This window comes from Coloeus monedula, assembly GCF_965178545.1.
Source record: "Coloeus monedula genome assembly, chromosome: Z".
NCBI classification, from domain to species: Eukaryota; Metazoa; Chordata; class Aves; order Passeriformes; family Corvidae; genus Coloeus; species Coloeus monedula.
Genome location: NC_138822.1, coordinates 40,549,601 through 40,671,496, shown reverse-complemented (window position 1 = coordinate 40,671,496; position 121,896 = coordinate 40,549,601). Strand labels below are relative to the sequence as shown.

The 121,896-nt window shown below is 39.0% G+C and overlaps 1 protein-coding gene across 1 annotated transcript; it reads right to left on the bottom strand.

Moving 5' to 3' along the window:
- Positions 1–5,463: 5,463 nt before the first annotated feature.
- LOC309584971 (ADAMTS-like protein 1) lies at positions 5,464–102,408 on the bottom strand (the record flags this gene model as incomplete). Its single annotated transcript, XM_082301363.1, has 13 exons — positions 5,464–5,552; positions 9,466–9,613; positions 10,872–11,076; positions 15,266–15,316; positions 24,460–24,598; positions 25,172–25,283; positions 38,493–38,650; positions 41,555–41,629; positions 47,826–47,952; positions 63,074–63,310; positions 75,155–75,200; positions 87,057–87,184; positions 102,352–102,408. 13 exons carry the CDS (start codon positions 102,406–102,408, stop codon positions 5,464–5,466), a joined length of 1,572 nt encoding a protein of 523 aa, XP_082157489.1.
- Between the last annotated feature and the right edge of the window lie 19,488 nt (positions 102,409–121,896).

Genomic DNA, 121,896 nt, shown 5'->3' with positions numbered 1-121,896 from the left:
CAGAGACACCCACCTAATAAGGTATCTAAACTGAGATACTACTGGTGAAACGAAATGTTCAGTGGCTTGTTTGAAGGCTTGGGAATTTTCTGTGATAGATCCAGAACTGAGCAGAGACTCCTTGTCTTGAGCTGAAATGCAAACCTATCATTTTCCTCCAGGAAAGGCCACCTTTCCACAGGTTTTAAGGTATGAGTAACACCCCAGGATGCTCACATACAGCACTGGATAGCTGCTGGTGTCATTGTTCAGAGAAGTGAAACAGTGGTCATGACCACTTACCAATAAAATATTAGGGCTGTAAGAGTATTAATACTGGAGGCAGCTGCATAGATCCAATTCCAATCAGAATGTTTACATTCTGTGCCTCTAAGTTTAGTTTGAATATGATTTTTCCTCCAGGTTTGTATCTTCATTTGATGTTGTTGGTGCTCTTCATTCACTGCTGCCTTTCTCCACTGGGAAAGAAAACTGCTTCTGTCCTGTATTGTTATTACACATAAATCCTAAGTGGTTGTGACTATATTTAGTGGGTCCTTGAATGAGTAGATAGAAATCAATACCTAATGTGAGCCTGCTGCATTGCTGACATTCCCTTTGACCAACCACATATATAGTTTAATTTTTTCCCATTAGATCTTAATATGAAGAAGTTTCCCTACACCTTCTTCTTCCTCTTCACTACTTGAATCTAAAAGTGAACAAGCAATGGCCCAGCAGATAAAGCTATATATGTCCTTAATATCTTTTTTTTGGCAATCCACAATCATGCTTTATTTTTAAAGTAAAGCTGTAATAGGAAGTTTTAAACTTACTTATTAACCTGTGAATCAGGTACAAAGAACATGATGGAAACTGTTCAGCAAGGAAAATTAAATTAAAATAGCTTATGTGTCTTCAGAAGCATAAAAACCTACTGAAGGGTAAGAAAGAGATATTGGGTGCCTCTGCCACACTGGCCTCTCTGTCCATTTCCAATTCCCTGAGGGTTTCGTAACCCCTGCTAATGCATGTCAGGAATTTCCTTTTGTTTTTTACTGAACTGGCCCCATCACTGTGATGGTGCCATCTGGCATCCAGATATTGTTTTCCCTCTCGCCCATCACTCTGCCACTCACCCCAGCACCACCCTCTCCCCCCCTCCCGCCTTTTTTTTTATGGCTAGCACCAGGGTTATTTATGGAAGTATGTTAAAAGCTGGATATAGTGTTAACATATAAAAGCATTTTTCAAGAGTTAAGAGACAGAAATCTCTTAAACCCTCCACCACTCATAAACCCAATCTCATTATACATAGAAAACCCCATGCTTTTTAAATCATGACTGCTATTCTTTCTGGCTCTGGCTGTCACACTGTGCTGGTGTAATGAATTCTAGCAGAAGAGGTCAGACAGAAAGATACTGTGGCTCCTTCCTCAGATAACATTTCTAATGCCGGGTGAATGGTCACTTCAGGGAGGGACAGCAATAGGAGAACAACATGTACCTCAACACAGGACAGCAAGGCCTTCTCACCTTACGCATTTGTCCTGACAAAGATTACAAGACTTTGTTACCTACATGGAATATTTCATAGTAGTTCTGTCAGCAGTTAATGTTTAACTGATCCCATTTAGGGGTGCAATAGGTCAGTGAACACAAACATAACTATTCCCTCTAGACTTGAAGTGGCTGAATTGGTTGTGATTAATTCTTTGAGCAGCAGAACCAATGAAGAAGTATTTAACATGGATTTACATTTGAAGGCTGAGTGCCCAAGTGGATTCTCTGCTCTCTTTTAAGGTCTGAACTCCCTTAAAAACCTTTCCTTCAACTGGGGAATTCTAGGGCGTCAGTTTTCTACTCAGTTGTTTAGTTCAGTGACACATGTGGAAAACACTTCCACTGAATTTCCTGAAGAATATCAACCAAGTTTGACAGAGAAGTAAAATGCTCTGTGATAATTTCATACCTCTGTCAGAATCAGTTAATAGTAATAAATTCAGACATTACTGAGGGGAGAGGAAGGCAACTGACAGATAGACATATACAGACAAAATTCAACTGTAAGGCTTGCTTGCATTAGAAATTCCTGAAGATATAAATAATGGAAGGCACTATACACAGATGGAATAAAATTGCAGAATCTGGTGCTCTGGCAGCACATAACTGAATGATCACAAATTACAGGTGGAAGGATAGTATATGAGAAATACTTTATGAAGCTTTATGAATCATAGTGTGCAGTTTCATAACAAAAATCCTATCAATAGAAATTTATAAAAATCAGAAGACAGCAATACAGAGATTCACAAATGTGAGAACTCAATTCATAGAAGAAATATGCTGAAAATTTTCAGTTTTGGCTTTTAAACTTCTAATCAAACATAAACTTTGAGAAGGACAATAGAATTGCTTATAGATGATTGTTTTCTCTGCCCAAAGAGTGTAAGGGAGAAAGGGTCACAGTAGCTGGGGGAGGAATGGTCTATTGGCTACAAAGAACAGTCTGTTTGTAGAGGAGAATAGGGGCAGTCAGGGACTTGGTGGCATAAGGAAGCTTGGCAAGAGCCTCAGATGAAGTGGGGAAAAGAATGAATCCTTGCTGATGTTTGCCCAAGTGGAGTACTGAAATTGGTAATTACTGCACCAACACAGAGTGAATGGGAAAATCGTATAAGCATAGCTTGTCTGAAGAAACTTCCATTGGTGCAACTTAAACACACTTATGAACACAATGCTGTCTCTTCAGCACCTGGCTTACAATGCCACTGGAGGTCTGCTTTTCCTCCTGCCCCACAGCTGCTCACATTTTAGTCCACAGTCAGCAAAATAGCTGACCACATCACACACAGTTTTACACCAGCTCTATCCAACATTAAGAAACTCTCAACTGCTCCAAGCCTCAAATTACCATGTTATCTACACTCCTGACTGATCATCCATCAGCCAAAATACGTGGGTGGTAGCCTGACATCTGTCAGGGTGGTGGGCCATGGAGTATTACACTGTGTCTCTGCACAGCTGCAGAACCACAGGCCAAAAGATGCGTTATCAGGGAATACACCTTGGTCTTGGTGTGTTTGAAATCCCTACAGAGCTGAATGAAATGATGCTATAAAACTGGCCCCAAAATTGATTGTTCCTTGTATCTTGGTGAGTTCTGAATGTTTTGTCTCTTTTTTTGTATTGTTACATACAGTTTTTCAATCTAATAACCAGGACCTAAACTGAATAACTGTGTAAAGCCTGACACTAATGAAAAACAATATTAATAGTGAGGCACTTACACCAATTTTAGGTGGAAGTTCACTGCTCAAGATTCCTGAAACAGATTAGCTACTCTGGAATGACATACAGATGGATGTTACAGTTTACAAATGGGTATTGCATGGATGTTTCTTCCAGCACAAATTTTCTAAGTTTTTATTTGGTTTTCCTGTCTCATGTCTTATCACCAAAAATCATTCCAAACTAAACACAAGGCATCTCCAAGCTTTGGGAAAGTTTGTGTGAAGACCCTGACTTCATGCCCTTTATTCTTCCTGTTAGTCAAAACTAATAAAAATCTGTACTTGAACTTATCTTAAGTAGATTTCTCATCAGACTAAAACAAAGATTAGAAATGCTCCTAGAGGTGTGCCCTGCAGAGACAAAACAAGTGTACAAAATGTCACGCCATGGCAGACTGAACCTAGTCTGGACTGTGCCACACTGTATGGGAATGACAGCATCCCCCTGGCATCACTGAAGCCTTGCAGTAGATGCAGTAGTCTTTTCAGAAAAGGGCCTTTGATGCAGCAGAGCAATGACATGAAGTATGGATGTGTCGTAACTGCACTTGAAAAAAATTTGAAGTTCTTAAACCCCTTTCCCTTTAGATCTCTCAAGGACTGTTTTAGTATCACGAATAATATACCCATAAGGTTTTCCAAAATATTTTATTAAAATACACATCATGATAAACAACAGGTTATGCCTATTCTCTGCAAATCCCTTCTTCTTAATGTTTAAAGCTACATATACCCATATATGTATACATACACACACACACATATATATAACTATACTCCTTTTCTACAGTGCAAACAACCTTGTTCACAAAACTGATCAAAAAATTTCTTAGTGTAACAAATCATTCTGAATAACAGCATATCAGTATTGTTCCTATTTTATGTGTATTCCCAAGATTTATTTGATAAATGAACACTTAGCTAACTAATTTAGTATAGGCATGAGAAAAATCACAAGAAAATGAACTGTACTTTGCAAATGAAAAATCAGTACACTTACAAATATCAAATTTTCTAGGCTTTGACTCTGAATTAATCAACCTATAACGTCTATGGAACTCTGGAAGCAGTTAAGGATCTCATTATGCTATATGTGATAGCTGCTACTAATACATATAAGCACATATGAATGTGTACATCTGTCTGTGTACATGTGTGTATAAATGCTTCTGTATACATATATTTGCCTATATGTTTATATGTATACATATGGCAGATGGATAATTTTTTTTTTATTTTGAAGGACTTAATACATATGTCTCCAGCTCTCTTGCAATGCTCCAGTTTCAAATGACTTCAATTCAGATTAATCATACCAAAACTGCAATTATATTGCATAACAATGGTTTTTAGTCTAATACATAATTGCAGTTGCAATAAAAAATGCCACGTGTTTAGACACAAGGAACTGGATATTGATGGAAGCTATGTACAGAGGTTGCAATTATAGCATGCATTTACCACAGTTTCAGACAAAAACATCTAAAACATAATCATAAGAGTATTTTTAATTTCTCAGCCTCATTGCTCCATGCTTATGTGGTATGTATCACAGGATTCTATTTTATTTTCTGCTAAAATTAATTCTTTTATTTTTGCTGTTACTATGCTTTTCCTTGGGGAAAAAGGCAAGAGGGAATCATCACTAGCTGCCTTGTTTTACCTCTTACTTCGCAGGGGTATTGAGAAAATAAATAAAGCTGCTCAGCTGTGAAGATATAGTGGTAATAGAGAATATATAAATGCATAGCTACATGGACTTTCATTATACTACTCTTGCAATGACCTTATATAGTGTGTATATTCACTTAAATTAAACCTCCATTTACCCTTTGGAAATGTCTCTTCACACCCAAGTATGACACAGCCTTTAAGTCCATTGATTTCCACAAGGTCGAGTACATCTTTTACACTCTTACAGAAGCCAAATACATTCAAGAGACTGTGCTAGTTCTGCGCAAGTCCCAGGTTACCGTAAGGAAACACCACAGAATCACAGAGGGCTTTGGATTGGAAAGGACCTTAGAGATCCTCCAGTTCCCACTCCCTGTGCCGTGGGCATGGACGCCTTCCACTAGACCAAATTTCTCAGAGTCCCATCCAACCTTGCCTTGAACACCTCCAGGGAGGGAGTAACCACAGCTTCTCAGAATCACATAATGAGAACCTTTTGTAAGCAAATTTTTGAGACTTACGATGGTTCTTCAGATACGGCTGTTCCTTCCTCCAGCTCTTGAGCCTGCTTGTACCATGGCAACTTTGCTTCCACTGGAAGTTTCTCTATGGAGCAAGCACAAGCACATGAAAACAGGAAGCATGTGATAACGCTACTATGTGTGCCACCCTCCCTGTGCTCACCAAGCATGCATGTGCCTTCACACACATGGAGGCTGAGCACCAAGAAGAAAAAGAGAAATGAGAACAGAGGGGAGAGAAACAAACTGTTTTGTCACCTGGACTGCAGCGCTTACAAGGTTGTATGGCCAGATATTTCACTGTTGCAGGTAGAAGGGCTATAGTGTCCTAAAGCCAGACAGGCAAACTAAAATCATCACCTTTCAGACTATACAACGGGACTGTAAAAGTAGGCACTTTGGAAGGTATTTTTTTGGAAGGAAACTTGCAAGTGTAACAGCCCTCCATTACACTGTAAAGGCAAAATGTGTAACACACCCGTATTTACTTTTAAATCTTAGAATTTCAGAAGGCATGCTGAGCTTGGTTTTGGTAGATTACAAAAATAAAGAAAATCCTGCTTTGATGAGTGATACAACAGGAAAACTATAATTCAACGGCCCAGCTATGCTTTTCAACTCTGTTTATCAGTTCATCAGCTATGTGGATTTAAAAAAATGAGCTTGATACTTTTTCTGTCATTTCTGATGGAAAACAGTGGAGCTGCTTTTCTTCCCCTCCAGGATGTGCACACAGTGTAATGAGCTACTCTGCTCTGGGGAGTGCAGGGCTTTGCAAGCCAAACCCCACTTTCAAAGCAGAGTAGTTGAGCTGAAGGTAGCAGAGCTGTTTTAGCTTTACAGGGATATAAAGCAAGAGCAAATTTGGCACTAAAATTTGAGAAGGAGCTCTGCATTTCAACAGAACGTTCTGGGCTAAGATCAGGGGAAAAAGCCACAAAGGGCAGGGAGACTCAGACCACTGAGGAGAACCAGGGTCAAACCTATTTGCCACTCACAAATCACCTAAGCCTTTTGGGTTTATGGATGGATGGACTTGTCCTCGCCAACAGGAGCAGGTTAATGCCATTCAGAATAGTCAGGAACTTTCTGTGACTCTGTTGTGAAAGTGACTCTGTTGTGCAGAACAATGCACAATGCATTTCACATATGCACATGAAATTTGCCATCTCTTAGTTGTATCACAGAGGAATGATGACTTACAATTTGACTGCACAGCTACTGGAACTTTAGTCATGCAAATTTGCTTGGAGCAAGGAGCTGAGGAAAAGAGGGACAGTAATAGAATTACTATGCCTCTATCTTAGAAACAGCTTGCCAAGCTGTTAATCTGACATATTAGTGCCATTTAAGGATGAATGTTTGCCATCACAGCTCTTAGTTTAGTCTATATTTTACTAATAATCCAAAATATGTAGGAAATATTTCTATTTATATGTTCTACAGTTTGTTTTATGGGTTTTGGAAAGTCACATCTTACTTCTGTGCTTTTTTTGGTTAGGTGCAAGTGCTTATAAAAAAGCAAAGTTCTTGTGTAACATAGCCTGTTTTGTGGCTTTTTAAATAACTTTCCTTTTTTTACAGGTGGAGTTAATTATCATCTACACTGTAAAATTTTTAGAGGATTAGAAATGCTGATGTTGTAACGTATGCTTTGACAGAAAAATGAACAAAAAGCGCTTCTAAGCTAAGGAGAAACTTTTACCTTTGGAGATTAAAGTAGCATCTTTTTTTTCATAAAACACTTCCAGTAAAAACAGTTATATCTTATATTATACAGAAAGTTGTATTAGATGAATATACCTTCTCTATTAAAACTGAAAATCATTACTTAATCTAGTGATATCCTATTTTTTTCCCACTATTGGTGCAACATAAAGTGACTTAGGGCTTGAATAAACTAAAATAAAATAAATTACATGAGCAATTTGCCTTCTATTTTTTGCAGAGTGTGTTAAGAGAAGAGAGACTTCCACATTTTTTGCCTTGCTGCTTCTGTCAGCTAGGAAGACTGTTTTCTGATTTGTGCTAATCCAGCTGCAGAAAAAAAACCAGCCTGGGAATAAAACATTCAATAGATGAGCAGTACTTCATTACCCCTACTGCTCTAAATTTCTAACTCTAATTCTGTGAAATAAAACGGACAAGTTTCTAATCTATAAATAGAATAATTTCGTTTGGATGACACTTCTGGATACCACCTAGTTCAACACTCTTCTGAAAGCACTGTTCAGCCTTCAGTTACATGGATATTCAGGTATTACCTCTTGTGTTATGAAGGAAGAACTGTGAGAGTGTTGCAAAACAAAGTTGAAGAGGAAAACTAAACCCAAGCAGGCCACACTTTGCATACCACTTTTCATTCCATGTGAAAAAATGGAAGAAGGAAGTTAAATCCCTACAATCAGAAATTAATCATGTATGTGCTGCAAAAGGCAGCATAAGATTTTATCCAGGGTAAAGATTCCTTGTTCTTGCAAGGGTGGGCTTCCAGCAAAGAGTAATTTACTTTGTTCCCTGACAAGTCCCATTGGAAGGCACTTCATGACAGATAGAGGTAAGCAAAGCTTTCCTAGCTGGTCTTGCATCCTTCTAAGCAGAAGTCAGTTGTGGGTGGTTTGCAACACAAGATTTGTGTCTTGCTGCATTCTGCTTACACCATATGATGCAGGCAGACTGGATCTTTCATTACCTGTACTCTGGACACCATAAACCTACAGTGCCCCATAAAAACAGCTGACTGAATGAGCACAAACCCACTGAATAGCTGTATGAGGCTCAGAGTCATGCTAACACGGTCATAGGACATTTTTTTGCCTTTTTTTTTTACATCTTGGAAGGTGGACAGAGTAAGCTGATAGTGGCCAGGAAAATACAGTGCAAACATGCTCATTACTTCCGAGAGACCCTGAGCTTCACCCCTCTGGTGCCTGGCAGATACAGTGAATTCTCATGGTCATGATAAACTGGAATCTTGAAACTTGGCAAGTGTGCCTATCTTCAGCCTCTAAGTACAGAAATTAAAGTTAATATTTCACTGTTTCATCTTGGAACAGCACAAGATCCTGGGTCAGTCTTATTTCACAGGGCTTCATAAAAAGTGCTCTTAATAAGTCTCAAGATAAAAATTCTTTTTTTTTAAAGGAATTGTTTTCTGCTAATGGTAGAGTGCAAGTCTACAGTTTAGAGAAGTCAAGTCCACCTGAACTGCAGTAGCCCAGAGCTTCCCAAAAGTTAGTCAGCATATGGGCACAGAGGTGGTAACAGTAGAGCTGTACACATGCATGGTCCCCTGCATGCCCATATACCTGTGCCAATGGCCAAATACATGTGTCTGCTGCATCTGCTCACTGCCTGTTAATCCAACCCAGTCTCCAGGTCTCTTTCTAACCCTCCCATCCCATAAGAACTTCCAAACAAATGCAGAAATATGTTCTCCTTCTTTCAACAAACCATGGTGGCTTTACCCCAGCACTACTCTCTGTTTGAGGCTCAAGCAAGAAAAATATTACTATACAAATTGTGAATACTCCTTGCTATAAGATGTTTTTGTCCGACAAATTTTGCAGCTTAGATAGTAAGAAGAAGCTCATGATGAGATATGCTCTCTTCTGACCTATTTCATGCCTGAAGTTATGAACAGGCACTTTTGTGATTACATTTATTTACCAAAGGCATTGTTTAGATATTTAATTTTAATTTATTTTAAAACACAGGGCAAATTTAGCTCGGATGCAAACAGTGAAACTACAGTCAAATTTCTGTTTATACTGCTTAGTCTGTTGGACCACAAACTAACTATGAAAAGCCCAAAGCTTGTAAGAAAAAAGAGGTCAGCACTCACTCCAAGCTGATAGCAGGCAGACAGGAAGAGACAGGAACAGATGCAAAATCGTAACTCGATGCAGCTGGAAACAGTGATGCCAGCAACAAAACAAAATGGTTGAATATGGAAGAGCTCTGAAAAATAATTTATGAGAACCATTCTGCCTCATTACCTTTGGGTTTGTAGCAAGGAGTGGGTACAACACATTCTTCTTTTATGTGTGGCTTTGTTTTAGGACTACAGCCTCCTGTATGCATGCCCCTGTGGTCAATGCAAAGGACCACACGGTATCTGAGTCCTTGTCCACAGGTCACAGTGCACTGGATTAAAAAAAAAAAGAGAAGAAAAAGAAAATGAAAAGGAGAAAAAAAAATTCACACATAGGAATGATAACTATAAGGGGAACATGCAACAGAAGTATGTGTACATCAGAGAGCCAAACATGATGCAGAAACGCCCAACCTTGAACATAAAGTATTCATAATAATGGGTTATTATGGATAAGGTATAAAACTGACAGAAATTTTTGCCTTTCTGCTCTGAACATTTACTTGATTTGGACATTTGGCCACTGGACTTCCCTTGCAGTGTCACCCTTGCAATGTTGCCTTCTTGGGTGGTAGCCATCTGTCCCATATTGAATATTCTCAGTAACACCCTGTCAGTTTCATTTGGAGCCACTCTGCTTTGCTTGGACAAAGTACTGGGGTTACACTCAGCTATTTTGGAAAAAAGCACCAAACAGAATGGGAAACTATTGGGCTTTCTTCCCTCAGACACTTTTGTAACTAGGTTTTTTTTTAATTTTTAAAATTTATTTTTGCTATAGTTCATCAACTTTTCCCCCCTGTACAGAATGTTTCAAAATTGGTTGCACAGGAGAGGATCAAAACTACCAATCAGCTGGAAGCACTATGAATATTACCAATATTACTTTGCTCTTGGATTGCAGCTTTCATCTGGAAATCGGCCGTGAGTCAACATCTCATCTATAGGTAAGCTAGCCTAGCTTCTAAAGCACAATTGTTGAGAAGCTGGGGTGGTGAGAAACTATATTCAAGATAAGTCTTTATGTACAAAGTCAAAATACTTTACTACTTTTGTGGAAGGACATTTCCAGGACATTGACTTTCATACAGAAGGAAAGGCAAGTCAGGAACAGACAACTACAAGTATCAGAGAGCACAGTCATATACAGATTTATGTGCTTCTTGAAATTTCTCAGCAGTTTTGCATTATGGCTGAAATATTGTAATACAGAAATACCATTACATGCTCACTGGTTTTGTTTTGAGCATTTCATTTATATTCCCAGTCTATTATTAGTAGAAGGTCACCAATTAATGTTACAGAGCCGATTTATTTTTTCATCATTCTCCTTGCTCATGTTCATCTTATTAATATATTTTTCCTGAGTGTTTACTTTGCAGTTAGACTAATAGCATAAATTTAAAACAGAGGTGTTGGCAATAAGGAGAGAAAGCAGTAAACATTCCTACTTCCATAAACTCACTACACTATAATTTAAGATATTTTCCCTGTGTGGTAAATGCAAACCAACAAAACTAAGCTGATTACCGGAGACCATTCTTGAGCAAGCCACTTTGGACAGTCAAATATATTGCAGGGCTGGACAACAGGCATCTTTGGCGTATACATGCATTTCCACTCTTCCACAGGGCTGATGTGCCCCTGAATGTCTTCTTCCACACAGGAGACGCTGCGGCTTTGAATGCCCCCTCCACAGGATGAAGAACACGCAGTCCAGGGTGTACTTTCCCATCTGGGAAACAGAGGCATCAGGAAACATTACCCTTGCTGTTCCCACCCCCACCTATACCCCCATAATGCTTAAACTGCTATCAGCAAGATTGGTTGATTGGTTGGGTGTTTGTTTTTTTTTTTTTTTCCCCCCCCTACCTGACTAACATCAGTAAAAATTAATCATGTATCTATTTTCATAAGTATCCATAGCAGCAAACCATGCTCATGGCTGGTGTCTTTTACATCACAGTTAATAATATGAAATCTCTCTCCCACTAATCCAACTACTACTACCACAGAAAATCTAAATACTTTTAACTTAATTGTTTTTCTTTCTTTTTTAATTGATGGGATTAACATATTTTCATAATTTTGTAATATTCTGAAGAATCTTTGTCACAAATCACAGGAAACTCAAAGTGCTCTGGGAAGCAAGCAAGTCAGCAGAGGAAAAAGAAAGAAAGATGAGAAGAGATTACCAAAAAGAAAATGTGACTATACTAGTAAGATACATGTCCTCTGATGGGTAAGCCAGATGGACCTTGTTTCCTTACAATTAAGGCAGTGAAAGAAGATGAGAAACCATCTTGTCTCTGCAAGCGCCATTTGAGAATGTAATGAAAAATGCATGTTCTGAAAAGCTATGCATACTTATGAGAATAATCAATTCTTTTTAGTGATGCATATGCTATAAGATATGTATTCCTTTATATGTATACATGTCTGTCCATACAAAATAGCCTGGTATTGCCTCTCTTATATTCAAGCCCTTGTCACAGACTGGATGTGGGACCATTCTCATGATCCAGTGTGGCTATTCCTGTATATTCCAGTGCATGACTGAGGTACAGAAGTATGTTTTCTGCCTACCTGGAAACATTTCATGAAATAACTTTTTACCCCACAAGGCAAATGTCCTTTTCATAAGGACTTTACAAATACTGTTTGAAGGAACGATTTTGGTCAGAAGATAACATTTTTTTATTTTAAAAAATAGTTTTTGTGGAAAACACCCCACCTGCTTCCTCCTTAAGACAAGAAGTAAAAAAAGTGAAGGGTGAGAACTTTCATTCTCTTGCTTAAAACAAAGGAAATATTTTTGTTAAGTAACAATAACAGGATCCCCAGGATTGTTGACCAGTATGAAAAATGCTTATCTTTCTCTCTAATTTTCCATCATATCGACCCAAATTCTTCTCATCTGCTCCAGGACACCTAGCAATACCCTCCTCTGGCTACTGTCTGATAAAAATAATAAAAACCATAAGTACCATAAAAATAAATGTGAAATGGCTTAAATTAATAGTTCTTTATGAGCAGTAAAGCCACTGATTAATTCTCTGACTTACTACTAGGAGTGGTGAAACCATTTTTACACCATGCACAGCCATCATCGTGTGCTGATCATAAACCACATATTTCACAAAGATGTAATTTTAGGAATACTTCTACTTAAATATGTTCCCTGTGGCTCTGCTGAACAAGTTTCCCAACATACAGCTAAGGTTTCTCACTGCCACAAACAAGAGGCCCCAAACTGAAAGTCATGAACTGCAAAATTTGCTGAAGCCTGCCTGAGCCATCTTTTCGGAGCCATAAAAACTGATGGCACCAGGGAGTTTCCTGGAGTCTTTGTGACAAGTTTCTAGGTGCCTTAGGCAACCATAACAATTTCAAACAGCTTAAATCTAGCAGATAGTTTGGTTCTCATGTTTTGTAAGAATGTAAGAGAGGAAAATTAAGTTTCCCTATTGCACAGCTCTTAAAGCATGTGTCACATCTCCTTTCAAGGTACGAAGGCTGCAACATTAGTTGAGGATTTGTGAAAAGAACTGATGGTGCATTAAAAGTTAAACGATACGTTTCCATCTTGGTGATAAAATACAAGGCTGCAGAGTTGCAGTTGGGAAGTCTTGCAAAGATGCCTTCACAGACTTGCACTGTACTTCTGGAATGTTTATCACTCTCCTCTGTCCCTGTTATTAGGTGCCAGACTCAGGCAGCTAATGCAACCCAACCAGGCCCTCTTTGGTTTGGCTGTTCTTTTTTATTTTGGGGCAGAGGTGGTGTTTTTTGTTTGGCTTGGGTTTTTTTTTTTGTTTTCTAATCCTATTAAAAAAAAAAATAGTTTTTTAATATTATTTTGTTGTTGCTTTTGGGTTTTTTTGTTTGTTTGCCTTTCCTGAACTACACAAGCTCAGAGAAAAGGCATTTTTATCCCTCTGACTTGGCCCTGTCTCATGCCAGCCTCATGGTCTGTTCAGTTTCAGCTGCCTCAGGGGTTTGGAGAAGGCACATGTAGCTGTGTCTTCCCTGTCAGGGTGATGGAGAAAGGGTTGAGCCCTGTTCGTGGTTCACAGGAGCACGTGTGGGAGTGGGGCAGAGAGAGAAGAGGGGGAGTAGCAGCAAAACAGGAAAGACCTCCCCGCCCCGCCCCTCCCCTCCCCTCCCCTCCCCTCCCCTCCCCTCCCCTCCCCTCCCCTCCCCTCCCCTCCCTTTCTCCCTTTCTCCCTTTCTCCCTTTCTCCCTTTCTCCCTTTCTCCCTTTCTCCCTTTCTCCCTTTCTCCCTTTCTCCCTTTCTCCCTTTCTCCCTTTCTCCCTTTCTCCCTTTCTCCCTTCTCCCTTCTCCCTTCCTCCCTTCCTCCCTTCTCCCTTCTCCCTTTCCTTTTTTCCTTCCCCTTCCCCTTCCCCTTTCCTTTCCTTTGCTCCCTCTCCCTCTACCTCTCCCTTCTCCCTCTCCCATGCTTTCTGACAACCAGATACCTCAGGGTGTTTTGATTCTCTGCTTTGGGTTTTCCTCAGGAGTAAAAAAACCTCTGTCTAGCTGATGACTCAAAATGCTTTTCGCTTAAATACAGTCCCTCCACTATTAAGTACTGCTGAATCATCTTCTGATATAAAATTTCCTCTGTCCTTTCAATGTTAGTACCCTTTGTAGACAATTGAAATAAAATCTGTTTTTTTTTAAAAGCTAGAGTGTTAAACCCTGTATTTGTATTTTAGCTTCTATATTCCTCACTAACAGGTTTAACTTTTGAGGCTAGGAGGTACGCATGTGGAGTTTTTTCTAAATAAAGAACAGAGAAAAGTGTTTTCCAGAAAAAAAGGAATTGGATGCAGAGGCATATGACAAATATTTGGTGATAATGACTATGTGCACATGAACATAAGCATTTATCTAGGAAGAGAAAAGCCTAGTCCTAAAGGCACAAATGTTAAAGGTTTTTGAACATGAATGGCAGCCATAATCCTTGGCTGTTAAGTTGTTCTTCTCCTTGTCTTACTTGGAGGTCAGTCCATGACTTGTGGAGTGTGAACATACTGCATTTGCACATTGATGCTGAAAGCTCTCTGCATCAGGCCTCAATATAGTTGGAGGGAGGTTGTTTGCTCACCTGGATGAGACTATCAAGTTGTATAGAGGGTTCTTTCTGTGATTTCATAGTCCATGACACAATAAATTAATGAAGAAGGAAACACAGCACAATACTTTTGCATGTCCAGGCATATTTCAAGACCGAGAGGTTATTATCCTTCACCTATCAAACATTTTTATCACCAACAGTCTTATTCACTGCTTTAAGAATAATTACTCATCTTATTATTTCCATGAGACTCTTGGGTCTTACATTAAAGACATTTTAATTGCAAGATAATTAATAATAAGGATCAGGTCTTGATCCTATTCCTGACCCAATCTCCTATTTCTTAGAAAAGCCAATGAATTAATGCCCCCAAGGAAGGCATTAGCATGGGTTTGTAGGATCAGAATGTAACACTAATGTTGTCAAAATCCAAAATCTAACAAATTATAGGCATGCAAGCAGCAGCATGATGGGAATGAGGGAGAGAAAGTCTTGTGGTTCATAACAAAGCCACCGATTATAGTTCTGCTCAGAGAGGAGTAAAGGGCAATAAAAGGAAAGTTGTGAGAGAAAAGGGAAAGTGGCATTGAGGAATGGGAGAAAGAAATGGACTCCACACTTAATAAATCTGCATTTCTCCTTCAGACAGATTATAATTTCAGTTCTGCATTGACATAATTTATAACAGGTAAGCACTTGGACATCTCTACATTAATCTGAAAGAGTCCAGAGCAAGAGAAAATCAGCATCTGTTAAATTAGCTTGAGAGCAAAGCAGAAGTATCGAGAATAAAAGAATGAGAAAATGTATCAAGCCTAGCATCTGGTTGACTGTTTTACATACCGAGGAAGGGGATGGTAGAGGTCATAGGGCATGATCTGCTTGTATCCATCACTGTTAGGAACAATAATGCCAACCCTCTGAGTAGAAGGTACACATAATAAAATAAACACTAAATGATTACATTATACAACTTTTGTATTACAATATTGTATTATATTACACAACTTTTTGTATTACAGCATTATAAACCAGCAAAACAAGATATTTTACCTACGTAGTCATCCCATTTTAAAAATAATATGCTCCCATCCTACTGTTTCTGAGTAACTTAAAGAATAAATCACTGGTTGCTACTTTTTTCTTATCAACATATTATTGTTTGACAAATAACCAATCTATTGCTTCAAGTGACCCAAATATTATTTTAACTTATGGTGTTATTATCTAGCATCAAAAAGAATGTTTCTATATGTAATACTTTCTTGGGAGCTTGGAACAAAAGTTAATGAGGACAATAGGGAAGCTTCTATCTGCTTCAGAGAACTCTAAATAAAATCCTTTTATAACTATTATATGGTTGTTTCTGCCCATCGGATAAAACCTCTGCTTTTACAGGGGCCAGGATTAGAAATTTGAGTAATCACAGTGCAAGAATTTATATCTGCAATTCTTGTCTCTTCACCTTAAGTGAGTCCAGACCTGCCTCTTTATTATGTTTTTTTTTTTTTTTTTCTGGAAGAAAGGAGGAGTTTGAGAGAAGATTAACATGTCAGGTTGGGTTTTTTTTGTTTGTCATAACTGGTTGGCTTGTTTTGCTGTACTGTTATTGGTATGGTGTTGCAACGTGACATCTAAAAGTTACAGAAGGCAATAGCATAGATCAAAATTAGGAATTATCTGAAACATTATCATGCCAGTTATATGTGAGATGGATGTCACTTGTCTTGTTGGCAACTACAGGGTCTCACTGAATTCCTAGTCTGAAATTTCATATTTTGTCTGCACTTTTTATAATTCTGACTCAGAGTAAATTTAACTATGTTGTCTCTCAGTTATCAGGCATATCTAATACCATCAAACAGATGATGTCAGAACACATCATTTATCACTTTCATCAAAGCCACTTGGGTATTTGGAGGGCCACTTGGGTATTTGGAGGGTATTTGGACAGAAAATTTGAAGAGTGAATACCAATTGCATTAAAATAAAAAGTGTGTCTTCATCCAATTATGGAGAGTTGAAACTGAATGTCAAGAATAAAGGTGGTTTTTGGGAACCTTTTACAGATGAGAGGCGCTACGTATGCTGCTATGGATTTCTGCAAGGGGGAAGGAGTGAAGGAGGGGGAAAGGAGAAAGTATTCTCCATCCCCAACACAGTTCCCTGAAAAATGCTGTAAGCATTCAAAGGACTCTTGTCAGGCCAGGCCTAAAGGGGTCTATTCTCCTTTCAGTCAACAGGGATTTTATGTGCATAACTTGTCCAAGATAGAAGAATGGATCCCATTGTGTTTCCACAGCAAGGAGTCAGTGCCAGGTCAGCGTGCTGGAATATTCCAGCTAAAGCGCGGGAAGCAGCTGGAGCCCTGGAAGTATGTGAGAAGGACTAGACAGCTCCCTCTAAGATCAGGAGCCACTGCAGTCATAGGAACTCTCTCCGTGAGTGCCCATATTTGCATCTTTGAAGAGCTGCCTGTCCCTAAAAAAATCTAAAAACCTAGGAGAGGTAGTTCTGGCACTGGGACACTTTGGAAAATACAAATGGGTTGGTTAGGGTATGGTCAATGAACAAGTCCTTTTGGACTTAGCTTGATGGGTTGACATCTGGAGAATCTGGAAGAATTGTCTACTAGTATTTTAAGAAGATGGAAGGAAATTTTTGTGAGGGTTTTTTTGCTCATGCTTTTGGGAATTTGCTGTTTGCCTGACTCTTCTACCACTGCTGCTGAAGTTCCAGTCTGAAGCTGTTTGCACTTTCCAGCACATCAGCTTGCTGAGAAGTAGTTGGAAAAAAAGGTTAACATAGTGAGTTAAAAAATGAAATAATTACACTATAAAACCATCTACTGCCTAAGAAAGAAGCAGATTTCAAAACATTTCTCATTCATTGCAGTGAAAAATATTTTCTTTCTAATAAACCTGATCTCTATGTATAATCCAGATCTACATGCTTTAGAATGCATTATTCCCAAGACTGTTCAGATAGAAATAACTGTACTACATCTAAACACTCCTAGGAATATTAAGTAACATTTACAAAGCACTGGATTAATATTGTAATTGGAAAGGTTCGACCCTCAAAAAATTTTGCATACAAAAATTGCATTTCTGTAAACAGTATTGAGCTCCACAGAATTGCTGACAATGTCTTTGTGCATACATGAGGGGCTGCCAAAGGTTCTCATTCTGTAACTGCAAGATAATGAATCACAGCCATAAAATCATAGTAAGGAAAAAGACCCCCACAATAATACACAATGGCTTAATTTATGACTTTAAAAAAATTGTCTTAAAGATAAAACAGAAGAGCGGATGGTCATCGTATCATTAATGATATCTGCTCCTTTCCAGCTAGTCTTGTGCATGTTTTTTTGTACGTGTTCCATAAAAAAACCCCCCTAAGACTAAGTTAACACTTAAAAAAAATCTTAGCAATTACTTTGGGGTATTCTTACTTTTTGATGGGACAAAGTGGTTTAAATTCCATGAATCTATCAGTCCACCATACTCCTATAAATATGATGGAGAGATCTACTTTATGGGCTTTATTTACTGTACATTACCCAGACAATGCAAAGGAGATGGTGTGCTAAAGGAGCAGAGGAAATCCTTCACTGAAATATGTGTGAGTAGCTAACACGACTCATTCACAAAGCATCAAGAGATTTGGCAGGAGAAGGAGCACAAAGCAAATTATTTTGCAGAGCTGTTCTGTCTCATATGTCTGCAATCTTCCATGCCTTTCAGACCAACAAGTCCTGTCATATATTCTGCACATTGGTTTTTTTAACTCCCAAGGGCTGGCAGTCTCAATCCAGTTGCTCTTCCAAGGCACATGTATGGCTGGAATGGGAGCTGCACATGTCAGAGGTGAGAGTGCTGCAACCAGACCTGCCATCTCTGCAAACATTCAGCCTTCCCCTAGGACAACTGTCTGCAGCTGCATTCCTTGGAAGACATGTTTGGTGAACTCCTCCCCAGCTCCTCCTTTTCCCCCTTAAGCACAGATTTAGCACAGATGACAAGCTCAAATGCCTTTCTCCTCTACCTCCCTTGATGACTCCCTCTTCCTGACAAGGCCAGCCCTACCCAGCTCTCTCTCCTGCACGCTGACAAGTCTCAGGTTGGAGCCTGCTGAGCCAAGCAGGGGCATGGGTGCTAGAACTGGGAGAGGAGCCAGCAGAGAGAAAAGACATCTGCCTCCAAGGTGCCTCAGGGTGGTGTGATGCTGCATGGGGACAACCTGCAGCTCCTGCGCTGGTGTCCTGCACCCTGCTGTGCTGCTGCCCAGCCTCTGCAGGATGCTCAAAAGCTGCTGGCTCACAGCCTTCACTTTTGCTGAAGGCTCTGTTTTGCCGAGGGTATCCTACTCACAACTGCAGGGCTGCCCACGCTCCTGGGTGGCCGCACCCATTACACCTCTGTCCTCACGAGGACTCACATCAAATATAAGAGAAAAGGAAGATTTAAGCCTTCACTGAAACCTGTCAGACCTGTGAATAAACGACCTGCATGGCAGGGACTGGGCCATCTAAGCAATGGAATATGTTTAAGATATTATTAGCAATGAAAAAATAATAATGAAATGTTAAAGTAGCTTGGGTTGGCTGCGCTGGATGACACAAAAGTGCTCACCATAAAAGAGAATACTTTAGCATCCAAGCCAGCATCTCTGTGAAAGCCACGATTATCACTAGACAGAAAACAATCTTGTGCAAAAGACTAGCACTTTAACACTTTGAATCCTGACACTAAGGCAGTGTATGTTACTGCACTTCAGTGCTCTCTGAAGATGCCACACTGTGACATTATCTCCTTGTGCTACAGGAACATTTTCTGTGTTGAGAAACAGCTACTGGAGCCCTCAAAGAGATGGTATCTGTTCCTGCCTCCCATGTGTTATTCTGTGAATCTATTACTGTTTCCCTTTAGAGCTGGGGTAGATGACATCCACAGTAACACCACAGGTACAGACAACGTTGGTTTCAAAGCCTACTTTTACAGGCAGTGAAACAGTAATTCTCAGGTATTCTACCAGTATGAGTTACCTTTCTGGTTTCTGGATGCTATCAATGTGAATCTTGAAGAACTACTATGTACTTTGTATTTATATATCCTTCTATATGGTCTTAGTACTGCACAGATTTGCAAAATCCAATGTCTTCTGATTAAACATTTTAAAATGGAATGTCAGTGGATACTTAAAAAACCAACTTATATATGAAAAAGCTGCTGAGAAAGCCACCCTTTTGAGCCAGATTCTGAAAAACCTCTTGCTTTAAACAGAATGTCTGTTTGGCACAACAATACTTACCTTTATAAAAAATGTCTTGCTCATGGTGCAGAGATTTCAAATTATAAGCAACATATGGTTTAATTAGCTTTGTCATAGACTGCTAAAAACTAATCTGTTCACAGTGCTTGAAATAGGTGTTGCCAGTTGAAAGCAGAAAAAGTAATTCCTTCCAGCAGCATGACTGTAATGCTTCTAAATATCTCCCATTTTTATTCAGTTCAATATTTTATGGTGGTTTGGATGAGCAGAGATTGATACAAAGAAGGAATGAGCTGCTATTTTCCACTACTAGTGTTAATTCCTGAATATCCAGTGAAAATCTCTGTAAATGACCATTTACTTGCTGCAGTTTTGGTCTCTTCTAGGACTTAAATAGACTAATTTTCCTGTAACTTCACATTGGGCAGACATATACCTGTATTTGATGCTCACAGCAGTACATGATATACTTTCCCACCTTATAGCTTGTTATCTGATGCCTCCTGGCAGCTCCTTTATGACTTTCTTTCTATGTTTCATTAATACTTATTGTCCCCTTACAGCTGAATTTGCTTTGCTATTTACTTCTTTTCAGTGCTTGACAAGTGCTTCCTGGCCCATCCTCCCTGCCTGTTCTGACAAAGTTATTTTCTATATTAATTTAAATTACTTTTATCCTGTCCAAAAATTCAAGGTTTCAACTACTTGTCTTGAGAAGAAATGTACCTCTTTAGGCATTAGAATTGTCTGCTGCTCATCTTTATCCTGCTCTTGAATTCAGATGACCTTGCTTATGACTACCAGAACACTGCCATTGCTATCAGCTTCTTTTCCATCTACAACTCCACTTTCACATCACCAAGTATATTATAGACTTGTCACTAAGGATCACTCGGAATGGTCATAACATCCTGGTGTCTTTTGTATGCTTTCACTTGTACTTCAGTGCTCTTGTTAGATTAGCTGAAAATTTTAACAACTAAAAAGTACAACTTCATTAAAACTTAAATTTAATTTTATACTTCTTTTTGGTGATGCCTACTTCTGCCACCACCCATTATAGATATTTAAATGAGAATGATAAAGAAAAACTTGGACAGAAAGAGGAGTTTGCAATTTTGTTGGAGAACTCCATAAATAGTGGATATCCAAGAGTTTTCAGGTCTCCGGGTGCTGAAAATCTTGCTTGAATGAGAGATTTTCCCCCAAACTTTCCACAGGTATCAACATTATTTCTAGTGGCAGGCTTACAGATAAAACTCTATCTGAACTCCAGGAATTAAAGTGTTAAAAAGAACACTTTACGCTAGAGGCTTGCTAATATGAAAGTTTTCAGACAAGTGCTTCATGAATTTAGAATCTTTGCTTAGGTTGCCTTTAGAAATCTTTATACACCATTGAAATCTCCCAGTAAAAGCATGAATAGAGCTTTTGTGACTCAGAAACTCCCACATTAACATGTAGGAGCAATAGGCAAAAAATATGGGAGATTGGGAAAAATTCAGAATGACACAGCCGGGAATGCCACCTAAAAGCTGAAGATGAAATCTAGAAATAATACTGAGAGTATCCTGGTGAGTAAATGAATGATGAGTGGGGAAATAGCACTTTTCGTATTTGTAAAAATTGCTTTTTGAAGGGAAGCCTTTGAATTATGGAGGAGATGTATTTTCTGCTTACAGCACCTTAGAATTGTCCTAAATTAGCACACCCAGTTAAGTCAAATCTGAGCAAACCTTTTCTCTAAGCTGGCAAAAATTCCATTCTTTTTTCACTAAAAGATACAAGAAAGGAGGATATAGATGAAAGCTGAAAATCCCTTCCAGTCTGTGAAGTTTTGGGTAGTTAAAAGATTTTCTCTTAATTAAATAGGTGAAATACTAATGTTGGGTTTTGCTACATAGAAGGTAAGTGGACTAGACTGAACTGGCCGCTGCTTACATCAGTAGATATTACACATACAGACTTATTTGTGCCAGTCAAAGGCAGACTGCGGTAAAATCATAATGGACTGTAAATAAACAGATCCTTCCTTTTTTCTTTGTAAGGCATGAGCTGGATCTGAAACAGGGTTGATGAGAGAGGCTGGATAGAGCATTGGTAAGTAGGGATGAAAAGACACTCAGTGTCATGGTGTATCATGCATTCTGTGAGACTGAATTAGTGGTCTGACTTGGATGAACAGTACAGGCGGCCACCTCTACTTAACCTGGAAAATGGGTATGTATACATTATATATGTTTGATAAATAACCATCCACAGACTTTTCCATCTTCGTGAGGCAAAGCTTTTTTGCTATTCAAGATGCCAGCAACACTGCTAATTATTGCCATAGTAAGCACAGTAAAGTAAAACATTTCTATGCACTAAAACTAAAGAGGCAACTTATTGCAGGCCCACACAATACTTGTGGTATTCATTAAAACTTTTCTTTCAGCCTGTCCTTTGCTGAAAATTTTAGTGTAAGCTCTCCTACAGCAACCCATTTCAGTTGCTTTATTCAGTGCAACTGTGGTCTTCAACAATTATTTTCTGCGGCATTCATTGACACACCATAGGAACAGTCAGCAACCACTAATCAGCTGTGCCTCACTGGGACTGGGTTTGCCAGGAAAAATTAACTTCTTTTATCCTGGTGGAGCAGAGCAACTCCCACACAGAAAAGACACTGCAGAGCCAAGACACCCTCCTTGTCCGTGCTTCTGACCCCGTGTTTCTGCTTCACCTACCCTCTTCCTGACTGTAAGAAATCATCAGGAATCCAGAAGTTACCACAGATTTCCTCTGTTTTTTTCCTCTGGGTTGTTGATTCTTGACTTCTTTACAAAGGCACTTTTGAAAATAGTAATTTGAAATATGGCATACTTTAAAGATGTTTCCAAAAAGCCAGTTCCTCTGGGATGGCATTGCTGTATTTCTAAATGACTCTCCCTCCCCTCAGGCTCTTTATATCGACAACTTTGCCTTGTTATGTCTTATATAAAACAAAAATTGCTTCCTGACATCTGCCCAGCTGTTATTTTTTTTTCTCTTTCCTCCCATGTACCATGCAGTCATCTGTCTCACCATTTGAGAACATATAATTTAAAATCATTGGGAAAAGTATGGAAAATATCCACAGCATAAATTCCAGAGGCAAATTACATACTTGACCCAGAACTGTATGTTTAAAAAATAGCATCTTGGAATTAAAAAAAAAAAAAATACAGCAACTACATAGAATTACTTTCTCATTGATCCTGTGATAGGTGACTCTAAAAGATAGTTTCTATACTGATGCATACCTTTCAAGAATCCCTTTCCTGAGACATTCATGTTTCAAACTTCTACCTGATTATACCTGGCCTCTACTGACTTCAGTCTCAAACAAAATGGTCTTATAGGAACAAAGGAATATAAACTGCCCTACACTCTGAGTAAATGTGTCTTCAATGACAAAGCAATCTGAGTGTTAACTCCAGAAAAAGTCAGTGAACTTCAGCGAAAACTTTCTATAAGATGTAAAAACTGTCTTTGCCTTGGAGTGATTTGTTCTGCTCTGATAATGCCTAACTACTCTAAAGCTGGTATACCTGGTTTGGGCAGCAACCATCCTCAGACAGGTGGATACATAGGCCCATAGGTTTCTTAAGCATCCTTTTTCTCATCAGGACATCTTTTTTCTGTGACAATCTCCAGCAATCTGAAGTGACACAGCAACTTTTTATGTGACGCTTGCTCGAACTCACTTTATCAAATTTGGCACAAAACTAGTCTAGAAGGAAAGGAGCTGGTGATAAAATGGCTTTAGGACATCCTTGTCATGCCTGCTGGGCTATGCTTAACCATCTTTTAGCAAAGCCACATAAGACAACCAAAAGGTTTAGACTGCATAAATAAATGCTTGCTGTTATTGAGTGGCTGCAGATGGATTCCCACTGAAGTTCAGGGCAATCAGTGCAACAAAGGATTGGTCTTTTTTGTGGTTTTCTTTCTTTTCTTATACATGAAAAACCTGACTATCTGATCCTACTATTTTTTCTATTAATCTTCTGAGGAAGAATGCACAGGAAGTTCCACCTTAACACGAGGAAGAATTTTTTACTGTGCAGTGGCAGTGCACTGGCACAGATTGCCCAGAGAGGTTGTGGAGACTCTCTCATTGGGGATATTCAAGAATCATCTGGACACGATCCTGTACCATGTACTCTTGGATGACCCGGCTTGAGCATGGAGGTTGGACCAGATGACCCACTGTGGTCCCTTCCAGCCTGACCCATTCTGTGATTCTGTGGGGCAGCAAGCATGAGATTTTCATGCAGGGCCAAAGGACATTGCTAACTAGAACAAAATCACTCATTACATTTTACAAGTTGCCATAAATGCAAGCATGACTTTTATTAAGGAGAAAATTTTTAAAAAACCCCATAAAAATAATTGTGATGACAATAATTTTCAAGCAAAAGAATTTTTTCAATCTCACTAACACTTAAGAGGCAGGTACTGAATGTGGGCATGGTATCATGGACAATTTGTTTTCTCATACTTTGTAACAATTAATGAGGCAAAATACATTCTGAGGGGAAGAAACAACCATTTCAAATCAGTCTTTGCTATGTGAAGGTGCTAAATAAAGGTGTTCTACACAGTGCTTTCTCAGGATGAGAAAGAGGTTGAATCATGTGGGATAAATGACACTGTGAGAAATATCAACAGAATATTTTCCTATTTTATTTTACTCCTTTAGATCTCAGCCTCCTCTAAAATTAAAGCTGACTGACCTTGCAGGACAAGGATCCAGATTACACTCTTGAAGTTTTGGTTTTGGCTTGATATTTTCAGGATAATAGTGACAGTACTGATCTGCTACTACCCGATTGCTTCTCAGATCAAAGCACTCAGCAGATGTCAGCTGATAACCTGCAATACACAGAGGAATAAATAATATGAAACATGGTATTCTTCCTGTCTGGTTCTGGAATGTATCTAAGTTCTGATTTGGTAAAAAAAAAAACTAATTTCAGCTTGCTTGGACATAGCAGCTGTTGTTTTACAGGCCAGATTGAAAACAGCAGTAGGTAGTAGGAAATAAAGATAACCAGTACAGTCAAACAAAAATTCAGAAGCCTAGAAAAAACAAAGGAAAAAAACAAAGGCAGAGGTTTCATAGTCACCAAGAATTGTGCCCTCTGTTTCAGTATAGCAAATAAACCTGCTGGTAGGAACAGGGACAAATGGAGACATCTTGTTTTTCCAAAAGAGGCCCAAATCCCATCAGCCCTTATGTTTGACTGCTGTAGCATTAAACGCATACATGTAGGCATGAAGATGTACTTTATCTACACAGTTGGGCACGATGCTAAAAACTTACTGGCTACTGCCACGTTGCTAAATCCCTCTCTTCATTTAGTTGAAACTATTTAAACAGGGCAGAAGTTGGGACAGGTCAGGTACGCAGGTGACAGTTTCTGAAATACAGTGGTAATGCATTACCTCCACCACAGGATGCTGAACAAGGGAAAAAATCAGTTTCCCTCCATCGGTGAATGATAGGCTGGTAGAAGATGAACTGGACTGAACTGTCAGCAGCACCAGCATAATGGATCTGAAAAAGAGGTTATATCAAAGAGTGAACCTATTATAAATGCTGGGAAGAATTATTCAGCTACATTCATCTTGCAGCTTCATGAAATACCAGATACACATTGAAATAGAAAAATTAAATAGAAAAACAAAGCATAGATCAGTGGCAAAATCTTGGGTTCAAAACACAGTCAAATAAATTTCTGGGCATAGTCAGTGACCATTTTGAGACCATATTCTGAAATAAAGAGTGCATGCCAAACGCATGGTTAGTGCTACTGAATAATCTTACAGGGACAGAAGACAGGGACTAATGTTTAACGAATCAGAAAATCACCTACTACTATTTACTGTCCCTGATACCTGGACACAGATTTTAAATGTTTAATGTTTCCCAAAAAACATTCTATGAGGAGTTATAATACACTTGATAGTACAGTGTAAAACATGGGAGGCTGAGATGTGAAAAATAATAAATAGTTTAAAAATTTTAATTCACCTTTTTTTTTTTTCCCTGAGGTGAGGTCTTTATTTCATTCTCCTTTGTGGCACTGTCTTTATTATAAGTTTGTTCTCCTGCTTACTTTATTTTGCTTGTAAAAATGCTTTTTTCAGACTTAGGCATGGAATCCTGGCTGGGGCTAAGAGCATATCTAGAATACTGTCTTTAGAGCGTACAAGCCATCTGAGCTTAAAAGCTAGCATGCTTTCAGTACTATGTGTGAATGGATTTCCCACATAAACAAGAGTCTGTAGTGCAAGGACTGCAATATGAGAGACCTACAACCTGGTAAAGCAGCACCACTTGCACCTGGCCCAGTAAAAAACCCTTCCCACTTGACACCTGTTCTGATTAATCCAGTTATGAGGGCTTCAAAATCTCAGCAGGTTACCCCTTGTCCTTACCTCTATGCCTCTGCATGAACAGCTGGCAAGGGAAGAAAAAAGTCTGCTGCTAAAATCCTCTCCTATTTGATTATTTGTCCTAGGACACTGTGTTTCAGTGCTGCCTGAGCATCTCTGCATCAGTGGCATAATGCTATCACAACAGAGAATACTGCTAAATCACAACTACGAAAGATGGATCCTTGTCCAAGACAGTACTGCTGCTCTCAGGAGCAATCCTCTCCCTTTTTTCCAGACAGCTTAAACTGTTTAACCACTGCCTTTTTTTTTGTTCTTTTCTCTCATGTTTCAAATGAGTCTCCTCATTTTGGAAACACTGTTTTTAAATCTGCCTTTCCCTTTCTCTTCTCTCTTTCCAAACACCAAGAGACACTGTTGAAGAATGGTTTGTGAAATAGAAACAAAAATATGACAAATCTAGATGAACTTTGTAACTTGGGTTGTTTGTTTTGTTTTCCCCTGTAGATGGACAGCAACGTGATTACAAATCAAGATACATCTTGAAGAGCAGAAGGAGGGCAAGAATACTGATGTGTGTATGAGATCTGGTCCACTACGACTAAGGCTGCCCTCTTCTAATTAAGCAGTGATGTCAATTCCCAAAAGGAAAAAAACCCAAACCAGCTGTAGCAATAATACAACTGCTTCAGCAAAGGGGAGGCCTTTTGCACAGATCAATATTCTTTGAATCTGTGTGTCAGAAACAGGATACCTAATTCCTTCTGTGGGGATGATGCATTAATTGCACACTGCAGAAGGGTCTTTCCAGGCTCATGAAAGCCTCAGGCACTCCTGGGAAAAATGTTCAGTTGTGCTGGAAGCCATCTGGGGAGGTCTCTGATCTCAATGTACAGGAAAGGCATTCTCTGGGGAGAATTCTGTTCTTACTCTTTGTTTTTTAAGGATCATCAGTGATTCGCATACTCAGATCTCCTCAGCAGTACGGTCTGCAGTGAGTCATAAAGAACAGACCAAGAACTCACACAGAGGCTACTATAAAAGGAACGGGAGGAAAAAAGAGTTTACATTTTAAAAAATAAAAAAAAATCAGGAAGAAAGAAGAGTTCCTCTCTCTCTGGTGATTATTCCCGCATGTCTGCAGTTATCTGTCTGTTGTGACGTAGAGAAAAGACAGATGTACATCTTTTCCAGCCTAATGTGGAAGTCACTCATACAGCCATGAAAACAGCATAGGTGGGAAAGAATTACAATGAGCCACAGTCATAAGCTCAAATTATACAAAACAAGCAAATAAAAGAAGCATACATGTATTTTTTTAAGGAGTATTGTAAGCAGAAGAGGAACAATATACAATATAATATATACATGTGATTCCACATAGCAAAAACTTCTTTTGTATTTTGTTTGACTGTTTGTTAAAGCTAAGTTCTTTGTCCAGGAAAAAACATCACTGGCTGCTTGAGCCCTGAAAAACTCAGAGTGAGACTTGATAGCTAAATGCTGTGAAAAATATCCTGGTTTGACTGTACAGGGCCAACTCCCACACATTGAAATCTCTGTAGTAATCTCTCCCACACTCAGCTCTGTAGTATGATGAAATTTTTTACTTTTGCAGTATTTGCAACACCCTCGTAGCTATGAGAAGTGACAAAGATTCAAATAGAGATGGTCGTCACCTGAGAATCTTAAGCTAGTCCTCCAACTAACAATGAGTTTTCCATACTTAGGTAACTGAACTAGAAAAAATGGCAATTGATCAATGTATTTGCAAATAAAATCCTATCTGAATTTTTCAGGCTAAACAACCCCATTTCCCTAAGCCGTTCTTCACAGGGCTTGTGTTATAGACCCCTCATCAGCCTTGCTGTCCTTCTCTGGAAGTGTTTGAGCATCTCGACATCCTTCCTAAATTGAGGGGCCCAGAACTGGACACAGCACTCAAAGTGCGGCCTCACCAGGGCCGAGTACAGGGGAAGAATGACTTCCCTTGTCCTGCTGGCCACACAATTCCTGATCCAGGCAAGGATGCCATGATTGGCCTTCTTGGTCACCTGGGCACAGTTGGCTCCTGTTCAGTCAGCTGTTGACTCAAAAGAATAACACCAGTCATATAAGGAACTGGTTAAAACTAGAGTCCTCAGAATATCCACTGTCTAGCCTAGAGCCACTATCAACAGAGATATCTTTTTTCCCTGTTGAAAGACCCTGGAAAAAAAAAATCTCTTTTAATCACTGTTTTTTACACTGATTTTATTAATACCTGCCTGGGATGATGCAAGAGAAGCACAAAGTGTTGCTCAGGTGAAGTTTGGAGTTGATAAAATGTAGATTTGGTTTGGGAGATGTCACAAAAAGTTGAATGAAAACAATAAAATAAAAACTTGAACACAAAAGGTGTGTAAGCTTTTTGAGATATTCTGATCTGTCCTATGAACAAGAGACTGCAACATCTGACTTCACCTTTGCACATTGTTGGTTTTTCCTGTTACTCCAAAATTTGATTAGTTCACATAAAACCTAACAAGTCAAGTTCCTGAAAGCCCAACCCTTTTTCGCTTGATTTTGGCAGTGTGTGCCTGAACCATTTGCTTCTGTTCACTGAAGAACACATGGCCTGACCTACAAAACTACTGTAGTTTACTTGGACAGTTTTGAAATTTAATCAGCAGTTTATAACCAGCAGTCATAACCAAGTAATTATTAATGCTACTTGTAGAGCTAAGCCATGAGAAGTATATTCAACAAAATGTTCTCATTTTATGCAGTCGGGGGAAGGTGAGGAGGAAAGACACCATTTCTTTCTTGTGTGTGTGTGTGTTCCAAAATGGAGACAGAGAAAGGAAATTATTATTTCATACCTCAGAATCATAGAATCATTCAGGCTGGAAAGACATTCCCAGATGGAATCCAACCTTTGACCAAACACCACCATGTCAACTAAACCATAGCACTAAGTGCCATGTCCAATTGTTTCTGGAATATTTCCAGGGATGGTGAGTCCACCAACTCCCTGGGCAGCCCATTGCAACCCTTGCAGTGAAGTTCTTCCTGATGTGCAGCCTGGACCTCCCCTAGTGCAGCTTAAGCCTGTGTCCTCTTGTCCTGTCACTGGTTGCCTGTGAGAAGAGATTGACCCCCACCTGGCTACAGTCTCCTTTCAGGCAGTCGTGGAGAGTGATGAGGTCTCCCCTGAGCGTCCTCCTCTCCAGGCTAAACAACTTCAGCCTCCTCAGCCACTCCTCATAGGACTTACTCTCTAGGCCCTTCACCAGCTCTGTTGTCCTTCTCTGGAAGTGCTTCAGCAAATTCTGTCTTACACAATTTGATCTGCTCTACTATGATCTAGCTCAATGCCACCATGCTTATTAGAAAAGTTCTGACGGATTCTCCCATATTCTGATTCTGAATTCTTTCTGCAAGTTCCAAATGCCAAATCATCAGATTGATACTAATGAAAGTAATTAATGAGAAATCTGACATATGTAATTTTGTGCTTCTCAAGTCAGTAGAAAAAATATTCTACCTAGAGTGCTTCAGTATTGCTGGTTGTATGTGGTGATATCTTGCACTGAAAAAAAGAAGGATGTACAAGAGATTTGTTGCTGTTAATAATTTGTTCATGAAGGAAATAGAAGCCAGACGTTGTCATGGGAAAATAACTTTTACAAGCTTGTTTAAAATAACATAAAAAGAAAATAAAATGTAAATAATGAGAAATGCTGAAGGCTTTCAAGCATATGTTTTAAGACAAGACTACAACATAACTCCTCTGAGTTTGCCTTGTCATTCCCTTGAATGCTGAAAGGCGCTCTGTCCTCAAGGTCCAGGGAATATGCCTACTGTCCACTTCTGCATTCACATCCCCTGGTTTTGATTGTCCTGTATTGGATCAGCTTGGTTTTAGGGTTGTCTCTCTAATGAAAGTCAGCTCCACCTGTTGCTTCTCAATTTAAGCCTCTAAATCAGCCAGAGACATCACTCTGGAATTATATTATCACTGATTTACATACTTTGCAAGGTATCTCTGAATTGAACTTGCTTACCCTGTCCCAATCTTGGTTTAATCAGTATTCTTTAGGTGATGAGAGTGTTAAAAAGCCTTTAGATTAATTCTCTCACAAAGCCACAATAGAAAGCTAGAAGGTCCAAATCTTTTACCAGTTCCATTAATCTGCCCATAAAAAGAAAAAAAGAGAAAATCACTACAGTGGATTGGCTAGGATAGCTGGCAGTAATGGAACCTGTGGTACCAGATATAACAATTACTCATCTGTACATAATCTACTACTAATGTGGCAATGTGGAAATTTCTCAAATGAGAAGACCAAAATCATTCCATAGAACCAAAGGCAACCCCAAACACCGAAACCAGATGTGCTGCATCTCTGCTGTGATACTACCCATAACATCCCAGTCATCTGTGGAAAGACCATTTTACCACCATCATCATGATCCCAGGGTAAGAGAATTCACCTTTGAACAAACCACCTTAATTGTAACTGCAGATAATTTATTAATCTTAAGTTATTAAGGGCAATATCTAGGAAATCAACGTAAAAAGAGGATCCTATTGTGATAGATACTGTATAAAAATAAAATTAACAAACTGAAAGGGCATTTTTTGCCACACACATGCAAATTGTTAAAATAATGAAAAATGAACATGGTTGGCTCCAAGCCTTAATTGCACTTAAAAGTGACTGATTTTTGGGAGATATACATAAACAAAAGATACAGAGCAAGAAAAGGAAAAATTACAAATAACAATTTGTCAGAGGAATAGAAAATTACATGTCTAAGAAACTTTTTCTATTGCCTTAATCATGTCATGAAGATTTTTTGCCTTTTCTTTTATACCCCTGTTATACCTTTCTACAACTTCTGTATTCCCAGTGCTTTTTCCCTACATTCTTGGACTTGTTTGTCAAGCTAAGAGACTAAACATTTTAGAAGCTTCGTAGCTAGGGATCAGTGTGCCCCAGACCCCAAGGTCCTCTCCAGAACACATTCTGTAAATTAAGATAGAACCATCCAGGGGAAGGTTCCTCAGGGAGGGGGGCTCACTTGAGCCTCTCATTTGGGAATCTTTGATAGATATGATAATTAGTAAGACCTACAATGTTATACCAGATCTTCTGGGGGTGTGCATTGCGCTGTGCATTTCGGTGCAGTTGACCTGGATGTGGTGCACCTAAAGATCCTTAAAATAAATACCAAGGTAAAATCCCTTTTCCCCTTCTAACCGTGTTTTACTCTTGATTTTAAGACCAGGAAAAGGCATCATTAAAACCTGCCAGTACATTTCAGATCAGCAGTACTTTAAAGTATGTAAAATTAATGGTAACACATCTTCAGATCCAAACAGCATCCACCCAGTAGCTTCAAAGGACGTACTGGTTGAGCACAGGAATCGCAAATCCAAATCACATATGGTATTCAGTCTACTTACATGCATAAACCATGGTTTAAACCACATAAATATAGATAGAAGTTTGTAACAGTTTTCAGAAGGCATCTCATGAGTAATGAACAAAACTTTGGTCCAGCAATTTCTACGTCAGTTACAGGGTGAGTAGATAGAATGTAAAAAGACAACAGAACTTAAAGAGTACCCTGAGAAAGGTAATTTTTTCTGAGCATTGTGGTTTTCTTTGTCAAGAAAATAAAGGTAGTTTTATTAGTCTAGGTTTTTTTCTAGGTCTCTCACCAAAGACTCCTAGATGGATACTCCCAGAAGATTCTCCCATGAACTGATGACTGGGTAAAGAATGGTCTAATAAGCTGCTCTTGCAATGGATGAAGGACTGTGGAATCCCTCAGGGATATGTGCTATGGCATGAGTTGTTAGCCAGATGCCCAGATGAGCAGCATAAAGGGTCAACCATGAACTTACCAAGTTTGCTAATGAAAAAACTTATGAATGGTGCGTAAAATTGAAACCATCTGTGAAAGCCCTCAAAGTTTTGACAGACTAAATTCAAGTTCAGTTAAAAAAAAAGAAACAATGCCTATGGGAAACCCTAATTAATTATATATGCTAATTATACACAGAACTGTTGTCCACATTAGCTATTACCATTCAGAACAGTAGTAGGTATTGTTTTAGGTATTCCTCTGAAAATATCAGCTCAGTTAAAAACATCCATAGAATTTTGCAGAAAGGATGAAAGAAGAAGAGAAAAGTACATAGCCAGGTAGAATCCATTTGTGTCCTGATTGTTGTGTGTATAGAATCATAAAACCATTAAGGTTGGAAAAGACCTCTAAGATCCAAAGCTAGTCCAACAACTATCTTGACAGTGCCAAGTCCACTACTACACCATGTCTTTAAGCACCACATCTCATTTTCTGAACACTCCAGTGATTCCGCCACTTCTCTGGGCAGCTTGTTGCAATGCTTAATCAGCCTTTCAGTGATGAAATTTTTTTGAGTATTCAATCTAAAGCTCCCCTGGCACAACTTTAGGCCATTTCCTTTTGTCCTATTACTTGCTACCTCAGAGAAGAGACTGACCCCCAAGTCATTACAATTTCCTTTCAAGTGATATTACAGTGTAAGTTCACTCTTTTTCAACATATATATGTATAATTACCTCTTTATATAAAATAGATATTAAATAATTTTATAACATTTTATTAAACTACATGTCTACTTATAAGAAATAGATTCTTTCAAAATATACATTTATGTATTTAAATACAAGTCACAAATTACATGTTTATGTGTATTTTAAAAAATTGTGACTGTACTGTCACAGTGAAACCAGGAAAAGGACAGAGAATGGAAAAAAGGATAAACTTCTTGTGGATCATCTTTGATAAAAAAGTAAATATTAAATAGAGTAAGACGTAAGAAGGACACTGGCCTGTTGGAGTCCAAAGGAGGTACATGAAGATGACCAGAGGGCTGGAGCATCTCTCCTATGAGGAAAGGCTGAGACAGTTGGGATAGTTCAGCCTGGAGAACTTGCTCTGAGAACACCTTACAGCAGCCATCCAGTACCTAAAGAGGGCTACAAGAGAGCTGAAGAGGGGCTTTTGACAAGGGCATGTAGAGACAGGATGAAGGATAATGGCTTTAAACTTGAAGAGGGTAGATTTAGCTTAGATCTTAGGAAGAAATTCTTTTGTGTGAGCATGGTTAGACACTGTAAAATGTTGCCCAGAGAAACTGTGGATGCTCTATCCTTGGAAATGTTCAAGACCAGGCTAGATGTAGCTCTGAGCAAGCTGATCTAGTAGCTGTCCCTGCCCATGGGAGTGGAGTTGGAAATAGAGAATCCTTGAGGTTTCTTACAACCCAAACCATCCTATGATTCTATGAAGACACTAGGAAAGAGGAAAATGATGATGACAGAGATATCAAACACAGAAGTAAAGGAGAAAGGAGGTAAACAGTAGTAATAATTTCCTGTCTCTCAGAATGGGAAAACCAGAAGGAATCAGTGAAAATATTGCACTAAGGTTTGAAAAATGAGATGTATTCCTTATTTTACACAGTGTATTGTTCACTATGGAAATCATTGCATGACCTAAAGGTCAAATATATTGATTAGGAGAATGATCATGTTCTACGTGCTATTAATTGAAATACTTTATATTGAACAGAAAAGAAAAAAGGTTGATATAAAATAAAAACTGTGCACTGTTTTTGAAAGGTTTATTTCATGGTTTTCCATACATTTCACCTCATTTGCCAAAATAGGAGAAAAAAGAATTTTCCTGAACTTGTCACAAGACCTAGTCAAGATAAATAATGATTAGTGCTGGTCACTACTTGTGACTTTGACCTAGAAATTATTAAAAGAATGTACATTTTTTGGGTATCAGGAAATCAGACTGGGTGATTTTTATGACTAATACTGGGAAAAGAAGTATTGAATGCAAACATAGGTTGATAAAAGCCATTGGTACAGACATGCTTCCAGCTAAATCCAATCTGCAGTGCGCCACAATGACCTCAGGAAGACACATCTCAAGAGGTACTTTTGCTTTACAATGAATTGACAATATTCTGTTGATCTCTTCTAGATGAAGCAAAGTGTTTCAGTGGGTTGACCTTGCTAACACAAAAGCTGCGAACCAGTCACACTAAACCTTAACTAATACTATTTCTGTGCACTCAGCCTTAATTCTATCTCTACCTACTTCCAGGAGCTCCATCCTAACCCCAAGCTGTCAGTACTACCCAGATTCTTCATCACTTCCCACCTGATCTGAAGCCTTCTCCCAAATATGAGGTATAATCTCTTCTGGAAACCTTTGCTAGCATCAGAACTAAATTGTACAGAAGACTCTTACTGTCTTCACTTCCAATTCTCATATGATAATACCTCAAATATCCAACAATATGTGAACCATAAATAGTAGCTCTTTGCTGCTAGAGCAAATTTGCATCATTTGGCCTCTGCCTTAAAGAGAGTATTGAAATAATTTAGTTTATGCCACAAAGTAAATCACTATGTGCTCCTTGTTCAAAGTAACATTTAATCCAATCCTGGCTCTAGCCTGACAAGGCCCATCAACCTCTCTGCCAGCTGGCTGCCTGTACATGCATTATCCCTTGCATGCCCTTGCAAGTCCCAGGAAGTCTAGACTAAGTCCCAGCCTTATTTTCTATCTCTAATCTGGACTGTTATCAAACGCATTTATCTCACCAGCACTTTCTGCCACTCCTAGACTGCAGCTGAGCCAACAGTTGTCTGGCTAGCTCTAGAGTTCTGTGTAATTCAGCATCCACTTTTGAGATGTGTTTTATGACTTTTTGGACAATTGGTGGCCAAAACTCTAATTTCAGCAGTAACTCTGCCCAAGTGAACCCAGTCCACATAATTTCTAAATCAGCCAGCAGAACACCCCAGCCACTAGCACAAAAAGAAGCGCCAGACAGTCTCTTCTGGCAGCAGCCCCTAGCCAAGGCTTGTCAGCCCCAGCACTACAAAAAGACATCATCAATACAATGCAATCCCAATTCAAATACCTCTAGAAGCCTCCAGACAAACATTTGTGCAATCCAGTTTTAGGCATCTCTATGCAAAGGACTTGGTCTGGGCAGGCACTATGAATGATACGAGGGATTTAAAACCAACATAAACATAGTCTAGCCTAGATCTAGGCCTACAATGGTTTCTCCTCCAAACCAAACCCAAGCCTAGATAATACCCTTTACTAGATCTTTTAAAGGTTTTAAACCCACTGGTCTTTGCTGGCTCACACCTCAGCCACAGGGTTAGGGCCCTAGCAACGCAACAATCAACCTGTGAAGGAGACCCTAACAGACTGCGCTTTGCCAGCTTCACTCTTCACTGGCAGTCCCTAATGGTGTTTCCATAAGTCTGTAACTATGGATTTCATATTTACAGTCATCTGGTGATGACTGTTCTCATTATATGGTCATCTGTGGACCTCATCTGACAGTACTGCTTCATCCTGCTCAAAGGAGAGCAGATGCATGACATGAACTCAGTACTCCAAGATTCTCTGTTCAGGGTGAAACGCACACTATCAACAGAGGAGATATTTCAGCACAGACCAGTGAACGAACACAACACCGGCAACAGTGCAGATCTGGGACAGCTCAGCCATAAAGGGCACGTCCCCCTGTGTGATATTACTACTCTGATCTCTAGAACACAGAAACACACAAATTTCCACATGAAAATGGACCTTCGTTTCTTCAGGATTATATCTAGCATGACACATTTTTCTTATAGAAAAGAGGCATTTCTAGTCATGCAAACCAGGATTTTGTACTGAAAATGCCAAAACAGAGAAATCCTCAGAATTTAGGAAAAGTAGTTCTACTAGGATTTACGTTTACTGGCACGTTTTCCTCGTCTTTTGCCTTTCAAAAATTAAAGTTTGCAATGGAGACTTACAATTTTCAAATGATCAATATAAAAAAAAAGATAATGAAAAACTTTGTTTCTTCTCCAGTTTTGTGATAACACCTTTATTTTTTTTTAATACAGCTGTTTTACTGAATTATTTTTCCTATTTACACATCTTGTGAAAAGATTGCCAAGAGTTTAGCATGTGAGGTATGTACCACTGACTATTACAAAGCAAAGAAATCCAGTAATTATGCAACTCAGCTCCTCCAGGAACAGCATGAGGTTTCTTGCAATTTTAAAGCACTCTGTGTTACCAATAAAGAAACTTAAATATCAACTCTCACACTGAGTTACTACTTTTGAATTATATCCAGGTGTCTAACTTGACCTGTCGAATAAGAGCATTCAGGGTCAAGTGAAAAGGATTACAGGAATAATTCTGGAGACAACAATTCTAAAACTAGAGCTCTGCTACATCTACAGATTCATTTAGATCTGTTTGCATAAAAATCTGCCTTGGTCCAGGAGGCAAGACACCCAAAGAGATCCCACTTTGTAAGGAAAGCTTAGCAACACCACAAAGAAATATTTAATCTGATTTTTTTTTAAAGAAAGGTACTTTAACTTCAAAATCTGAAGGCAAAAGAATCATGTATAAAGTAAGTATGAAGAGCAGTTTCCAAATCTGACATAACTGAGGGGCAGCATCTTGGATTGCATGCATCTGTACATGCATCTGTACATGCTCATATCTGGCAAAATCTAACAAAATAAATATCCAGAAGAAAAAAAAACTTGTTAGAAAAATAATTTAATAGTACAGAATAATATCTGTGTCTCATTAAGTAATAGCTGAAGTATCTTCTATAGCTGTTGATTAAAAAATTAACTGTGATTCAAGAGCAGAGAATTTTTTAGTGTATAATCCAATGCAAAATTTAATGCTAACCTTAGAAAAGATCCTACAACCATGAACAGTTGGTTGGGGTTTTTTGGTGCATTTTTATATGTTCACAGAAGACAACAGATTTAACACCTGAATCATGTTACTCTGATTTTCAAAGGTGCAAACACACAGCAGAACTCAAAATAGTTCCACCTCAAATCAGCAGTGTCTGTTCTGCCCATGCCTAGCCAACTTGTAGGTTGGTCAGACTGTCAACATTTAAACAGGGTGCTCCTTTGATTTAACCAGCACTTCTTACCTTGCTTTGATAGAGGTAGATGGAATGCAAGGGATAAAAGTATTTTCCCTGTCATAAAAGACAACACTGGAAATATAAGGAAGAAAGTACAACCCTCCTGTTGGGCAACTGGTCTACATGACCAGCTGTTTCCCACAAATATACTGTAACTAGGCTGCCAGAAATTCACAGAGAGCAGAAATAAAACAAAGTGAAAAATATTGTTTACATTGCAGTGATGTTCACCATCTCTGTATCATCTACAGAAGAGGTAAATGTGTTTCAGATATTTTGAATTGAACAGCATCTATTTCAGCAAGGATTTTTTGTTCTGACATTCAAAGAGGAAGGAACATATTCCTTAGTTCAGGCTTCTCCTTGTGAACCAGTTCTGAAATTTCAGTTTGCTTTTTCATCTGCTAACATACCACGATGGATAGGGGACAGTCTACAAGACTGTGCTACTTCCCAAGCTAACCCATTCCAGCTCAGCTCAGTTTAACCCAGGACAATCACTTAGGACATTTTCCAGTTCACTGTTCAAACCTCTAGCTGCCATCAGCTCAAGGTTAAAGCAAATTTCATCTACCTCTGGGGCCCATAGTGAAAAATTTACGTAGTCCTGGACATGATACAGGTTTTGCAGTTTTACAGCTGAAATCCTTCAGGTTCCTTGGACCTACTGGAAAGGGATTTATTTTATTGCAACTCCCAAATGTTCATTTTCATATGTTTGTTTCCCCACAGAATGTGTGCATTGCTTCCAGCAATGTGTTTTATATTACCTGGAAGAATGGAAACACTCTAATGGGAGGAAACAATTTTACTCTTATTGCCAGTGCAACAAAGAACAGAACTTCAAAATGACGCCATGACTTCTCAAGCAAAGTTATCAAATTTATTTTAGAGCTTGAGGACTTCACTCTTCACTCTCTTACAGTCTTCTGTGCAACTACACTAATATACACCCAACAAACTATGGGCCAAAGACACAGACTTTTTGCTTATCACAAAGAAAACTGCAAGTCATTGATTTATATGTACCTCAATAGTGCACACAGAAAGTAATCTGTCCTTTCTTGAAACGAAAAGTTCATAGTTTCTTTTTAGGGCACATATTGGCTATGCCTTTCCTGACATAAATGCAGTCTCTCTCTCCTGAGGAGTTTCCAGTGAGGTTTTCATCAAATATATAACCATAAAGAATTACATGTAGAGTTCAAGAGATAGCCTGGATTAGGCTTTGTGATAAACACCTACTGGAAAATTAAGATCTAGAAAAATCTCTTTCGCCCTCCTAGTAGATCTTTATGTTGCTCTAAGATGTCAATGACCAATGACCCTCACCTTGATAGTAAAGTCTGCAGTGAGAGGCCCAGACATTCTTAAGATCTCCTTGTCAGGAAACTTCTGGAAGTCAATGCTAGAATTTTCTACGATGAAGGAGCCAGTGGTGCTTAGGCTGTTTTCACTCTTCACACCTTGGAGAGTCTTGGTTTCCAAATCTGACAAATAGAAAAAAAAAATTCAGGAAACTAAAGCACTGCAATTTGAAGTGAGAGCAGAAAAAACCCCCAACATGAATTAGTAATACTGCAACTTTTTTTCCCATAGTTACGCACATTTGCACACTTGTCTTTTTTCTCTTCCATCTGCTTTTTGTCTTTGTTCAACCTTTAGATTTAGCTCACATTCCCCTCCTCACCCATAGGTCATGTTTTTACTCTCTTCCAGACATACTAATCCATTCCTGGTTAGGCATACTTGCTGTTGTTTAACTCACTGTCAGTAAGTCACGCTCCTATGTGGAGCGTGACTCAGACCTTGGCCCATGAGCACTGTTAAGTTGCCATACCCTCTTTCAGTTCAAAGGTGGGTCACCAACCACATGTTGTTGTGGTAGACAATTAACTGAAAGCAGGATATCCAGGAAAGAAAGATGAGTATGACAGCAATCCCATTTCCTCTCCAGAAGCAGTCTGACCCATCCCAGTGGAGTAGAAGGGGAAGGTGGGTGCTGAACCATCCTGAGCTCTCCATCTGGCTCTCTCTGTATTCACAGTTCCCCAAAAGTGGGCATTAATTCAGATACTGTTTTGTAGTAGCTACTTCTGATTATCATATTAAAAATAACAGTAATTTCTTAAATAGAAACCAACAGTCAGAAAGTAGGTCTGTTTCATCATCCAGCAAGCCTCCCTACCAACTCCAGATTATGCTTTACAGCACATTCACCAGTTATTCTGGTAGTTATTTAAAAGTGACAGGGAATTTCATCATGAAAGATTGCAAAGCTGCAAACCTTTCACATTTATTTATGAATATATGCACAAAACCTCCAATACAGCAAGGCAGCTAAGGCATCCTATTCATCTATGATGGAGATATGTTTTCAAAGACAACAAAAAGAAAACATGTTTTTATTTGCATATATTAAGTTGCTAATTAGGGAACAAAGAAGATAATTGCAGTAATTAGACTGATTTTCATGATGGATTAAGGGAATTAATTAACGAAGGAAGCTGTGGAGGCAGTACACTAAGAATTTGCACTGTATTAATGAATTCCTTAGTTTTCAGTGAGACCAGTCTCTTCCTTTGTGATGCACTTGGCCATCTATTTGTTTTTGGACAAGGCTGCATGCATCAGGAATAAAGATGGTTTTAAGACTTGTGTATATATAATCAGCCTCCTGTTGACTTCTCCCACAACCAAAGTTCACAGGGCAAAATACTCCCTCCCCCTGAAACTGACTGTAGCTCATACATATATAAAATCCTTTGATGGGTGAACAGAAAGATTCATGGAGACATCTGAAACAAGAAAGAGATATATTTGGACTTATTCATGTTTACACAGTGCAGTTAATCTAAATCTCAACCAGTGACTCTGGCAGACCTTGCTGATTCAAATCTTTTTGTCATGAAATATGATACAGCCTGAGTGAAGGCAGCTTTAGATCCATCTCTCCAGCTAAAATCTCATTTCTCTTTGAGCTTTCTTATAGCTCAATTTCACTGAAACAATAACAAAAGTACAAAATTTTTCTACCTTGGAAGAGAACATCTATATTGGAAAAAAAGACAGGAGAGAAAGAGTGCATGTCACGCACCGGGAAAGTAGTATCAGCCATACTGGAGCAGTTCAGGAATACCCAAAGGGCATTCCTTAAAACTGAGGTACAGGCAGTATTTGAACTTTTAATGAAAACATAATATATTTTTTTTGGTTTATAACCTATATTTTTGCTGGTCTTTATCCACGGTTTTAAATTTGAAGAACCCACTGCTTTCTCAACACAACCAGGGAGCTACAGTACAGGACTGGTAAGCCACCCCTTATTTTGATACCCTGTATAAAATCTTTGGGTGAAAGAAAATATGAGGACAGTGAAATGATTTGGTGTTTCACATCTTTGCTGACACACGTTTGTACCTACACTGACAAACAGAAGACATAACTTGTCTGTGCTGCAGAAAAATTCCTAAAGACTTCCTTTGGAAAAGGAGAAGAGTAGCCTGACTTACCTTACAATAATTTGTGCTACTGAGAGGTCCTGCAGTGCAGCTTGGGGTTTTTTTCTGACCATAAATTGTATTTACTAACCCTCTAATATTCATTTGCTGCTGATGAGAAAGGAAGCAGCTTGTGAGCAGCTACTGCACTGGAAGATGAGAGTGAGGGATGCCAGGAGCTTCTGTTCATGAAATAAATGGATTTGCCTTCAGCTGTAGCAGAGTATTCTCAAATCCTGAGATTCCTCCCAGACAAGAGGGATATACAGCTGCTGGGATACACCAGTGAAGCAGGAAAGTGTTATAGCAACCAAGTGATGGGCGAGCAGAACTCAGTGGTCCTAACAGTAAGAACTGGAGCAATATCCCTTCTAAGGAACATGGTTTCACTTGTGTATACAGTTTCAGATCTTTAGAGTGTGATTTTGTGTGTGTGCATGCACAAACATACGGTGCGAGTGCATTTGTGTATCTAAGGGAGAGAGAAAGATTATCGTAACAGAAATGTGTTAAAGTCATGAGCAGCTTGAGCTGAGCTGAGCTGTAGGGAAGCTTATACTTTACTGTCCTCAATATTGATTCACTCAGTGGTATATATTTTATTAATTTTAAACAAAAGCACTTGACACCAAGTGAGCCAGCCAAAGGATAAGCAAACAGAAATGACTGAAAAATTATGGAGGGGCAAAGAATTCTGCACTGTTGGCCAAGGTCTGCTTTGAAAAGAGTGTGTGCCACTGAAGTAACTGGCTCTGAGGAAAACTTCTGAGAGTAGGACTCATCTGTGTGTTGATATCAGTGATCTGACAGAGAGAAACCAGACACCACAGTATAAACAGAGCACTGCAGGTTACCAAGGCTCTCTTAAACAAGTGTGCAACAACTTCTACTTACATAAATGATCAGGTCCTTTCAGCACGAGGCGAACTTGTCTGCTTCCATAGGGAATAGCAACCACTGTATCATCCACTGTGGGAAGGCAAAAATGCATGGAGTAAATAGGCAAAGGAACTACCACCTGTTTTCTAATAAGCAGTCAAATGCATGTTCACAAGGCAGTCGAAAAAACCCCTTAGGACCAATTAAAAAAACTCTAAGAATTATGATTAAAAATCTGAAAAAATAACTTGTTAAATGGGGTAAAAACCTTCTGCTTAGAAGAATCCAAACCTGTTGATTTTATTTATCCCCAACTCCTTCACAACTATTTATGGTTTTCTTGAATAACTAATAACTTTCTATTTCATCACAATTCCACTTAAAACTCTCAAGTATTTTGAATTGGTGTTTGTGGCAAAGTAGAGAAGCATAATCCTCTTCTGCTGTTTAACCAGAATAGCTTTCTCATTTTTCACTTGACTTTTTCCCACTTAAACCCCATAGCTTCTCCATGATCCTGCCCATGCTATGTGACGGTCTTCTGCTGCCCTCAGGTATGTCACCCCTTTCACACCTTTTATTTTAATGACCACAAGTGCTATAATTCTGCTTCCCTTTCTACACTGCTACCAGAAAGCCTCTGGAAAAACAGAAGCCCGTTAGATTTTCATGTAAACAGGTATCAAAACAGGATCTTGCACCTATGAAGCCCTTGGGAGCTCTGCCAACTGGATCTAAACTGAGGTGTGAACTAACATGTAGGTAACATGCAGCTGTGAAAGTTAGTTAGGTCAGCATTTCTAAAGAGGCAGCAACCTCAGTAATTTTCTGAAGGGAGCTGGAAAGGCATGGAAAGATGCTATAAAATGCTACACCTGGGTCATGAAGTGGCATGCCCAGAGAATGCTGACCTGGACTAACCAGCACATTTCATTCACCTTTCCCTTTCTGCCTCCTTCCCATATAACTGGAAGGTGGGAAAGAAAAAGTTTGCATGCCTAACAGGATTTTTTGGGGGAGTGAAAAGGTGGTAGATGTGAGAGGAACAAAGTCTCTTTCACTAATTCATCAGAACTGCTCACATATATGTCATGAAATGCCTTCTAGCAGGAGCTACAGCTCTGCTCTCAAAGCACTGTTTTGCTTTGTCAGGTAAGGCTAACCCAGACAATGAAAGCATTTTATCTTTCATTCAAATATGAGTTGGGGCCTTATGTTTCTGACCAGACCAAACTGGGAACACTGTTGGAACTCAGCTAAATCAGGATTCTCACTTACTAGCAGAATAGTTATTAATGTTGTCATTTTATATCAAAAGGTGAAGAGTTGACAGAGAGAGGAAACACTTCCAGAAACAGGAATTTTAAGCAGTACATTCATTCATCCAAACCTATAACATCTCAAAACTGGGAACTAGAACCCCCTTAAATTTTAAATTCTGTAATGCGTCATAAAAATTATTGACACTCTTATATTTCAGAGCTTTATGGGATGAAATACTCATACTTTTGTGGCCTCTAAATATCCCAGAAGTGAGGCAGAAATGTAAGCAGTCTCTCTGAGTGCCAAAAAAGTTGTGTGGACATAAAGACTGCTCAGATTTGCAGGTGCTTCTGAACCGTGTCCCATTTTCAAGTTCTGATTTGGTATATTTTGTCAAATTATCCAGAAATTTCCTAAGTCTTTTGTAACCCTGGGGTTAAACTCAATACACGTTTTGCTCATACACATCTCTGATATCACAGTGATTAGGAAAGCTAGGAATCTTTCATATCTATACAAAATTCAAATTTTCTATTTGGAAAGACAAATATGCAATTTCTAAAAAATTCATTAAATACTGATATTCTAATACTGCTTTATTGGCACCATTCTGGCATCCAGATTCAAGATACCCAGTAGGATAAACACATTTTATCCATTTTGGGGAACAAAATACGTGAGTATGACATATCATTTTGCTGTATATATATAACATTTTTTGGAATGAGTTTGGAAAAGCAGTAACTTCAATTTTCAAAAAACAATATTAGTGACCTTTTTACAAGTCTTACTTAAAGACAGACCCATGCCATTATTATATCTGTCTCTCAGTTACAAGCTCTGTGCCGCAGAGTTAACAACTCACTGACACGTCACAGAAAAACTGGACAGTTTAAAGACCATGTGAGCTTTTATTCTCAACATGCATCTTCTGCCCCAGGGTATTGCTAGGACTATATTTCACCTGATCTTGCAGTTGCTTTCCATTTGAAATCCTAGCACGCTTTATGAGAAATGCAAAGCTCAGTGGGATTTTTGCTTATCACAGTGCTTCCTGCTTTCACAAAGCAGAAGCAGTGGGGACTGAAGGATAATTTCCTGAGGTTAACAGTGGTAAGGAGGAGACACTTCCTGCGAAGAAATGTAAAAGTAAGCAGGCTAACATTTAGTCACAGCTCTCTCCAACAGTAAGCAGAGAGACAGATTGTTGAGCAGCTGTGTGAAACTCTCTGAGGAAAAGATACAAAACGCTTTAACAGGTGGTTGGTTTTCTCCAGAGACCATGCACAGGGAAGCAAGGGACAGTCGCAGATAACTGAGAGGACAGTGGCTCAGGGCTGTTAAGAAAGTGCAAGGATTTAGGCAAAAGTTAAATGTCATGTACATCCATCAGATTCACATGAGATACTATTTTCTTCTAGTTCTGGATTTTTAACTTGGATTTTTTCCAAACGGTCTGTCAGTTCTCATGATGAAAAATGGAGTTCTTTCTGTCTCCCAGTTACTAGTGATATTCCATGGAAATCTGGAACCATATCTATTTTTCACAGCCATGGCAAGAGTAATTAGGTGAATATCTAGACAGCATTATAATTTCTACAAATCTCTTAAAACGAATCTACTTCACTAGTAGATGTCAGTCCTTCTTTAGAGAAATACCATCTTTGCACTAGGTGATCAGCAAAATGCACTCGCAACTTATGGGACCAACTCTAGCTTCTTGGTGAACCCAAAGAAGCCTGCTTAAATGCAGCTTATCTTCATAGGAAGGACATACACTCTTCCCTAAAGAAGATACTAAATAAAAAGAAAAGGACGGATTTTCTGCAGACTTCAAAAGAACCACCCAAGCCACCTAAGAAAAAAGAATATTTCAGGAACGAATGAAGGTTTTTGTAGCTTTTTTACTATTAGTCTTACAAAACCATAGACACAGGTGTTTTCTTTTTCATAAAAATGTAGGTGAGAATTCAATATCACACTACCTCCTGCCCTACTATGTTTCTGTTTCTGAGGCCACTGGGACATGTATATTACCCCTATAAATAGTGAAGAAGCTATTTCTGTAGAAAATGCTGAGTGTTTAAAAGCTCTATTAATTTCTTTCTCTTGTGCCTTTGCATTATATAAACAGCATGGAGAAGGGAACTAGATGTGAGCACCAAGAGAAAATTAATTTAGTATGATGAGCTCAAGACTGTGTTTTGAATGGTTTTGAGATATAAGCACCTTCAGAAACTATTGGGACAGCGCTGGATTAAAGGCCAACTGTCGAATTCCCCTAGAACAGTCCTCAAGATTGAATAGAGTTCCTTGTTAGAGAAATAAAAATCCCAAGCGAGGCCAAAGAACATATCTGCTGATATCTAGTCACTGATACACATTTCCCCTCTGATTTTTCTAATGTTGCATGGCAGACTGGCTCACATTGGCTTTTCATCTCTTATTCAGACCACATATAAAGTAGACATAATTCTGGAAAACCAGGATTATTTTATAAAGATGACTTGAAATTTAGCTATCAACCAGTGAACCCAGACATTTAAATGACTGGATAAACAAAAGGAATCAGGCCCTGATCCCAGATATGCTTGTGTATTTATGTTTATAGTGACAAATAAGCAAGATGCTGACAAAGTGCCAACAGTGTTGGGGAAGATAAATGCAGAAAATGAACACAATAGATTTTTAAAAGCTTTTCAACATTTAGAATGTCAAATTTTCACAACATTTACATAAATCATTTGGAAGCAAACCTCAAAAAGAATTCATACTAATTCACATATGTGAAGGGGATCCATAACTGTCTCTTTACAATTTTAAAAAACCACAATTTAAAAAAAGACTTATTTTTCACAGATTCAAAATTCATAGTGTTGCATAAAAACATTTTTAATAAAAAATGCCACATGGTTTATACAGAGTGCACACAAAATCCACTATTTTCTCAGCTCTGCATACAAATTATATACAGGGAAATGTGTCTGAAAAATCCATTCTCTAACATTTTTTTCACATTTTTCTCAGTCTAAGATTGTGCTCCGTGCTATCTGCTCTCTTACCTATATAACGTTCTTTGCATTTAATAGGAAACCATTGGGAGTACGTACTGTATTTTACTAATATTTTAGCACTGTGCACAATACATTAGTGCCTCTATCCTCAGTAGAGAAGAGATGAGCACCTTTTTACCACAAAGCAACACAAAAACAATTAATTGCTTCTACAGGAAAAGACACTTGCCAAAAAAGTTCACAAACACTATTATGTCTCAAGTAGCCTGAAAATTTCCAAATCTCTTCCTGCATGTTGCAGAAAACTTAACAATGAAGTGAAATTCTATTAAAAAAAAAAAAAAAAAAAGAAAGTATGCCCTAGGGTGTATCACCGCGTCCTGCAGCCGCAGGGAGGAAGAGGGAAGATCCAGCAAGCAGGAATTGTGCAGCAAGGTTGATCTACTTAAATATTTTACAACCTCTTTTGTAGACTTTTTTCTTCATAGGCTAATTGAACAAAGGATCAGCCACCCCTTGGGGTGATTGGCTAAAATCCTGAAACATCCATTGTCAAAATACTTTTCTACTGTACTATAAGCAAGACTTTTCAAGGCTGCAGGTGTTTGGTTGTTTACATACCCTGCTACCTCTTCTGTGAGAGAGAAAAGTCTCTCACGGGCTTAGAAAATAGCAAGAAAATCCTTGGTAGCAGCATTTCTGTATCCACAAAATTCCATTCCTAAATCTTTGTGAATTATTTCCTTTGTCCTCTAACGTACAATTCTGCATCAGCAATGGAACTCTTATGAGGATTATTCTTTTCTTTCCTTCATACGAAATAGTTGCCCTTCTTCCCTTCCCTTCCCTTCCCTTCCCTTCCCCTTCCCCTTCCCCTTCCCCTTCCCCTTCCCCTTCCCCTTCCCCTTCCCCTTCCCTTTTTCTTTCTCCTATTCTCCCTCTCAGTCAGAAAACATGGAGCCACAGCTGCACTGTGCTATCAGCTGCTCTCTGTGCTGTGCTCCATACCAACACAATTACTCTTTGGCAGAGAGAAGCTTTTGTAAAAAGCAGCTCTCCCTGTTATAGAATCCGCACATATACACACACTGTCTTCAGGAGGTATTACACTGCTATTTGAATCTTTAAAGTCGTGTGCAATTCAGCACAGGGAACGTTGCTGCAGAATGGTAGAGCTGGTCTGATTAAACTCTAAGGCTGGGGGCAGGTATGCAAGCTGGCTCATGTGATTCCTCAGGTGTGTCTACATAGGCATGAAAATACACCTATCTTTTAATCCTTCCTTCAAACTGACGAGATACACCCTATCTCTCATCCCAAAAGTTTTATAGCTCCATCTGTGGTGCTGTAAACAGGTTGAAAAACCTGTCTGGGGTACAGGATAAACTAACCCTCTCACTGGGGCACACTAATGCTACTTTACCACTCTGGGTTGAAGCTGGCTCAGCATGCAGGAAAGGCTGTGCTTTTTTGTAGACATCTCTCATGGCAGTGTAGGCACTTCCTGACAACTTGGGTTCCTCAGTCTGCTGCAGAATTGAGTGACCATACTGAGCATGCAGGCACACATGATGCTAACACAGGCCTTGGAGAGAGCACTCTGCCAGGCTGGCACCATCAGCCCCTCAGGGTTCCCCTCTGCTGTAGAGCAGCATAAACCATTCTGTTCAGAGCAGTGTGGACTAAGTCCTATGCCTAGCCAGCTAATACAGCCAGAGAGGTGTTGGAAGCGCCACCTCTACTTACTCTCCTCCTCTTTACAAGCAACTAGTTAGCTGAGATGGGGAATATGCTGATGACACCTTTCCACAAGCCTCTGTCCACCCCCACAACCTGACCAACAGTCTGAGCAAGGCTGCTTTAACCCAAGAGGCTTTAACCTGTGGGGACAACTAGATGGACCATGATTATTGAGGTACCTGAGAAAGAGTGGGGTGAAATCTACCTTGCAAGAAATGAGTACTTCACTTAAAGGGAAAGGTGGCACTTTACCAGAAGGAACAGCTTACATTTACTTGCTGAGAGCTGGGACTTATACTGGCCTCGAACCAGCCGGCAGGTGGACCCATCTCCATTGCAGACTCCACAGTTGTCTTCCTTGACAGCACTTCCCAGCTGGTGGTCACAGCCAACAATCTGGCAAGAAAGAAAGATGTGCAGTTCAACGTGAGCACTTACCAACTGACTGCTCAATCCATCTCTGCAACTAATTACTCTAGATTTCTCTCTTAGCATCTCTAGAGGGCCATAAAGTACCTTAGCAATGAAAGAGGCTGAGCAAATCTGGCTGGGAGTGTGCACTGAAGCCAGGCGAGAGACAGTGAACAAGTTAGTACTCAATGGCTTTTGCAGTCCAGAGGAAGAAAAGAAGAGGTTGTTATTTTAGCGGACTGTGAACATTTCTTGGTCAGAGTCCTATCAGAAATTTCACCTCTTAGAGTTTCACAAAGAAAAATGCCTGAAACAGATAAGAAGACAGATACGAAGCAGACAGATAGATAAAAGTAAAGAGCAGCATGGATCAATAGTAACATGGCTCAGTGAAATTTTACCTGCTACGCAGCTGGGGAAGCCATGGGGTTTTAATTATGTTTGATAATAATCCCATTCCACACTGTCAATGCCTGTGTTCAGACATTGTAAAATTTCTGATAAAGAAGGATGGAATGATTGCAACAGAAGAATTGAGAGTCATTGCATGAATGCAATTACCTGCTCTGAAACTGGCTTTATTCCTATATGCAAATTGTTTGGTTCAAAATTTTAAGAGTTGAATACATAAACTAGGTCTCTCAGTTTGCAAAACCCCTATAATTCCCCGGAGAATCAAATAGAAATTTATAGTTAAGTACATTTAAAGTTAATTAATGGACTATAAATTTGTTCATCACAGTGTCAATGTCAGCCTTTTGTTTGAACTTTAAGTTCTGCATCCAAGTTACGAATTTTGCATATAAATATTGAAATCGAAGAAACTAAGGAACTCCTTACAGTGTTATAATTACCTTTGTAAGTAGTAGAAAATAAAAGGCCTTCTACCATTCTGGCATGCAGAGTAAGCGACGAACAAATATTTGTCTATAACTTCTAATGAGTTTGTGCTAAGGCTCTTAGCCAAACAGAGAGGATATATATAAACACAGGGAATTTTAAATAAAGTATTTGTTTTAGCTTTAAATTTCCCTGCATTTCTGAGTTTCACTTAAATCAGAGAACTAGGTCCTAGAAAATGATGAGAGCAAGTAGGGCACTTATCATCAAGACTCATAAAAGCAGTATGTGTAACTTGCCCACTTAAATATTCAGACTAGTATTTCTCATTCATGCAAATCTCAGTGTGCAGAATTACACATCTCTGCTAGGATGAGATATAGTCCTGGATTTGACACTTTCTCTTCATTTGCCTATGAAAATGCAGGCTTCAATAACCAGTAGTTACTTTTAGCAATTCGATTCCCATTTTTAACACCATTGTTTTACTAGCTGCACAATATCTGTTTCTTTGATTATTTGTCATATTGACAGTATAATTTATTTAATTTAAATCTTTATAGAGTCAGGCTTGAAGAAAGCTATCATCAAATGTCTTTGATTTTACCTTCTGCTTCCAGGTCACATTATATTATGATGCCTCCAAGAGAATTAATGAGGCCTAAAAAAAGTAACAGTTGTACAGAAATGATACATTTTCTTGAAAACCTAGTCATAGCAAGACTGCAAGAGACATTTTAACACATTAGAAACACCACAACAAATAATAGTTAGAAAGCTGAAGCAAAGATAAAAGTATCTTGATTGTGACTACTCCATACAAAACTTCCAAGTACAGATACACAAATTGTATCCACGGTACTATGTAAGATTTACATCTTTTTTTTCTGAATAAGAATATCCCTACAGGAGATGAACCACCTTCAACATATGCAGACTCGTATGCTTTAACTTCCATGAATGTCACTGTGTAGACAAGATGGTAAAAAGAACCACTTGAATGATCTGAAAACTGTATGACAATGGCTACAAATCAGATTTTCCTTCTAGTGCATTAGAGACCATTAGCACCCACAGTGAGAAGCATCCTGCTGGGGAACCCAGATAACAAAAGAAAGATTAGAATTCCCTTTCATATCTGCTCATATTTTATAATCAATAATTCAGGTTAGAGTGGTACACAAATCTTTATGCCTTTGCCTATTTTGAAGCAAATATGTGAACTGCTTGGATATGAAATAGGCTTGATCTTAAATCCAGGTATGAGGTAACCAATTTCAAAAACCAGCATTTACTACTTTAAAGCATTTTTAACTTTATGAATCATCAGCTCACATATTGCCATGGGCTATAGCCTGGTTAAAATTAATTTATAAACTGAGCAATTTGGAGCTAGGTCACAACTTGTGGAGGAAACCACCAGGAAAATCTCAGGTGTGAAAGGAAGTTATCTTATTATATGTGGCTTGTTTATTTTTCTGAGTTGTACGGCCATTACCAGTGTACATCATAAAAATATTTCTTCTGCTGAAATGCTGTGTATCAAATGGAAGTATGAGCAAAGTGGAAGTATGGAGACCTTTGTGAATACTAAGACTTCTGTGGTATGTACAAAATGTATATTAACCTTACTGTATTTGGCAGTGTCTCAGATAATTTTATGCAATTAAAAGTTTTGATGAAATTAAATGAATTTCCTATTTCTCCCCAAGGTCTCTGAAAAGATTTTTTCTCTACTCTGTTAGATTATCTGTTTTAATAGATACGCAGAGCTCTGGGAATATGTATGAAATTTTCATTAAAAAAACCTATGAGTGACTAATGCCTGAAATAAAAAACATTCCCAAGCTCACTTTTTTTTTTTTTTTCTTTTCTTTTTTCAATACATAGGGAAATTCTTCCATCTTTTGAAGGCAATTACATGCACTAGAAAGGTTGCTAGTGTTTGCAATGGAGTCACTGGTGCTTTAAAATGAAAAGCACTACTCCAGATCTTTTATATTAGTTTTTAGTAGCTCTGACATGAAAACATTTTACAGGCTGGACTGTTATGAAAGCAAAAGATCAGACAAGGAAATATTAAAGTGCTCCTGAAAAAAGACACAGTTCATGAGAACAATATCTTTTGTCTCTGAGCAGAAGAAACAGGAGTTCGGCTGGGTTGAGAACATGTAGTTTCCATAACATTATCTTCACTGTCCATCAAGGCCGCAGAGAACTCATTGAGAAAGATTATGGAATGGGTGGAAAATATGTCACCACTACCCTAGAAATCTGCACAGGGTTAACAAGGAACAGGAAGACAGAATTGTTTCTTTCAGCATTCACACATAGCATGATCAAAACACAGAGGGAAGGTTTTAAAATGGCTGTTATCAGAGATGTTGAAGATCCAAGACACTAGGAGAGGCCAGCTATCAAGAAAAGTAGACTCACTTGGTCTGCAGAACTAGAAAAGTCTGCCAATTCCCTGACCTATGGGCATACTCATCTGATGAGAGGTGGCTGAGGACCTCGTCATGAAAATAGGCACCACGGAAGGCACTACTTCATCAGCATGGTAAGCAAAGGAAACAATAAGGATATTCTATCTCCAATATACAGCTCACAGTAATGGTTTGTGGGACACAGCCTGAAACAAAACATTGACATTTTTAATTCAGAGGCCTAGGGAATATTTCACTCTCTGAAAAGCTTTGAAATGTCAACTCCTTGTCTTGGTTTGAAGCTGGATCCAATGTTGAAATTCTGAAGTTTCTGTGGGATAGAAACTTCCCTTTCCAATGCATTCTAGTTCTGATCTTAATATATCCTGGGGGGCTTAGGGAGATGAAGTCTTTTTCAATCCATAAAGGTCTGGGAAGGAAGTCCCCACTATGAATGAAAATGGATTACTACAACAAATTGTGCCTGGAAATGTTCTGAAGTAAGCAGTTTTCATACTCATTTCTATTACATGTTAAGTTTCCTCCCCTTAAAGCAGGGTAATGAAGCACAGACTTTCCACACTGGAATCTTTTGAGTTTCAAGTTGCTGAAGTGTGGTCAGAGGCTTGAACTGCAGATTGTTACCACACAAAATGTCAGAAGCAGCTCCATTAAGTTCCCTGACAATCTAATCCAAACTCCATTAAAATCAAGAACATGTACTTATAAGTTTGATAAGTTTTGGATGAAACTCTTGTGCGTTTCTAAACGTGCCTCTATGAAGCTCATTACTATTGTGGTTAAATGCCCCTAAAGCAGTAAAGGCAGATTTTGCAGAGCTCTGGAGGTCTCTCAGTATATGAAGATGTCAGCCATGTAGTACCAGAGTGAGGAAATCACAAGTGACTACCAACTGCCTGCCCAGACCTTCTTCACCACCTCTAAAATGAGCAGAATTTTTATTCTCCTTATGGTTTTAGCATAGAAAAGTCTAGCAACAAAAAGCCAGAATAATAACAGCTAATCCCTAATTGGCCAAGCCTGTATTGTTTTCTGGCATAAGGTACCACATTTCTACTCAGAGGTAAAGATTCCTTATTACATTTAGGCTGAAGTCCCAGACTTCATGCTGAGTTTGACTTTCCCTCCCTTCCCCCCACCCATGCTCCCCTCCCTGCCCTACTCCACAGCCCATAGGTTGACAAAACAGAAGAATAGGGATATTCCTGACTCTGAGACACATTGCAAAATAATTTTTACAGGACACTGCAAGAAAAAAGATGGTTATCAAGTTAGCAGATCAACTGCTTTGTGTAGTTTAAAGGCGTCAGGCTGAAAGTCCCACAACAGGAGTTGGAACTAACTCACTGAGTGCGTGTATGAGTGCTATAAGTGCACGTGTTGCCCTTGTGGACTTGAACTCTGGCTCAGTTTAGCAGATTTTTCCAGAAATAAAACTGGACCAGCAATGACAGGTTCTGCTCCAGCCCTGCTAGTCTAGAAATGCCCTGAAGTAAAAAGTTTTCATAATAATTTCTATTCAATATTAAGAAATCCTGGGCAGGAAATAATGTAATAAAGCAAGCTTTCAAATCTAGCCAATTATAAAGAAATCTCTCTGTTTTTCAAAGGGCATGTCTGCAGTTCAAATGCAAAAAGTTCTGAGAATCAGAAAAACAAAGTTGCCCTTCACATAGATAATGTGGGGCTCAATGTGGGACTTGTGTGGATTGTCACTGCTCAGTTGAAGAAAGATATGGAACTGAGCTATCATTTCAGCTGGGTTCAAAATCTTACAGAATCATCACAAAGAGCTGCCCTACTCTTCAAATTATTGGGGCGAGTACAGGCTTGAGCCTGTACAGCAAACTGGATCTGGGCTGGTGTCTGTGACATGGGGACTTGCAGCCCCTGCTGAAGAAGTATCTGCCATTCAGAGCACTGACTGAGACGACATTTTGCAGCCCCAGCATTTTTCTGGCACAGCCTCATGTCATTATCCCATGACAGGCAATCTTGACCAGCACCAGGCACTAGGCAGGACTCCCCCAAGTCCCCAGGAATTCAGGTGGAGCTACACCACAATCCAATTATAATTGAAGACCATAAGATGATTTTCATAATGGCAAAGCAATTTGTAACTATGCTGGTAAGAGCAGGCTCAGTGCCATGTGCAATCAGCGTACTCGCTTGGCATTCGAGTCAAATATATCTTGCAACAGTTCAGACATCGTGAAACAAAATTCAGTTACTAATGAGTACCCAAATTGTTAAATACAGCCACTGAAGTGGCTAAGGTACACCTTCCAACATATGAAACATGGCCGGCCAGCTTGTTGATTTGTTATTGCTGGTTGCCTTATCTACCACTAATCCACTGCAACCAATCACAGGTCCTGCTTGGTATCTGTCCCATCATTCTCAGCCAGCCAGAGCTCTCTGCTATTAATATATTTAAACAAAGACCCTTGTGTAGCCTCACTCAGCCAGCACAGCAGACACAATACATTGAGAAGCAATGGTTCAGCCAAAGCTCTAGAAGCAAACAGCAAACACCCAGAAGCAGAAGGAACTAAAGAGAAATTTCTATTTTTTAATTTTCTCTCAGGGAACTACCCTTGATTTAAAAAGCAGCAATTAACCAAATTTTAAAGCTGCCACTTCTAAATGAGGATTATAGATGCACTAAAATCTGGGATGTGGAGAAAAGAAAACTCCTTACATTCAAATTTAATTAGGAGAAATCTTCCAACATAAAAAAAAGTGAATTTTTCAGGTTCAGTGATTTATAACCAACCAGTTTGTTGTGCGGACCGCCATAAGAGAGTCCACAAATGTGGACATGTGTGAACAAAACTCTCTCTAGTTCATTCTCTGGTGATAGAGAAATCCAGAGGCTGCAGCTATGTAAGAGGCAACATTTAAACAGAATTAACTTCCAACAGTTTATAAACAGATAACAATAGGAAGAAAAGAAGCTTTTGTGTTTATTCATATTCACTTACACATTTCATTCACACTTTTCTTTGGTTTTGGCTGCATTTAGGCTCACATATCCATACTGAGCTAGAGTAAAAACTAGTTTCTCCTTTATCCTTGCATGCCTGTGTATTTACTGATGGAGGAGAAAAAAACCCTAACTTTTTTTTTAGCAAGTGCTCTTTAGCAGGTCATTGCTGAAATGCTTGCTTTTCTTCAGAAGAATCACATCTATTATCTGGATATCTTAGCAGTTCCAGGGGAAAGATCTGTCAGTTTTTGAAGAATATTAAAATACTACACCAGAAAGTGATTGCAAAGGTCATTCTAAGACTTCATCTAAAATTCATCAAGGCAGCTCTCCCTCAGCTTCCCTGTAGTAACGTGCTTGAGAAATCAAGAGTAAATTCTGCCTGCTGGACCTATTCTTTTCTCCTAGACCATGAAACACTAATTGTAAATGCATTTAACTGGCACTTGTGATATGTTACATTTGACTGCGATTCTTTGTAAGCTCTTGTGACTTCGTGACATGCTTGAAACTGCTACTCAGAGCTCTCTTCTGTTGGGTGTACAGGCTTCTTTTGCTGGTAGGAGTCGGTTCTCTGTCGGCTAGATCAATGGCGATCCAGCTGCGGAGCTTTGTTATAACAGTGACAGCAAAGATTTTCTGGTGCTTCGGGCGGTCACATAATCAAGGAACAGACATCTCTCACAGTTCAAATACCTGAGAGAGGCTACATGTCCCCAGGCTGCTGCTGAAACAGCTTAGTTATACTGTGTGGTATTCCAGCCTGCTGCTCAGTGTGTGAGAGAAGTGCATGTAGGCCCTAGGAGAAGACATTTAGGAAGACAAAGGAAATTATCTAAAACACCTGCAAAACACCTGTCCTGGGTCTTCACAGTAACTGGACCACTTGCCAAGGTCAGCACACGATCCTCATTGTTACCGGTGCTACAGGAGGGTGAGGACAGTCTCTAATATTAGACCAATTAATGCTGAAGGATGGAAAATGGAGGTCGTTTTCTTCCAGGGGTTCACATTGGGCAGGATGAACTCCTGGTGTTCTCATTCCTCAGAACCTGAGTTGACTTGAAAGGAAAGCATGCAAAGAAGTCAGATCCCAAGCTAAGGAATGACTAGGAGCAGCCACAGGCCCAGCTGCAAATTCCTACAGCTATGCCCCAAGTGTATCCCACATGGACAGTCAGGGCCCAAGGCAGGTTCATAAGCCTTCAGGAGCCTGCTGAGGTGACCACTTAATCTTATTTTTACCTGTCTCATGCAGGTTTACTATGCCAATGAGTACAATATCCATGCACCAACTCCAAACACGTGACACTGTTATCCCGATTAGCTCTGTATTTTGGGCTGAGCTGGAAACAGGAGAGGATGTGTGCAGCAACACTTGGTACATGGAAGGAAGAAGGAGAAACTCTCCATCCTGAAGTCGTGATACACAGGAAATACAGCACAGTCATCTACTTAAAGTAGAGCAGGTTTTCCCATTCTTCTGGAATTATGCACCAATCTGCATAGCCTCTGTCTCTGATGAAAAAAATTAGAAGCATACGTACGGACACACACACACAGAGCCATTTAAGTACTGGCATATATAGAACCAGAAAATAGAACCATGGACTCGTTTGGGTTGTAAGGGACCTCTAATGGTCATCTAGGTCAACCCCCCTGCCATGGGCAGGACACATAATCAAAAAAAGGCCTCTAAGATCACCAAGTCTGACTTCTGACCAACCAGAGGTAACTAGAGGGAGCTAAATGCAACTAAGTTTGTTAGCTGACTTGAATTCACTGTGCAGCTCAGCAAAAAAAAATTCTTAGGAATCAATAAACGAGAAATTTTTTAAACTACCTCTAGTAGTATTTGGAAGTAGATCTGTAAAGGAAAATTTAATAATCTGTAAATAGTAGACATTAATATAAGCATTTCTGGGATGCAGCTCTCTTTAACAAATAACCTGTAAAATTAAGTGAATGTAATGGAGAGAGTTGGAGTGAGAAGAAACAAAAGGACATTTATGGTTCTAAACAACTTTTTTGTAGTAACAAATTTAGTTAACAGCCTTCTTAAAAATTCCCAGCTTTATAATCATTGGATCTAATCCTGCAATTAGAGCTATAATATGATTCATTGTGTTATTCCATCATATATATGAAGTAATTTTATGGTCTTTAATAAAAGCAACACCAATAATAGTAATAGTAATAGTAATAATAATGACAACATTCTTACTATTAGGATTAGATTTGGTTTACCAACAGAAGAATAGCTTTTCAAGTTGTATGTAGAAAGCAGAAGGCAAAAGCAGAACTCTTTTATCTTGCTTCTTGAGAGAAATTTAAGGAATCAACAGGTATTACACTTCTACATGTACAAGAAGCCGGTTTGTATATAACTCTTCCCAAACACATTTCTCATAAATTTCTTGGACCAGTAAGACTCTTATTGACTTTTCAGCCAAATGGCGCTGTTCATTTTTTAGCATAATTTGGCACAATTTTTTTTCAGAATTTTCTGCTAGAGTTGACTCTGTCTTTCACAGATCATGCCTACTCTTTTTGCCTTTGATGGGAAGTCTAGCACTGTTGCATCCTTCCAGCAGATAGCTAAAAGGGCGTGTTTAGTTATTTTCAGTGTCTAGCCTTTCAACATGAAAACCATGCAGCTGTCATGATTTTTCACTCCTGTTCTCCTGAGCTATGGCTGAATGTTTAAAGCAAACCCACAAATCACACACTTCATAGCAACTTGTATGGCATGTGGTCCCCTGGGATCCCTGGGCTGGAGAGACAGAAAGGATAGCAGAAGACAAGGGTCATTCCAGCTGTGTAAGTAAAAGATACTGCCCAGACTGAAAGCATCTTGTCCATGATTGTGACTTCAGGGAAGCAATACTCATTTACATCAGGTGAGGATTTGGCTATGATATTGATGGGACCCACTTTTGGGAAAGTGCACAACAATTTACTATTTGGCCACATATTTAATGAAAACCACAACAATTATTTTCAAAACCACCCAGATCTGGTGTTATACAGCAACACACAGACTCTGACATCCATACTGGGTGTAGAAGAAGCCTTGAATAATCCTTGATCACCCATCTGAGGCAGCAAAGACTGACTTTCTTTTTCTTCCTTGCCAGAATTAAAATAAAGAACATTTGCAGAATTCACACACGCAGAAGACAAAAAATATGTTGAGAGAGAACTAAGTATGAAGACTATGATAAGAGGAAGAAGTGAAAGAGATGAGGAAAACAGAAAAAAACCCAAAAATTAAAATGGAATATTCCCCCTGAAGCAGAAACAGAAATTATATTTTTTGATTGCGACAGGGAAGCTGGATAACACAAAGGAGATTTTGTTTACATTAGTAAAAGAAAGAAAGGAAGGAAGGAAGGAAGGAAGGAAGGAAGGAAGGAAGGAAGGAAGGAAGGAAGAAAGGAAGGAAGGAAGGAAGGAAGGAAGGAAGGACAGAAAATACCCATGTTGTATCCTTTTCAGAGAAATTAAACACTAGGTGTGAGCTGCATGAAACAGAACAGACAAATCAGTATTCTAGTACACATGCTCAGTACAGCCAATTTCCTGGTTTTGTTGCTGTGATAATGCTAAGTGTGATGATAAAGAATAACCCTGATTTCAAATAAAAGCAGGAGCAGGATGATCCTGAAAGACTGCACCCTGTAGCAAGGGACCCACATTGGAGCAGTTCATGAAGAGCTGTAGCTCATGAGATGGACTCACGTAGAAGAAGTTCATTGAAAACTGCCTCCCCTGTGAGGGATCCTGCACTGGAGCAGGGGAATGACTCCTCTCTCTGAGCAGTGGCAGGAACGTGTGTGATGAACTGACTGCAACCTCTACTCCCCATCTCCCTTTGCGGCTCACAGGGAGGAGGTAGAGGAGAGGAGGGAGGGGTAGGGGGCAAGATGCTTTTGAGATTTGTTTTACTTCTCTTTCTCTTCCTCTGATTTTTATTGGCAATAAATTCAACTGATTTCCCCAAGTCTCTTTTGCCCATGATGGTAATCAGTGAGTGATCTCTCCCATTCCTTATCTCAACCCAGGAGCCTTCAGTTATAACTTCTCTCCTCTGTCTGACTGCAGAGAGCATCCAGCCAGGATCAACCCACCACACTCCAACTCTGCAGTTTCAACTGTTGTATGCAGAAATTGCTTATATTCTCAAAACCCCCAAAAAGGATTTGAAGCACAGGAATTTTTTTTGCAAGCAGGGAAAATTAAACTAGAAATTGGAAGTTTTAAATGTGTTTTCCTCAGCATACCCATTAATTCTACCTATAAAGAGATTTCATAATGTTGAACTTCAAATCACTATTTCCTAAAAGGGCATTCTATTGACTTCAGCATTGTGGTTCAAGCAGCTGTAAAATATACCAATGGGTCATGATATAACCTGAGGTAAGCTCAAAATGAGACCCAAAAATCTAAGTAATCTGTATTTCTTTAAAAAGAGGAGACAAAAAAGGAGACCCAAATTACACAGATATCCACACAGAAAGGAATTTAAAATGTTCAGAAGGAACAAGATGATTAGGAAGAAATAAAATGCATCACATACTGAAATTTTTTTGTTTGAAAAATGCTGTTGTTAGATAGTCTGTCTCACTATGCATTCAAGAGTAAAACTACAGATAAAAAAAAGAGTGTTCAGAAATTAATTCCTATTAATTTCTATTAATTTCTTAGGAGTTTCACACAAAGAACAAAGGCAAGTTATACATCTTTTCATGGGAAAATACATTTATGTTTATATAATACAGAGAGAGGCAAGATGTCTGCAGCTTGCATGATTTCTGGACTACCACTCATGGGTACTGCCCTATGCCATGAAGTATATCTGAATCAGCTACTGAATAACTTCTCGAAAACCCTATCTCCTTAAATAAAAATTAAAAATATTTTTAAGAATCTCTAACCATACTCCTTCGTGAATCAAAGATTCAGTGATACAGCTTGTTGTACACACAAAATTGGCTTAGCTTGCCCTGAATAGAATCAGACGTCTCTTCTGGCTTTAACTACTAAGTGGCCTTAGTAGTTGCAAAACAAAGGCTTCAGCTCAAAATCTCGTAATTAAACACAGACTTGTAAATATGCCACTGAGGTACTGATAGTATTAAACTTCCAAAGAATATGAAAAATAAAGGATAAATATGAGAGAGGGATCTTATAACTTCCAAATATTGCATATTTTTAACAAATACATTCTTGTCAATGAGAGTGAAAAGTATCACCTTTAAATCAGGAGCGAGTACTGAGACACACAGAGGGCAGTACGACTAACCTTTAATTTCTGCCACTAGTGATCTGAAGAAGAGCTTGTGAGCACACAATAGGCTATGGGTTGACCCAAGCCTTGCATACAAGGAAATACATTGCTGTGGTCAGTTAAGAAAATTGACACTTTTGTTCTATCTACTGGAAAAAATGCCCTACATCTATGCAAGCATACACCAATATTAACATCACTTTTACTATTTCAAGTTTCTTGCACAGACTATAATGAAATAGACATACGTTTTATGTATAATGTTGTACCTCGAGAACATTCAATTCCTTCTTGGTTGCTGTAACACTTGGATCAATGCAAGCCGATAGGAGGGTAAACTTAGTTGCTTTCAGTAGTTTTGCTCTGAGCAATCCAGAAAATATATTTCTTCGTCTTCAACATAGCCCAATTGTTGCAAAGGACCTTTTGTCATAGAATCATAGAATATGCTGAGCTGGAAAGGACCCATCAGGATCATCTAGTCCAACACCTGGTTCTGTGCAGGACACCCCAAGAATCACACTATGTGCCTGAGAGCATTGTACAAATGCCTCTTAAAGTCAAACAGGTTGGTGCTGTGACCACTTTCCTGGGAGCCTGTTCCAGTGCCCAACCAGCCTCTGGGTGAAAAACCTCTTTCCTGATATCCAAGCTAAACCTCCTCCTACTCAGCTTCATGCCATTTCCTAAAGTCCTGTGACTGGTCATGAGAGTGAAGAGATGGGTACCTGCCCCTCCTCTTCCCCTCATGAGGATGTAGAAGGCTACAGAGAAGTCTCCCCTCAGTCTCCTCTTCTCCAGGCTGAACAGAAAAAGTGACCTCAGCTGCTCCTCATACACCTTCCCCTAAAGGCCCTTCACCATCCTCATGGCCCTCCTTTGGATGTGCTCTCATAGCTTAATATCTTTCTTAAATTGTGGCACCAAAACTGCCCCCAGCACTTGAGGTGAGGCTGCCCCAGTGCAGAGCAGAGTGGGACAATCCCCTCCCTTGCCAGGCTGGCAATGCTGTGCCTGATGCCCTCTAGGACAGGGCTGGCCCTCCTGGCTGCCAGGGCACTGCTGATTCATGTTCAACTTGCCACTGACCAGGACCTCCACATACCTTTCTGCAGGGCTGCTCTAAAGGATCTCATTCTCCAACCTGCATACAAAACCAGGGTTGCCCTCTACCAGGTGAAATGGCTCTTGCCCTTACTAAACTACATGAGAAACATACTTCACTTTTTAATCTTCAGGACCTTATATGGAATATATATCTTAGGAGACTTCATTTTTTGCAGTTGTGACAAACCATATCTGTATCACTACAGTTGTCTGCTACACTGCTCCAAATTCTGCAGTTCCAGAGACATGTCATGAAAATGTTGCTTTTCTGCCAGGATCATTATGAACTCTCACAAACTACTGAGACCCATGATTACTATGTTTACAGTATGTCAACCATTTTAGGTAAGTGGTAGCCTGTAGCTCCTACTGCAAGTGAATAATTTCTAAAATCGTATTTTGTCTTCTCTGAAGTTTACATGAATTCCCTATACTAACAGAAATAAGTTTATTCACACAAATTTTACAGAGAAAGAATGCTCCATTTGTTCTTCTATAACTCTATGGTTTCCCAATCTTTTAAAATAACCTTTATAGAAGCAATGGAAGATCATGGCTTTTAAAGAAAGTTCACCACTTATTATGGCAAATTCCATACTCTTTACCATTCTGGACTACTTATGTAGTACTAGCTATTGCTGTGATAGATAGTAAAGAAATTGCTGTCCTATAAGTAGGGCAAAATCAATTACAAATTTTTTAATGCAGTACCTCTATTGTCACAAAGATATGACTGGATAACTGAGACAATAACACTTTGAGTTGCTTTAAATTTAACACACACATTTTTCACTGTGAGGAATACAGCATGAGCATTTATATTTTAATTTTTTTTGGTCATCCTCAAAAATGCAGTAATTGTAAATATATGGCAAAACTGCTGAAGAAACTGAATGCTGAAGAACATGGAAAATATAAAGTCATTTATGCATTAAAAATTATTCTAACATTTTAGGGTATATAAGAAAAGGGTTAGTTTAACTGAAATTACTCAGGCACACTAGTGCTAGTATATTTGTCTATTCTTAAGCCACAGAGAAATAACATCAGTCTTCATAGTTTTAACAGTGCAGCTACCTTCAGCTTTCCAAGTAAGAGTTGTCACGAGAATGCAAATGAGTTTGTTTTAGTATTAGATGCTTAGGAACTCTGTTTCCAAGGGAAAGTTTTCCTGAGAAAAAGTATGCTTCATATTTGGACTAAGCCAGAAATCAGCCTGCTCCTAAATTCTGGGCCACTATATGCAAAAAACTTTGAATCTTTTTCCCATCCAGATTTTTGTGCTTTCAGTCAAGTTTTTAAAAGATTTAAAAACAGAAAACAAGACTAAAAATAGTCTGTCTCATTAGGCAATCTAGAATTTTGAGAAGCATGCCCTGTGTTGAGGTGAAGAGGTCTAGATGATTGCCTTCTTCAGATCACAAACGAGATTAGCCCTATTATCTCTACTATCTACTCTATTTCATTTACTTCATTGCTTCTGGCTCAGGAGAGAAAATCAAAGAGAAAAGAAACAGGAGGAAAGCTTCCAAAGAAAAATAGCTTTCCAAAGAAAAATAAAGTGGTTGAAAATACACTAGAAAGCAAACAACACATCAAGCCTACGTGGATTTTAAGATGACCGTGCAATGAAACATGCCCTCAACCGTTTTTGAGACTTAGATGTGCTCAGAACTTAACAGAGATGGTGCAGAAGTCCTTCCCTTTGTCAACCAGCAATCTATATGTAGTTCAGAAATAAAATTTAATGTAGATAGAGTAAGTTATTTAACAGGAGCAATGATAAGGCACCAATGTATACATTAAAGCACAAAGGTAATACAAAAACAAATTAGGAGAGAATAAATTGGTTGAATGACCAAGAGGTCTCCATGCACTGTGAAGTGAAGGGTCAAAAAGCCTCCATTTCTTACTGGTAACAAATAAGGATGCTGAGGTCCAAGCAGATGTAGCAGCTTGCCTAGTCCTACAGGAGGAACAGCAGTTTTTTCACTTTAGTACCTCATCTACTGCCATGTCGGTTTCTGATTTACAGGGAGCAATAATCCTCAAAGATAATGTAATTTGATAGACCTGGAAAACTTTGGTGTATCCAAATTAAAAGCTACAACATTATTTTCTTCTGTTGCTTCAAATCAGATCTGCTACTGCAGCTAACTATACAGAACAGCTCAAAACCAGATAATGAAATACTTCAAAAGAACCCCAAGGAAGCAGCATAAAGTGAGAAAGTAATCTTTGAAATTATACACGTCCCTCCCCTTGCCCTCTGCCCCCCCCCCCCCAACCCCCCAAGAAATTAATTTAAGTGAATGGAAACAGATGATTAAAACAAAGACCCTAAAATGACACAAGTATGGAGGAGGAGAGGGAGTGAGCCTGTGAGGAGAGGAGTCATGAGGAAAGGGGTTAAGGCAGGGCTTCTCTCCTTACTTGGCACAAGCCGCTGATGCACATGTCCAGGGATTCAGTGTAGCACCGTGTCCCATCCAGAACTTTTGGAGCCAGCTCTACAACCAGAGCCGTTCCTCTGGCCTGGCACTTCAGTGAGCATGGGTTGTCAGGGTCATTAGAGACAGGAAGCCACTCATACAACTGCCCCTGGTACTTGACGTCATTGTGAGCAGAGCACTGCTGGGCACGAAAATCACCTGCTTCTGGTGGGCAGTCCTGCAGAAAAAGAAAAGAGGACAAGATCAGCAGGTCTATTCAGGACAGCCAGTTGCAGTATCATGCAGCTGGCTGGGTTCCACAGCTGCCAGATGTAGAGAGTTTCTGTTTAGACAAAAAAGAGTGATTGAAATAGCTACAGCTACACATAATTTAACAGATAATTATACCTTTCTTTCTTCTTTCCATGAAAGTATTAAAAGAACACCCAGACCATATGTAAATGGGAAATAAGAAACGCACTGTACAAGTCTTAACCACAGCCTTGTGGTTAAGCAAAAGGGGATCACAGTGCTCTTTCTGGATCTCATTCTACTTGTGCTCATATGTGGAGAAGTGTGTGTGCACAGCCATGCTTTTCCAGACAGATTTTTCCCTTTGTTTGAGAAAGAGAAAAGAACTATGTGGTTCAACTGTTGCTTTACTTAAGCTCTTGCCACTAGCTTTTTTTTTTTGCCTTAGTGACCTAAATCAGTTGGTATGGCAACAAGAATCAGAAGCATGTGATACATATTTGCATTTCTTTAATTTAAGATTTCATATCTCACATAATTAGGGACTTTTTAAAGTCTCAGTTTTCTGAGGAGACCTTAAAAAAGCCCGTTTTTTAATTCTTCAGGAGATTAATGAGATGTATAAATCTAACTCTGAACTCAGTCCACCTGATACAAAAACCAAAGACCACTCATACTGCATATAGTACCTTATTGATAAGAATGTTAGGCTTTTCTTACCCATATATACTTTCTTGCTACCACTTAGCACTGAAAAACATTAGAAAGGTTCTCAAGAGAGGAAGAAGAGCTTTAAAATCATGAGTCTTCAGGCAAAATAAACATGAGTTCTTTTTATTTCCTTTCCAATTTTTGATCCTTGAAGAATGATATTCCAAGTCTTCTTCAGCAAGCAACCACAAAGGCTAGGGATTCACTAGAGTTTTTTTAGAAGTAACTTGAATTCCTTGCATAATTACAGGAATATAGGAGCTAGGCTTTACGGAAAACATTAAACATCATGAGAACTGAGACAAAAAAAACCAAATGTTGGCAATATGACTGCCTCAGATTATTAAGATCCCAGAGTCCTCCACCTTACTGCTCTAAGGGAATCTGCTCCTTGATGATATCTGATAAAATACCAGATGAAACGAACAGTTGTTACGTCCTCTGCTTGGGGACTATAACACTTTTTTTAACAGAGAATCCTAAATGTTGATTATAGACTTGGTAGAAAAAGATTTTGATGTACACACAACCACATAACTAAACAATATCCTTATAAGATACTTGTATTCTCTGTTGCCTTCAAACTACTTCATCCTATTAGAGAGTCACTAATGACAACCTTATTCATGGACTTCTTATGCTCCCAGCCAGAAAGTCTTATTGCTGTTGACAGAAAATATGTCTTCTTAGTTTAAATAATCACCTATGTTTCTCAGATCTTTTTTACCACTTCATTCACTAACAGTTTTCTCCATATTTTTAAAAGGGCAGACTCTTACAGCTTTGGGTATGAAAGACATGGAGGCTGCATGTCACTTTGTGACATTAATCAATCATTTTTTATTATTAAAATCTAAAATAAAATCTCTCTTAGACACTAAACTTTCAAATCTCCTCTCAAAGGAACACGGCACAGTCTTGGCTATGAATAAGCTCTTGGCTTAAACCCAGGTTAGCCACTCTGGCCTCTCATTCACTGTTGGAATGGTTATGGCCATTTTGTTTGCCATGTTGAATAATCTTGGATTGCAACACTCCAAACATTTCTCGTTGTGAACTATACACACATACAAGCTGTGGCCTTAGCCACAGATTGTCATCTAATTTTCTTTGTACCATGTGTGCAAATATTCAATTAATTTCCTTTGTATTTGAGCCTGATGCACCCCAAAAATAAAGGGTCAAACTCCAGTCAAAAGTTCTGTGGTCTAAGTGCAAGGCAACAGTCTTCCTGTTACAAAAGGTACAATGGATTAAGGCAGAAGAGAAAAAAATGATGTGCATTAAATCTAGCCCTAGAAAAATATGTATCAAAGAGCAGTAACCCAGAGCTCATTCTTCCTTTTTGAAAGTGGAGGTTGAAAGCCCAAGCCTGAAACTGGTATTTTAATGCTGGAGGACTCAAACAGAGTCCTTCTGTATCACAGAAGATTAAAAAAAAAAAAAAAAATTGCAGGTATTTCAGTTTGATTTCAAATATCAACAAAAACTGAGGGGAAATCAGGTGCTTTTTATAATCTGGGCAAACATTTGATACAGGACAAAGTCTGGACATTGAAGCAAGCAGAAAAATGTGTGGGAAAATCATTATTCCTCTACAGCTCTGTAATTAGAGAAAAAGTGGTCTTTACGTTATGCTCTTATACAAAGGATGAACAACAAGACAGTTACAGCTTGACCCACGATCTGGTTTAGTTCTATTTTCAAATAAGGGAAGAAGAACACAGTGGCTGTATTTCCTACCACAAAATCTTCTGGTGCCTACCCTTCTCTGAATTTTCCTGTCTGTAAATGAATACAATCAGGTCTATTCGCTTGGCAGATACCCAAGCCAAGGCTTGCCTGCAGAAATCCAAGTCAACTCTCTTGTTTGGTTCAAGCTTGGCTCTACCTTCTGAACTTCCTGGCTTGTAACAGCTTTATTTTTACAAAGAGAAAAAGGCCCAATAAAGCACACAACATACAGAATTCATAATCCTGCTTTGTACAGAACTCAATACTATGTTTGTTGTGTTCGATTTTACTTTTAAATCAAAGAAATAAAAAGCATACTTCAACATAACAAGCCTTCATGACACGGCAGGTGACCAGAACCGATGTCAAATTCTTCCAGTCTTTGATATTGTGGTCAAAATAAAACAATAGATTTAAATAGCAGAGCTTGTGTTTAAAAAAAGTTTTGATGTGAAATTTGAAGTGATTAAGAATACATGCAAGCAGTCAGAAACACAGATATGCATACTTGGCACACAGATGTGAAAAAGGGTCACAGCCTGGTACACTAACTTTTCTCCTGCTGAAATCCTGAATCCTAAATTTACCTGAAGGCCTTGGAGATCTCTTTCCCTCAGGAAGGATATTTCCTTCTGGTTAAAAAAGCACAAGTATTTGTATCTACATGCATAACACCTTCACAAACTGCGTAATATTTTTTTATTATCAAAATAGACAGTGTTAAGAAAATTTGTGGTCTGAATATTACCCATTTTTAGAGTTAGGTCACATGAGAGCTAAAACATAGGAACTGTACAGAACTTTGCACATCTATTTTTTCTTTCATCTTAAATTTACTATTTTTTGTTTGTATTATATGTCAGTGGGGATCAGAGCCTCTTCATGCTGAGATTTGTGCAACCATATAATCAAAGACTTTGTGCAATCATAAATCATAAGTTCTCAGCCTATAAGTAAGTATTCTCATTGCTGAAATAGAAGATAAGGCAAAACCAGTGGGTTTTTTTCATTTATTTTCAAGCAGTAAATTTCTATTTTGTTCTAAACACTTTGCACACCTTTAGATAAGGCCACTTGATGTTTTGAGGCAGTCTTGCTGTGCCTTATTTATGCACTGCTGGCTCCAGGACAAGAGATAATACAGACTAACTCCACAAAGTCTTTTAAAAAATCAGCCTGCTTTTGGTACGTGCATGGTGGTTTAGAGTAAGGGGATCCTCTATGGCTGCCAGATAGCACAGCTTCATTGGCATGAGTGAAGTCACACGTTCCTCCAGCTAAGAGCCTGTTTCTAGGAGCTGTGTAATACTGTGCAGCTCGTCTACCTGCACAACAGATTGACAGACATTTTGAGACAGTCAGAAGTCATGGGCCAAGTCAGTGTGGTAGTGAACCCGAGGTAGTGCATCTCTGCATGGGCTATATAGTTCTGTGAGGAATTTTGCTAACCACATCTGCATGGCCTGTGTTTGTCTTGGAGCAAGTGGCAGCCCTGGTATCTGTCCACAAAAGTACTACAGTCCTGTTTCAGGTTATTCCAGTTTTGGTACTATAGTGAAGTCTTACCAGTTTTGTTTTCTTTTGGAAATTATCTATGGGCCCCTGCAGACATGAGGAACTGCTGCCATTGCACTCCTTGAAGAATCAGAAAGAACTAATAAACTTGAAAGTTTCATCTAAGTCCATTTATCTTCAAACTTCCTATTCATTAAGACTTTTTAGGGATGAAAAATTCCAGTGAATAGGAAACAAGGAAACAACCATTCCTCCTTTAACTGTGTGAGTCCCAGGTGAGTCTTTTATGGCCTTTAGCTCATGAAGGCTCATGAGACAGTGCTGAAACACTGAGCCTGTGCTGGATACCTATAATCTCTATTAATCCTATCAGGTCAAGATTTCCTCTACTGCAATGAGAACGTATATAATTTTAAAGGTGATCAGAAAGCCCTTTGATCTATGCAAACCATTTAAAAATATACACAGGAGTTTCATCCTCACTTCTTAGGCATGTATAGTGGCCCATATTATTATGGCTTCATTTTCTTCCTCGCATCCATTTTCTTTTTTTTTTTAACTTGACCTCTTATTTTACCCTATTTTAATTCATAAGGTCCATGGAGTTTTGCCATGTTTGAATCCCATTCAAAACAATTTCTATTAATCAACAATCCAGTGGAAAAGATAAGATGAATCCCAGATGTCCCTTGATGGTGACAGGTAGATCAGATTTCATGGGACAAAAGAGGGTCAGCCTTTTTAAAGTTTACTTAGTGGGTGAAATGTAGAAGATCCTATCTGAGCTGCAATAGGTGGAAACAGTTGAGGAACTTTAAAACAGTTTACAATATATGTGCTTGTATATTTGCAGAGGCCAAGAATGATTTACTATACCTGGAGCTTTTCCTCTGTGCAAAAAATTACTAACAACTGGACTACTCTGTGCAGCATCTGACAGAACAGCTTATTGAATCAGTTCCATGAAGTACTCACAGTGTTTCAGCTGCACCAATTTCCCTACCGAGGAAGAAAACCTGAGGTCCTCAAGTAGCGGCTTGTCTAAGACCAAGTAAGAACTTTAGTTAAAAACACAGAGACTTAGGAGATCTAGGGATTTAACAGAAGCTCCACTCAGCCTCGAAGCCTTGTTGAGTGCCCTGCATGAATTACATTTCTTGCAGCCAGATTTTTCAATAGCCTACTTCTACAAACTTAGAAATAATTTAGGATCATACTTAGTTGCTTAGATTGAGATGGGCTCATACTAAAGCTTTCTCTAACAACCCCAAGACATTGCAATAACTGACAGAGAGAAGCCTGAGAAAAATAATAGGAACAAAGAAAATGGGGAAATATCAGCAAATGTTCTCTGTGTTAAATAAACATGGAATGGAGATGAGAGCTAGAATTGTTAGTGAGCTATAAATGCAAACTTCCATTAATATCTGTCATTTTAAATATTTATAAAATAATTTTTTTTTTACAAAAAAGCACCTTTTTTGGAAGTATGTTCCCATTTTGGCAAATAATTCAGTATTCAGCCTTCCATGTAATTTTAATGTCTTTTTTTTGGTCCATCCCTTTTAAATAGTGAAGCAAAGTGTTTAAATTAGATACACTAAGTTTAATCTCAGCATGGAAACTTCCAAATACTTCAGTCAAAAACTAACATAAGTACATAATATTTAAGCATATTTTTCTAAAAGCATCAAGGGTGCCATATGATCAGATAAAAACGAGCAGTTCAAATTAAAAAAAAAAAAAATCAGAAATAGAGAATGTAAAACTGTGATTTACCCAGAGTCCTGAGAAGTTATGAATAGTACTGTAAGGGAAGTGATTATTTGGTCTACAAAGTTTCTTTATACATTTACAGTAACTGGCAACAATGTGGGTTTTTTTGTTCTATCTTTCAATTGACACAGGTTCACAGTTCTGCTTGCTGAGAAGATTGCAAATCCAGAAGTCCAAGCTTCTGTCATTTGCTAGATACTAAAAGCACTTTTTTCCAAGTATGAAGAAATAATTTCTAGATGACACACTGAGGTTTTAAAATGCACCCCATCAGGAATAAGATGGTAGTTACTACAACCCAACAGTTTGAAGAACAGACTGTAGTCACAATAAATGACCTGCGTTTGGAAGAATTTCCACTTAAAAAGTAAATTGACATGATATAAATTGTGTGTTGTAAGGAGATATGAGTAGTGCCTATAATTTATTTAATTTTTTAATATTTTACTGCAAAATGTAAAGTGGGAGTTTTGATTGCAAAATGGCATTTCTAATCACCATTGGGTAGAAAAATTAAACTCTGCTAATCACTCTTGTAAGTCTGAAAATATCTACTTGGTGATGATACTTCTCATACACATAAGCCAACGCTTCTGAGAATTATGTACTTATATGGAAGTTTAGGTTTGACACTTTCCAGGCTGGGGTTTAGAGCATGGAAAGAAGATAGTGTTATTTTGTAGAAAGTAAGATGAACAACATCATTGCTGGTGTATACAAAATGCAGCATGAGCTGATAAGAAACAGGGATGGAAATAGCTTGTCTGAATGCAAGCCAAAAAGTGGGGGATGACATTACAGCTGGTACTTCAGCCAAGTGAAGAAAGTGAGGTATATATAAAAAGATTTGCAGGTGGTGTTTACAAGCTTTGGTTGTGTGATTAATGGGATCTACAGTCTACAAATTTTATCTCAGACTTAACGGAAACCTCGTTGAAAGAGCTGCCTTGTTGTGCAGCTTCAGTGTCAGTCTCATCCTTTATTTTTTCTCTCATTTGTTGTTGGTTTTTTTTTTTTTTTCTGATTCAGAAAGCAGTGCAACGAAAGGAAAAGTATCAGGGAAAATAAAAATGCTTTCAGTCACAAGGAGGAGTTTGATAACTGAGAAGAAAGGCATAAAGACAGTACATAATCAAACAACCTTCACAGTGATTTGCATATAAACGAAGGGAAGAGAAAGGAAAAGACAGAAGAGTGGCAAAAGGACTGAAAAAGAGAAAGGGCATATGAGGTGGCATGACAGTCTGGTACAAAATCTGGAGAACACCTGGCAACTAAGAATGAACATAGAAGAAAGAAAAAAGAGTGTGCTAGCTTGGGGAAAAAAAAGAAAGAGAACAAATAAAAAAACCCTACTCAGATTTTGAAAATATATTTGTTTATTTTGCATAATGTTCAGTATAACAACCCAGATACTTGCAAAAACATGTTTTCATTGCATTCAGACTAATTTTCTAAAGAAAAATAAATGACTGCCTCTATCTCTCCCATGATTATATTCTAAAATGGCTGGAAACATGCTTGAAGTCAATGTGAATAGTAAGAAGAAAAAAAAACAGATGCAATTCAATCCTAAATAATCTTCAGATTCTCTCATTCCTTCTTTTACTATTTACACATGTGGCTTCATACCCATAATTTTTCTAGTTTCTGATCAACAACAGGCAAACATACTGGATTGGATTTATTCTTTTAAGGACTGCTCAGAAACTTTACAGACAGCAGTATCAGTCTTTCCTACAGTCTTTATTACGCAAAATTATTCAGCACCTCTGGAATAATTAATACAGGTCAGTGGAAAAACAGGCACGCCACTCTTTCCCCTTGCCTCTCTTTTTCTTTATCTCATTTTTTCCCCCGCTGTAATTTAATTTCAGGATGAATTAAAACCAGCTGTAGCAAAATCTTGCAAATGATAGTGTCTATAAAACATGTTCATTGCCAGACTCCAAGAAGTATTCTTCCAATTCTCCAATTTCACATTTCAAATAATTTGCTTTTAGTATATGTGACTACCCATCCTTTCCTGCAAGAGGATGGTCATAAAAAAATCCCATGTAAGTTCACGGAAAGACAGCTTGCAAAAAACAAAAACACTGGTTATTTTATGAACATCATTCCTCAAGCTATGCACAAGATAATGGTAATGAAAAGTGTATTTCAGGACACAGTGATTTTCACAAGAATCAAAAAGGAATTTTCCATGATGCATGATAGCTAGCTTCATTTGCAGGACTAAAATGGGGGGATTTGATCTTTCTTGCCTTCAAAGCAAAGACCGTCATGTAAGAGATGAAAACATAGGTCTCATGAGCCTGGAATTTCCATCCTCTGGATTTTCAGTGTCTTTGTGGATGAAATCTTTAAAGGCAAAATCTGAGTTAAGAAAAATACACGGAAGATTGTGGACCTTTCCTAATGCAGAATTCCACAACAAGCTGTGGGCTTAATGAGTTGTTTTCAAGATCCAATTTGTGTATATGCATCTTTGGATTGTGGAGACAAAAGAGTAGACTTCATTAAAGGCAAAGTACATGATTTAACTTTTTTTTACTATTCTGAAAGAGACAAAGAGTATTTCAGTGTTAAACTGCACAATTCAGTAACAGAATGGATTTTAGAACAGAGATGTAAGCCTGGGCCTCCCAAATGGCTTTAGATTTACACTGCACAAGCCATTCTTTACACTCCCCACCAAAATGGGTTTAAAATCATAAATGCAGTCCTGGGTCTTCATATTTCAGTGGAAAAATTGTCAGTGATTTCAGCATAGTAAAGCTGAAAGCTTGAAAGCTTTGTTTTGGATTATTTGGTATGAAATAATTAAGTGAGTTCTGCAGCTGTAAACCTCATTGCTGGGTTGGTGTCATGGTTTAGCATAGTTTGGGTTTCCAGTTAAAGAAGGCTCCATCAGCCACGGAAGTGAATCTTTGCAAAGAAGTGCTTACAGCTTCCTCTAGACCCAATTGAATCAATCAACCGGCTAGTTTGAATATTGGCAATGTTTTAAGTCACTTAAGAAGCTTGACACACCTCTGTGATCCACAGTTAAGAACGAACAAACCCCTGGAAAACTCTCTTGCTTCCGGCTCTTGGACACGTAACTGCGGGGGCCGGGCCGGGCCCTGCTCGGCGCAGCCCGGCCGAGTTGGCCGCGGCTTGGCTTGGCTGAGCTCTCAGCCGCTTCTGCTCGCTGGACATCTGGTGCAGCCCCCTCGGTGCGGTGCGGGCCGGGCCGGGCCGGCCGGGAGACAGCCACCCCGGGGCCGAGTGGCCCTGTTCCACCCGCAGCCCTGCTCCGTGCGGGGCAGCCCCCACAGCCCTGCGCCGTGCAGGCGGCCCGGCAGCGCGGCTCGGCCTGGCCAGGCCGGCCCTCACCCAGTGCGGCCGAAATTCATCTGAGGCCGCTGCCCGGCAAAGATCATGTGAGCAACAGCAAAAGGCGAATTCCAGCTGCAAGGCCTGGGTGAGACTGACCCTTGTCCAGAACAGATGAAGCCTGCAGACATCAATCCTCTCCCGAGTCAGAGGAAAGGGAAAAGTGAAGGCGTGTGAAGGAAACACCATAAAGACACCAAAGTCAGTGAAGAAGGAAGAGCTGAAACCCCGAGAGAGGAGAAAGAGGAGATGCTTCAAACCCAGAAGCTGAAATTCTGTTGTAAAGCTATGGTGGTGATGGACTATGATCTATCAGAGTATCCTTTGTAATTTCATGAAAGCGTGGGGGGTGGAGCGTTCAAACTGTAATTGCGAGCAAAAGTATCTGTGCTGAAACAAGCAAATGTTGAAGTAGCTGTGATTTGATGAGAAGCTTGAACAGAGAGAGATGAAAGTGATGAGGACCCTTGCTCCCATGGAAGAAGAAGACCTCTGTTCCTAGAGATGAAGATGCACCCAGAGATGGGTGAAGAGAAACTTTGTTTCTGAACAGCTCATCCTTAAAATGGTACCCCAGTAGCTCAAGACTGGACCCTCAACAACAGTTGTGGGGAAAGCTGTAAGTCGAGGGAAGGAGCTCTCACATGCGAGCAGAGAGCCAACCCGGGCGGCTGTCTGGCTGTGACATTGAAGCCATGAGAGAACTTCTTGTGGAGATGTCTCCATAGCATGAGCAAGAGAGACTCCTCTCCCTAAGTGAACTGACAAAAGAAATTATTATAGAGATGGTAAACTGACTGAAAATCTCAAGGGTTGTCTTTTTACGTTGTCAGTGGGAGAAGGTAGAAAGGTGGGGGGAAGAGAAGTATTCTGAAGATTTAGTCTGACTTTTTTATCCTTTCTTTTAGGTCTATTAATAAACTTTTTTATATTCTTTTAAGTTTTGTGCCTACTTTTGCTTTCTCCTAATTCTTATCTCACAGAAGGTAAATAAGTAAGTAATGGATATTTTGAACCAAACCACTGCACTTAATTGGTGTTTGTGCCTGGTTATGAACTGAACCTGCTATAGTTGGAAATTCTGGAGCCAGTATTGCCAAATACAAGATATGTAAAGGAATTGCCTGAAAAAACTATGCAAGGTTTTATTTTGAAGGAAAACTGTTCAGGTGCACATTTGCAAAGCAGAACCTAAGCTAAAAATAACTTCTAAAGAAATACTCCTTATCTTGGAAAGTTAAACTCAGTGATTCGAAAATAAGGGTTGCAACCCAGCTAAAGCTCCAGCCTTTCATCAGGGTGATCCAGGAACATCTCATGGCAGCAGAGCAGGATGCTACTGTCTCACTGCTCTTAACATACACAGGGGCAGATCAGACATAGAAAGGGACCATCACAATGTGCATACAGTACGCAACCAAAACAAAACAAATGCTTAATTGTAGTCCAGTTAGCCTTTAACAGTATCTCTTTGTTTCTTTTTTTTTTTTCTTTTTGTGTCATATAGCAGAGCTATGGCCTGCAACTTGACTAGCACAAATCAAACTTCCCATTCCTCACACAGATGAGGAAAACCGGACTGCTAATCTGCTAGCAAATCTATTTATTAGCTACACAAGTTGCTGTCAGCTAGGGAAGGTGAAGGCTAGACTGATGGGACTTTTCAGGAACCCAAACAATACAATCAGAACAAATTTCAGAGGAATCACAGAATATTCTGAGTTGGAATGGGCTCACAGGGATTATCAAAGACCAATTCCTAAAGAACTGAGAGAAATCTTACTGCATAGGAGACTAAAACTCAGAAGCAGTTTCTTTCATTATGAACTGTGGTCTATTGAAGTAAAGATAAGCTAAATATGAGCTAACATATTCCTTTTTTAAAGTTAAACTTTTAAACTTTTAAAACACAGCATGTATTGAAAAGCTCCTGAATATGTCCCTATCAGGCATGAGAAAGCTTGGCCCGGTGTACGTTTGATTTCATTTTCCATCTTTACTAGTAAAACTGACATTTCTCCATGTAACTTGAGAGCGTTTACTATTCTTGGCACTCAATAAAACTTTCCATATGAAAGCCTCTATTTCAATTTTCACCAGTGAAAACACACTTTCACTTTGTTGAGACAGAAGTTGAAGTTTCTTACTTTATTGTATTGAAAACTATATTTGCCACATATAAAACAACCAGCAAGAGCCTTTGGAACTGCCAAAACACTGGTAGTGGCTATGCAAAACTGCTTCTCTAAGACACACAACAGAATTAAAATGCTGTGAGGGCACAAGTGAACAGAAACATACAGAATCATAGAATCACATATCTTCTACTAACTTGTCTTCAATTCCTAACAGCTTAATCCTCCAGCCTGACAGATTAGCCAATGTGAACCAGCTGGTTATCAAAGTACTACTGAGAACACAAGATGTCTTGATTCTGCCAGGGAGGTTGTAAAGACCAGCTCCGAAGTTTCACTGACTTTGTGGTGGCTGTGACTGCAATCCCTTCCAGACAGTTTTAGCATCAGGCTGTGCTGTAATCTCTCTACTTTTCAAGCAACTGACAAAGGTTTGTGTGTGGTTCTGTGGTCCTGTGGTATGAAAGTAGTTTAGATAGCTACAATATTCTCACAATCGCTTTACCAAATTATTTGCTGTAATATGGAAGTGATTATCATATGTGATGATTTGTATCATATCAAAGCTATACTTCACTTACCACATTGCTGCATGTCCTGTAGCGGATGTTTCGCCCTTCACAGGTCCTGTGTCCAAAAATTAAAAACAAACCCAAAAACATTAATAGCTGAATATAAAAAGCCAACACATAATGTTTACTTTCCCATATCTAATCCCCTACTCCCCCACCAACTCTCTTCCCCAGAGTAAAGGATTATCTGTCCCTACTGAGGTATGCTACAACTCCTGAATTTCCTACCTTTCTTTTAAAATTATTTTCTAGAAGGTAGCATCAGTTTGTAAATGAGATTAGAAGTGAGAATACAGAATTTAGCTGAAAAACAGCATCAGAATCACATTAATAATGTCTCATGTCTCCAAACAATTCATAATGATTTCACAAGGGCATAGCTCTGTGTCTTCCTGGGCACACAGTCTAGCACTGACACAGTCTGAGCAGGCAGGCTTTGTCTTCTTCTTGGGAACAACTGTGCGCTGGGATGGAGGAACAATGCCTGCAGCAGTATGAACTCATACAATAGTTTGGGTTGGAAGGGACCATCTCCTTCCAATCCCTCTGCCATTGACAGGGACACCTTCCACTAGACCAGATTGCTCAGAACCCCATTCAAACTGGCCTTGAACACTTCTGGGGATGGGGCATCCAAAGCTTCTCCTGATCACTTGTTTCAGTGCCTCACCACTCTCACAGTAAAAAATTTCTTCATAATATTTAACTTAAACCTACTCTCTTTCAGTTTAGATTTACCGTCTTTCAGGCTAGCATGACATGGCTTTTTCCCAATTTCATATGAGGGGAGAAGGAGAGCATAAAAGCTTCCCCTCAATTCGCTGCTGCAGAACAGCATTCAAAGAGCAGCCCAGTGAGGTCAAGGAAAGCATGTACTCTGATGTGTGCTCTTCATGGTTCTCCTTCTTTTTTCCCACAGCAGACCCATATCAGCCCTGATGCTGGCAGGGCTCACAAAATAAAGGTCAACAGCCAGATAACTTTTTTGCACTCAGCAGCATGTATTTTGAGTATTTGACCTTAGGTGAAGTTTCACGTATTTTATGAGTTCAGACAGTATACTCTGAGGAGGTCCTCAGTGCAGATCAGAATGCAGGCTTTTTGGATTTTAAAATGTATCCTTCGAGAGAATAGAATTCCTAAAATTTTTAATTTCTTAATTTCACAACTTTCCCTCCCTCCACCCTGTTCTTTTTTTTTTTTGCCAGGACTTAACAAGCCCACATTCTTTCAGGAATAAGTGCCTGCCAAGCCTGATTTTTAAAATCCAAAGCATTCTGAACTATCCAAGGGAAAGGACAACAGTATCTGCATTGATTTTTTTCCTTTTTTTTTTTTTTTTTAAGCAGAGAAACTTTTCCCCTACTGAGTTAACTCTAAAATAAATAGAACAAGTTTCCTTGAAATTATTGAAGTCATCCTCTCTGTCTTCATTATCCACAAGACATAACTGTGAAATTCATCCAATAGTCATTTACGTACCACAATTGTCTAAATGATCGCAAGAGGAGACAAACAAGTAAATAAACCTCATCACATTTTCAGAGTCAATCTAAGTGGAAAGATAGCACATTCTGTTGTGTAGCATTTGGCATATAAAAATGCTATGAAAAGCATAATAGAAATATCACTAATCACTCTCACTATCACCAATTAATTGATTTTGTAGTATTATGTACTTAATTCCACTAAATTTTTATCTTTGAAGGCTTGCAAGAAAAGAAAAATGTGCGCAGAGTATCTAGCAGTAGAAAAAAATTGGGTGTGGAAGTACATTAATAAAAATTACATTCATAATAGACTATGAACTAAAAAACTTAAGTAAAAAACCCAGTAACAACAACAACAAAATACTCAAGCGACACCCACACCCACTATTCCAGTAATTCCTAAGCAATACAGGCAAGCTTGAAAAAATTGTGTTCATATTGCATTCAATAAAGGTACTTTGCTAATGATAGAGAGCAAATAAAGAAGTATTTTACACAGAATGTAGGCAGTCCTAGTAAAGGCCTTATTTACTACACTGAATAGCTTGTTTGTCAAGCTTGCTACCTGCCCCACGTCTCTCAGAAATGCCACACAACCCATCAGACATTACTTTGCTTCACACAGACTTGATACTAGCACAATTTCAATGACTGTAACTGAAACATATGACAAAACAACTATTCCATTTTTTTCTTCCATTTTTCCTCTGGCTAATGGCCAGGGATGTTCAGATACAATGTGCAATTCTGGATGCAGCTAGTGCTCTTATGATTCATGAACACTAGGAAATACTCTCAGAAAATCCCCCTTGTTTACTCAGCAAGACCATACTTTGGAGTTTGGTTGTTTAAACTCATTAGTTTCCCAGTCATCACTCATCAACCAGAAAGCAAGTAAACAGATTTTAGCCTTAGATGATATATTTTCACAATAGATTTGCATAGTAGTTTTTGTTTCAGATCTACCCTACTTCAGGACAGTATTCCAGATTCTCTTAAGCACAAGTAACTACTTTTGGAGTCAAACTCATGGGATTTGCACGTATATCTCAGCATGGACGCTTTGCAGAATTCCACAGCACTGAGCCTTTAACATTCAAGGAAGGACCACGGCAGATTAGTGAGCCCATGTTGTGAGATATAGTCATCATTTTTCCTCTGATCTCTGCAGGATATAAATGACAACTCCTATCAACAAGGAGTACACACAGCCAGTAGGAAAACTCGGAAGTCAACCAAAATGCCAAGTTCATCTTGAAGAGCACAGAAAGAGTGGGAGAAGTAAGCAGTACTTCTAGCCTTCTCTGTTACCTACACTGCAGGAGATTTTTCAGTGGAAAAAGGTAGCTGAGGGTTTGAGTTAACAGGGAATTATTATCATGTCAATATGAAAGAAAAGCAAGCTGTTGGGAATCGTGTTTCATTCCTTAAACTTAGTCACTTGTTTCCAGTAAAGTTTTGGAAAGAGGTTAACAACTTTTAATATATTAAAATATTCACTTCTCTTAATGTAAACAACCCAAACCCCTGGTATTTATTCCTCCAGGCTCCAGTTTGTAGATGGACTTAGTTCAAGTCCCCCCCTCAAAGGTCTCAAGTAGATGTGTATTTGTGCTCAGCTAGAGTTAGAAGACTCACAAAAATCCATGCCAGAAAGAATAGCAACCCCCTGCCAAAGTTGCCTTTATCTGTAATTACCAAAGACTATGAAAGAGATTTGCTGAGGAGGACCTCATCAACTCCTGCCACTCTCAGCAGTCATCAGTTTGAAATGCTTTCCTTAAGAAACAAGTCTCCTTATAAACAAGCAACTGTGAGCCATGGGTGGGTTATTTTTGTGCATGTGAATTTTGATGCAGTTGTTCACTACAGGGTTTTGGAAGTTGATAAAATGTTGAATAATCTCCCCTACTTTATTTTCACACCCCTTGATAGCCACTTCTCTGGGACAGATTGTGGTTTCTGCACTGTACTTGTGAGATAAGTATGCTGTGGGTCTGTCATTTCCCATGAGATCTTAGGCAGGCTGTGGCATGAAGCCAGGCTACACACACAGGGATAACAGCATCTTTCATCTGTCTTCCTTCACCCTGTTGCTCTCACCTCTTTCCAAAATGTGGCACAGTGTTATGACCCCCTGTCATCCTCTATACAATTTCTGTGTTTGTCCTTCTCTGAGGAAAAGTGAGTCTCTTTTACTCTTCAGCACACCCCTTTTCCTGTAAAGGAAGTGAGAAGGAAGGTCCTGAACACCACACTTTTGTGAACAAGAAAGATGAATCAGGACTGCACTGATTTTAAGAAGTTCACCTTTTGAAACTATTTGTCTGGGTCTGCTAAACTCATGTCTAAATAATTCAATTGACAATAAGTTGCAAAGATTTTTAAAGATTTTTCCATATCCTTTTGTTAACAATCACCTTGCCTGCCACCATGGGTTGTTGAGACACACTGGTATATTTTGCCATGCATCTGTAAAATCTTTCATTCTCTGTCTTTAGAAGACAGTCTCCTACAAGCTCCTGAATGTTGTTGAAATGTGAAATACCAGAAGAGTTACATGAGTAGTTAACTTTGAGACAAGAAAATTGGGCATGGATGTACAAGCCAAATTTCCCTGGCAAATTCAGTTACAGATCATACAAATATTCTTTCTTCTGCAGTTGAAAAATAAACAACCAGGAGGCAAAATACCAACTTCAGTCACTACATGCAGAAAACCAGCAAGGCAAATAAAAACATGCGTACTGATCTGGGGCCATGAAAGGCCAATTTTTTCATAAATAATGTTTTTCATAAATAATGTTTTTCACAACCCTGGTATTAGGCAATCAATAATTCTGACATAAGTGATGTTATTACACTTATCATCAATGGCCCCATGTGCACCTCATGAGGCTCAGCAAGGCCAAGCACAAGATCCTGCATGGCAGCAATCTCCAGTATAAATACAGACTGAGTGATTAATTGACCAAGAGCGGAGAAGGGCTTGGGGATATTGCTGGATGAAAAATTAAATATGATCTGACAATGTGCACTTGCAGTCCAGAAAGCCAATTTTATCCTGGGCTGCATGAAGGGAAGCGTGTTCCCCAGTTCAAGGAAGATGATTCTCTCCCTCTACTATGCATCCATGAGACCTCACGTGGAGTGTTGTGCTCAGGTCTGGGTGCCCAGCAAGAGACACAACCTGAGCTGTTAGAGCAGATCCAGGTCACAAAACTAATTAGTGGGGTGAAACACCTCTCCTATGAAGAAAGACTGGGAAAGTGAGGGTTGCAGATGGGTTCAAAAGGGGAAAGTTCTGTTTAACTAACTTAATTTCCTTATTGAGGTGAGTCATCTCGTTGACTAGCAGATGTATTTTTATTAGAATTTAGCAAAGCTTTTGATAACAGTTTGCACAGTATCCTTCTGGTAAATTTTTATTTCCAAGTTTTTCTTTGCCTCATTCCAAGTCACTGATTGTTGTTTTCTAAGTAACAGCTGGCATTAAATAACACTGCCCAAACTCAGAAAAATATGACTGGCTAGTCCACTTAAAATAACAAGGATCCAATTTAAGAAAAAAGAGGAAAATACAGAAAAAAAGTCAGAACACTATTTCAGAACACTATTTTCAGCATTTAGTCTTACATATTTTTTTGTGACTACAGTATTTTTTACTTTCTTAGGAATATTTTAAGAAGTTTCTTTAGATTTGCACACATAACTTGTATTGCAGATATACAGAAAGCAATTACAGTTGAGAATGTTTTTCACTATACTAGAAAGGCAGAAAAGCAAAATTTAAAAAAAACCCTGCCTTGCAGCAAAACAAGGATGAGGGGTCTCTTCACAACCCAAGTGGAAAGAAATACAATATAAAATCTCAACTGTCCTGTTGTATCACAAATAAACCACATAGAACATATTTCAAGCCCAGAAGTACTAACATCCCAAATCTGAACATGCTAGAAATTGGAGCAGGATCCAGGTTTTGCAGCTGGTCTTTATAAAACAAACATGCTGAACAGGATTGCAAGTTCTTCGTTCTTTGAGGAAGTTTGAGCCTACATCTAAATCATGTGTGTTAGCCCACCTCCACTGAAATGCACGCTTTCTCATGTACAATCTAGTTCTTGGTCTTTAGAGAATCTTTAGAGAATCACATCTTAGGTTTCTTACAGGAATTAAGGCTTACAAAAACTCTACATCATGCAAAGGCCCGACTGATTTAATTCTTTTAAACTTAAGTCCCAGAACAGATTTATTGAAAGACTTATGAATGGCTAAGAGCTCTTCCAGTGAACCTGGACATATGAACAGTATATCATCTGAATGAGGGCTTGACAGACATTTTTATTTGGTAGGCTACTTCTCAGCAGAGAGATGGATTTATGGAGACCATATCCATCACTCACCTGTAGGTACAATGCTGAGTACTGTTCCTTCTACTACGTATCAGTTTTTCACCCAAAACACCAATACGTAACATCTCTGTGTCAGGTCTAGCAAGGGATTACATAGGAAAACAACACTAGGAAAGCATTTTCTATAATTTTAGATACTTCAGTGAGGCACTGAAGCCAGAAATTAGGAAAGCCATCACAGTGTGTCTAACTGGTTTTCTGAAGACCACGAGCAGTCACTCCACAGATCACAATACTGATTTGCATAGTGTGAAATTTGCAGCTTCTTTTAGTGTTGACATGTTGACTCAGATGTAAGATTGTTGCTTGCTGCTTCTGCCATTAGAAAGAGTTAGAGCTCTCTCAAAATTTTGGAAGAGCTTCTCTATCAAATGAAAGTAGAAAATGGTTTCAAAATTCTCATAATTACAGATTTCACTAATTGCAGAGTAAATAGAATAATAACTTCCTTTTTAAAATGCTGCTTGGTGGCAAAGCCTTACCTAGAAGCACCTAAAAACTAAAGAAACCAAAAATTTCTTCCAACTATTTGGACTCATACAGTGTATCATGGAGGATGTCCTTTACAGAGTAAACCATCTAGAAGTATCAGCTGAAGCAGAAAAAACCCCAGCAATTCAGGTATCCTGAAGGTCTTTGAAGGAAGCAATATACTACACTAGTATACAGATACAGTTTTAAACAAGGTAATGAGAAACATCCTCCTAAATAATTTCATAGCGCAGGTCACCTAAGAATTTCATTACATTGACTGTACTCTTCATGAGTGATGTGGTAGGCTTCATCAGAATGCTGTTTACTTTCGGGGATGCATTCAACCACTTTGATAGCATTTGTGCACAAATATTTTGCTCTTTATTCCATAGACCTTAAACTAGAAAAGGACTTATTCTCAAAGTCATAAAACCCCACAGTATTTAAACTGATCATTTTTGACCAATATAGGAACATTTCATAAAATGTCCTAATCTGGCTTATTTAGTAGTGCCAGGACAGAGCAGGCTGCATTTATATCATTACACAATAATTACAGTAATGTATGTTAGCTTGTATCTGATAAAGAAGAAACTCCCAGCCGACATAACTGCTCCATTGTAATTTTCACTCAGAACATTTAAAGAACCTTTTATCAGTGCTAGATGTGACAAACTTCAGAATCTCTGGGAGTCAAAGCCTTGGAGACAGATGAGTCTGTGACTGCAGCCTGAAAATAAGGGTCACAGCCACATGCTGGGACTACATTCTAAATTTAGTTCTGAAGCAGCAATAGTAGTCAATACTTTCGTATCAAAGCTGCATACAGATAAAACAGTATTTTGTAGCATTTGATGTATCCTGTTTTCAATGCTAGTCAGAAATGTTGTTAATGGTTTCTTATTCTCTTATTTAACTTTAAACTAACATGAATAACATGCATCTATTCCATTGTCTGACAAACAGAAACCATTCGATGTTTCATTTGTGAATCAATAATATGTGTGATCAAAATTAGAAGATATTACTCCTTAATAAAAAACCCCCAATTTATCTTAGGCCCTTTCTGTCTTACGAAAAATGCACACATCATAAAATTGACCTAATTTTAGCTAATTTACCTAGTTTACTAAACCTAACCATCAAAGGTATGTCTTGGTTGCTATTTTATCAACCAAGTCGAATGACAGTAAAGCTGAGAGTCATTTATGCAGATCTATAGTTTTCACTCTGCAGAATGCAATGGCAATGGGCCGAACAACCAAAATAGTGAATCACTGCAGCTAATTTAGCAAGCCAAGCTAGAAGAAAGGCTATTTCATATTTGTGGTTCACTTGCATTACCAAAAGACAGTCATCAGCTGAAGGAAGGAAGGGAGGTATTTGAAAAGGAGAAAAAAATATGTTCCAGTAAGTGACACGATATGAAGAGTATGAACAATGATGGCATTAATTCTCTCACATTTGTTCCACCTTTTTTTTAATGTGTGCTTTTCTTTGTTTGTTTTGTTTTATTGATGTTTCTTTTTTTGTGTTTTTTTTTTTTTTTTTTTTTAATCTCTGACACTTTTACACTGGGGGAAATCTGTCAGGAAAATGTTAATGTTGACTTCTGGTACTACACATAAACCCCTCACTTAATGGTGAAAAACCTCCACCCTGTTCAGAAGTTTACACATTATTTCCCAGAGGTAAGAGTGATAATCTCAAATTTTGGCCCTTTAGCTCAGATTCAGCATCCTTGGGACTCCATAACTAGCTCAGCACTCTGCTATACACTCCAATTCTTTGCTTCATGTTTTTTTCATAAACAGAAGCAACAGTAACATGAAGGGTTTCTAAGCAGTTTAAAAAATAGACTACTTAATCCACTAAGAGCAAAAATAATTTGCAAAACTCTAGGACATGCTTATCTTCTGCTACATGCAGCCTTACTTTAAAAGAAAGTGGTGGTGAATTTGGAAGATGATAGGAAAAAGAATCACAATTATCTTCTTGCCAAGCCTAGACACAGCAAAATGGTATCATTATTACTGTGGTAACTCATAAATATGTAAAGTACCATTTCAGAAAGTACAGAATATTTTTAGATCAGGATGGATGAACAAATGAATAAGAGAATTTATAATTTCTTTTACAATTTGAGAATGTATCCCAGTACATGAAACGAATGCACATGAATTTCAGATATCTAATTCAGGTATTTATTATTGCTCTGTTTGAGCTGCTTGAATCAGTATGGACAGTTATTAAAACCTGGACAGAAGGTATTTGAGTTGTTATCAATCGTTATGCTAAATGATAAATGCCAGCAGTGCTGCACAATCGACAGACTGCAACAAATAAGAGTTGGATTCTCAGTAAGAGGGCAAAATCCGTATTGCAGTGCCTCTCTACCTGCTCTGCCTATGTATTTCCATAATCTCTGTATCCTAAGCAGCCAACAGCTAATAAAACTTGGTTCCCTGCAGAAGCTCCACTGTTGGTAGTTTGGCCCTCAAGAAAAATAGGAGTGGTCTGTGGTCCTCCTCTATACACGTTTTGATGAGTAGTGCTGCATGGCAGTTCATTTAAAAAAAAAAAAAAGATAGGAAAACTGAAGGGCAAAACACTCTAAAATGATAAAATAAAAAACACTTACTCGTCCACCTAATATATAATTCGTCTGGGAGGTTCACTGAGAGAGAAAACCCAGTAACGTTTAAAGGGTGTCTGTCCTTTTTGTAAGTAACAACAGTATCAAAAATTATAAAGAGTTAATGTGAAAAAGAAAAGTGTCATCCTTTGAGTCTTAGCACTCTAATTAGCAAAACTTTATTTTCCTGGGGCTTATTCTGCCCTTGCAGTGACCCAGTGCTTGCTGTCTGCATGGGATTCCAGGACATACAACTGACTTGGGCTGACAACCCATCTGCTTGTGTGAGTAGCATATGTATTTATATCACTATCATAATGTCCTTAGCATAATCAGAACCAGTTGTTCTAATGAAAAGTACTGTTAAACAGCCACTACCCTGAAATTTTTGCCATTTAAAACACAAGAATACAGAATTTTTCACTAACACTTTCCATTCTTTCATCACAGCTGTGAAGGCCTAACACAAAACATGTTCCCAAAACAAACAACACAAGCACTAACATAAGTTTGGCAAACAAAAGCTAGAAAGAAAGCTGGTTTCCTTTATTTAGCTATATATATTAGTGGTGTTTAGGAATGGGCAATTAGTCTTTGAATTTTTTCAAAGCAGATGCACTACGCTCTCTCTATTCATGTGATGCTCTGAAAGTCCCCTCACACAGAACTAAAAGATACAAGGCACAATGAATATTCCTTCCAGGATGAGAAATATTAAGGATTAATTTGTTCCAAAACATCTAAATGTATTGCCAGTTTTCATCTGCCAGAAGAATGTAGTATCTTCCTTCATGCTGCAGTGAAATTACACACAACAAATACATGAGATAAACTGTACTGACGAAGAGATTGTCCATCGGAGATGGACACTTTGGTCATGCCTTGCCAGCTTCAAAGTACTCATGTGAACAGGCTTATTTGGAAACCTTGGATGAGTTTCTTTACCCTGCTCCCTCTCTGACTTAGCAGCTTAAAATGCTCAGCAGAAAAAGAAATAATTTAAACCCTTTACTTAAGTAACAATTGCATGTAGACCAGGAAAAAGGAAAAACTATCACACATTTGACAGAGTGCTAACTCCAGGACAAATGTTACTATTTATGATTTATTGCTACTGGCTACCAAAAGCCATGCACCTAATTAACTCCCTGCTTCCTATCCTGGAAATTGGGGGTTTCTATGTCTGAATAGCTCATAGTTTGTGGCTGGTTTCTTCAGGCAGGAAGCATTGCTTGTGTCCTGAAGGGAAAGTAGTAAGGTAGTGTATGAAAAACAATTCCATGTGATTTATGAGGTTATTCCCTGTTCCATTGGTGAAACTTCAGGGCCATCCTGAAGAGCACAAGAATCAAAGAGCGTCCAGAAGAAATGATTTACACTCGCATATTACAGAAGACCATGATGACTACTACCACTAGTACAATTTGGAACGTCAAGATTTACGTTCTAGAACCTACTGAGACAGTTCTCATGAGGGAGCAGAGAAAGCTGCTACTGCTCAGATTCCCCAGATCTCTTGATATGCCTGGGTTCATGTTTACATTAAAGCAACATACTGAAGGTCACTTACGTTTTTAAGTATGGAAAATGATATACTGTGATTAAAATTAAGTTCCTGTCTCTGAAATTTCAGATTTTGAGGTGAATGCAGAACCACAGTTGGCCATGAAATTAACAAGGTCTTAAAATCTGGCCCCACATTTAAAACCAAAATATTTTTTTTTAATCCATGGGAATGGATTAGCAAAGTACTGGTTTTCCACATATTTCATCAGATGCCTTTGCCTGTCTTTTCTTCCAGCAGACTTTTGCACACAGTCAACTCAATAAATGGGGCTACTAGGAGACTGTTCACAGATAAAGCTAAAATACACAATATCCTATTCTGATGTTATGGTTCAATGCCTTATGGTGTTTCCGGTCTTCACTAAACAACATCACATATTAAAATGCCAGACAGAGGAAATTATTTGGATTGTATGGCCACTGTTTGTTATATTAACATCAGTTTTATAAGCACATGAATAAAAATATGAAAGAAAGTATGCAGGATGGAAAATTGTATTAGATATTTTATCCTACAATATATAAGGTATCAGAGATGGCAAAAAGCCATGAAGTTTGGGTCTGGAGTTTCCCTTCATATCCTTTACCAGAAATCTCTTAATATTTATCACATATACCATGTTGACTGCAGGTAATTTTTTTCCTAAAGTAGATAGAAAAAGTATTTGCTAGAAATATTTTGCAGGTAAAACTTACATGAAGTAAAGAGTGGAAATGTTGTCAAATGAATTGTTCATTTTCCACTGCAAGCTAGTAACTGGGTAGGAATAAAATCTCAGATGCCTTACTGGGTACCCAGAACTCACCTTTGTACCAGACCATTTTATTTCTGTTTCTTGGGAGGGGCCTTGCTGGTATGAAAGACTTCCTATCTGAAATTTAATTTGTAAGATATCCTTTGTAGAATTGTTACTTTTTCTTCTGTAGCTCAGGATGCCACATTTGATTAATGTGATGCTTTTAAAGTCAGTGTGGCTGAGACTGTGGGGTACTAAATGTAGTGAATTATCTGTATCCTGGTATGAGTGCATGACAACTCTTACTGCTTAAATGGTGAAAAGTGGAGGGAAGTTTCAATTTCAGGAGCTGGCAGCCTTGCAAGCTGTCCAGACCACTTTTTATATCCATCGGTTCTTGCTATATTTTAGAATGTTGCCTTATCAAGCATGTTGGCAGCCTGCCTGAATTAAAAACAACAACCACCATAATTTTTTGACACTGAGATGAAAATTTCAATGTAGGTCAAGATCTCCACTGGTTACTTCTTATGGTCTGACATACATGAGTAGGTTGAATTTTTCCACCAATGAAGTAAAAAATGTCCAGCCACTTACTTGCTGCTCAGGCAGCGTCTCAGTGAATATGAAGCCCCTCCTCCACAAGTGCGTGAACATTCGCTCCACGAGCCCCAGGCATCCCACAGTGAGTCTCGGTCTTCCTCCGAGCGAGCTGTTCTGGAGCTCTGAGGAGAGGGAGAAGGAAAAAAAATCAGGAAACAACATTTAAGTGTCAAAAATACTGTTGCTAGTTTAACCTTTCTTTCTACTGGATATCTTCCTGCTTATTGAAAGCACTGAATAAATTGAATAAATATGTTCCTCTCTGGCATGCCTACTGGTTGACAACCAGTTCCTTCGTAGTGAATGGTGTATGAGGTCATTTTCATCTTTTGAATATCCTACTTTGTCTCAGTTTGAGGCTAGTGAAGTCTGCTCTAAGAAAGGTCTTTAAACAACAGTGAGACAAAGGATTTTTTCTGATTAAGAATTGGAGTATTATAGATATTAGAAATTGTACTCTGAAGTTTTGCTGCTGTGTTAGAAACTACGAAAAGGCATATTGAAAGGTACCTTCCAAAAAGCTCCTAAGGAAAAATGTGCTAAAAAGGCATTAAGTATAATCACTTTCATGCGCGCACCATAACGAATTTGAACTATCATTGCTTCTCTGTCTAAAGATCTATGAAACTTGCTGGACAAAGTTTCCCTAATTGTTTCATCCTTATTGTTTGCTAGCTTAAAAAAGAAAATGCACATTCCCTGAAGAGCAGGAGTTACCAGTGTCAGGTGCAGACCCAGACAGTGGTATTGTTAATGCCAGTGGCTGTGCTCTAACAACTTCATAGAGAAGCAGCACTGAAAGACTCAGAAATGCTCAGCTTTTCAAGGACTAAGTCATAAATAGATACTAGTACCTGCCTCAAATAAAGCAGTCATACCTGTATTCAGCATTTCATTTTCATTCATGCAAATGCACCTCAGAAACACAGACTTTTATGGACGCAAATGATTTAACCATCTATTTAGATACTGTTCCAGTGGGAAATGTGGTTTTGCTGGAAAAACTGACCAACCTTGCAAAGGTGCACCAAAAATGCCTGTGTCTGATGGAGACAGGCAGTACTCTCCTTCAAAGCTTGACTTGTGCTGTGGGCCAACACCTGGTGAACAGCAGCTCTAACTGCACTTGATATTCATAAGAAGGCAAAACAACAATATGAGGGAGACTTTGAAGGTACACCCTGAACTGAGGAACATCGGCAAGCATCACTGCTGGCCCATGTTACAGCAATCAGCCTCAGCTTTCATAGCACCATAGAATATGGTGAGTTGAAAAGGACCCATCAGAACCATTGAGTCCAACTCTTGGTCCTGCACAGGACACCCTAAGTGTCACGCCATGTGCCTGAGAGCAGTGTCCAAATGCTTCTTGAACTCTGTCAGGCTGGTGCTGTGACCACTTTCCTGTGGAGCCTGTTCCAGTGTTCAACTACACTCTCGGTGAAAACCTATTCCCGACATCCAGTCCAAACCTCCTCCTGACACAGCTTCAGGCCATTCCCTTGGGTCCTTTCACTGGTCAGCACAGAGAAGAGATCAGTGCCTGCCTCTCCTCTTCCCCTTACGAGGCAATTGTAGGCTGCAATGGGGTCTCTCCTCAGTCTCCTCTACTCCAGGCTGGACAGATGAAGGGACCTCAGCCACCCCCATGCAGCTTCTCCTCAAGGTCCTTCACTGTCTTTGCAGCCCTTCTTTGGATGCTCTCTAACAGTTTGATGTCTTTCTCATATTGTGGCACCCAGAAACTGCCCCCAGGACTTGAGGTAAGACCACTCCAGTGCAGACCAGAGCAGGGCAATCCCCTCCCTTTCCAGGCTGGCGATGCTCTGCCATCAATCAGAACCTCCTGTTTGATGGCAACACTAAGAGATTATTTGAGACACAGAGATAACTCAACACCGAAATAATTTTACCTTCAGTGAAGCTGTGTAGAAGTTTAGTAATGAAATATGGTGAAATATACCAGCCTTGAATATTGTTATTCATAAGTAAAAATTAATTTAGTCTGTGAGAGATAATACGGGGTCTGTCTAATGAGTGTGTAATAATTACTTGACACACTCATTTTATCTTACCTTTATTAAAAAATATATATATATATATAAATTCAACACAATAATTGGAAGGGTAAATTTAAAAATTAAAGCTTCATAAGTGATCGAATTCTAACTATGACAAGATGTGACCCAGTATCCAGATTTACATTTGAGATAGGAGAAGACACAACAATTTACTGAGGTTATATCACCTGACTGCTTTTTGAAAAGTAATTTTTATAAAATGAAAATGAGTATTTGTAATTTTATTCTCTTAAAATTAAAACACATATCTGTGCTTCCAGTTTATAGGAAAACAATTATCTTCAAACTGCAGATGGGTGCATGACCTGATCATTCAGCCCTGGTTGAAAGTCCAAATACATAATTAAAAAGGGTTGCAAGGTAAACTCATGTGAACCAAGTACTCTTACCTCAGCACAAATTACAAGCATCAGCACAACTAGATATTCTAAAGGTCCAAGTTTTTCTGACATAAACTGTAATCCCACCCAGAGGAGATCTGTGAGCCTATTACTTGCATTCCAAAATTTGTTTTAAGACCTATATATTCCCAAAAAACATGTGATCTCAAGCTGGAACAGGCTCCAAGTTTTCTTTTAACAAGTCGAATAAACATAATTCATTTCCACTCTATCCATGTTTAATGTTAAAGAAAGTAGAGTGTTTTCCTTCCTGTGAGCTACATGGTTAAGACTGAGCTTGAAATTCTAGCAATACCCAAAAAGTCATTTTAAATCAGAAGACAACTGTCCATTACGGTTCTATCCAAGATACAGGATATCTATACAATTACTAGCTAGAATTCATTGTCTAACATAGATTTTTCAAAAGTAGCTTATACTGGTAGTTAATAATTTCTACCCACTTTCGACAAAATGAATCAACCTTAAGATCTTACATTAAAGTAGTAGTCAAGAGTTCTGCAGTGCAAGAGCTCCTACAGTACTTCTTTAAAGCCCTGAAGTTCCTGTCATAGAGAATAAAGAGAAGGAACAAAAAATAGGAAAAAAAAAAAAAAGTAGAGGGAAGTATATGCCCTTAAAGCTGCAAAGAGCAAAGCTGGCACCACTTAAAGCTTTCTTTAAGTAACAGTTCCATCATAGAAAAAGTCTTTTACCTCTGCCCAAGATACTCCAGATTGGTGGTTCTCAAAATACCAGTGTATGTGAAAGAAGCTAAATGCACTCATTAAGGCTCACTATGCCCTGTTGCTGGTACCAGAAGACCTTCCTTATCCTTTCTGTCCATTTTAGGTGCATGTCAGCCTGAGCTTCCCAGGAAATACCCATTGCTTTGGCCAGACAAAACTCACGATGTCCTGACATCAAAATTATCCAGTCAGAAATGTCAGCATTAAGTAATTTGCTTATCAGTGACCTATGTAAACAAATAAATCTGCTAGCACTAACCAAAGCCAGATCTTCCTTAATCCCTTTATTATCTTAACATACACTTCTTAATCTGGTAGTGATCCTGCATATACCACCCCATACCTCAGCTCCAGTGGGAGAGGGCAGGAAGACTCCCAAAGAATTGTCTAATGAGAAATAGGAAGAACACCTTGTGCTATTGGACCAGAAGTCAAAAAGGATAATGTGTAAAAAATGAAATCACTAATAGATAGGGTACTCAGGTGAAAATGCTTACAGTAGTAAAAGAAAAAAGGCTTTAAACTACAAGTCAAACAAAGGACATTTCATAATACAAACAAAAGCAATCTGACATAACCAAGTAGGACTAATAGAGCTAGGCATCCAATCTGATTCTTCAAAAAAAATCCAGCTTTCGTGTTTAATAGTAATTTCTGAATTTACTAAAGAGTTTTCAGGCATCCATGTTATATTCAGTGGTGTTTCCTACCCTTTCCACTTACAGTATACAGAAATCATTTAGACCATCTGGAATACAAGTGTCACACATCCTTAAATCACAACAGCTACCTGGACATCTAGGTGCTGCATCCCTGAAAAGAACCAGGTTTCTTTTAAAAGCATATGTGTACACATGTGTGTGGGTGCACAGAGGGAGAAAAATGAATAGCAGCAAGACTTCTGTTCATGTCCTGAGGTCTGTAAAAGAAGTTCAACCTTAAGAAAATCAATCTTAGTTGCACATTGAAATTGAATTTAAAGGTTTGTTTGGAACAGTGCTATCCTTACAGAATCCAGCTATTTGTCAGTGTCACACAGAAGAGTGTGTATATAAATACAGATCATGCTCATTAATTTCTCTTCTGGTTCTGAGACATCCAGTCTTCATCCTCATTCAGTAAAATGCTGCTGGAGTCCTTTCTTCAAGTACCCAGTGTGTTCCCTAGATTAAACAGCAATACAGATAGCAAAAAATGTAGTTAAACTCTTGTTGGACTATGGCATTGATACAGCATTGAGGCCAGTTATTTCCCAGATAATATGAACCACTGAGCTTGGTTAAGAAATTTATATCATCTGGTTCTTACCATATCCCCACCGTTTCAGGGTATGATGAAGCGTCAGTGACAATACGCAAGACTCCTCTGAGGCCACTGCCTAAACTTGTCTTTAGCTCCTGTAAAAATTATGTTAGGGACAGAAACCCAGTAATTTTTCCTATATAATTGTCTTCCTGCCCAGCCTTTTCAGATAAGTTTAAATGCATCCCTATGCGAATTCTTGCCAAGCCACACATTCTCCTTTGAGTAATCCTTGATCATCCTTTGATGTTTATCACTGAGGTCAAATATATACTTCACACAGTACTGAAATGCTGTCTGTAGTGAACCAGCAAGAAACTGCTCTCAGCACTTCCCTAGGTGTGTAACAGCAGGAGACAAGGCCGGTGACCTCAACTCTTTATAAAACCCATGTATTTCAAAGCTTCAACCAATGTAAATGTATGGTTTATAAGATTTCATTGGCACAATGTTATGTATCTTAGTTGCATTCCATCCAAGTTAACAGCGGGATTAAAGCTCACATGGAAAACTGTTTGGAAATCTCTGGCTTTTGAAAAAAGACAAGGCAGAACGAATTCACAGTCAGTTGAATTAATATTGGTAATTACCATCAAAAAGTATGATAACATACAAGACACTTCTGACTAACTGTTGAAACTTTTCAAAGTGAATATATTGAAACAACATAAGCAAAATATTCTGACACATCCAGTTTGCAATTCACGAAAAGAAAATGTTTAATCTATCTAGACAAAGACTTGCACGTAATTTTAAATGGTAGTGTATGACCAAAGCACATCTAGTCTTCCAGAATAACTGCACCATACTGAAGAAAGGGCTGACAACAGTAAGCTTTATCTTTCTGAGGAGCATGATTCCCTGGAAACACTAGGATTTCCCATGACAATATATGTTCTTCAGTTCCAAGGAGGTATCTTTCCATTTCATGCACCTCATGAAGTCAGCCATAGAAACCAATGACTTCAACCTATTTTCTTTTCTGAAAGGTCAGATTCAGGGTCAGGATAGATGGTTTAGCTGGTATGGTAAACAGCTTGTCTTCCCATTGTCTGGTCTGTATCCCATGTAAAAGCAAAAAAAAGGACTTCTGCCACCAGACCTACCAACCAGCCAGCCTCCAGAAGGACCACACAAACCAGAAAATCCCACCTACCTGACATGCTTACCAAAGTAATGGAAGTTCTGCTCTGTGCCGGTTTGGCCAAATTTAGAAATACATCCTCTGAGAGAAGGCACAACCACCCCTCCCCCCCCAGGTTCGGGAAAAATAAATTTTCCTCAAAGGAAAGTGGAAGAGATAAAAACTATAAAAATCTATTTATTTAACAAACACACGGGAAAAGGAAAATAATAAAATATTTGCTAAATAATAAAATCTCTCGCTGTGGAGAAAAAATCTGGGAAAGTGTTAGAGACCTCCTTTGGTCTCCTCGGAGCTGGGCCTTGGCCCAGGGCCAGGCCCTCTGTGCCCGATGGAAAGTCCTCCTGATGTGCTCTGATACTGAAGCAGTCCAGTAGAAAAGGGAGAAAATCCGAAATTCCAGGGAAGGAAAAAAAAGTTCAACTCTCAGTCTCTCCTCAGAGAAAAAGAAACTGAACAACTGGCCAGAAACTGACTGGAAAGCAGCAAGCTGGGTGCTTCCTCACTCCCCTGCCGCAGCTGGAAAAAAACAGTCGCTATCTCTGTGTGACCTTGAACAAGCTGCAAACTGCTTTGAAAAAGTTTTGCTCAGTTTTTCTTTCTCCCTCTCAGGCTCAGTTTAAAGGCATAGAAAGGCACAAGAATTAATTTCTGGGCATAGGGCAGTGATATGGGATACACATCTTAAAGTCACCCCAAGACATGCTCTAACAGAAGTTAAAAGATGAAAAGAGAAAATGCCCTTGTACCCAATCTGCATGAGTTGTTTACTGCACCTGAGATGCTGAGTGACCCCAAGTGCCATTGCTGCCATGAATAACTGCATACTGTTCCATATGGCCAGATCAAAAGGATGCCTACAGAACTGTTCAAAATACTTCTACAACACCATTTTCCCTGGCAAACAACCTGGAAAGAAAAGTAGCTGCAATGAGCATCAGACATCTTGAGGCCAAAGTGGCTATTCCTTGAACACTGTCTCCTCAGTTCCCTGGAGGCTAGCAACTCCCTCCTGCTGGGGATGCAACTGTGAGCTGAACAGTACCATCCCACTTGCCTGAGGCTTCACAGTCTTGGAAATTAACAGGAATTTTTGCCTCCTTTTCACTTGCAAGTCAAAGCAAAAGGCCTCTGAGGGGATCAAGAGAGTATTTCCTACGGAAAATCCCTGGCACAGGGAACCCTTGATCTGAATGTCTCCAAACCACAAGGAAGGTACTGGCACAGGAGCACAGGCGTGTGAGCATATATTCTGAACTTTGGGTAATTACGCTCAGATTTTGCTAGTGCAGATAAATCACCCAGGATTTATTATTTCAGTCTCTTAAAAAGGAATAAACAAAAAAAATCCAAATCTCTTTCTGGATAGTTTTACATTTACTCCTCTTGCCACAAATTATCCATCATGAGAAAATTTCACCAAGATACTCTTGCAGTTTCCCAATGCTTATTCTGCTCTTGTGAACAAAGGGAAAGAGCAATAGATGGATTTTTCCTTACCCTGAAGGAAAACACCTGATACACATACAGCTAGCTCAGTTCAGGGACATTAGTGAAAATTTGCTGTGTTAGTCCTTTTCAGTGCTGTGTTCCTTTTTGTCTTCTCTTATTCTTAAGAGCACAGTCATGCAAGACAGGCTCATTACTTAAGGGAAAGAAAAAGATAAATTATAGTATGTTTTCCTTTTGCACAGGAAAGAAAAGGTTTATTGAGAGGGCAATAACCTCACCTCCCTCCCTAACCATGACCTGATGTGGCTATTGCACAAGTAATAGGACTAAGTGTCACACTGAACTCCTAAAAACAGTGTCTCAGTGTTGTACACAGTTGCACCCTCTTACATAATTATCTCCACACAAAAATTCTTCTCAGAAGGACAAGAATATTGCCAATGCTGTGCTCATAGTCCCAAGGGATTCCTAATGCCCTGAAGCAAGCCATATAGCTGCACTGTGTATATGGGAGGACACAGCTTCTAGTGTGCCACAGTACAAGGAAGGATCGATTAACAGCCATCTCAGGACATTAAGAGCTAAACAGCCATTCCTAAACCTGGACTGGAAGTTGTATCCCAGGAGAAATGTGCCAAATGTGAGCTCATTTCTCCTCATAGAAGGGCAGCAGCCAGCTGGAGGGACGGGGAAAGGGGTTGCTGGCAGAGGATGGAGCTGACACCATATCACTTCAACATGGTGCACACTTAGCTCTGTGTAACATTTTATGACAGTGCCTTATAAACCTCAGCTGAGTCCTATCTCTCACCCTTTTTACCCATATGAAAAAACACACCAGGAGAGCAGTGTGAATACAAGAGTTTTCTTTCTTGCTCTCACAGACTGAAGTTACAACATTTTGTCATATTTAAATCCTGCTGTGCTGGTGTAAACACCAGGCATGGGTGATCCAATACAGAGCAAGTCCAAGCTGGCTCAGCCTCAGATTTGTTGCCTTATTGACTCAGAAGGGTTTTTAAGGCTAGGACTGGTTCAGATACAGGAGAGGTGAAATCATTTTTCAGAATTCGGAACCCACCCAACAGCATGGGTTCAAAAGTGCATCTTGCACTCGAGGACTTCGGATTTTTCTTCCACGTAGTAAGAACTGTGGGCAGGGATAAAGCCCACAATGCACACAGAAAGGTGATGAGAGAAAATTAAAATTGTAATCTGTGATGAGGGCTATTGAATGCCAAGTGTTTTCTAAATGGGGAGAAATGAATGTATGTGTTGGCTGTGCTGTGCTCATCAGCTTTAAGGAAAAAGGAAGGAGGGAGGGAGAGAGGGAGAAGGAAGGAAGGAAGGAATTCGGAAGGAATTCGGAAGGAAGGAAGGAAGGAAGGAAGGAAGGAAGGAAGGAAGGAAGGAAGGAAGGAAGGAAGGAAGGAAGGAAGGAAGGAAGGAAGGAAGGAAGGAATTCAGAAGGAAGGAATTCGGAAGGAAGGAAGGAATTCGGAAGGAATTCGGAATTCGGAAGGAATTCGGAATTCGGAAGGAAGGAAGGAATTCGGAAGGAATTCGGAAGGAATTCGGAAGGAAGGAAGGAATTCGGAATTCGGAATTCGGAATTCGGAATTCGGAATTCGGAAGGAATTCGGAAGGAATTCGGAAGGAATTCGGAAGGAAGGAAGGAAGGAAGGAAGGAAGGAAGGAAGGAAGGAAGGAAGGAAGGAAGGAAGGAAGGAAGGAAGGAATTCGGAAGGAAGGAAGGAAGGAATTCAGAAGGAAGGAAGGAAGGAAGGAATAAGGAAGGAAGGAAGGAAGGAATTCGGAAGGAAGGAAGGAAGGAATTCGGAAGGAAGGAATTCGGAAGGAAGGAAGGAAGGAAGGAAGGAAGGAAGGAAGGAAGGAAGGAAGGAAGGAAGGAAGGAAGGAAGGAAGGAAGGAAGGAAGGAAGGAATTCGGAAGGAATGAAGGAATTCGGAAGGAATTCGGAAGGAAGGAATTCGGAATTCGGAATTCGGAATTCGGAAGGAAGGAAGGAAGGAAGGAAGGAATTCGGAAGGAAGGAATTCGGAAGGAATTCGGAAGGAAGGAAGGAATTCGGAAGGAAGGAATTCGGAAGGAATTCGGAAGGAATTCGGAAGGAATTCGGAAGGAATTCGGAAGGAAGGAAGGAAGGAAGGAAGGAAGGAAGGAAGGAAGGAAGGAAGGAAGGAAGGAAGGAAGGAAGGAATTCGGAAGGAATTCGGAAGTCTTTTAGCAGTACCACTTTTCTTTTTTTTTCATGAATTTACATTGACCTGCCAAGATGGAAGGTGCTAAACACTGTCAGGACATAAGCTGCTGCTCCTCTTCTCATGCTGCCCTCAAATCCCATGTGAGGAAAATAGTTTTTTCCCTTGCTGTCCCCAAAAACCAGAAATGACACATCCAGACTTTGAACTAGTTTGCTACACAGAAAAGATATGCGTTTCTCTCTGTGTCAGTCTTCAGTTCTAGTAAGGTGATAAGACACTCCCGCTTGACCTGGTGCTTACCAGCACTGATGAGCCCATCAGAGAATGATAAGACTTCTAAAGTTTGGAGTGGCAGAATCTTACAACTAAACCTACAGAAACTCAAGGTTTTAGTTTCAGATATTTGTGTTACCGTACTTCCCTCTCCCTTTCAGCTAATTCAGATCTTTTGTCTTTAAAACATGGCTGGACCTTTAAGGGAAATATTGAACATACCATGGGAACTTGAAAATCCTCTCTCTTTTAAAAAGTTTCAGGAACTATGAAAATGTCAGATCCAAAAGATATTTACAGTAAGAGAAGACAGCCTTGGGCTTGTTAAAGGCCATTATGTTTGCCCTGAACAACTCATGCTTTTAACAATTCAGACTGAAAGAAATACAGGATTTCAGTAAACCAGCAAGTAAGTAAGTAAAAATAAGTAAATAAATAATTAACCCATCTGATGCCAGCATCAAAACAGTAGGAGACCTTATTGCTTCTTTTATTTCCTTCCATATCTGGCTCTGTTGATAGAGCACAGAACCTGAACAACACACTAGGAAACTTCAAACAGGGACTGAGATTATATCCAACAAAGCTAGAAGGGGAAATTCGACACCCACCATTCATATGGAAACAAATATTTATTTTATGGGACAGTTTGAATTTATTATAAGTTGCATATAATTTCCTGTCTCATTTCTTGAGCACTCTTGGAATTTATCAGGATGTCTTACATTATCACACAACCCCCTTCCCTCTACCCTGACACCCTCTCTGTTGAACTTCCTCTATGAGAAGTCCCTGAAAAGCAGAAATTTTAAAGGTTGAAGCTTTGGAAGAGATTCCATAAAGGCAGTGAACACTAAAGTGGAAACAATGTGAAAATTAATGTACAGTAGTTTCAATGTACATACCACTTATTTCTCTGCACAGCTAGAATGCAACTATATGCAGCTATAAGCTGCAACCAAAAAATTCACAGCTGACAAAACTACTAAGCTTTCTACATATGCTGGCTTCGTAAGAAAACAAAATCTTACAAATACACACACTGCTTTCCCCCCCTTCCAATTTTACCCAACTTTAGCTACTTTTATAAGAAGTTTGGAAAAGTTCAGTTACTGCAGAAAAATGAAATAAAGATGGTCATACATGGAATGGAATTCTAAACAGGGTACTTAAAAGGTAGATGATAAAGAATCTCAGACCTATGATGAAATGATTTACATTCCCTGAGATAGAAGGACATGTAAGTGATCAGATTCTACTAAGCTTTGACTGCTATTGGTCTGTGTTCAACACTACACAGGCTTAAATACCTAAGAGAAAATCTTCTCACTCCACAGAATGTATATCCTTTGCTTACTTCCCCCATTTTGCCTACATACATCTTAGAGTTAGAACACGTTGTAACACCTTGAGCATGCAATACTGGTCAGCCATCTGCTAAGATAAGCCTGCTGCCCGTAAGGTGTTGCAAAAAGATGGAGAAGCCAACAACAAAAACTAGCCATTCCTGTACAGGAGTTAGGAAGAAGTTGTGGCTCATACCCAAGTACGATATTCTGATGAAATAATCACTTCATGACAATTTTTGGATTAATTGTTGTCCACCAGATGAGAAGACTTATTTTAGAACTGTCCTTGACTTGAGCTGAGAAAAAGTAATTTCTTTTTCTTTTGCCTGCTCCCTATCATGATTTTATACCACCTGGTTGTTGGTGTGTTTTCAGTTTTTTTTCACTACCTTTAACTTTTTAATTGTTTCCATAAAGGATGGTCTTACCACTCTTCTTTCCTTCTTCAGACTGCAATTTCCCATTTTTCCCCCATGTAATTTTTTCCCATACAATTCTGAGTTTTCTTACAAGGTTAAGAAAATAGCTACAAAAAAGCAATAGAAGCAACACTGCTGTCCGTAGATTTGACAACACAACCGAAATCATGAGGTTTTATTTGGACAGCTAACAACACAGTTTTAAGGGATTCAGGTTATATTTGCTTCAGTGGAAATTTAGTCATGCAGAGATTGATAGTCCTCTTCTAAAGAATTACTTGTCTGGTCATATGGCCCTCTCAGACTTTGCATTAACTCATGAACCTTCTGAGCACTGAAGTTTGTCCAGCTGACAGATCCATGACTACAGGTGACCACATTCCAATCTTCAGACTCTCCACAGTGTTCAATGTTATACCTTCTTTCATTATTCTTTTGCAGCCCTGTGAATCTAGCAAATTCATTAAAAGAACACGTTAAACTTTAGTGACACTGGTGAAGCAGATAGTAGCTCAACAGCCTACATTAAGTGCGGAATTCAATTCACTAAAATCCAAAAGCAAAAAAAATTCATGACACAACCTTAATTTAGCTCATGCAAGCCTCTGCACTTGGTAGAAAAAGAAGAAATAAATTTTATACTTCAAGAATCTGAAGGAAGAGGTCAGTTAAATATGTCCCAACACAGAATTCTAGTGTAATACAGGAAGAAATTATGATCATACATAGTTATTAGCATCTAGTCCTTCCCATAAGAAATAGTTTTGTTTTATAGACATGGCATATCTGAAGTATAGCAGCATGAGTCACAAACCACAATGGTGAGACATTTTCACTTTGTAACATGAATAAATCTCAGCTTTGTATAGCTGAACTCTGCATTTCAGTTCGTCCTTCCCCAACTGATGTGATCAAATGCTAGTCTGTACATATACATGATCCTGCATAAAAATACATTTGCGTTCTTTGGATCTCATACTGGAAAAAAACCCCTTAATATACCTACAATTGTAGAGACAGACGTACAGCAGTAGGTAGACCTATCTACACGTGAAAGGAAAAGCCGTCAAGCTTTGTACATTCAGATGTAAACAAGAAACGTACTCATTTCACTGGCTAATTGTGCTTGTGGTCATCCAAGACAGACCCAGTTAGATAATAGGGGAGTGTAATGCCAAAGAGCCTGGAAGGAATGGACTATTGTATTTGACTATTTTCCATGTACAAATTAGCACAGCAAAAGAAAGAAATCCTGTAGAAAAACACATGTACTTTATTACAGTCCCTAGTGTAACTTCTGTAAGAATCACAACAGCAACAAAGAGAGCTTAAAAAAGCTGCTGAAAAGATGCAAATAACAAATGCAAATGTGCTTAAATGTCCTTCTGACATGACGTGATTTGACTTCGAGTTCGGCTGAACTCATGGCTGGTTATGGTTTTGGCTACATTCCTTTGAGTTAGACAACTGTGATTTGCTTGTGCTAGGCTTTTATTTTTAAACTAACCAAAGGGAAAATGTCCGGAACAAAATGCCTGCTTTCTTTTGTTGCTCTTAAAAGTAATGTAGTAATATTTCCTTAGCATGCGAAAGTTCATGGAGCAATAAGCAAAATTCTCCAAATATGTGGTCTTTCTCCGGAAAGAAAAATTACCTTTTCATACAGCTTTTTCAAGACAAGCATCTTAGTGTTATGGCTCAGATTCTCAAAAGAGCCATGAAAATTAGTCCACATAAATGCCTGACAAACTGGTTCTCTCAATATGGTACAAGTACATAGGCTGTGTGTGTGCCTGGGCTGTGCAATGTCCTTTCTTGAGGCAAAGATGCTGAACAAAGACTTTAAGTGCTACTTTGCTCTACTGTGTCTTACTGAACACTTAGGAACGTGTGATAAATTCTTCTAAGACCAATCTTGTAAGCATTTCTTGCATAACCTTAGTGCTTACAACTGTAAACTTTTGCTGATGTTACTAGAGTGCTACATGACAAGAAGCTGCTGGTGTTGGTTAATGTGGGAAAGATAGAGCCTTTCGAAGAGATACAAGGCAATAAATATAAATCCAAATGTTGATTGTCATAGATTTCAAACTCATTCTGTCTGCTTGGCTAAAGGCTTACATCTAGGATGCTAACAGCCAGGTCACAGCCTGATTCAATGACTTCTTGTTTTTTCTCAGAAAACATCTATGAGCTTTCTACCATGCCTTTGGTGAACTCATGCTGCAATAAACTACAGTAGGAATGAGTATACCAAGGTATCCTACAACTTATCCCTATCTCTAGCCAAGCTATAAGTCAAATACTGGAATGTTTACCTAATCTCCTGCTGAAAGCAAGTGAGAGATTTTCCTGACTATGGAAGGAGCAAAAGAATGGTCTGATTCAAAAAGAAAGTTAAGCTTCCTTCACATCACTATTCTTAAGGCACAAAGAGATTTGCTGGGAGGTGCAGGGAAATCTCTTGAGGCAGGGTAAGTCATACAAATAAAAACTAGTATAGTGTGGAATATAATGGATAATAGTTGGCAGCAGAATGCACTATTTATTTTCATGAATCAGGGACTGAGAACTTAATTCGCAAGCAGCAGAGTGATGTACAAATATTATGAGCTTAACATGAGGCCAAATCCTACAGTCTTTACACATACTTGTTGAGTCACATCTCCTGTTGATCTTCCCTAAATTAGTCCTGCAGGATTGGCTAAGTTGTTATTGACTTATTACGGTCATCAGGTTATAAACATCTCATTTTCACAAACGAAAGGGAATCTATGCTGACTACATGCTGTTTTGCATGAATTCAGTATTATGAATGGCAAATAGACTTTAAAACAAAGTAAGACTTCTAGGTCAGTCCAGATAGCATTCTTATTTCTAGCGCTCAAATAGTATTTAGTGACTGTATATCCAAAAAGTTGGGTTTGGTTTTTCTTTTTTTAATAATACAATCATTTTAAATAAGCATTTTGAATAGGGTTATCCTGATGTTTAGGTCCCCATGTGGCTACTGAAAATGTCTTAAGATTATAATGCTTACTATGGACTGGTTTATACAGATAAATAAGAAGATGGAAGCTGCTATAAAATTCATGTATTTCTTAATGATGCTTTGCTATTTGAACTATATTTAATCAGATTCTAAGAAAAGGGCAACATATGTATGCCAAGATGACTCTGGTATCAAAAGTGTATGCATATTAATATGCTTTCTGCAGATTTTCTGATTTCCAACATACCACTCATAAAATTAAGTACGAGTCAAAAAGGAACATATAATGTCCATCAAACAGCATAGGTACATCTCTCAGCTGTAGGCATCCTATCAGGATAACCAGGGGAAGTATGCAAGACAATAATACAGTAATGCTCAAGTTTACTGCCCTGAAGTATACCAGATATCACAGAATATATCTTTCGAAGGTTGATAACTTGACTCTGTAACGAGTTACAGAAATAACAAAAGCTCATTTAAGCTGATTTCTGGAAAAAGTTCAGTACATGCTGTACCTGTCTTCTCTGCATGTGCAAAACTGAAACACATTTTTCTTTTCTTTTTTTTTTTTAAAGGAAGAAAATTCCAGGAACATTACAGCGTGATACAGTTTGATTTAAAGAGCAGAGAAACAGCTCCTCTCTAAATCCCAAGCAGCTAAATCACTATTCACAGGTCATTGCTCTCCAAGTTTAGAAAGCTGATGCCAACATCAACTTCTTGGTTCTACCGGCAGCAACCCACAATACCAAGGCTCGAAGTCTGCAGTATTTTAGCGAGGATAAGACTTACACGACTTGTTCAAAACAAACTCTAACTGCGATCTTAAGAGATTAAAAACATAGCCACCCGCATATATGCACACAGATACAGTATCAGCTACAGGCGGTACATATTTGTAGGACAGAAATGGCATTTACCAGGATAAGGGAAGCTAGAAGCAGGGTGCCAGCGGTTGTCCAGCGGCAGCACTCCATTGTCGGGTCCGTGCCGGACCTGGGGTCGGACACGCGCCGGCTGCGAAGCGCTCGGCTGCCTGCTGTCACATCCAGCGCTGGTGCAAGCCTTTAGCCCTGCTTCTCCGCTTCCATCTGCCCCGCTCACATTTCCTGACCCAGGCGTGGGTGGGTGGGTTGGCGTGAGCTGCGGGGAAGCGCTTCCTGAGCCGGCGTTTAGCCAATCCCCCTCCTGCTATTCAGACATGCAGCACAACAAAGCCAAGAGGTCTGGGGAAAGCGCAGCAGCTAAAGACAGAGGGGAAGGAAAAAGAGAGCGGGAGAGGAGGAGTAGTAGGAGGAGAGAGGCAGAATGGCACAGCTGAACGGAGTGCTCTGCCTGCAGCTCCCGGAGCTCCGCTTCACCACTTGCCGTGAGCTGTTCACGTTTATTGCTAGGTCAGTAGCTCTCCTGACCGTGCATTGTTCCAGACAGGAGGGAAACTTAATCTGTGTCAATACATAACGTATGCCATAAAAAGCACCAATCGGAAAATGCTTACATTCTCCATGGAGAATGCACATTTTGCTAAAGCCTTGTATTCTTTACAGAAATGTGTTCTCTTTTACACCATTTGCTCAGCAACAAAGGGATCTCACTGTGCTTTAAAACTGTAAACCAAAAATGTTTCTAACAGGACTGAGTGACAGTCTTTCTGTCACTACATTTTTCTTCTTTGGGGAAATTTAAAACCTAACCTATTCTGTGTTGGAAGGAAAGTGAGATTATTGGAGGAAGAATTTTGCACAGAAAGGCAAAGACTCAAACACCTCAGGAAAGGTGAGAACTCTGCCTTTTAAGTATTAATTTGACAGGTAGGATTTTCAAATAACTGCTCTCACTCTGTTCAGAATTCATTTAGTTTGCCTGCCTCTGCTCCTGTACTGCCTGAAGTCTCCAACATTTTTTTTTTTTTTTTGCTTACTGTCCATTTATTTTATTTTCTGAAGGAGAAATTGCAAACTGGATCCAAGAACTTTCTAAACGCAGTAGGTATTCTTCCACATAGGGCTGAGCTGGATGCTTTGCAGTGGCAACATTTTGCTGCTTCAGGGCACACCATGTACAGATGGGCATATAGAAAGCCCAGTATTCCCTAAAATCATGATTCTGGTACGTCAGCAAGCTCAGACAATGGAGAAAAGTAAGGTATTTGTGTGTTAGGGGTGGAGAATAGTATGCTAGCCATGAGTCTGAAAAGTGACTGAAGTCAGAAGCTAGAGAAGGAAAGGGAAACTCTGCCAAAGGCCAGGACTGAGGACAGAAAGGAAAAAGAAGAAAGGGTAAACCACAGATCATTTAATAGAACTGCACATCAGTAGAAATTAAAACCAGCCTGGAGGAAGAGCTGGATGAACAGATGGAGAGTGATACAGACTTTGCAAAAGGAAAGGAACTGAGTGGGGGAAAAAAAAAAAAGAGTCACAGATGTTGACAAGTCAGATGGGAGGATAGAAGAGTCTGGCTTTGTATAACAGGAACAGGAACATAAACACTGAAGACATCTGAAGGCCAAAATAGAAAAGATATAAACTAGATGAAGATGGGCTTTAGGAAATGAGACTAAAGAAGAAATTTCAAATAAGAAATGAAAGTAATTAGGAACAGTGGGAGAAACAGATTTCAGCCTTCACTGCCAAGTGGTCATTTGGTTGGGTACCTTTGGATTTGGCAGGCAAGGAAGCAGGACCAGGAAGACTGAAAAGGCTCAGTAGGAAGGGGCTATGATGGAAAATGCACTAGCTGGACTGCACATAGCAGGGATGAGAAAAGGTTTGAAACAGGTTCTAAGATTCCTCTGTTACATCTCTGTTGTCTCTACAGCAACTTCAGTGGCCACCTCATGGAGGAGAGCAGGGGGATGAACTACTTTGCACCATCAGAAGTGAGGAAGCAACCATAGGATGACATCAAGGGAGAAATTATGACTTCTCCTATTGCCCTTGAAAACTCAGGAAACTAAACATATAAATATAATAAAAACCTAGTGTACTTTTTACAAACAACACCATCATCCCCCCAAAGCAAAGCCTTCATATCTTTTGCTTCACCAGCAGTGTCAACACACTCACCTGAGACTGGCACAAAAGGATTTTTCCCGTACATCTCCTAACTACTGTCGTATGTTTTCTACCATACTCTCTTCCTTTTCTGTAAGACTAACATCACTGGAGAAGTACTTAGAGTATTGCCTGGAATTCCTGTAAATGAAATTCTCAAGACAAACTTTTAAATGTAAGCAGCAAGATTTGTAATATTGAATAGATGAATCATGACGGCTTTATTTTTAAGAAAAAAACTGCTGCAGTTATGATTACATAACTTACAATGGATGGAACAACTGACAAAGACGTTTTCATAACCATGTGTTTGGGTTTTTTTGTTGTGTAGTTTGGGTTTTTTCTTCCTTTCTCTTAGTCCAACTTTATTGTTGCACTGGTACTACATAAACCCATTCCTGAATGCCTTGTTTTGGGTATTTCTTGTTCAATTTCCAAAAATGTGGCTTTTTTGAAAGGAAGTATAGGATATTCTTATCAGTACAGAAGGCTCAATAGACAACTCTATCATCTAAGATGGAGTAATATTTTTGGAATTACATTTGTATTCCTTGTATTCTGCCACTGTTCTGATCATGGAACTCCATTGCAGCTGATGAGAATGTTGCACAAAGAATGATGGTGGGAGACAGGAGTTTATTATACAATGGAATCATAGAATCATTTGGGTTGGATAAAACCTTTAAGATCACCAAGTCCAAATGTTACTTTAACACTGCTAAGTACACCACTAAACCATGCCCCTAAGCACCACATCTACACATCTTTAAAATATCTCCAGCAATGGTGACCCAACCACTTCCCTGGACAGCCTGACAACCTCAGTTCCCGATATCTAATCTAAACATCTCTTGGTTCAGTTTGAGGTTGTTTCTTCTTCTCCTACCACTTGTTTCTTGGGAGAAGTGACCGACCACCAACTCAAAGTTGTAGAGTGATAAGGTTTCCCCTCAGTCTCCTTTTCTCCAGGCTAAACAACCCCAGCTCCCTCAGCTGCTCCTCACAGGACTTATGCTCCAGACCCTTCACCAGGTCTCTTGCTCTTTTTTGGATGTGCTCCAGAACTTCAACTTCTTTCTTGTAGTGAGTTGAATATCTTACAGTAATGCCACAAAATTATGTGGTCTGCAATGTTCAGACTTGTTGAAAAGGTGACCTATCTTTAAAGAACTTTGTTTATTCAAGATGTGTGTTTAATCACTAGCAGAGCAGCATGACATTCATAATAGCATTGCAATATGTATGAAATTCACCAGGACTGATATTTTGTTGCACATTTAAAATTTAGACCAGATTCTAAAATGCAGCTTTAATTTTGTTTTCACAACGACCTCCTGCAAACCCTGTAATTTCTTCATGAAACCACATAAATATAATTCTTCCAACAGTTTGGCTTTCAGTTTTCTGCACATAGTTGAACCTAGAAATCAAAGTGAAATTCAGGGAATGGAAACTCACACGAATCAAGTCCAAGGGAAAGGTCTACTCAAATTCTTGCATGTAGCTTTAATGAGCAGTCATGCCCAGTATCTGCCAATTCCTACAGAGCAGTATTGCATCTACCTAAAGGCTCATTTGAATTATTCCTAACTGAAAAAAACCCCAACCTTTAAAAAGAAGTGTAGTTTTACTGAAAAATTACTTTAAGGCATCAAGTACCTGAAAGAATCTGGAGCTGAACATCTCCATATCCTGCCTTTTGGGTCCAGGGCTTTATTGTATTCCATATATGCATTTGTATCGAGTTAATTTATTTGTCTTGCTGAAAGCTCATTCTATATATGGAACAGTAGGAGTGTGGTATTTCTTCTTTGGATGCATATATATAAAAAATAAAGCCTATACTACAAAGGAAAATATGCTCTAAACAAAATAACGTTGCCTGAATAGTGCAAAACCTCAGGCCCTGTTCATGTCCAGATTTTCTCTGTCATGGACCCCAAGTGAATACAAGAATTCAGAGGAATAAAAGACTGCTATCTGCAGCAGAAGTAATAGCTGAAAGTTTAAGGGACATATTAGCCAATGTGGGTGGTGCCTATTGTGCCCAGCACTTTTGTTTCCCCAGTAAGACAGAGGTTGTTTTTAGCAAAATCTTAATGCTACAGATGAAGTCCTGAGACACTCAAAGTATTTTCAAAAATTGGTACTGGAGATTGGTGAATCTAGGATTGCATTCAGCATCACTTTCTGAGTATACATATGCAAATATGTCACCTCCAAAACCTGACCTTACAAATACATGCCCTTCACCATCTCAAGGGAGAGTGCACTAATACATGCTACTCTGTGTCCTGAAAATTACTCCTTCCACTTTCTGAAGTGGTTATTTGTTCCAGTTTTCCTTCACCTCTGACAGGTGTTAGATTAAATTAGTTTGCATCTGTTTGAGAGAAACAGAATTGGTTATTGACACTGTACTCTACCTAGGACAAGTTATATAAAATGGAAGTAGAAGCCAAGGCGGGTGTCTGAAGCAGTATTTCAAGGTTTACAGATTTAACAATACTTAATTGGAAAAACACACGTGCAGGGAGAAGAAAACTGTTAACATCAATATGCTTTATAGCGGGAAAGAATGAACTCAGCTTTGGAGCTGATCTCCCTGGGGAGAATATGTTACCATTTTCACTCAGAAGCCACCTGTCTCTTCCTGGTAGCTGGACCTCTTTTTTGCCATACAGTCTGTAGCAACCAGAACTTTTTATTTCTTTCTACTTTTTCAGTTCCAGTTGTTCTTAGATTTTTTTCTCTTGTAAGCCTGGATTAATTTCTGGGAACCTGGAAGCTTGTGCAAATATGGAAAGTGAGAAGTGGGAGGAAGCCAGTGCTTTATAAGGAGATATAGACAGGATTTGCATTTACATATGTGAGTCTCTATGTGCCTTCCAAGGATGTGGATGAAACAAGAATTAAAGTTATAAGAAGTGCAATATTCTGGAGTATCTAGGTACAACTCATTCAGAGGTACATGATGTGGGATTATGAAAGCACTTTCCTCAAAGGTATGCTGATGCATACAAACCTTTACCTAGACTTCCAACCTGAGATAAAACTTGAAAGTACAACAGGAGGAACAATACAGCTCTGAGCAGTAAGAAATTCCTCATTCACACCTAGCAGGGAAATAGATACATATTCAGCCTTCAGACTCATCAGGTCCTTGCTCTTTATGAGAGACTGGTTACCATGAGCACTGGAGTGAAATGATGTTACTTTGGAACAGGTATTCTGTGATATCTCTGTGTTCAGCACCCACATCTAATGTGAGGCAAAGTCTCAAGAAAGGGATGACATGTAACACGGCTTAATCCATTTTGTTTGGCTTAACAGAACTCAGACCGATGAGATGCTTCCACATGAAACATTTTGAGCTTTCAATATTGAAGCTGAACAGTTGCTTCCTTCATGGGAATTACAGAAGGAGTGAATTCCTATATGGGGACTTTATTTCTTGAAATTTAACTGAACTCATTGAAGTAATGAGTTATAGTGGACTCCCCCCTTCCACGTTAGTTAGTCACCATTTACCTTATTAATTATGATACCTGTTGTATTTCAATAATAGACCTTGACCTTCAGCAGCAGAAAAACCTAAACTAAAATTTTACCAAAATGCCTAAACAATTAAAGACTCCTGCAGGGTTTTGCACAACAATTTAACACTGTGTTCACATTTTTTCATTGTAAGGGTGTGGCAATTTAGTGGATGAGCCAAACATCTTGAACTGACATGCTTGAGATCCTAAATTACAACAACAAAATAGGGAAATTCTGCAACAGGAGATGGAAAATTACTTCCTCCTCCTGTTTCGACAGAGAATTCCAGGTAAGAAAGAAAACCACTTATCTATCATTCTTCCAACATCTTTTCTCTCTCAGTCTTAATCCTTACCAGGGTGCCACTTCCATGCCTTTAATACCTGTCCTCAACTTTTGGACATGCTCCTTATGGGCCGACTGAACTGGATTCCTGTTTTTAGAATCATCTCAGTTCCTGTCTGTGAGTGAGCTCTCACATGAGTCTGGGTCACAAACATTCTCTTTCTGGAAAGTGAACCTATACTTTCCAATCTTATTTCTTCACACAAGACAGTTTCCTGTATTGTTGTTCTGTGGTATGCTCCTTCTGAGGTCTACTTGCAGAAGATTTTTCAAGAAGCCTTATTTATCACCACTCTTTCCATGCCTTTTGCCTCCCAGCCAGTGCTGTATCTCAGCTTGCACTAAAACTTAACATGCCCTGCTCTTTGAGCAACCCACAAAACACAGAAGATAATCAGTTTCTGTTTTACAAACAGGGCACTGTAGGTGCAGTAAGATTAAGTGAGATTAAATAATTTACCCATGATTTTACATTAAGGCACTAACAGAGGACAGAATTGTACAACATTTCTGAAGCTGCAAACTAGCAGTTTTAGCTATGTGAACGTATATGGTGATTAAGTTCCGTGAGCAATCACATGAAAGTAAATCTCATTTAGATATGTATGGCAAATTGGCATTAATTGCAGAGCATTTGCATTGCCTTACAGAACATCCAGGTCTTGCAATGAACTTCAAGCAAGTAAGAGACTTGTTCTGTGTCAACAACTCTTGCAAATTCTTGAACAGTTTTACAGTCATTGTTGGGTTTTCAAATCATAGGCCCAGCTTCAGATGTCAAGTCAATATGTAAGTTTTACTTTTCATAAAAGTTTCTAGGCTCGCCGTTCACAAAAAATAACCAGAAAATGTAACCTTTATGGACTCAGATACTGACAGAAGATAGAAATTAGTTGCATGTAATTATTAGAAGTCTCATTGTTCAAACTATGAAGCCTGTGGTTTTAGAGAGATTGCACAGAAACACTTGGGGCTGATGATAATTGCTTTTGAATACTGAAGAAGCAGAGCTTATACTTTTGTATCTGGAAGTCAGTTGAGGATGTATGAGTTATAAATTTCTTTACTGATAAAAACAAACCCAAATCAAACAAAAACCCTCATAGGGTTTTCAACCTCTTTGGATCTCTAATTTACAAAGCTTTTGCCTTGTCTCATTTTTCCTTCTATGGAAGTAAAGCATATGTAATTATTTATGGGGCTTTTTGTAATGCAAATGGGATTCAATTACATTTCCATTTTCTTCTTATCAAAACTGAGATTCTACAAGCAGGCATAGACCATCATGAGTGAACCTAAAATAAATCATGTGAAACTGCCAAAATATCATGAAAGGAAGAATAGGCAAGTTGTAAGAATCTTACAAAGAAATGAGACAAAAAGTAACACTAGGAAGTACATTTTGGATCAGGATTTGGAAAACCCCTTAGGTGGAGGTGGGATGTGTGTTTGGCCAATTTACAGTACTCAGCTCTGTGTCTGGATTCAGCTTTCCAAAGTTTCCAGAAGAGGAGGTGTGGAGGAAGGAGAGGAGTTGGATTCAAAGTCTTCGAGGTTTGGCCCATCACTTGTGCTAGAAATTAATGAAAATGCCAGGACAGCACAAAGCACACTTTGAAATGTTGAGCCAGCAAGATATTTGAGCACTGGAGAAGCCTTTCTTTCTTAGTGAAAGAGTTTTGAATATCAAAACAATAGTGAAGAAGCCACGTGGATGGAACACCCACTCAGTCACAATGTGTTTTTCTAAGCAAAAAGTACAGACTACTTACACCCAAGTTAGTCAAGTTGATAAAGATTAGCAATGCAGGCAAACAGCTAGGATTATAACACAAAACCACTTAATGACATATTTGAAAGCTGGAATTGTTCTTGTGACAATTACAGAGATGGAGAAGATAGGAGGGTCAGTGTTGAGGAAAAAAAAATCTTCAGGTTAGAGCACAAAGTACATTTTAAAATACAGAAAGATAAAGAATAAAAACATGAATAAGATAAAGATAAAACATGAAAGTAAATGGTAGGATTTTGAAACAGCAGAGTGCTCAAATGGCTGCAACATACATGCAGGAGTGGAAAAAGGTATTCAGTGAAATATTTGAAACATATGTTTTTTGTTTATGTTTCTTGCAAATATTTGAGAAAAGAGAACTCCTACCTGTATACAGTTGTGACCATGAATGCACTATTATGTTGTAACAAAAATTTATTTTTAAGCAACCAGTAAAATACTGGAAGAGATTATAATGTTAATAACTAGGAGGCTATCGTGTTCCATATTAAATTTCTCAGCACTACAGCTCACTATGCAAAGAGCAGCAGTTTCTACTTGATGGATTAAACAGTTGCAAAATGGCAGAAATACAGGAAGCAGTATTCTCTTTTCAAGCTTGGCAGAAAATATTCTCACTATCAGAGAAACAGCTGAAAAAATGAAGTAATTTTTATTTCTTGGGTTTACAACTGGTAGGATCTAGTGACCTTCTAGTTTGAATTCAGGACAGCTGGCAACTCAAAATTAAAATCCGTATGTGGACTGAATCATCACAGAAAAACTTCTAAAAAAATTAAAGAGTGATTGTGGCTGGTAAATTTATCTGACTAGGTTACACTGAGCCAGGCATGTGATTAGATGATAGAATCTTAAGGAGCTTAATGCTTCTCTCATTCAAGGAAGAAACCAGGTATAATGGAAAGGAACTCAGTAAGGTCTTCTACAAACCAAAACAAGTGAAAATTGAAGTAAAATCCTAATTTCTATGATATTTAGTCTGCTTTTTAATTTGCTTTATCATGTAATGTGTACTCATATAAACTGAATTTCAAAAATAGAAGCCTTTCATGTGGTAGTTGAAGATAAAGATGATCATGGCACTAAGTATGCAAATACCAAGGAACTGAAGAAAACTATCTTGACTAAGAGAATTAAATCTTCCCTCTGAGAAAGATGTGATTTTCCAGTCAAATCAATTGCTGCAGTAGACACAAATTTCTGAGCAATGGAAGGAGTATTTGCAAATAAACATCACCAGTTTTAATCAGGGAAAGCAAAACCCTTCAGTCATACAAGAACTTTATATGTGTCAGTTTTCATCAATCTCATCAATACCTATTATAGAAATGTATTAAAGGATATATTGAGAAGACAGGAGATAATGCTGCATGGATAAGCAAACAGGAATTCTGTGGCTGGGGTTATTCAAAGTCAGAAGTCAAGTGCTCTAGTTCTGTAGCACTTCTGATTTAAAATAACTTTGCCAGCAAATCAGGGAACAATTGATCTCTAACTGAATTTCAGACTAGATTATTTAGAACCGTCACTAATTTACACAGTCAATGTGTCAAAGCCTCCTGTGCCAACATTTTTACATGGGAAAAACACATAAGACTGAGTTCTGAATGCTACTGTAATTCAGAGCCTTAACCTCAAAGGCCATTTATCAGATGAATTCTCATTAATATCTACTCTTTTCAGGTATCTTATTGCATCATGCATGTTAATTATGAGAAATATAAGACAATAAAAGGACTTTCTTTATCTGTACAAGAAAAGCTTAAAGTCCCATATTCTTTGTATGTCACAAATTCTCTGAGATCTTTTTACAGTGTCTTTTTAGCTACCTCACTTGACAGTCTATGACAGATTGGCCTTTATTTTTGCAACATCTTCTACCTTGCCTGAAGTCATAGCTATAACAAAGATATCTTCATATATATCATTTAAAAAAACCACTTGGGGCAATCATTATAGTTTGTCTGTAACCAGGTGCCATTTGTTTTATTTAAGCAGTTTATCCACTGAAATGGGTATTGTATTTCATGCATACTTATTTTCAAAAGCTACTTCTTTGTGATACAATACATAATCTCTCCTATATTTAATTTATAAAGACTTTCATGGGGCTACCTTAATGCAGTTTTGGGTTAAACTCCTTTCTCTTATTTTAATCCTAATTTATAAAATTTGCTTTTATATATCTTTGACATTAACAGTTGTTCTGACCACTTAGGTTTGTAATTTTATTTGCTTGCACAACATCATTGAAGTTGATATCAAATATTTTTGTGCTGAACTGTGTCTTTGTGAAGTGAAAGAGTGTAGGAGGGCTACTGTCTGGAAGCCTTTGTTCTGAAAAAGAAAGCTTTTGATATAATAAGAAAGAACTGTATCTAAATCATTAAATGAGGAGACTATGGAGGAGACTATGGAGAAGATTAGCTAAGCAATCTTAATTGCTTACTGTGGTTTTAGATCATTATTTATCTGTTAAGATTTACACTTCCCTGCTACATATTACTTCTTCCTTCTCCTCACTTCTCTCCTGGCTTTGACCAAGTATATTGTCCTGTTCTTCTGTCAAAATTCAGAGTAAAAGACAAAGCAAAACCAGCACGTTTTTATTGTAGATCTACATTGTATCTTTGTGAACTGTGACAGGGGTTTGGTTTCTTTTGTTGTAATATTTTAACATTTATGAGCACAGATCTTCACTACACGGAGAGAGAAAATGGCATTCACTGCAGCATAGAATACTGTCAGCTTGTCAATAACTTCTCGTGATGTCATGAACAATTCAAAAACTAATGCAGGTAGGGTGGAAGAAGCTAGAAATTAAATAAGGGCTTTCATACTGGCACAGCTATACAGCACTGTATGCTTAATAGAGTTTATTATAATATAGATTTCTTTATCTGTATGAAGTACATCAAGGCTTGGTTTTCTAAAATCTGTATGTAGCTGGAAACACATATGCTAATTAAAAACCTCTTACCTGGTGGGCAGAGGAAGACTGCTCAGAAATGCTGTGCAGCAGCAATGGGTAAGGTTAGAGATTTGTAGTCTTCTATCACATAGGAGGAGAGGCTGTAACACCAGCAGTTTTACTTGTATTTGATACACTTCCTTCAGTGCCATCTATAATCATTATGCTTTACATTCCTAAGGCCTGTCTGTCCAATAGAGCCTTGTTTCCATTGACTGACAGGCAGTCTTTTCTTGTAATCTTTAAAATGCAGGTTGGGAAGTGAGCTGTGTGCCATTAATCCTACTGTCCCAGTAATGCTCCCAGTAGGGCAGCCCTTCCAAAGATACATCCACCTCCGTGACAAAGATGCCACATATCAATGAGCTTTGCCTGGTAAATATAATGCACGAGTTAGGATCACTGTGCCACGTGTCTAACTACCAAATTAGCCAGTTTCTTCAGTGTAAGTGACAGTTAACAGAGGTTTTGCAATTTATAGGTATATATGTCTATCCACTAGCATAGTTACCACCATGTGATTCAAAAGCATCTTTTATTTTCCACATTCAGATGTGAGAATATGAGATACAGACAAGTGAGATGCGTTGTATGAAAATTTTCTAGTTTATTGACATCCTGGCCAATGATCACCAAACCACTCTCTGCCTAAGTGGCTTAATGGTAAATAAAATTCTTCTAAGCATATGCCCACATGTGATAGGCTTTGTGTTTGTAGTAATGCTGCTCAGGGCTACTTTAATTAAACAACTTTTATTACCTATTATTTGATACTCAAGAAGGTAAAATCTGCTATTCCATCCTCTATAATGATTTGGTATGGTGGGATAAAATAAAACTAATTTATTTTACATGTGTGTAACATGAAGATATAATTTTGAACCCTTTTCTCCCATCTTTTTAAGGAGCACCCAGCGCTTCCTTTAGGAAATCCAAGGATAGAATTTTAGCATTTTATAAAACACTAGTTACATTACTGGTTTGAATTTTCTCAACCTTGGCTTTATATCCCTCTCCTGAATTATGAATATAGCAGTAGTTCCACCACTTAAATTGTGAGAGACAGGGCTGAATTCAGGCTCCCTTATGCATTTTAATGTTTTAAAAAGAGTTAAAAAGGAACTCTTTACCACATAATAAAAAATAGCAGTTTGTTCTGGCCTGACAAACAGCCTAGTGATTCCAGTAAGAATGGAGTGGGTGTTGTTTAGGTCAGAGTCAACCTCTGCAGCTGAGTTTCAGTACTTGAGAAAAAAGACATCCTTTTCCACCTATATTTTTTTTCTGCTCATTGTATGTTTTCTTTTTTTCTTCTGGGGAACACTGAGTATGAATGTTTTGCTATGGCATCACCATGTAACATGTGGACTGTACTGCCACTGTTTCACAAAACACTGGGCTGCACTGCACAGCAGAGAGCTTGCCATTTCTCCAGTTTACATACTACTGCACTCCACCTCAAAAAATCTTACATGTTGTTCAAGACTATTGGCAGAAGGGGAAGCAATTTAAGCAAAGATTCATTAGCAAGAAATAATTATGTGTTTAAGTAAACAGTATATATCTAGGTTCCTAAAAATATTTTGTACAATTTTTTAATGCTTTTATTTCCCATCTCTTAAAAATTTCTTTTTCAATTACAATGAGAATCTTTCAAGCAGTGGCTCTAAATTAATCTGTGCTTCAGGAACATGGATGGTTGACTTCATTTCAGAGAATCATTTTGTGATCCTAAGTAAGAACAAGATATAGGACTATGTCAAGGATAATCAACTGAAAACAGCAGTTTGGGTAATTTTGACTGACCTGTTTTTGATCTCACTGGTCTCATGAAGACAACACAGGAGGTAGAGCAATACAGAGAGGATTCAGTTGCATGTAGCTGACAACCAGAGAAAAATGCATTTTGGAACAAATAGTGCCAGATTTTCTGGCACTAGACACACAGTTACTGCCTTCTACATTACAAGATTTTTGAAGTGCCTTGTGTAACTAAAAACTTCTCATGATTTTGGTTTTTTTTTGAAAGCACATGAATACATGCTCCCTCAATGTGCATTGTATCATTGCTGGCTGTGATTTGTCTTGCTCCTTCCTGTATAATGACTGGAGCAACTAATACTATTTCAGGGAACATAGTGAGACATATTTCCCAAAATGGTCCTACGTCATATTCCCCCCAAAGGTCCTAAGCCAAAGACATAAGGCAGGCACATAATAGTCAATAATGTGTTTTTTCTGACCCAGAGGATTTGAAAATATATATCTTCATTGGAGCACTTTTGCAAAAAGTGGATTTGTCAAGGGATGGTGGCCTGTGTTCGCACAGTTTGTTCTTCACATTGACCTGACCTGTCTGCCTAAAAGCCTGTATAGGAGATACTGAGCTCTTCTGAAAACCCACTGAACAGCATTAGGATCAGACTTTATATGCTTTCTGTACTCCTGCTAAGCATCTCCAGTTATAAGGTTCTTTGGAAAGAATGTCTCATCTTTGAAATACAGCCACAGAGAAAATGAAAAAGTAGCTGGTTTCATAAACAGGATAATCTAGGCATTTGCATGACAACAGATTTACAACCACAACAACTAGTAATCTGCAAACCAAATCATCAGTATTTTTAGTGCCATCAAGCCTGCATATTAAACACTGTGGGCAGAACAGTTTAAACCCAGACAGAATATTTAATGTATGCCTGTAAGAAACCACATTCCTCTTTGACAGTGAGGGGCCCAGAGAATGGGGCAGAGTTGTGGCAAGGAATCCTTACGGTGATTGCTTTCATAATTTCTTCAGTATCTGTTGCATTGTTATGTTGAAAATACTGTTGAAATTCCCTGAAATGTTATTGCATGCTCTGTCATACAGATTGCTCACACTTTTAGGGATGATCACTGGTTTATAAGGAGTAGTTTATTTTTACAGATTTTCAATGATGAAGTCACTGTAGTTTGTCTTACACTCACTCATTCGAAATGGTCTCAAAACAGGTCACTAGAAGCCAGTCAGGGATTAATCCTGCACCTCTGCATTCAGGCATATAAGTGCAGCCATATGAAGTGTATGCCAGAGCAAAGTGCAAGAATTTCATGATGGTGATAGGCTGGTTTAGTACTCAGATTAGCAGCTGACCACTGCAGAGAAGCCAGTAGTGCCGCAGCCCCCTTCAGGGTATGCCTTAAATTCAGACAGGACATAGCAGCAGTATCAGAAACAACTTGGAGTGGATGTAAGGGAGAAAAAATAACATACCAACCAAGAATGAACCCCCAAAATTCTACTGTACAGAAAGAAAGACTCACCCCTACAAAAAGGAGCACCCCCAGGTACGTTGGCTGTGAAGGTCCACCACCCCCCTGAAATGTCCCCTTGGCACCCCAGGAAGGACCAGGGTTGTCACAGAGTGAAAATTAGATCTTCTCGAGATTCGAGAGCTGAAAGACAACAGGCAGAAGAAAATATCCCCACCACAGGAATGTGAAAATGGCTATATTAATTTAATTTTACTCAGCTGGGTTATTTACTCCCAGCTGTTTGAAATGAGTAGCAAGCTGCTGGGCTAGTCTGGGTGGCTTTCTCTGTAAGGGTAGCACATTTGTTTCCCCAGGTGAAAACAGCAAAGGTGTTCAAGTTACAAAATGGACAGTAAAACTGTTATAATTGGTTCCTTAATGAGCCCTCTTCTCTCATCCTTCTCCCTTCTCAAAGAATTCAGGAATCCAGAAGAGGTGGTGAAGTACCCTGAAAATGACATATGTCCCTTTCTGTGAGAGAGCAGCAAAAACAACACTGTGGGCATGCAATTTTTAATGATGATTTTCAGTGCTCACAGTAGCCTGTGTTTCACATGGCTGCTGCTTTATAAGCAGCACTAAGCAACACAGATGTCGTATGGTCCTCTGGTGTTTATTAACATGCCTCTCATTGCATTGTTAGGTCAATAGCTGTGTTTCTAATTAAAAGATTGCTTCTGAGAATAACAATGAGAAGTAGTACTATGTGCTACTTTACTAACCTTTCAACATAGGCTATTCACTTTTGTTCACAAAACTCATTAACCAGGGAAAAAATAACTGTCAGATTCTCAGTATAGCACTACTAATTACATGTCTTTAACTGGGTGGCACTTGAACTCAATTTGCTTTTAAAAACCAAATGAGCAAGGTGCTCACAGGAAGTCATACCAATAGAAATGGAAGAACTTCTTTAGATATTCTTTAAACTTACTCAAAGTATGTACAGGACAGATATTAAAAATCTCATTATTTAGCAAAATAACACTAATCAATGCTATAATGATATTAAAAATCTCATTATTTAGCAAAATAACACTAATCAATGTTGTAATATGCAATGGGCCAGATTTTGCCTTCAAATGAACCTAAATGAAGTCAGTAGGCAAAGGGACACAACACAGAGATTAGGCCTCAACAATGAATAGAGTCCATATGGATAGAGTCATAGAATCATACAATGGTTTGGGTTGGGAGGGGACCTTGAAGATCATCTAGTTCCAACCCCCCTGCCATGGGCAGGGACACCTCTCAGTATACCAGGTTGCTCAGAGCTCCGTCTAACCTGGCCTTGAACATCTCTGGGGATGGGACATCCACAACTGCTCCCTGGGCAACTTGTTCCAGTGCTTTACACCTTCACAGTAAAGACTTTTTCCCAATATATAACCCAAACCTAATCTCCTTCAATTTCAACCCATTCCTCCTTGTCCTGTCACTCTGTGCTCTTGTAAATAGTCTTGCCAATTCTATCAGCCCAAATAATGAGAAAATGACCTCCCTCATAGGAGGAGAGGTGCTCTCTCCCTCTGATCAGTCTGGTGGCCTCCTCTGGACTCTCTCCAACAGGTCCATGTCCCCCTGTGCTGGGGACCCCAGAGCTGGATGCAGCACTGCAGGTGGGGTCTCACCAGAGCAGAGCAGAGGGGCAGAATCCCCTCCCTGGCCCTGCTGCCTGCACTGCTTTGGATGCAGCCCAGGACACATTTGGCTTTCTGGGCTGTGAGTGCTCATTGCTGGGTCATGTGCAGCCTCTCCTCCACCAGCACCTCCACGTCCTTCTCAGCAGGGCTGCCCTGGATCTGTTTATCCCATAGCCTGTGTTGGTACTGGGGATTGCCCCAACCCAGGTGCAGCCCCTTACACTTGGTCTTGGTAAACATCATGAGGCTTCCACCTGCCCACTTCTTGAGCTTGTCCAGGTTCCTCTGGATGGCATCCTGTCCTTCAGGTGTGGCAGAATGATCACTCAGCTCAGTGTCATCCACAAATTTGCTGAGGGTTCAAATTCACACTTAATCCCTCTGTTTATGTCTTTAATGAAGATATTAAATAACATTGGTCTAAATATGGACCCCCAGGAGACACCACTTCTCACTGATGCCCACAGGGACTTTGAGACATTATCACTATCCTCTGGATGCAATCATCCAACCAATTCCTAATCCACCTACCAGTCCACCCATTGAATCCACTGCTCTCCAATTTAGAGAGAAGGATATTGTGGAGACTGTGTCAAAGGCTTTACAGAAGTCTAGATAAATGACATCTGTAGCACTTCCCTTGCCCACTGATGTAATCACTCCATCACAGAAAGCCAATGGCTGGTCAGGCAGGATTTGCCGTGAAGCCTTGTTGGAGGTCTCAAATCACCTCGCTGTCCTCCTTGTGCCTTAGCACATCTTCTGTTCTGAGATCTTTTCAGGCACAGAGGGGAGGCTGACAGGCCGGTAGTTCCCAGGGTCCTCTTTTCTGCTCTTTGTAAAGATGGGTACAATGTTTTCCTTTTTCCAGTCTCCTGAGATGTCACCTGACTGCCACGACTTTTCAGATATCATGAAGAGTGACTTGGCAACTACATCAGTGAATTTCCTCAGGACTCTGGGATGCAGCTCATCAGGTCCCATAGACTTCAGCACATTCAAATTCCTCAGGTGGTCACAAACCTGATATTTACTTACAATTAGGAGCAGTTCCAACACCCCAGTCCCATCCTGCTGTCCATCCCCTTGAGAGGTGTGAGAAAGGAGCTGCCATTGAAGACAGGCAAAAATTTGTGAGTACCTCAGCCTTCTCCTGATCCGTTGTTCACCGGTGTTATTTATCAGAGGGAGTACACCTTCTTTGAACTTCCTTTTCTGACTGACATACTTGTAGAAGTCCTTGTGATTCTTTGTGTCCCTTGCCATGTTCAGTTCTAATTTTGCTTTGGCTTTCCTCTCCCCCTCCCTACACAATCGTGCTTCATGTGCATACCCTCCTCAGGCTATCTGTCCTTTTTTCAACTGTTTGTATTTGCTTCTTTCCCTTTAGTTTGACCAGCAGTTCCCTACTCAGCCATGCTGTCTCTTGCATTCCCTGCCCAATTTCTTGCTCCTGGGGATTGCCAGCTCTTGCACTCTATGGAAGGCTTTCCTAAAGAAATGCCATGTCTGTTCTATTCCCTTGTCCCTAAGGGCAGTTTCCCAGGGGATTCCACTGACAATCTCCCTGAAGAGCTGGAAGTCTGTCTTCCTAAAGTTCAGGGCCCTGCCTTGACTCCTTACCCGGCCTATATTCCTCAAGACTGCAAACTCCATCAGTGTGTGATCACTGCAGCCCAGGCTACCTCCAATATTGACATCCCTCATTAGTTCGCTAATGCTGGTGACTATTGTATCTAGTATTGCATTTCCTCTGGTAGGATTATCTATCACCTGGCTTAGGAAGTTATTCCCCCTGCATTCCAGGAGTCTCCTGGATTGCCTACAGCTTGCTGTGCTACTTTTCCAGCAGATGTTGGGTGGTTGAAGTCCCCCAGTAGGACAAGGCCTACACGCACATCAGAGAAGCGATTTTCCTGCTTAGACACCCTCCTCTGTGGAAGACCTAAGAGTCTGAAAATGTTTGTAGTATAAGGAAAAGCCTTTCTCACAGACATTTTGTCAGCTCTGATGGCTCACATACTGCAATTCACTTGAGAGCTGAGACACTGCACATCAAATGCTCTCTGGAGCAGAGCACTTTTTATTCTTTGCTGGGACTGCCAAGCATACAGACTGCAAGTTTACAGATTGCAGGCATTAACTGCAAATAAAAATTATGCTGGTCATGTTTTGTTTGAAATTTCTCAAAATGTCAGTTACAAAGGCATTATTGCAAAACATTTATCTTAATAAAAGCAAACACGGGACATGTATACTGATTGTCTAAACAATTTGACACTGAACAGTATGAGAAAAAGTGAAAATATCATCCAGAAAAAAAATTTTTAAATTGAAGAATGTTCCTGTTTTCAGTGATGCGCAAGTCATCAATTGTATTGATTTATGACTGCTGCATACAGCACTGTAAATCAGAACTTCATTTTTTTTTTTTTAATACAGATTTTTTAAGGTGAACATCCTTTCTCAATGCCTTCAGGTTTTACCCTCTTACGATGATACAAAATAAATGTCCAAAACTAAACTCTCTGTATCATTTTTTCCTTTTGACTCAGTTCTACAGATTCTCTCACTGGTCTTCTAAAAACAAACAACAACAACAACAACAACAACAAACCAAAAACCAACCAACCAACCAAACAAAACAAACAAAAAAAAAAACCAAAAAACAAAAAAAAGAGAAAAAACTTACTTAAAAAATCTATGTTTTATCATTAGACGGCTTTTATTATGGCTACCTTCCTTACTACTTTTACTGCGTTTCCAGTTATAGAGATTTCATAACAATTTTTTTACAGATACAGTAGAATTAAGAGGTTTGAGAAGATAGTAGAGTGGTAACTGAGGGAGAATGTGAAGAAGAGAAAAAAAAGGGAGACGGTAAGGCACCCACTGACCTTTCACTGCCCCTTGCCCCTTAAGTGACCCAGGCTGGTTCTGTGCCTCCTTTTGCCTCTTCCAGAAACCACTCAGCTGATTATCTCTCATGAGACAGTCAAATTTATCTGACCTAAGACTGAGAATAAAGTCATTCTTCCTTTAGCCCTGAGGGATGGGGGCTGGGAAGATAGGGTTTTGCTCTTGCTGCTGCAAAGTCTGGAGCTAGCTCTGGAAATAGTCATAAAATTTATAAACCACCAGTACAATGCCTGCATTCCTGCATATTTGAAAGAGAGGGAAAAACATGTGAAAAGCAAGAGGTTTGACTCTCCAGGCCCTCCATATGTGAAATTTCCATCCACATCAGCTGTAGTTCAGTATATGGAAGGCTCACAGAACCAAATCCAAAAGGGCATGTAAAAGTAGTAGATTTTTTTTTTTTCATGTGAAGCCTGAAGCATTTAGCTTACTTCATGGAACAGAGAGAGCTACCCTGAAAGCTTCTGTAAGTGTGATTCAACTTTAATCAAAATAGTAGCCAGAGAACTAGGAGTCCAGAAATGTCATTTAATTTAAATTCATCACATCACCCCTTCTCCCTCCCCCCCTCCCATCTAGCACCCCTTTTTCCTACCCCTGCCACATGAAAATTCCTCCAAAGGGAGAATGCAAACTGCTTTTCTGAAGATGATAGAGATTTCCATTATACCACAATGTGGTCATTTGTTAAGCAAGGAAAACAAAGGTTTTGCAAAACATAATATGTGGTGGAAGCTGTAAAAGACATTAAGTCATATTTAGAAAGTCTAAACTTGTGAATTCAAAGCACAGTTGTGTAATATCAACCAAAATAGTTCTGGCACTCTAGGAGCAATGGACACAAAATTTATTTAGTTATAGAAAAATGAAACTTTCTTCCAGTAAACTTGTTTGCGATTTTATGA